Source organism: Mauremys reevesii, unplaced genomic scaffold (genome assembly GCF_016161935.1).
Source record: "Mauremys reevesii isolate NIE-2019 unplaced genomic scaffold, ASM1616193v1 Contig7, whole genome shotgun sequence".
In the NCBI taxonomy this organism is placed as follows: Eukaryota; Metazoa; Chordata; order Testudines; family Geoemydidae; genus Mauremys; species Mauremys reevesii.
Window position 1 is genome coordinate 619,113 of NW_024100884.1, and position 144,179 is coordinate 763,291.

The 144,179-nt window shown below is 48.0% G+C and overlaps 1 protein-coding gene across 1 annotated transcript; it reads left to right on the plus strand.

Annotated features, from left to right (window-relative positions):
* Positions 1 to 14,962: 14,962 nt before the first annotated feature.
* LOC120394602 (butyrophilin subfamily 2 member A2-like) lies at positions 14,963 to 82,306 on the plus strand. Its single transcript, XM_039518829.1, has 9 exons — positions 14,963 to 15,005; positions 18,883 to 18,999; positions 20,142 to 20,489; positions 28,764 to 29,045; positions 32,879 to 32,995; positions 37,973 to 37,999; positions 45,217 to 45,398; positions 69,286 to 69,322; positions 81,798 to 82,306. The coding sequence occupies exons 1-9, from the start codon at positions 14,963 to 14,965 to the stop codon at positions 82,304 to 82,306; spliced, it is 1,662 nt and encodes a 553-aa protein (XP_039374763.1).
* Positions 82,307 to 144,179: the final 61,873 nt, after the last annotated feature.

Below are 144,179 nucleotides of genomic sequence, written 5' to 3' on the forward strand. Positions count from 1 at the left end.
CAAACAGGGTAGCGTTTATTACATGACAAAAATCTTTGTAAACCCAATGTCAGCTTGTGCCCATCCAGAGCACTGAGTTCTGCAAAAGTCAAACTTTGGACAACCAGGAAATACAGAGTTAAGATACATGCCCATGCAACCTTCACTCTGCCCAATGGAGCTGGCACTAGGTACTGAGGGCCAAATTCACAATGGTACTTATGCATCACTACATATAACTTTTAGGTGCCTAGAAAATATACACATTTGTTCTGAGGTCCAGAAGGAGGAGGGAGGCAGACCAGGTGAGGGTCTCTGGGTAAAGATAAAAGGGGTAGATAATAAGGGTGATGTCATGGTAGGAATCTATTACAGACCACCAAATCAGAAAGAGAGGTGGATCAGGCAGTTCTAGAACAAATAACACAAATATCCAAAACAAAAGATCTGGTATTAATGTGGACTTTAACTACTCAGACACCTGTTAGAAAAGTAATATGGCAAAACACAAAATTTCTAGTAAGTTCTTGGAATGCAATGGGACAACTTTTTGTTTCAGAAGTTGGAGGAAATAAATGGGGAAATATCCACTTGATTCTGACAAAGAGAGAGAAACTGGTAGTAAATCTGAAGGTAGGAGGCAATTTGGTTGAAAGTGAACTTCCAGCAGTGTTTGCTATGATCTGCCTTTGTTCTTCCAGCTCTAATTCTAAGCCACACCTTCACTTCGCTTCTCACTCTGCACTCTTCCCCCATCTCTGAATCCCACCCCCACCCACAACTGCCACTTGGAATAGACTCCTAGCCAATGAAGTGATTTAAATGGTCTCTAGTGTTTTGGGAAAGGCAGAAATATGGATATGTGTCTGTGGGAGGTCTTGAGATCCTTGTTTTTGTTATCTGCCATAGCTTGAATCACTATCTTGAGTTGTTGCCATGCCTGCTGCTGAGACAGATGTACTCAGTTGTCACTGGGAAATGCTCTGGGTCTCCTGGCCTTTTCCTGTGTCCTGTTATTCAGGTGCTAACTGTGATTGGTCAAGACACTTCACGTACAGGCCTTTCCTCCTCAGTGATTTGTTGATATAGGTGACCTTTAGAATATCCTGCCAATGAGGGAACCCTGTTGTGGCACAAGATGGCAATCAGGATACAGGCAGGCCATTCCAACTGTATTTAGCTGATCATTGTTTGTTTGTTTGTTTTTTGCAAGCACTAGATTTACTTTTCAAGTATTATTTACAGTGGAGTTATAGCTGTGTCTATCCCAGGATATTAGGAGGGACAAGGTGGGTTAGGTAATATCTTTTATGGGACCAACATCTGTCAATGAGAGAGAGAGAGAGAGAGAGAGAAGCTTTCCAGCTACACAGAGCTCCTCTTCAGATAATAGAAGGTGGTTCTTCATCCACCTTGTCTCTTTTTCAAATATTAAAAATGAATTCAATGTCCTCTCTCATTTTCTTTACTAGTCACCTGTGAGTGTGTTTGTGTTCCATGATGAATTTATGAAATTTGTCATTGCCTGTGTTTTTTCCAATGTTTGGCTTGCCCAGTGCAGTATTCCAAATGCACTCGTTACTGACATCTGTCAGAGTCTGTGCAAAGGACTGGAATCCACTCTTTCCTTCAGACTTTTGCCTTTGTGTGGCATAGTTACTGGCACAACTCTTTGAATTCAGTTGGCTGCATATCTTCCAGGGCAAGAGAAGAAGATGCCAAACTGATATGCTCAGAATTTCAGATTAAAATAAGGGGCCAGGGGAATGCATGGTGGACATCTCCCTACCTGGAAGACAGAGGGAGAAAGATTAAGTTCAGAGCTGTGTGCTGTGTTTGGCCTATGAAGATAGGTGTGGACTAATGTTGTAGAATGTGGGTAGGGTCAGGTGTATAAATAAATGACCACTTAATCATAACTGAAGTTCCAGAGGGCGACATTTCAAATCATGGACTCAGCACATAGCTTCCACCATGAATGGGCATGGTTTTTCAGTGATGGGTTCTGAGGCACTGCATGTCTGCAAATTTTGATCAAAAAACTAGTCTTGCAGAAATGCTTTATTTAGTTAATTAGTTAATTAAATTTCTGATGATCAAACAATTTGTCCTTGAGAGAGAAAGAGAAGCTAAAGGAACTGGGAGAATCAAAGTTGTCTTTCTAGCAACCATATCTGACTTTTGACCTCTCTGATAGGATCATGAAAGATTTTTGTTATTAATTTCATTTTCATCCCTATTGGGGTAATATGCTAATTACTATTCTCTGAGGTAGTGGGTAGGTGTTTGCAATCCATCTGAAGATCATCTTTGTAGCAGGGCCAGTATCTGCAGTCAATAAAAATAGACTAAGTAATCCTCTCCCATAGCTGAGGTAACATGCCTTAAATACATCATCTGGGCTAAAAATTTCCAAAACAATATAATTTCAGTACATAGTTGTATTAGCAATTTTATTTAGAAGCTTTCTGACAATTTTGGTTAAAATTAGGATGTTTCTTTAAGTTATGGCCGCTTTCTGTGATTTTTTTTTTGATTGGATGGCTGCTAACATTTCAACATTATGTGATATAGAAAAACTGCCCCACTCCTGGCATCTACACTCACCCTAGTGATGACCACCAGATATGTGGTAGCAATGAAATTTTTCTAGCTCATGTGTTACCCTTACTCATTACTAAGATCCCTTTTTAAATCTGTCTGGTGAACTATAGAGGTCCTAGACAGGTCCTTGGTCCTGGGTCATGAGGGCTTGCTGATCTGACTCAGAAAGATTTGTGTGTGGACATTAGTGGAGGGTTGGTCTAAAATCTGAGTCTGAGCAAGTAACCCAAATAAATTGCAATGGAAACATATGAGCAAGTGCTGTGTGCATCTGGGAAATATAGTGGGTGATGTGCATGCTGTGCTTGTTGTGCTGGGTTGTTATGTTGCCTGTGGTGCAGCTGTGCTTGTCCCCATTTCAGGAAGGGTGTGTGGGCTTTGGGGGAAAGCTTATGGTACTGCTATAGTGGGGCATGTACTTGTAGACTCAGAATGTATAATAAGAATAGGTAACATCCACACCTTTGCACTGTGAACCATAAAAAATATGTTGCATTGAATAATCCCTGCCTTCTAAGCCACACTGTGTTCAGGTTCAGAAATGAACCACTCTACTCATGTCACAATGAAATTGTAGCATTTATTGCCAATTAATCTTAGCTATAGTGAGTTGCTAGTTTACAATAGTTCAGAAATAGAGAAATGTAGAATTCCTGAGGAAAATGAAAACCCTAGTTGGAGTTTAAAAACCCTTCCTGGTTGTGAGGGAAAAGAACCCCACCAGGAGAAAATTCCATCCTGACTCCAATGTGGTAATCAGAGGGGCATCACAGAAATGGCTGCCAAGAGTCCTGAAACCTGGTCTCCTTTGTTCCCGCCCATCAGCTGTCTATGCCTAATTGTCCCTATTTACCAAGACACCCTTCTGAATGTTTTGATGCACTCTGATTGTCATTTCCCAAAACGAAATCCCCATTTATCACCCACAAATTGCAGCAGCAAGCTTACGTGTTTTAAGCCACTGTTCATCAAGGGTGGGATTCAAACTTGCAGCAGTTGTATACTGCTGAGGTCATAGGCGCTGACTCCATGAGTGCTCTGGGGCCCACAGAAAAAAATAGTGTGTGCTCAGCACCAGCCAGACACACCTGTTTGGTGGCACCTCGGATCAGCTATTTGGTGGCTGGGGGAGGTGCTTGTGGGAGGGCGAAGAGCAGCAGGCGGGCAGGGTTCTCAGGGGAAAGGTTGAGGGGGGCGGGAACAGGTGGAGTGAGGGTGGGTCCTTGGGTAAGGAGCGGATCAGGGACGGAAAGAGGTGGAATGAGGGTTGGGCCTTGGGGGAAGGGGCAGAGTTGGGAGCCTCGAGGTGGAATGGGGGTGGATCACCCTCAGGAAAAACTATGTCAGTGCCTATGGCTGAGGTATAAGGACCAAAATATTGTACATTGAGACACACAGCTTCTGTTAGTCACAGCTGGGGATCAACCCTCTTGTCCTGTATGTCTGGTGGTCCATAGCATGCCATTCTTGATTTGCTGTAGTTCAGCCTGTCTGTTGTTAGAACAACACAAATGGCACATGAAGTTAGCAGTGATGCTGACACATCAGTGTAGATAAACCATTTTTACAGGGAAAGTAGTAGGACTAGAGTTAAGACAATGGCATATGGTGTATAACTTAAATACTTCAGGTAAAATTTTCAGATACTCCTAAGTGACTGACTAGCCAAAGTCCCATCCAAAGACAATAAGACTTATCCTCCAAAAGCAATTAGGCTTATGAAAACTTCATCAAGGTTTATGTGAAACAATTTTACCCAAGATTCAGCTAAAGATAATTGCATTTTTGTTTTGTTCCTCATTTAAATGTGAGTGTGGCAAACTGAAGGAATTAAAATGTCAAAATCTAATCTGCCCCTGGTCCAGTGCAGTTGTTCTCAGCTTATTTTCCATTGTGGGCTGCATATGCAGCTCTCTCTCTGTTAAGTGGGATACATCCACACTATATACTACCTGTATGGCCCTGAGGTTGTCACATGGGCCGCAACTGTGTGCTGATTGGCCCGTAAGTGGCCCGAGGCCCATGGGTTGAGAGCCACTGGTCCAGTGGTTAGATTGCTTACCTGGGATGCTGGAGACATGTGGCTAATTCATTGCTATGCCCCACACATCCTATGTGACCTTAGGCAAATTACATAGTCTCTCTGTGCCTCAGTTCCCCATCTATAAAATGGGGATAATAACACTGTCCTACCTGATGGGTGTTGCAAGCATAAGTACATGAAAGACTGTGAAGTGCTCAGACACTATGTAATGGGGGCCATACAAGGACCTTTGGTTAAATTTTCCAAAAATATGGGAAGTATTTGACTCTGAACAAGACAATGATATAATTTACTTGTTTATGTCCCTCTATTTAATTATTTGCACAATTTTGTTTTCCCTTAAGAATACAAAAAATTCAGACTTAACATTAGCAATGTGTTTGTATGTAACCATCAGTTGGCTTTTCCTTTTCTGATACCTTTGAATATCTGGCCCAAAGAATGGAGGCTATGCCTAACAGAATGGGGGTACTCTATCTTGGAAAGCAGTGACTTGGAAAAGGATTTAGACACCATATTGGTCAAACAACTCAGCATAACTTATCATTTTGATGCTGTGACAAAATGGGCTAATGCAATACTTGGACATATAAACAGGAGAGTAGTGAGAAAGATTAGAAAGAGAAGATTTTACCTCTGTATACCACATCAGAATAGCCAGTATGAGAATACTGAGTTTGGTTCTGGTGTCTATATTTTAAAAAGTGTGATGAAAGATTGGAGATGGTGCAGAAAACAGCCACAAAAATTATTCGAGGACTGGATAAAATGACTTACAGTAGGAGACGTTAGGAGTTCCATCTGTTCACTTAATCAAAAAGCAAAGTAGAAGATGACTTGATTGTGGTGTATAGGTAAGTATCTACTAGCACAGATTCAGAGAGAGTTGTTTATGCCCCGGCCATCAACCACTCTCCTGGGAGTGACTTCTTGAGTGGGCTGGACCCCAAAGACCCACACAGTTCCACAGGGGCAGGCCTGTGGCCTTCATGACTCCTGAACAGGGCCTTCTTACACCAGGCATCCCATCTCTCTCTCCCTATTGCTCCCGGAAGAGAGTCCAGTTGAGCCAGACTCCTGCAGAAGACTTGTTCTACTGTGTCAGGACACAATGTTCTCAGTCAGTATCTGCAGTGCCACCACACAGCCATTTCCTAACAATGTGTAACCCTTCTGCCACCTGGAGTCAGCAGCAACAATGCCCGGGTTTAATATCTGGTGGGGGGGGGGCTGTCTTAACAATACAACACAGAACTAGCTCAAGCCCCAACCCAGTAATTGAGGGAAATTAAACACCACCCTGGACACATCTCAGAGGCAATACATCCCCTCTTGAAAGCACTAAGCTGGTGTATAGCAAAGAAAACCTTTAATACAAAAAGGAAAGGAACATGGCATTAATTTGGGAAAATGCCACAAGCATGATTTGCAAGCATATGTCCAAGACCAAAACACTTAGCCCAGAGGAAATTGTGTGGTGTCCTTTCCCTCAGGTTCTCATTTTGTGATGTAAAAGGCAGACAAATAAATGCTCCTTTAACTCCCCTTTCCCCCTACCAAACACCATTCATAGTTGTTGCCGTTGGTCAGTGAACACCCAGAGTTCAGAAGTGCATTTGCATGAGTTCATCTCTGACTCCACTGGGGAGGGGAGAAGGTGTCAAGCAGGGCAGATTTGATTTAAATCAAATTGATTTAAATCACTAATCAGGAAGACTCAATTTAATCATGGATTTCTACATAAAAGTTCATTCTTGTTGGTTGTTATAACCTTAGTACGTATTCTTCACAACTCAGACATAGATGTAGGTTTCATTTTTAGAAGGTACACACTATACATTTTTAAAGTGATTTATTTTGAAAACTTCAGATTCATTTTACAGCTTTATCAAAAAATGAATGATTGTTTGGTTACTTCATTTACCAAAGGTAATTGAAGCAGATATTTTGAAGTCATTGGGAGGTGAACTATCTCCAATTCAACAGGTTAAACATTAATATTTGGAGGATTTTCTTGCCATGTTGTATTAGGAGGAGAACATCACCAGACAGACATTTAAATTGTCTTATTTAACTAAAACCACGTTATGTATGCTGGATTTTTTTCTTCAACGGCAAACATATAATATTTTAACAAAACAAGCATATGAATATTTGAATTTAAACATTCAAGTTTTTTTAAAAATAAGGTTTGTTTTTGTTAAAATTGTTTTTAACTAAAATAGTTAATTAAATATTTAAAAAACAAAAATTAAATCGACTGTGTCAGCCAGGTGAACACGAGAAATTTAAAATATTGGCTTCTGCAGCTAACTCAGTCATCATCACCTTAATTTTCCTGCTTGTTCACAATCTGGAAAAAAAAAACAAGCTTTCCTGCTTTTTCAGGTTCCAAGCGATTTCTCAATTTGGAATGAATTAGTCCAAAAGAAGAAAATCTTTCTACACTGGCAGAAGAAGCTACTGCTGTTAAAAGTGGAGATAGTACTTGTCCCATTCATTTTTAATGCTTGTAATTTAACTCCCTCATTGCATATTTCTCTTTTTAAGATCTCACTCAGTTCCTTCCAAATTTCAACAGCGTCAGCAATAAAACAGCTATTTCCCTGGATTTTGTTCAAGGCTACAGATATAGGCTTCAGGATACTCAGCATGTGTTCAACATTTCTTTTAAACTCAATATTGAGAGCTTTGGCTGTGACAGTGCCATCTATTTTTTCGTGATTTTGTTCACAAACTGTCATCAGATTAGGCCAGTTCTAGATATAGTGCTCAAAACAGCCCACTACTGAGTTCCATTGCATGTCTTGTGGGAGAATTAGCTTGATTCCTCCCACTTTTTTCAGAGCAGCTGCTGTAAAGTGATTGTTATGGAAGTCTTTTGCAATTTCAACTACATTAGCCTTTATTTCTGGAACACTGAAGTCTTTGGCTAGGAGATGCATCAAATGAGCACTGCAACCGTAATTAGCTTGGGACTCTTCTAAATAATTTCTTTTAATCTTGGATACATTTGCAGCATTGTCTGTGACTAAGCAGTGTACTAGACATTTGATTTTTTTTTCACAGTTTGTTAAGCTTTTACTGCTACTTCTTGCAAGTATTTTGCTGTGTGTGCATTTCCTGATGTGTTAATTGTTTCTGTAAGGAAGACATTCCCTTTTTCTGTTGTCACACAAGCACATACAACAGGATCATTGTGGACATTGCTCCACCCATCAAGACTCAGGTTAACAATTTTACCCCCTAGACCTTTTGCAAACTGCTCAATTTCTCATTCATACACCTTATCCAGCAATTTGCCTGCGATATCTGCTCTGTTGGGTGGACTGTATCCTGGTCTGAATAACTGAACCATGCTAATGAAGTGTGGGTTCTCAATCATACGTAAAGGAGAAATTGTTGCATAAACAAACCAGGCAATTTTTTCATCAATTACTTTTTTTTTTTTTTTGTTCTCTGGTGGTTCTTCTCACAAACTTATCTGTCGTTGTTTCTGGATGATGGAGTTTTTTTTTTCTTTTCGCTACAGGTGATATTCTGTGACTTTTGTGACATACATGATGTGACTGAAACACTATCATTGTTAACTCTGTAACTATAGAAAATGATGGTGATCTTGAAGATGGATAGTCTTCAGAATCCTGTATGTTGAGGATGGATTTTCCTAAACAAAATAAGTCAATGCAGTTATTTAATTATTATTACCATACTGCTTATTTAGTATTACTCATTGCATTCACTGACACTCAGTACTACTTTAAAAGGTGACATTGTAAAAGGAAGATCTGCCTATTTCAGCTATTTATTTTTTTATCACAACTGCATCTAAAATGATAGTACCATAGAGTAACAACTATATATTTTGCTCAAACATGAGAATTCAAGAATAGTCCAGAAGGAAGACTGGCAGTCCTTAAGAAAGATGTATGAAATAAAAAAGTTTACCAACCTGAAGATCCTGCATGTTCAGACATGTTGCTTTCATCATCTTCAACAGATCTTCCACCTGAGAAGGAACACTTTTCATGATGTTGTTTCATTCAGACAACCAGGCTTTGCATTTCTTTGTTGCACTGTTTGCATTTTGCACAAATGCCTGTCTTACCCACAGGTAGAGGAACTTCATTAAAATATTCTCAAACTGGGTCTCTTTTATGGCCTGCTGCCATTACAGGTTTTCCCTTCTAATGAGAGAATGGTATGGTAGATCTCAAATCAATGAAGGCTATGCTCACTCAGAAAGACCCAAGACTTCTGGAATATGCAGCTCAAACAGTTTCACTTTTGTTTCTACTGCCTATCCCTCCCTTCTCAAATTTATCTCCAGACTTCTTCTCCTTGTCCAGATCTGTTCTGCTCCCAACAATCTTCTATTCATTGAACTTTTTGAAACTTTGCACTTTTAGAGAAAGAGAGAGAGGTAAGGGATTGACTCTGTACATAAATTTGCAGAGGGACAATAGGGTTGAGGTGTGTTATTTCTCACCTCTATATATTAATTATTTATTTAAAAACATTTTGCTGTTAACAAGCATGCTATCTCTGGAGATACAAATCCACAGTTTGAGAACTGCAAATCTAAGGATCTCTGATGGTATCTTTTAGACTGAGCACTGAGTCCCATTGGGTAGATAGAAAGATTAACCTAAATAATCTATACAGAAGCCCCTCGAGCCCCATAAGATTGGGTCCCTAATTCATGAACTATTGGAACTCATTTACAAAACTTTTCTTAACATTACATGAATATATTGTCTCATATTATAGAATTAGAATTTATAATCCCTATTCCATGATGAGATATCTTTGAGCTATAATGTATCTTTATCTTTAGATAGTTTTTTTCCTCAAAAAGCATTTTATTAAAAAAAACCTGATAAACAAATCCATTTATTAATTTTTTTAAATCATTGATTTTTATCCACTCTGGTGTTGAGCAATGCCTCAGAGGCTGCTGCTGCACCATTCACTATGTTGTTGCCTGCTGCCACCACCACACCATCATCCACTCTGGTGCTGGCTGCTACGCTGTTGATCACTTGGCTACTGTGCCATTGCCCACTATATTATTGTTCACTCTGAAGCTGCAGTTGTCTACTCTGCAGCTGGCTGCCAAGTCATCAGTCACTCTTCCACTCCTCCGCTGCACCATCATCCATTGTGTCATCATTCTCTCTGCTACTGGCTGCCACACCATTGATCACACCACCACTGGCCTTCACCCTGTGTTTTATTCGATTGCAACCTCTGAGATGTAAGGCTCCTCCATTTAACAAAGCTCTCAGCCATTTCAGAAGTTACTGGGTGGAGCCTCACTACTAAGGCAGGCTAGTCAGTCTCTTTCGCTGAAGACAATATTCCACAGGAGATCTAATATTTGGAACTTAAACCTGGGTATCTTGTGATCCATAACAAAACAAAATACCCCCAGTGGGTCTGAACAGCTCTGTCATTAAACAGTAGAGAAGGGAAAGGTCAAATGGCATCTAAGACTCTTTCAGCAGAACACACCCAGCACAGCCCACTCCATCCTCTCTTCCTAGTAGACTTTGGCACCCCTACTCCTTGCTTAGGCCTGGTCCACACTACGATTTTAGGTCGAATTTAGCAGCGTTAACTCGATTTAACCCTGCACCCATCCACACGACTAAGCCCTTTTTTTCGACTTAAAGGGCTCTTAAAATTGATTACTTTAATCCACCCCAACGAGGGATTAGTGCTGAAATTGGCCTTGCTGGGTCGAATTTGGGGTAGTGTGGATGCAATTCGATGGTATTGGCCTCCGGGAGCTAGCCTAGAGTGCTCCATTGTGACTGCTCTGGACAGCGCTCTCAACTCAGATGCACTGGCCAGGTAGACAGGAAAAGGCCCATGAAATTTTGAATCTCATTTCCTGTTTGGCCAGCGTGGCAAGGTGCACGGGAGTGCAGATCTTATCAGCAGAGGTGACATGATGGAGTCCCAGAATTGCAAAAGAGCTCCAGCATGGACCGAACGGGAGGTATGGGATCTGATCGCTGTATGGGGAGACGAATCCGTGCTATCAGAACTCCATTCCAGTAAATGAAATGCCAAAATATTAGAAAAAATCTCCAAGGGCATAAAGGACAGAGGCCATAACAGGGGCTTGCAGCATTGCTGTATGAAACTTAAGGATCTCAGGGAAGCCTACTAAAAAAACAGAGAGGCAAATGGCCACACCAGGTCACAGCCCCAAACATGCTGCTTCTATGATGAGCTGCATGCCATTCTAGGGGGTGCAGCCACCAGTTCCCCAACTCTGTGCTTTGAGTCTGTCAATGGAGTAGGATGCAACAGGGAAGTGGGTTTTGGGGACGAGGAAGATAATAATGAGGAGGTTGAAGATAGCTCACAGCAAGGAAGTGGAGAAATCAGTTTCCCCAACATTCAGGATCTGTTTTCAGTAACCCCCAAACCCACCCAAGGCGGGCTCCCAGACCCTGAAGGTGGAGAAGGGACGTCTGGTGACTGTACCTTTGTAAATATTAGACATGCCTTAAAAGCAAGCATGTTTAATGATTAATTTGCCCTGTCATTTGCGACCAGTACAGCTACTGGAAAAGTCTGTTAACATGTTTGGGGATGGAGCAGAAATCCTCCAGGGACATCTCCATAAAGCTCTCCCAGATGTACTCCCAAAGCCTTTGCAAAAGGTTTCTGGGGAGGGCAGCCTTATTCAGTCCTCCATAGTAGGGTTAGTTGGGTTTGTGCTGCATGTTAACCCAAAAACCGCAGCCCCTCCTTTTAAATTGCCATCCCATTTTAAATGGCCAACCCAACAGCTGCTTGGTATGGGAAATGAGGGTGCTGCTGTCTGAAACCATTCCCACATGTTATGAAGGTTAAAGAAGCCAAAAGACTGTGGCTTATCATGGCTGCCTGCAAGCCGAATTCTGTTGCCCGGCCCTGCGTGAGTGATCACACCAAACCGGCAGGCACTCAATAAGAGGCAAAATGCGATCTTGTAACAAAAGCACATGTGCTATGTAATGTTAACAGCAAGGTTTACCGTGAAAGAGTCTACCCATTGTTCTATAAAACGTGTCTTTTGTGACAGACCCAAACCAGTGGGGTACAGCAGTCTGGTAGAGGGCAAATATACTGGTCACTGGATGAGTAGTTTTCTGTTCCCTGAGTGACCAGAGCAGGGGCTGCACTAGAGTAATCAGGAACCTGCTGGAACCAATTAAGGCAGACAGGCTGATTAGAACACCTGCAGCCAATCAAGGCAGGCTAATCAGGGCACCTGGGTTTAAAAAGGAGCTCACTCCAGTCAGGTGGTGGGGAATCAGAGGAGATGAAGTGCATGTGAGGAGCTGGGAGCAAGAGGCGCAAGGAGCTGAGAGTGAGAGGATGTGCTGCTGAAGGACTAAAGAATACAAGCATTATCAGACACCAGGAGGAAGGTCCTGTGGTGAGGTTAAGAAGGTGTTTGGAGGAGGCCATGGGGAAGTAGCCCAGGGAGGTGTAGCTGTCATGCAGCTGTTGCAGGAGGCACTATAGACAGCTGCAATCCACAGGGCCCTGGGCTGGAACCCGGAGTAGAGGGTGGGCCCGGGTTCCTCCCAAATCTCCCAACTCCTGATCAGACACAGGAGAAGCTGACCCAGACTGTGGGGAAGATCACTGAGGTGAGCAAACTCTGCCAATAAGCGCAGAACCCACCAAGGTAGAGGAGGAACTTTGTCACACTTTTTAACTACCACTCTCCCTTTTTTTTCCTCCACCAGCTGCATATGTTTCTCCTTCCCAGAGGCTAGCGAAGATTAGAAGGTGAAAAAAATGCACTCAGGATGAAATGTTCTCTGAGCTTATGCTGTCCTCCCACACTGACAGAGCACAGCAGAATGCATGGAGGCAAACAATGTCAGAGTGCAGGAAAGCACAATATGAATGTGAGGAGAGGTGGCAGGCTGAAGAGAGTAAGCGGCGGGCTGAAGATGATAGGTGGCGTCAGCTTGCTGACAGAAGGTAGGAGTCAATGCTCAGGCTGCTGGAAGATCAAACTCATATGCTCCAGCATATGGTTGAGCTGCAGGAAAGGCAGCAGGAGCACAGACCGCCGCTACAGCCCCTGTGGCGCCAACTACTCTCCTCCCCAAGTCCATAGCCTCCTCACCGAGACAGCCAAGAATGCAGTGGGGGGGCCTCCAGCCACTCCACCCCAGAGGATTGCCCAAACAACAGAAGGCTGGCATTCAATAAGTTTTAAAGTTTTTAAGTTTTAAACTGAAGTGTGGCATTGTCCTTCCCTCATCCGCCACCCCACCCAGTGCTTCCCTCCTCCCCCACCCTTCCTGGGCTACCTTGGCAGTTATCCCCCTATTTGTGTGATGAATTAATAAAGAATGCATGACTGTGAAGCAACAATGACTTCATTGCCTCTGCAAGCAGTGATTGAAGAGGGGAGGGGAGGGTGTTTAGCTTACAGGGAAGTAGAGTGAACCAAGGAGGGAGGGGTTTCATCAAGGAGAAACAAACAGAACTTTTACACCGTAGCCTGGCCAGTCATGAAACTGGTTTTCAAAGCTTCTCTGATGCGCACTGTGCCCTTCTATACTTTTCTAACCCCACTGGTGTCTGGCTGTGTGTAATCAGTGGCCAGGCGATTTGCCTCAACCTCCCACCCTGCCATAAATGTCTCCCCCTTACTCTCACAGAGATTGTGGAGTGCACAGCAAGCAGTAATAACAATGGGAATATTGGTTTCGCTGAAGTCTATCCGAGTCAGTAAACTGCGCCAGCGCACTTTTTAATGTCCAAATGCACATTCCACCACCATTCTGCACTTGCTCAGCCTATAGTTGAACAGCTCCTGACTACTGTCCAGGCTGCTTGTGTATGGCTTCATGATCCAGGGCATTAGGGGTAGGCTGGGTCCCCAAGGATAACTATAGGCATGTCAATATCCCCAACAGTTATTTTCTGGTCTGGGAAGAAAGTCCCTTCCTGCAGCTTTTGAAACAGACCAGAGTTTCTGAAGACACAAGCATCATGTACCTTTTCTGGCCATCCCACGTTGATGTTGATGAAAGGTCCCTTGTGATCTGCTGGTGCTTGCAGCATCACTGAAAAGTACCCCTTTTGGTTTATGTATGCACTGGCTTGGTGCTCCGGTCCCAAGATAGGAATATGGGTTTCGACTATCACCCCACCACAGTTAGGGAATCCCATTTCAGGAAAACTATCCACTATGACCTGCACATTTCCCAGAGTCACTACCCTTGATATCAGCAGCTGTTTGATTGTGTTGGCTACTTGGATTACAGCAGCCCCTACAGTAGATTTGCCCACTCCAAATTGATGCCCGACTGATCGGTAGCTGTATGGCATTGTAAGCTTCCACAGGGCTGTCGCCACTCACTTTTCAACTGTGAAGGCAGCTCTCATCTTGGTATTCCGGTGCTTCAGGGCAGGGGAAAGCAAGTCACAAAGTTCCGTGAAAGTACCCTCACGCATACGAAAGTTTCACAGCCACTGGGAATCGTCCCAGACCTGCAACACTACTATGCAGACCCACCAGTCTGTGCTTGTTTCCCAGGCCCAGAATCAGCGTTCCACTGCATGAACCTGCCCCATTAACACCATGATGTGCACATTGCTGGGGCCCATACTTTGTGAGAAGTCTATGTCCCAATCACTCTTGTCACCGCGCTGCCATTGCCTCCTCACTTGGTTTCACTTCTGCAGGTTCTGGTTCTGCATATACTGCAGGATAATGCACGTGGTGTTTATAGTGCTCATAATTGCCATGGTGATCTGAGCGGGCTCCATGTTCCCAGTGCTATGGTGTCTGTGTTGAAAAAAAGGCACTAAACGATTGTCTGCCATTGCTCTGACGGATGGGGGGCGACTGATGACATGGCTTGTAGGCATCAAGGAGAAACACAAACAACTGTCATACAGAATGGCCCCCTCAAAGATTGAACTCAAAACCCTGGGTTTAACAGGCCATTGATTTCACACAGAGAGGGAGGGAAGGGGGAGCAAATGAACACAAAACAAATCAGGTCTATTTCTTGTTTTGGTCCACTCCATCTATCTTATACATCTTAGGCTGGCAGCAGACGGTGCAGTACAACTACTAGCCATCATCATCTCCTGGCTGCTCACCAGAAGACAGTGCAGTACAACTGCGGGCAGGACTGAGTGTCCAGGAGACAAAACTTAAAAAGGGAATGACCTGGCTGAGTCACTCCCATGTCTGCCCAGGCGTCCCTGACTGACCTCACCAAGGTCGGTAAAAAGAGCACCCAGGAGTACAATGACAATGGCTACCAGTTGTAATGCACCATCTGCTGCCAAAAGGCAATGAGTCCCATCTCTGCCAGCAACCAGGAGACGTACTGTGACGGTGAGCTGAGCAGGCTCCATGCTTGCCGTGGTATGGTGTCTGCTCAGGTAACCCAGGAAAAAAGGCGTGAAACGATTGTCTGCCATTTCTTTCATGGAGGGAGAGAGAGGGGGGCCTGACGACATGTACCCAGAACCACCCACGACACTGTTTTTGCCCCATCAGGCATTGGTATCTCAACCCAGAATTCCAATGGGCGGCAAAGACTGTGGGAACTGTGGAATAGCACCCACAGTGCAACACTCCAGAAGTCGATGCTAGCCTCGGTATTGTAGATGCAGTCTGCCAACTTAGTACACTCAGAGCATTTTGTGTAGGGACACACACAACTGACTGTATAAAAACGCTTTCTAAAAAACCGACTTCTATAAATTTGACCTAAATACCCTTAGTGACTGCAATTCAGCTGAGGCAACTGCCCTCAATAACAGCATGCCAAGAACAGTTCTGCTGCCCTTTACTCACACAACAAGGGTAACAACACTTTATTACTCCTGCACCCAATAACAAAGTGACTTGCGATCCAACAGCAGCCAAAAATGATCATTTGGGCAAAGCAGCCTCATCATGCTGTGCACCTAGGGAGATTGGGTGTGTCTGTGCAAACAAGGTCAGTTCCTGAAGTCTTCTCCCCCAGCTCATCATAAGATGTCAAGAGAGTGCTTATTCCAACCTGCTTACATATGTGTTAGTCACCTGGCTACAGAATCCAAAAGACCTTAGGTGAGCACAGAGAAGCAAAGATAAGGAAAGGGTTCAGCCTAGCCAGAGCTGTATCTCCACCAAGCCATGCTGCTGGAGGTCTAGCTTTGCTTGCTCTCTCTCTGTCTTTTTTTTGTCTCTCAGTCCCAAGTGAATTCCTCTGTCCCTGTGAGTCCTGTTCTGTAACACAGACACCTGACACCTTCTTTCTTTTATCTCCAGGTCCAGGCTTTTGCTCCATTGGCCTGCATAAAAGTGGTGAGAATTAACTTATTCTATAAGATGATGCTCAGTTATGGGTTGATTCCAGTCCAGACAGTCCTAATGTTTCTATGTCTCAAATATCTAGCCTGATCTTTCATGTCCCAGGGGAAAGAAATAAATTCTTTCCCTCCAAGGGGTAGCAATACCAAACAGATCAGTACAGAGTTCAACAGATAGTTTATAAAAGAAATTACAGAAAATGCCTACATTTGTCACACCTTCTTGGGGAGAGAATACTGGGTACTAACAGGCTCTTTAATGTATTGGAGAAAGGCAGAACAAGAACCAATGGCTGGAAGTTCAAACCAGACAAATTCAGATTAGAAATAAGACAAAGAATTTTAACAGGCAGGGTGCTTAAACATTGGCACAAACTACCAAGATAACTGGTGAATTGTCCATCTCTTCTTGTTTTCAGATCGAGGGTTGGTGCCTTTCTAGAAGATGCTTTAGTCAAACACAAGTGTTTGGGCTCAATACAGGTAAATGAATTAGAATCTTTGGTGTGTCATTCATAGATCAGACTAGAATCTAGATGATCTAATGATCCCTTCTGACCCTAAAGTCTAAGTGTGTTAAAGTCACTGTGACTGATCAATTGGCCAGGGCTATGAAAGTAAGGCATCCAATGAGAAATTTATACAAATCATTAATAAAATGAATGTCAGTGAGATTCATGAAGGAAATGAAGAGCAGCGTGTGGTGGAAGGCTGGTTGGGAGACTGGGGAGAGAGCTGCTGGTCCCAGTTAACAGTGTTCTCTGCGGGCTGCAATGCATGAGTAGGATGTTATACTGCTTGAGGCTGAAGCACTGTTTGATACACTGAAGCAGCAGCCTCTATAGGGAAGCATTCTATCTCTGCATTGCCTGCAAGAGCTGCTTCTCCATGTCCCTGTTCTTTTCAACTGTGTCACGAGTCAGGCCAATGCTCTCCTGGATCATGGCAAGGCTGGGTTGGGTCATGTCTCTGGTCAGCTGTTTGTCTTTCTTCTTCTCCACAAACAGGACCCTCCTCTAGTCCTCAGAGGTATTGGATCTCTTTCAAGAGGCTATCAGGAGGTCTCAAACATTTCCTCCTTTGTCCTGCCTTCCTTCTCTGTAAGATTAGTGAAGTGATCACACACTGATAATGGTGCTGTCCATGAGCACTTGGCACTTCAGGTTCAGGAACTGTGGGAGCTGAGAAAATTAACAAGTATTTGCTGTTCTTAATTAATCTCCATGGCAGCATCAGTGATCAAATACTCCTCCCCACTATTTTGAAAAGCCATTCTCTGAGTTCCTTCCCAATCTTGGGTGCATGTAGTGATAGTAGGTCATTTTCCACGTTACTTCTCCTCTGCCTATGAAACCTGTTGCAATGAATGCTGTTTTAATCCTATGATGCTCTGATAGATGGGTGGCTGTTGTGGTTAGGTCAGGGTGGCCAACCTGAGCCTGAGAAGGAGCCAGAATTTACCAGTGTACATTGCCAAAGAGCCACAGAGTCACATCTGCTCCCCCACCACCCCGCTCTCAGCGCCTCCCGCCCACCAGCAGCCCCTCCGATCAGCGCCTCCCGCTTCCTCCCTGAACCTCCAGATCAGCTGTTTTGTGGCATGCAGGAGGCTCAGAGGGGGAAGAATGAGGGCATGGCAGGCTCAGGGGAGGGGGTGGGAAGGGGTGGAGTGGGGGCAGGGCCTGTGGCAGAGCCAGGGGTTGAGCCGTGATCACCCCCGGCACACTGGAAAGTTGGCGCCTATAGCTCCAGCCCTGGAGTCAATGCCTATATATGGAGCCATGTATTAACTTCTGAAGAGCCGTATGTGGCTCTGGAGCCACACGTTGGCCACCCCTGGGTTAGGTGGACAGTAGGGCCCTCAGGTTCTTTGAGAGATGGGTGGCAGTTGTGGCTAGGTGGGCAGCAGGTTCAGGTAGTGTGTTTTCTTGTTTTACATGCTGCAGTGGATATTTACTGAGCAATTGGTGGGCAGTGGAATGTGAATGTGAGGGTGAGGGTGAGGCTTCGGCAGTTTGCAGGGAGCAGGTTAGAAATTGAATCTGCACCTCATTGAGTGGCCCTTACCCTGGATAATGTTGTGTTGATGCGTGTGACCAGGAAACAGAGAAGGGACTTGTTCAGAAAGGCAAAGGGCAGCCCAGCAATGCTGTGATGTTATTCACTGGAATGGCCTTCTCAGAGGTGTTGCAGGACTGGAAGGACTCCGCGATCTATACCAGCATGAATGGCCTGTGTAGATAAAGTCTAAAGTTCTTTGACTCTAAGAGTGTTGTATTAGATTTCAAGGGGCACAGAGCCGTGGTAAGACCAATCAGAATTCATCCCTGACATTGCACCAGTGTTGGAGACTATGAAGGTGGGTCACTGACACATTAAATCTCAGGGGCCAGGGACTGATCTGCTTGTCAGGAGATCTCCAGAGAGCCCTCACCTGGGGCAGGTGTAGTTTCGAGTTGGAGCCACTTTCCCCACAGCAATCAGTGGTCATTCATACCACACTCAAAAGCCGTGCCTGCCCTGGCTTGTTTTCCTTAATATGTCCCATTCTATGGTAGCATCTAAATGCCACAACCGAGATGGGGTCCCCATTGTGCTGGGCCTTAGACACTCCAATATGAGAGACTATTCCTGTCTTGGAGAGTTTATTATAATCTAAACATAGCCAATAGATCCACAGGTGCAGCCAGCTTGTGAGCATCGTATGGAGCTGCTGCTAGCAGCTCTGGGATTTTAACCACAGCAACATCAAACCCTGATCCAAGCCAGGGCAGACAAGGACTCAGGCTCCCTTCCCCTCTGGTGTATGTTAGGCAGCAGTGAGGCTTGTTACCTCCTCTCCACTGCCCCGTGGCACTATCACTGCATCCCACTCACTCACCGTCTGGTTTGTTATTTCTCCTGTTCCCCAGAACAAGCTACGATGAAGGGGAAGGTTCCCTTGTTCTCCCCCGGCTCCACGGTGAGCTCTGCTCTTTCCGGCTACGTCACTCTCTGCCTCACTCTACAGGTTCACAGGCTGGCATCAGGTAGGAGCTCCAGTCTCTTTGCTGGGTAGGCTGTTTTTGCTGTCCATTACCGTCCATCTCGCATCACTGCCTTGTCTTATAAACCACATCTGCTCAACCAGCCTGGTGTGTCTGCTCTTTACACAACAACCAACATGGAGAAACCAAAGGGCACATTGGGGTCCCAATAAGATTATGTATAGGTAGTAGACATGGTTGTCAGGCCTAACTACATACACAATGTGGAGGGCAAAGGACATGGGTCCCTGCCCAGAGATAGGTGATGTCTGGAGGACTGAGACTAAGGGGACATTTCTTGAGCAGACCATGGAAGAGTCAGAAGTGCAATTACCCCAAGCCTGTGTCTCTCTGCACTTGTAGACATGTCTAGGGCTCTTCTTGGGTATGTGGTGTTCACTTCTAACACAGAGCACTCTCTTACTTTGTGTCTTACTGCTGAATTAAGGTTTCAGAGGGGTAGCCGTGTTAGTCTGTATCAGCAAAAACAATGAGGAGTCCTTGTGGCACCTTAGAGACTAACAAATTTATTTGGGCATAAGTTTTTGTGGGCTAAAACCCACTTGATCAGATGCATGGAGTGAAAAATACAGTAAGCAGTATATATATTACAGCACATGAAAAGATGGGAGTTGCTTTATTAAGTGTGTGAGGGGGGATCAGTGCTAACGAAGCCATTTCAATTAAAGTGGAAGTGGCCTATTCTCAACAGTTGACAAGAAAGGGTGAATATCAACATAGGGAAAATTACTTTTGTAGTGCTCACGAGGCCAATGCAATCAAGGTAGACATCACCCATTCCCAACAGTTGACAAGAAGGTGTGAGTATCAACAGAGGGAAAATTACTTCTTGTAGTGACCCGTCCAGTTTTTATTCAGGCCTAATTTGATGGTGTCCAGTTTGCAAATTAATTCTAGTTCTGCAGTCTCTCGCTGAAGTCTGTTTTGAAGTTTTTTTGTTGAAGAATTGCCGCTTTTAAGTCTGTTATTGAGTGTCCAGGGAAACTGAAGTGCTCTCCTCCTGGACATCATCAAATTTGTTAGTCTCTAAGGTGCCACAAAGACTCCTCGTTGTTTTTGCTGAATTAATGCCACCCCCAACCCCTCACTGATTTAATTTCCATTTTTCATTGTACATTTCACAGCACAGTTCACAGTAATTGGTCCTGACCATCCAATCACTGCCTCCCTAGGTGGGGAGGCCGTCCTACCCTGCCACCTCTCCCCCAGGATAAATGCTCAGAACATGGAGGTGAGATGGCTTCGATCTCAGTACTCTCCATTTGTGCACCTGTACCATGATGGGCAGGATAGGTATGAACAGCAGATGCCAGAATATCAAAAAAGAACTCAGCTTTTGAAAGACAACATTACCAATGGGAGTGTTTCCCTGAGAATACGCGATATCCAACCCTCAGACAATGGGCGGTACAAGTGTTTTTTTCAGTCCGATGTCTCCTATGAAGAAGCTTTATTGGAACTGCAGGTTGCAGGTTGGTAACTTGTTTTGATGTCTTAAACAGGGTAATAATTGGAGTCATAGAGTTCATTGTGAGATGACACCGGATTTTTTTTTTCATTGGGAGAGGTACCTCTCCACTAGCTAAAGAATGTTTACTGTTTAACAGTCAGTTTTTCTAAGTGCTCAGATTGTACTGAAAATTGCTGTGCTTCATTGGAGTCTGGGGTCGGATTAGTGGTCCAAATTTGAGGTTGTTTGAGCAAGAGGCTGAGATATGCAAACACCCCTAAAAAGTCAGGTGATATTAACATGCTGTGATTATTACAACTATTTTGTCCACATCTAGGGCCAAACAATGGCTGATCCTCCCTACACTGATGTCACCAGTTGGGATTGATCTTGGTTCATACCTGGCACCCACAGGGTAACAGTGGTTGATACCCAGGACTGTGTGCACGGAGCCTGTCTAAGAGTGGGAGAGTTGAAGACTTCCCCTCCCAGGACATGTAAAGGCAGCAGGCCTGACACCAGAAGGTGCTGTCAGAGAGACCAGAAAAGGGACAGCAGTGCAGTTAGTTCTGTAACTGAGACACTCAAACACTGAGCCTGCTCCACACAATCCTCCCCGACTTGCAAAATGTTACCACCCCTTCAGCCTGGCCCTGAGGAGTCCTTCTGAGATGCTTCCTTCACTTACCCCTCACCAAGCCCTGGAGACCATTGTCATGTCAGACACCAGACTGCTGACAATCCCCATGGCAGGAAGTCTGTGCCCTGCCACTGACACAGCTCAGCACTGAAAAGAGGCATAATAGATCCCTGAAGGTACACCGGCACCTCTCCGCATATCCAGCGACAACTCGGCCACCCTGTTCCCACTAATCTCTCCACCAGTCAGAACAGCTACACTGAACACAGTAAATGAAGCTACAGGGTATGCAGACAATTCCTGGTTATCAGCCCCAAGGAGCAGGGGTAGCATGTTTGTAGAAATTGTGGTGGTGCCCAAAAGCCACCCCTGCCCAAACTCCACCCCCGCACCTGCCCAAGGCTCTGGGGGGGAGTTTGGGTGAGAGAGGAGGTCTGGAGTGCTAGGCTGGGGTAGGGGATTGGGGTGCAGGGTGCAGGCTCTGAGAGGGAGTTTGGGGATGGGACGGGTGCAGAGGGATCGGGTGCAGGGGTGAGGGCTGTGGCTGCAAATGAGGGGTTTGGATTGTGGGAGGGGATCAGGGTGAGAGTAGGGGTGTAGGCGGTGAGGGCTCTGGCTGGGATTGGGGATAAGGTGTTTGGGATGCTGGAGGGGCTCAGGGCTAGGGTAGAGAGTTGAGGGTGTGGTGGGTAAAAGCTCTGACTGGGGCTGTGGGCTCCGGGGTGAGGCAGGGCTGGGGATGAGTTTGGGGTGCAGGCAGGCTGCTCTGGGACAGGGGCCAGAGAGGAGGACTCCCCCAGCCCTTTCCCTGTTGGCAGCAATGAGCTCTGGGGGAGGAGCCCCCCTTTCCCGCCCCCCTAGCAGCACACTCATCCCCACCACTGTCACTGCATGTGCTCCTAGGGTCTCTCTCAGGTCCAGGAATCTCCCTCGCCTCCCTTGTAGTGGGTGCCGTGGGGTGCTATGTGCACCTGCTCCCCTGCTGTTGCCCCTGACTGTAGTCTCACTGGGGGTGAGGGATGGGGCTGCCTCCTTGCCCAGCATGGGGCAGGAGCAGTTACGGGGGGCGGGGGGCTGTGCTGATGGAGGGTCCTGCCAGAAAAGGGAAGGGTTTGAGGGGGAAGAGCAGGCTCAGAGTCAGTCCACCCTGGTAGTGGAGAGAGGGGAACTAGGACCCTGTGGCAGCAGTTGCTGCAGGGAAGCAGCCTGGAGGAGACAGGGATACTCTGCTCCAGGGCCCAGGAAAGGCGAGCGGGGGCAGCAAGTCAGGGCCACAGGACACTCGGGAGGGACCAGGTGGGGCCGGGGGGGGGGACTGGCCCCAAATTTTGGTGGAGCTGGGCCCCTGGCTCTGAATATTGCTGGTGCCCAAGCACCACATGGGTATGGAACTCACCGCCTATGAAAAGAGCAGAGTTAAGGTTGTTTGAACATGTACCTTCACTCCATTTCCTGAGTTTGGATTTTGCTGAACTCAGCATTCTGAAAGGGAACGAGATACCACCAGGCAACCTTAACTCTGTGCTAATGAAGGTTTTCATCAATGAATTTTAAAAACAAAGACAAAAACCAAAAAAAAAAAACAACAAAGGGAAATGTTTGTTGCAGGAGTTAACGGTCAGTCAGGGAGCTGTAGTTCTCATTTAGGTTTGCAGTTGATACATGACTGTGGCTAGGTAATAACAAAAAGCCCTAGCTTTGATACTGTTCTTTTCATCGGTAGATCGCAAAGAACTTTACCTCATGTCTCCATTTTACTGATAGGAAACTGAGGCACAGAGAAGTAAAGTGACTTGCCCAAGGTCACCCAGCAGGCCATGGCAGAACCAAGAATAGCCCAAATCTAGTGGTATCTAAGTTGCCATTTGATTCCTCAGTGCTTTTCCCCCACCTACATTCTGTTACAGTGCAGTGGGGATAATGGTTGTGCTATGAAGTGTTTGCATGTAGTTGCTAACAGGGACAGTGAGAGAAATCTGAGACATCGTCTGTGTCCTAAAACCTTGACTGTTTCACAATATGTTGGTGTAGCAAAGCGACGACTCACTAGCGCAGCAACTGCTGCTGGTCATCTTGGGAATTAGCTCTTCCAGCCCAGAACGCCCTCTGCAGGCTGGCGTCTCACCTGCCTTAGAGGCCCCCCCCATGTCCCTCCCAGACCCCCATGCCTCTTTACCTCAGGGTTCTGCCCCAGCAGTACCCCCCCACTCTGGTTCTCACCTCCCAGGGGAACCCCCAACCCTCTATCCCCATCCAGCCCCCTCTCACTGAGGCAGACTGCAGTCTGTAATAGCCACTCATCACTGGCAAGGGGTTAGGACCTGCTGCCTTTGCCTAGTCACAGGCTGTATCTCTGCAGCCCCAGTACCGCTGTAGGCCTTCAACAAGGCCTGCAGCCTGGGGTTTTACCAGGCTAGAGCTCCCCAGCTCCCTTGCCCTATTCCCCAGCACTGCTCCAGTTCATGTACCTTTCTCTCATAGAGCTAGCCCTTCTCCCTCCAGGGCTAGAGAGACCCTTTCTCAACTCCTGGCTCATGGCCCTTTTATAGGGCCAGCTGTGGCCTGACTGGAGCGTGGCCCCAGCTGTGGCTGCTTCCCCAATCAGCCTAGCCTTTCACAGGAGCAGGGTAACTGCCTCACTACAGTTGGGTACAAGTATCAGAGGGGTAGCCGTGTTAGTCTGGTTCTGTAGAAGCAGCAAAGAATCCTGTGGCACCTTATAGACTAACAGACGTTTTGCAGCATGAGCTTTCGTGGGTGAATGCCCACTTCTTCAGATGCAAGCAGTGGAAATTTCCAGGGACAGGTGTGTATATATAAGCAAGCAAGAAGCAAGCTAGAGATAACGAGGTTAGATCAATCAGGGAGGATGAGGCCCTGTTCCAGCAGCTGAGGTGTGAAAACCAAGGGAGTGACTGATTTACTGATGCTCTGTGTCTTGGATCAGAGATGTCTTAATTGTCTCTTTTCCAAGCTGGAAAGTCCCAGTCTTATTAATCTCTCCTCTTATGGAAGCTGTTCCATACCCCTAATCATTTTTGTTGCCTTTCTTTCTATCTTTCTTTTTTGAGATGGGAGAACCAGAACTGCACGCAATATTGAACATGTGGGTTTACCGTGTATTTCTATAATGGTATTATGATATTTATTGTCTTATTATCCATCCCTTTCCTAATGCTTCCCAGGGCTGCCCAGAGGATTCCGGGGGCCCGGGGTCTTATTACACACTATTTATTAAGTATCCCTGGCCTCTGTTTGCCAGAAGCTGGGAATGAGCAACATGGGATTGATCACTTGATGATTACCTGTTCTGTTCATCCCCTCTGGGGCACCTGGCACTGGCCACCGTCCGAAGACAGGATACTGGCTCCTTGGTCTGACCCAGTAGGGCCATTCTTATGTTCTTTCTTATCATTACAATATTCTTATTACATTATGAAAATGGCAATACTCTTCCAAGATTTCACTTTCGTAGCTTGTATCACTTTGAATAAGTCGGTTATAAGACAAGGCTCCTGTGTTTCATCAAGGAGCATCAGATGTGAAACAGCAGGAAGGTATTTAAGAAGCCAACTCAAAGAGTTCCTCCTATACAAGCTTTCAGGTCTTGAGCAGTCCAGGCAAACAATACATGTTACAACAAAGCTTGAACTTGTTCTTCATAATAATTTTAAAAATAACACTAGCTGCCTATTTAATTTTAAAAACAGAAAAAAATATCCACCTCCCTTTCCATTTCTTATAAAGAGTCTTGAAGTTTAAATCTCCTCAATGTGATAGAGATGCTTGCTTTGATCTGCTTAGCTCTTGAAAGTCCAGGGGCTCCAGGCTGCTGGCCCTGTGCTACCCAGGGTCCCTAGGGACAGCTCTGTCCAACATTAGGGATTTTTCCCCCCGAGAACCCCCTGTAACATTTTGTGAACCCCCAGGGGTTCTCAGACCCCAGTTTGGGAACCACTGCCCTAAATACATAACTTTTACTGCCACCCATCCACTTGTCAAATCCCTCCCATCCCATTCCCCCAGCCCCACCCCTCCTCCTTTGAGCCCCCAACCCTTCTTCCCTTCCCACCAGCCATTCCCATAATACCTAGACTTCTTGCTGCAGACTCAAACCTCTTTATCTCCCATTCCCATCCACTCTTCCAGTCTGATCACCCCTCCCAGTAAGTGTTTTCACGTATAATTTATTTTCTTTTCAAATATAGTTTCAGCACCTTCTGAATTATCTGCTGTATGGAGATTATGCCTAAAAAAGGAAAAGAAGGAAGAAAAAAAACACCCACCTTGACAAAGGTTGATCTTTTCCCAAATGTTCCCAGATGTTTACAGTTCATTCTCAGATTTGTGCCCAGGGATTGTTTCAAACTTCAAAGTTGCTGTGAACTATATGAAATGCTATTTTTTCAGGGTCTGTATTTTGGGAATGCCCTTGCACAAACAACTCCAAATTTGGATCAGTAGCCCAACCCTACTCTCCTTCAAGACACAGTAAATGCTAACACTTTCTGGGTATGCCTGCAAATTTTAGGGTACTTAGAAATGGAAAAGTCTTCTCAGTCTTAACTGAAGCAGAGCTGACGCTTGCTATAGCACTGTATGAAATTAACCATGAGAAATGGCTTTGCTGTATCCTGATTCTCAGTGTGGGGTAATGTTAAAAGGGGACTATATAGCAGGGATTGGCAACCTTTGGCATGTGGCCCATCAGGGTAATCTGCTGGCGGGCTGCAAGACATTTTGTTTATGTTGACTATCTGCAGGCATGGCCCCCTGCAGCTCCCAGTAGCTGTGGTTTGCTATTCCCAGCCAATGGGAGCTGCAGGAAGTGGTGCGGGCCACAGGGACATGCTGGCCGCCACTTCCCACAGCTCCCATTGGCCAGGAACAGTGAACTGCAGCCACTGGGAGCTGCAGGGGCCAGTGCCTGCGCAGACCCTGCTGTATGGAAAGGACAGAGGGAGGACTGAGAGGGAGAGGTTCTTCATATCCATCTCCAGTAGAGGATGTTCAGAGAGGTATAAAGTGGGATATTCATCTCACTGTGATGTTCTCTAGTAGAGATAAATACAGCATGAAACTGTAGCTCTGAGTTGTGTGAATTGCTCCATTCCTGGCAGAGGGTGTTCCCATCCCTCCTCCCAAGTGCTGAAGACCCTGTGATAAGCATCAAGCCAGGGGTTTCAGAACAAGGGGAGCCAGGGGCCATGATGGCCCTCCCCTCTCTCCACACATCAAGCGCCGTGTCTCCGGCCGAGCCCCTGAGCCCTGCCCCGATCCGAGCCGCGTGGTGAGGGGGCGGGGCTGGGAGCTCCAACGGGGCCTGAGCCCCGCCCGCTCAGTGCGGCGTGGGGAGGGGCGGGGCTGCGAGCTCCGAGCTGAGCTCAGCTGCCTCCGCTCGGCGTGGAGCTCCCAGCCCCGCCCCCTCACCACGCGGCTCTGAGCGGGACGGAGCTCAGGCCCCGCCGGAGACGTGCTGCGGCTGTTCCGGCGAGGCGCTGAGGCTCCGGGTGAGGAGGGAGCCGGGGGTAAGAGGCTGAGGCTGAGGCTGAGGCTGGGTAGTAGCGAGTCTCACGCTCCGGTCTTCAGACAGGGATGAGCAAACCGTTAAACAATAAGTCCAGATCCTAGGTCAGGGTGGGGCAGTACAAAGTCCATGGCTCAGGCCCTCCTACAGGGGCTGAGCAAACAGCAGGGGCGGCTCTAGACATTTTGCCGCCCCAAGCACGGCAGGCAGGCTGCGTTTGGCGGCGTGCCTGCAGGAGGTCCGCCTAAGCTGCGGGACCAGTGGACCCTCTGCAGGCAAGCCACCGAAGGCAGCCTGCCTGCCACCCTCGCAGCAACCGGCAGAGCGCCCCCAGTGGCTTGCTGCCCCAGGCACATGCTTGGAGAGCTGGTGCCTGGAGCTGCCCTTGGCAAACAGTTAAGCAACAAGCTCAAGCCCTGGATCAGGGCAGGGCAATACAGAATCAGTGGCTCAGACCCTCAGGCAGGGGCTGAGCAAACAAATAAGTTTAGGAGGCTCAGGCCCTGGCTCTGAAGGCCCTCGCAGAGGGAGAGATGGCCACCCACAAGTTGCTGGCAGGGGGGATGCAGGCCCACCCATACCACTGCATTCCAGCCTGAGGGCCTAGCAGCAGCAGACGGCCTGCTGCTGTGCCAGTGGGGATCCTGGCCACAACACACTGACATCAGCTCTGGGTGTGCTGCAGCCAGACTAGGGTTGACTGCCCCTGGGCTACTTCCTACCTCCCCCTCCAGAGGTACCTGTGTCTGCACGGTGTCTTCCAAGGAATCAAGCAGCATGGGCTTCTCAGGGTAACTGGTGAGCTCCCCTGGGTAACTTGCCACAGGCAGGCTTAACAGCTTCTCCATGGCCTGACATCAAGCCTCAACTGGTCTGGCCAGTCCTTGGGTCGGCCACCAATTGCTGAACTTTCCCAACCGGGAGCTGGGCCACAGACATCTGACGTCTCCAGGAACTGGGTCTCTAGTGAACTCTGGGGCTGGACTTTTGTACTTCCTGTCCTGCGCCATGACCTCTGGAGGGTGGGCACAGGCTTCACTGGCTTTGCCCACTTTGGTAGTCAGAGGGGCTCATCCCTCCCCAGGGCAGCAGGGAACCACACTGCTTTGCTACAAGGGTACACATTTAATTTGAGCCTCTATTATAGTGTTTTTAAAAAGTTCCCATGCAACTTGCAGGCATTTCACTTTTGTGACTGTTCCTTTTAATTTCTGTGTAACTAGCTTCCTCATTTTTGTGTAATTCCCCTTTCTGAAGTCAAATGCTAATGTAGTGGGGACCTGTGGTATTCACCCCCCAGCCCAACCCCACACAAGGATGTTTAATTTAATTACATAGTGGTTGCTATTACCAAGTGGTTCAGCTACATTCATCTCTTGGATCAGATCCTGTGCTTCACTTAAGGCTAAATCAGGAATTGCCTTTTCCCCTGTGGTTTCTAGGATTATCTCCTCCAAGAAGCAGTCAGTAATGGTGTCTAGAAACTATCTCTGCATCCCATCCTGAGGTGACATGTACCCAGTCAATATGGGGATACTTGAAATCTCTCATTATTATTGAATTTTTTTCTGTTTTGATAGCTTCTCTAATCTCCTGGAGCATTTCATAATCACCATCACAGTCCATAGCATATTCCTACTGCTATACTTTTATTATTTAATCATGGCATTTCTATCCATAGAGATTCTATGGTACAGTTTGATTCATTTAAGATTACTATCATAGAATCTCAGGGTTGGAAGGGACCTCAGGAGGTCATCTAGTCCAACCCCCTGCTCAAAGCAGGACCAATCCCCAGACAGTTTTTTACCCCAGTTCCTTAAATGGCCCTCCTCAAGGATTGAGCTCACAACCCTGGATTTAGCAAGCCAATACTCAAACGATTAAGCTATCCACCCCCCACTATATTTGACTCTATGCTTTTTTTCACATATAGTGCCACTCCTCCACCAGCACAACCAACTTTGTTATTCCTATATAGTTTGTATTCCGGTATTACTGTGTAACATTGATTATCCTCATTCCACCAAGTTTCTGGGATGCCTTTTATATCAATATCCTCATCTAGTTCTTTTGTCTTATTACAGGGCACTGTAGAATTATCAGAATTTAATTTATTTCTTTCATAGGTTTGGGCTCTGCTCCTGACATCTCTGTGGAGGGACATCAGGGCAGAGGGATCTGGGTTGTGTGTCGATCATCTGGATGGTACCCACAGCCCGAGGTGCTGTGGAGAGATCTCCATGGGAAGCTGTTACCATCAGTCTCTGAAAACATATCCCAAGAAGCCAATGGCCTGTTTCAAACAGAGATTGCTATTGTTATAACAAAAGAGTCCAACCAGAAAGTGTACTGCTGTGTCAGGAACCCCCGAATCAACCAGGAGAGAGTCTCAACAATTTATATAGCAGGTAAGTGCCGGTCCACATGGCACATAGATAGACTGAAATGCTGCAGATGTGGGCAGAGAGTATTTATCATTGTGTCCCCTGTTTATTAGCCTGAACCTTCAAGGTGCTGAGTATGTCTTGTAAAGTCCTGAGCAAACTCAATTCTCTTTGACTCCAGTAGGGACTTAGGATGTTTAGGATCTTGCAGGTGGGATACCTTTAGCCAGATTCTTATGAGAGCTCCGTACCCAGAAATCATCATTCTTCTTAGTGCAGGTAGATTGAGAGGACTGTGTTGGAACTGCAAGTTATCACTGTAAGAATGGGGGGTTTCCAGGTTCTGTTTGCAGGATAGAGGGCTCTGCAGCAAAGCATGTGAGCAGAATCAGGGCTTGTCTACAGGAACAGTTAGTTCACAGCAATCTGGGGTGTAAATCTGCCTCTCACTAGCATGCCATATACTAACTGTCTGTGTGAACTCTGCTACATGCACTAACAATTCCTAAGTGTGCTTTCATCTACCTGCTTTGAAATGGGAACAGATCAAAGTGCACCAGGGAACTTTCAGATCATGGCAGCAGGGTGCACACAGCCAGTTAGTGCTCAGCAATTTAGTGCAAAGTGGATTTACACCCCAGCCTGCTGCACACTAATGTTTCCTATAGACGAGACAACATAAAGCAAGGTGGGGTGAGTTGTGTCTGCTGCTTTAGTGAGCAGCCCCTCTCCATTGTGGGGTTCTTCTGTGTTAAGATTCTGGATTCTAAGACAAAGTCATGTTATGCTGCAACCTTCCTGCAAGAGTATTTATGTTTGTGTCTCACTTCTCTGTGTGCTTTGACCATCGCAGTTCTCAGTGGAGGTGGGAATTCTCCTCTGTTCTCAGGAAGAGCTGCTGGATGCTGAGTATTCATGAAAATATGCCTAAGAAAGTCATTTTTCCTGACTAGCACAAGAGAGCTTAGGTTATGATCTGAGCATTGCTACTTAGATCACATCTAAAAATACCACATCAGAGTGAAAGCTGCACTGTGGGCACCATCCTGCAGTTCAGACTCTGGCAAAACTCCCATTGCCTGACATGACAGTTTTGCCTAAGACAGAGCAGAGGCTCAGGCTGTAATTTGCATTTAATTGCACAGAAGGCAGCAAAGGCAGAGCTCCACAGCCAAAGTAACTCTACATGCCCCTGTGAATGTACCTTGTGGTTTTCCATTTTACAGTCACTCGGTGGGCGTGATCCTGCTTTCCCTGCATAACCAAGTCAATGTGAGCTTTGGGAGTCCTAGTCATAAAAGACCAGGCCCAAAATATGCAGAAAAAATCTCACCTAAAAGCATCTTAACACACAAATTCTATAATAATAAGAACGTTGCTTTGTATTGTATGGTTCATCTGAGATCTCAAATTGTTGCTAGCAGAGGGATAGCTCAGTGGTTTGAGCACTGGCCTGCTAAACCCAGGGTTGTGAACGCAATTCCTGAGGGGGCCATTTAAGGAACTGGGGTAAAAATCTGTCTGGGGATTGGTCCTGCTTTGAGCAGGGGGTTGGATACTAGATAACCTCCTGAGGTTCCTTCCCACCCTAACATTCTGTTGTGACAGACCCAGACCAGTGGGGTACAGGAGTGTGGTAGAGGGCAAATATACTGGTCACTAGATGAGTAGTTTTCTGTTCCCTGAGTGACCAGATGTGACAATGCTGTTCTGGCAGGACCCAACTGAGATGCCAATTCAGGACCCATTGCTTAATCAGGAAAGTTACAGCCCAAAGCTGAGATTTCTCCACCTCTAAGGCAAACCAAACCAGCCAGCTAAAGAGGACTTTGGTTTCACCCCACTGGCTAACCACAAGTCACAAGCAATTCCCTTAGACACTCCAGTTTCCCAGTATCACCACCAGAACCACTCGTCCTGGGGGGATGAATGGTTATGAAAACCAACACCCCAATAAAAGAAAACGGTTCTCTTGATTCCCCCCCCCCCAAAAATCAAGCCCCAGACCCAGGTCAATATACAAATTGTATCTTACCCACAAATCATGCTGTTGCCACTCCTTTAGAATCTAAAATCTAAAGGTTTATTCATAAAAGAAAAAATATATAGATGAGAGCTAGAATTGGTTAAATGGAATCAATTACATAAAATAATGGCAAAGTTCTTAGTTCAGGCTTGTAGCAGTGATGGAGTAAACTGCAGGTTCAAATCAAGTCTCTGGAGTACATCCCCCGCTGGGATGGGTCATCAGTCCTTTGTTCAGAGCTTCAGTTTGTAGCAAAGTTCCTCCAGAGGTAAAAAGCAGGATTGAAGACCAGATAGAGATGAGGCATCAGCCTTTTATAGGCTTTTCCAGGTGTAAGAACACCTCTTTGTTCTTACTGTGGAAAATTACAGCAAAATGGAGTCTGCAGTCACATGGGCAAGTTCCTGCATACTTTGCTGAGTCACAAGGCGTATCTGCCTTCTCTCAATGGGTCAATTGTGTAGCTGATGGTCCTTAATGGGCCATCAAGCAGGCTAGGCAGAGCTAACACCAACTTGTCTGGGGTGTCATCCAGAAGCAGAGCACAAATTTGAAATACAGACAGTATAGAGCCAATACTCATAACTTTAACTACAAAATGATACATATAAACAGCATAATCATAACCAGCAACCTATAACCTGGTCTTAGACACCTTATATGACCTCTTTATATAACATTTGGTGCCACTACAAGACCTTGGTTGCAACCATGTTCTATATGGCCCCAGATTATATCAATAACATCACACTAGAGCAGGGGCTGCACTAGAGTAATCAGGAACCTGCTAGAACCAATTAAGGCAGACAGGCTGATTAGAACACCTGCAGCCAATCAAGGCATGCTAATAAGTGCACCTGAGTTTAAAAAGGAGCTCACTTCAATTTGTGGTGTGCCCATGAGGAGTTGAGAGTGTGTGCTGCTGGAGGACTAAAAGTGTTATCAGATACCAGGAGGGAGTTCCTGTGGTGAGGCTAAAGAAGGTGTTTGGAGGAGGCCACGGGGAAGTAGCCCAGGGAGTTGTAGCTGTTGTGCAGCTGTTACAGAAGGCTCTCTAGACAGCTGCAATCCACAGGGCCCTGGGCTGGAACCTTGAGTAGAGGACAGGCCCAGGTTCCGCCCCTAAACCTCTGAACTCCTGATCAGACACAGGAGGAGTTGACCCAGACTGTCGGTTGCACCAGAAGGGAAGATCACTGAGGTGAGAAAATCTGCCAATAAGCTCAGGACCCATCAAGGTAGAGGAGGAACTTTGTCACATTCTGTATGCTCCCTACAGAGCATCCTAATCTTCAAGCAGCATTAGGAAACCCCTCAAGATATAAAGTGACAGCTTGTAATATTTACACAGCCATAATATATCACACTGATCACATAGCAAAGACCTCTAGTCAGCCATTGCTACAGGAATCTGGAGGAATTTTTACCTGGAATTTCCAGGCTTAAGTTTTGTTTTTATTAAAATCCTGTATTAATATCTTTTGGGATGGACTCTCTTGTGGGGTTGAGCCACATTGAGCACAGGAGAGTCAGGGGTGTTAGGAAGCTCCTCACAACTCTTTGATTCTGAGGGCCAGTTTGCACCAGCTGCAGCCTTGGGATCAGTTAGAGCAGCCTAGCCCCAGGGAATGTTTGAACTTATACTGAATATCTGTAGCATAATGGAACTCCACCTTGTCCCTTCCATTAATGTTCAGTGACCAGACTAAATAAAAGCACAAAGGAACCACATTTCACTGTGTTTCCCTGTGAGATTCTTTTAACTAGTCACAGTATCCTTCCTTCATTCTGCAGGTATTTGCTCTCAAGTAAATAATAGTTTCCTTTGCAGAGCTGTTTTTCCTGAGGGTCAGTCTGTGGATTGTGGCTCTGGGAGTGACTGTCGCTGTCCTGGTTGTTCTCATTGCCCTTGCCAGTTACTGTATCTGGCAGCAGCACAGAGTGAAAGGTAAAGTGAAAAGAAAGAAGAAAATAAATAATATGCATATAATAAAATAGTACCCCCAGAAGTTAAAGGTAGTTTTAGGGACTTTGCTTGTGGAAAACTATTGGGAGTCACAGTATGGAAATGAGAATAGGGTGCTTGCAGGTCACCCCATGGTATAAGAGGATGCTGTGGAGATGGCCATCCCTGCAATTCCCATGTACAGAAGCCCTGAGTTACACCAGGGTTTGCTTTGGCATCTAGAGAGGCCCAAAACTAGAAGGATACCAGGATGACATAAAGCTACCTCAGTCCTCTCCTGTTCCTGGGCTGCAGGCTCTGAGCACAGAATCTTACCTGAAGAATTTAGATCATGGAGCACAAATACATGGCAATTTTTAAAATTTGAGTGTCTCACATTTCTTTGCTTATATAGGCTGGGCCTCAGCTGCTCACTCTGGTCACTATGTTGTTGATTTTGCTGAAAATCAGAAAGCAGGAAAAAATTGACTTCCAGTAAAATTTGGATTTTTCAGTTTTCTGGTTTTCACCAGAACAGCTACGGGTTCTGTTCATTGATGCCTAGAGCACTCCTGGAAATTTTGGAATTGATCAGATGTGGTTTTCAAAATCTGTTGCATTAAAGACAGAGAAACAGAAATGATGTTGAGTTGAGTGTAGGGCAGGGGTCTCAAACTCAAATGACCAAAAAGGGCCACATGAGGACTAGTACATTGGCCTGAGGGCTGCATTACTGACACCTCCCCCCACTGCCCTTGGCCCTGCCCCCATTCCACCCCTTCCATAGAGCCCTGCCCCTGCCCTGCCTCTTCCCTGCCCCCATTCCAAACCCTTCCCCGAATTCCCCACTCTAACTCCATCCTCTCCCTGCCCCCAGGGGGTGAAGGAGGGGTGTGGGGTGTGTCAGGGGCTCAGGGCAGGGAGTTGGGGTGTGTAGTGCAGGAGGGATGAGTGGGGGTCAGGGTATGGGGTTGGGGTTCAGGAGGGGTTCAGCAGAGGGTCAGGGAGGGGATTGGGGTGCAGGAGGGGTGTGATGGGGGCTCAGGGCAGTGGATTTGGGTGTGGGGTACAAGAGGGATGCGGTGGGGGTCAGGGCAGGGGATCGGGGTGCAGGAGGGGTGTGGAGTGCAGCAGGGTGCTCAGGGCAGGGGGTCAGGGTGCAGGGTATGGCAGTGGGTTGGGGTGCAGCAGGGGGCTCAGGGCAGTGGGTTGGGGTGCAGGAGGAGTGTGGCAGGGGGTTCAACTGCAGGAGCGGTTTGGGGGGCAGGCTCTGGCCTGGGGCGCACTGGGGGCAGGGCAGACAGACAGGCAGGGAACCTGCCCTGCCCCCGCGCTGCTCCAGGAAGTGGCTGGAATGTGGGGGAGCAGGGTCACGGGGTGCATGTGTTGCTGTTCCTTCAGGCACCTCCCCCAGCATCTCCCATTGGCTGGGAACAGGGAACTGTGGCCAGTGGGAGCTGCTGGAGGTGGTGCCTGAAGCAACATCAACACACATCCTGCGTCTCTCTTCCCCCACGTTCTTTCCGCTTCCCAGAGCAGTGTGGGGGCAGGGCAGGTAGGCAGAGAGGGAGCCTACCCTGCCCCTGGTGCATGTCGGGCTGGAGCTGCTCTAGGTAAACACTGGAGGAGAGCGGAGGGGCTTTAAGGACTTCGCAGGCCTCAGAAAATAACTGCGGGCCGTGTGTTTGAGACCCCTGATGTAGGGCCTTGCTTCACTCAGCCAATCATAATAGTGGATTTTCTTAAGAGCCTTAAGTTCAAGGGAGCCATTTTTATTTGGGAATCATTATCTAGATATCTAGGCATTTATGTGTGTGTTCACTAGGGCCCCAATTCAGCAGTGTAGGTAAGAACATGCCTGAACTATAAGCCCATGAGTCAATCCAGCCCTGTTCAGCATGTGGTAAGTATTTTGCTGAATCAGGCTCTAAAACAGAAGCCTTTAAGAACACAATAGACTACAGAGCAAATCAGACTCAGGCCCATCTAGTCTGGCACGCTGTCACTGATAGTGGCCAGTTTCTCATCCATGACAATCTCACCTCTTATACTATCATGGCTGAGTTTCCTTATAACCTTTTGTGAAGAACTTTGCCAAAGAGTATTTGAAAGTCTATAGCACAAGTGCCAACTTTTCAAAGTGCCAGGGGGTGCTCGACCCCCCAGCTCTGCCCCAGGCCCTGGCCCCACCCCAACCCTTTCCCCAAGGCCCCACCCCACCCTGCCTCTTCCTGCCCCTGCTCCACCCCCTTCCAATCCAGTTCCTCCCCCTTTCCCAAGTGTGTTGCATCCTTGCCCAATCATCAACTGAGGCTGCGGTCCCTGAGCTAGAGACTGCCCAACAAACCTGACATATTAGCCATTATACAAACATTAATTTCCTCAAAATATAAACACAATTGTTTCCCAATGTAATGGAATAGTCAACAGGTGCTTGCGAGGGGTACTGACCTATGGATCCCAGACAAGCCCCCCCAAAATGTAACCCTTCTGCCTATTTGAGTTGGCAGCAACAAGGGCCGGGTTCAGTATCCAGGTTCTGTTTCAATAACACAATGCAAAACCGGCTTGAGCCCCCACCCAGTGACCTGGGACAATTACATACCACCCCCCCCCCGGGCGCCTCTAGGAGGCAATACTTCCCCACTCGCAAACACAGAGTCTGAGTGTAGCAAAGTCCTTTTACTAAAGGAGGGAAACAATGGGGCTTTATATTGGGGAAACACCACAAACAGGATTCATAACACAAACCATGAGCAAAAGACCCACCCCCAAGTAAGTTTGGCAGTATCCTTTTCCCCTCAGGGTCTTAAGTCCAGCAACCCCAGAATCACCCAAAAGTTTAACAACTCAAAAGTCTCTGTCCCTGGTCACTGCAGCCCCAGAGTTCAAAAGTTTAACTGCAGAGTTTTACCTCCCAGCCTGAGTGGGAATGGGGAGGGCATGGGAGCGTTGAGGGGCACCTTACATGGGTCCAAGGCCAACTACCCTGCCTCTCCATGGGGTTCTGATGCAGCCTTCACCGCAAGCCACTCTGCCAGCCATTCCAGCAGCTGTCCCACAAACTACTCCCCTCCACCAGCCATTCCCACAAACTGCTCTGCCACCTGCTCCACCAGCATACCTTCAAGCTCCCCAACTACTTAACTCAGCACTTAGTGATTTCACCTTGTGGTAGGGGAGCCTCAGTGCTAGTGCACCATTGACCCAAAGTGAATTCAGCTCAGCAGTCTGTAACTAGACTTCTAATGGAATCAAAATTAGCTCTGATATTCCATAGCAGAACAAGAAGACACAATTAGCATTTCAGGCTCTCAAGAAGATCCAGGGTCTCTAGTACAAATGCATGTCTCCAGCCTTTCTCACGTCACTAGGATTTGGAACCCATGTCCTTTATCTAGCGAGTGCTACTCTGGCAAGTCCCTCTGTCATAAAATAGTTCCACTGTCCTTGATTCACATAATCAGGGTAACAACACTTCATTCTTCCTGCCCCAATAACAGAAAACTGGGGGTCCTACAGCAGCCAAAATGACCATTTGGGCTGCTGTAGGCTCATGCTAGGCTGGGTGGGTGTGCCTATGCAAACAAGATCAACCCCTGAAGTTCTTTTCCCAAACTCACCATAATTCACCACCAGATGTCAGGGTAGAGCTCATCCTGACTCTACTTACATCCGCAATGTGATTCCCAAACATTGGAGAGGTGATAGATGGCACACATATCCCAATTTTGGCACTGGACCATGTTGCAACAGAATATGTCAACAGAAAGGGGTACTTCTCTATGGTATTGCAGGCATGTGTGGATCACTGCGGGTGTTCCATTGACATCAGTACCGGGTGGTCCGGGAAGGTGCATAACACATGCATCTTCAAGAATACTGACCTGTACAGAAAGCTCCAAGAAGGGACTTTCTTTCCAGACCAGAAGATTCCAATTGAAATACCCATAGTGATTCTGGGAAACCCTGCCTTCCTCTTACTACCATGGCTCATGAAACCTTACACAGGAAACCTGGACAGCCGCAAGGAGCACTTCAACAATAGGCTGAGCAGGTGCAGAATGACCGTAGAATATGCCTTTGGCAGATTAAAAGCATGCTCATGCTATCTTTATGGTAGGTTAGACATAAATGAGGAAAATATTCCTATGGTCATAGCAGTCTACTGTGAGCTCCATAATATTTATGAGACTAAGGGTGAAAAATTTCCCCAGAGGTAGAGTGCTGAGGCAAACCACCTGGCTCTAAAACCAGGGCTATTAGAGGTGCGCAACAGGTCTATTTGAATCAGGGAGGCTTTGAGGCAACATTTTGACAATGAGCACCAATAATGTGTCTTTGTATACAGCACTCCACACCCCAGAATGTGTAGACATACCCTTAGTCTCTCAGCATTGTCCTGGCCCTCCTCAATAGCTCCCTATACCTCATGCTGATCCAGGGGACCCATCAATTCTCTCACTGGATTCCAATAGACTGAAATAATTCCCTGGTATTTTTTTAATACCTCTGGCCATTCACTCTGCTAATTAAATTTTAGCCTCCTAATTCCCATCATTCACTTTACCAGATGCACTTAATGCTCCTTTCTCCTGACTTCACAGGCTTCATATTTTCTGTTTCCTAAAGGATCCCTGTTTTGCTCTAATGACCTCTTGCACCTGGCAAGTGGAGTTACTGTATTTTTCCCCTTGCTAATTCCATTGTTGCCCAGGAGGTACCAGCGTCTGGCTGCTGATGTAGTCTCCAGTCTTAATCTAAGGATTATAACTTCCCTGCTTTAAGATGTTTTTTGCTCTCTTCTCCTCTGGACAATAATGTGATATTGTCTTGTTTCTCTTTGTTTTATTTTTAGACAAACTCCAGGCTGAGCTCAGTAAGTTCCATTCCCCAGTATCACCCTGTGTAACATTGTCTCCTGCTCAGCGTGTCTGTGTTCAGGGGCATTCTCACCCCTCTGTCTGTGTTTGGTTGCAGGGTGGAGAATTGCCCAGCTCTATGCAGGTACTGTACATACTACTGATGTTTTACCCATGACGAGGCCCCACCTCCCCCGAGAGCTCTCTGCTCCTTTCCTCACACAAAGAATTTTCATATGAAATTCAAAAGACTGAAAATAGCAATATCACTGAGGGCAGATGGAAAGGAGCAGATAATACCCCAGGTTTATTGCAGAGCAAGGATGTTTCCTTTGAGAAAATGCTGATTCGTAAGAAAATAGTGGCCCCTGGTGTCACCTTTCCAGAGCAGGATGGACATTCTTATCTATCCACAATTTGCACTGAACTTCACAACAGCAATATTTCCATGGTCAGACAGAGAATTAGCCCACAATCTCCTTCTAGCGTAAGCATAGCATGACCAGCTAAGATCTAGTCAGTTTCCCCATGTATTTTGGGTGAGGAAGGCCCTGTCCCCATTGAAAGGGCAGATATGTTTTTATAATAAGTTTGTGATACTTCCCTGACCCACTTGCAACAAATTGTGCCCACATGGAAGCTTTTCTGCCTCACAGCTGTGGCTGAATGGTGTTTGTGTGTTTACACCTAATGTGCAGCCTGTGTGTGTGTGTGTGTGTGTGTGTGTGTGTGTGTGTGTGCACCCGTGCTGGTGCATTCTGGTAGCATCTGGGCAGTTCCATCAGGAATTCAGTGAGCTCAGGGGATGTACACACACATTGCAACTGGCCCAGAGGTTCATGCACTCCGGTATCCTATCACATAGAGCTGAGAGGGAGGAGGACATCCAGGACAGTTACACAAACATTGTTAGGGTTGCCACCTCAGAGGTGTAAAAAATTGGGACATCTGCCTGCTTCATGTACACCATCTACCCTCGGCCAAGGGCACTGTGTCCCCCTCCCACCCCTGGGAGAAGGCACCAGCCCCTGCAAGATGCTGCTCCTGGTGCTGCCACAGGCACCAACCTCACCAAGGAGGACATGGTGCCCGATCTACCCTGCTCCCACCTGCTGGTGACCCCATGGCTGGTACTTGCATGGTAGTAATTTGGCCCTGCCAGCCCTGAGCTCCCTGTCTCCACTAGGTGCCCCTGAGCTGCTTCATCCTCATGGCTCCTAGACACTCAGGACTCAGAGCTCCCTATACACAGGCACAGGCATCCTGAAGCTCCTCTGCTACAGCCACTGACAAAACCCAACATCTGTAATGTCATGAGAAGACTTACAGATTTCCCAGGACAGCAACCTGGAAAAAATGGACAACCCTGGGAAAACCTGGACAGGTGGCAAACCTAGGTCCTGGCTGCACAGCACAGTAACATCCAGGGCTTAATTTGTAATGGAAGAGGTGCCAGGGCTCAACTGATACAGCAAGCCTAGAGGTGCCAGGGCCCAGTACTGGAAAGCCCTGGCACAAATTAAGCACTGGTAACACCCAGCTGATCTGGTTAAAGTCAGCCAGCCACATGCCAGTCCAGACTCCAGGCAGGGACACTGAGCTGCCACTTGCCATGGTCACAAACAGTATTAAATCCACTAGGTACCATTCATCATGCTTAGAGACACCAGGGCCCTCAGCCCAGCCCCAGGGATAGCTGTAACATTGAATCATAGAAATGTGGGGTGGGAAGGGGCCTCGAGGAGCCATCTAGTCCAACCCCCTGCATTGGAACAGGGCCTAGCCCTGACATGGATTTGTCCAACCTGCTCTTACAAACCCCCAGTGATAGTGATTCCACAACCTCCCTTGGAGCTTGATCCAGAGCTTCACTGCCCTGAGAATGAGAAAGTGTTTCCTATTCTCCAACCTCAATGTTCCTTGCTGCAGATTGCAGCCATCATGCCTTGGACAGGCCTTTGCCTTGCCAGCTGGGAGCACTGGAGAGTGTCACCAAGTGTGAAAATTGCTGTTAGCACCACTGACTGGCTGTGGGGGAAGGGGGACCATCTGGCTCGGGGGGAAGTGAGGGGAGCTGGGGACTTTCACTCTCCAGTCACTGATCTCAGCCCAGGCTCAGGGCTTGGCTACACTTGCAAATTTGCAGCGCTGCAGCAGGGTGTGAAAAAACACCCTCTCCAGCACTGCAAATTGCGGCGCTGCAAAGCGCCAGTGTGGTCAAAGCCCCAGCGCTGGGAGCGCGGCTCCCAGCGCTGTACGTTATTCCCCACAAGGAGGTGGAGTACGGACAGCGCTGGGAGAACTCTCTCCCAGCACTGGCGCTTTGACTACACTTAGCGCTTCAAAACGCTGCCGCGGCAGCGCTTTGAAGTGCAAGTGTAGCCACAGCCTCAGAGTCCGATTCCCAGCAGACAGGAGCTCACATCATAACACATTAATGGCAGGCTCACCAGCCATCTCCACAGAGAGACCAAGGCCTGAATGGGCCACAGGGATGGCTCCTCCCAAGGAAGAGACTCCAGTTGGGGTCAGGGCTGAGCCACATCAGCAGGACAGTGGGGGGCTCCCGGCTGCTGTGACGTCCTCGTACACTTGATACACAGAGCTCTAGCAGCTGGGGTTGAAACCCCACTCATCCCTCAAGCAGTGAACTCACTGACACTGCCCCAAGGCCCCTTCTCCTCCTGGTCTTTGGAGGTGGGGGGTGAGTACCAACCCCAGCTCCTGATCCCAGCTCTCTGGCTGGAGACACTTTCACGCTCACACAGGAATCTGTGTGGGGAGGCCCAGGAGGCCAAGGGCTTTTGCTCCCCTTCCCAGGGGGGTGAAGGGTGGGGCCCTGGGACTGCTGTTCCCTGTCCCAGGAATGGGGTGAAGAGGATGTGGACACAGACGATGGCCCCTTGTGAACTGTGTGGGGAATACCTGGCTCTCCCAGCGAGTGCAGCCTGTTAGCACTGCAACGGCAGGGAGACCTGGGCTAGGAGCAGAAACATTGTCAGAGCGCAGGGTTCAAGGTTTAATCCCCCTGTGTGGTGTGGGGCAGGAATTGGAACATGGGTCTCCCCCCTCAGATGAGGGCTGGAACTGCTGGGCCGTGGGTGTCTGATGTGGGGCTCCCTCGGTATCTCCTGCTGAAGATGTCCCCCTGTGTCTAAACACTGCCATGGGCACTGGGCCAGAACATGGGAGTGAGAATGACTCCCCATCTGGGAGCCCAGATTCCAGTTCTACTGCTCCAATGACCCTGTAATTATCTATAACCCCAGTGAGGGGTTATGGCCCCTGGTACAGCAGTGTCTCAAGCATGTTGGTGTCCTAATGCAAACATCTAGTGCAGACTTGCTGTGCAGGTGTGAACTAAGACTGGCCCCCAGTGCAGCTTATCCCAGATGGAGGGGGCAGGAAATGAGGAAATATCCCCTCCCCTCTCCACTACCCTGGACTCATTAACAACAGCTCCTGTTCGCCCGAGTACTCAGTTACACTCTCCAGCATCCCTTACTTCCCATCACCTGCCCACTGAGCCCAGACCGGACACACTGCCTGGGTTCTGGGGAGGGACTAGGTCAGGCAAGAGGAGGGGCTGGCTGCAGGGTTTGCCTGGAAGAAAGGGGATGCCCGTGGTGCTGTCCAGCATAGAGAATCCCAGCTGTGTCCCCTAGGGTAGTTAGGGTAACCAGATAGCAAGTGACAAAAATTGGGACTGCGGGTGGGGGTTTATAAGAAAAACCTCAAATATCGGGACTGTCCTTATAAAATCAGGACATCTGGTCACCCTAATGTGTCAGGGTAGGACTGACCTGCTCTTTGCAACAAACCAACAATGCAGATTCCCACCATCCTCGACTCCTGGCACCCATCCCTCCCCTCATAACCTTTGTCCCCTGCCTCTGTCATCCCACTCATTCTCCTGGCTCCTGCATCTCCTCTCACTGCCCCACTGGTGCCTGCCCCTCTGCTCACCCCCCATTGTCCACCCTCTGCCACCCACCCATCCCCTCACCTCCCATCTGTCCTGTCCCTGACACAGCTCCCCTGATAATCTGCCCAGTCCCAGCTGTCCCCTCTGAATAATGAGCAGCCAATAGGCATAGGCATAGGCATAGTTTGACTTCTATATTTGGGGAGGAAGGGCCTGGCAAGGCTCAGGTCAGCTCTGTATTGCGGGGCCCAGGGAGGGAGCACCAACTCTGCCCCCACCCCTTGACTTGCCTCAGCAGGCCACATCTGCTGGCGCCTGCTCCTTCCTTTCACCCCATCAGTCCCCTGAACCACACCCCTTCCTTGATCCCTTTCTGCCATCTGTCACATGCTCATCCCCTAACCACCCACATCTCCCAAGGTATGGCACCCCTTTTCTCACAAGTCTACCCCACTGGCTCCCACCCCTTGCTTGTCCCACTCTGCCCCCACTACTGAACACTCTCTCCTCACCCCCTTGGCTTTGCCAACACCTGACCCTCATCTACTAGTCACTCACTCATGCCCATCACCCCAATCGGGGTATGGGCCGCCAACCACAGATCTCCAGAGTCCTCTATCCTGGGCCATTCGCTCTAGCTGGTTCCAGGTATAGCCCATTTTATTGCTATCAGCCTGAAGGTCGCGTTGCCAGGTGTTTCTTGGACAGCCTCTTTTCCGCTTGCCTTGGGGGTTCCACTGCAGTGCCTGTCTGGTGATATTAGTTGGCTGCTTGCATAGTGTATGTCCTATCCAGCCCCACCTTCTCCTTCTGATTTCTTGCTCTGTTGGGAGTTGACGGGTCGTGTCCAAGAGGTGGATGTTACTGATGGTGTCTGGCCAGCGGATCTGGAGAATCCTTCTGAGGCAGCTATTAATGAAGGTCTGGATCTTCCTGATGGTTGTTTTGGTTGTCCTCCAGGTTTCAGCTCCATACAGTAGGACTGATTTCACATTGGAGTTGAACAGTTGAATCTTTATTACCAAAGACAGCTCTCTGGAGCTCCAGATGTTCTTGAGCTGTAAGAAGGCTGCTCTTGCCTTACCAATCCTTACTTTGATGTCTGCGTGTGTGCCACCCTGCTGGTCGATGATGCTACCTAGGTAGGTGAAGGACTGAACTTCTTCCAGGGGGCTTCCATTCAGTGTGACTGGGTTGTTGCTGATGGAGTTAATCCTAAGGATCTTGGTCTTGTCCTTGTGGATGTTGAGGCCAACCTGTGATGGCGTGACTGCCACTACGTTGGTCTTCTCTTGCATCTGCTGTTTACTGTGCAAAAGGAGTGCAAGGTCGTCGGCAAAGCCCAGGTCATCAAGCTGGGTCCACAACGTCCACTGGATTCCGTTCCTACGCTCGTAGGTGGATGTCTTCATAATCCAATTGATAATGAGGAGAAAGAGAAGTGGTGACAACAAGCATCCTTGTCTGACTCCAATTCGCACCTGGAAGCTGTTTGTGAGCTGCCCTCCATGGATCACTCTACAGTGTATACCGTCGTATGAGTTCTTGATTAGGTTGACCACCTTTGCTGGGATGCCATAGTGCCGAAGGAGCTTCCAGAGGGTCTCTCGATCCACGCTATGAAACGCTTTCTCATAGTCAACAAAGTTGATGTACAACGAGGAGTTCCATAGACTGCTCAACTATGATGCGGAGTGTTGCTATCTGGTCTATGCATGATCTGTTCTGCTGGAAACCTGCCTGTTCATCTCGTAGCTGTGGATCGATGGCATCCTTCATTCTCTCTAAGAGGACTCGGTTGAAGACCTTCCCTGGCAACGACAGGAGTGTGATTCCTCTATAGTTGGCACAGTTGCTGAGGTCTCCTTTCTTGGGGATTTTGATGAGGTATCCCTCTTTCCAGTCTGCCGGAATCACTTCTTCTTCCCATGTCTTCTCAAAGAGGGGGTACAGCATTTCCACTGAAGCATCCAGGTCTGCTTTCAGGGGCTCTGCTGGGATGTCGTCAGGTCCAGCCGGCTTCCTGTTCTTCATGGTGATGGCTTTTCTGATCTCGTCTCTGGTTGGTTTATCACAATTGATTGGGAGGTCCTTGTTGGCTGGGTGGATGTCTGGTGGATTTGGTGGTGCTGGTCTGTTCAGGAATTCCTCAAAGTGCTCCACCCATCTGTTCATTTGTTGTTCTATTCCTGTTATAGACTTTCCCTGCTTGTCTTTAACGGGACATTCTGGCTTGCTGAACTTTCCAGACAGTCACTTGGTAGTATCGTACAGCTGTTTCATGTTGCCGCTGTATGCTTCCTGCTCCGCTTCTGCTGCCAGTCCATCCACATAATCTCTCTTATTCTTCCTAATATTCTTCTTCACTGCCCTGTGGGCTTCAGCATTCTCTTTTTGCTCTTTGGCCTTTGCTGCTCTAGTCCTGCTGTTGTTGATTGCTGCCTTCTTCTTCTTTCTGTCTTCTATCTTAGTCAAGGTCTCTGCTGTGATCCACTCTTTCTGCTGGTGTTTCTTAATTCCAAGCACTTCCTGGCATACTGACCTAAGTGTCTCTCTCACTGTCTGCCATCTGTTGAGTACACTGTCTTCCTCTTCCTCAAACCGATCCTGTAGTACTGAAAACTTATTCTTCAGCGTCAGTCCAAAATCTTCCTTGGTCTTGTGGTCCTTAAGAAGGCTGACGTTGTACTTCGTTCTTCTGTCTGACACGTCTATCCAGTTCTTCTTCAGCTTCAGCTTCAGTCTGGCCACCACTAAGTGATGGTCAGACGCCGCGTCTGCTCCTCTTCTAACTCTAACGTCCTGCAAGGATCTTCTGAACTTCTTGCTAATGCAGACATGGTCAATCTGGTTTTCTGTCGTGCCTGCTGGCGATACCCGGGTACTCTTGTGGATCCGCTTGTGAGGAAAGATGCTACCTCCTATGACCAGGTTGTTAAGTGTACACAGATCCACAAATCTCTCTCCATTCTCACTCATCTCTTCCAGAGTGTGGGTCCCCATGACTTGTTCGTATCCTGTGTTGTCAGGTCCAATTTTGGCATTAAAGTCTCCCATAAGGATGGTGATGTCTTTGTCTGGGAGAATCTCTAATATTTTCTGGAGTCTGTTGTAAAAGTGTAAGGAGGGGCACTCCCTGCCCCTCCTTACACATTCCCCTCCCATCCCCTTTGCTCTCCTAGCATCAGCCTGTCATCTCACCCCTTACTCTGCCCTCCTGCCCTCTCTGGGGCCTACTTTCCCTTGCTCCTCCACTAACACCTACCCACCCCCACCATCTCCTGCCCCCCCGCCCCTTCTCTCTTCACAGTTACATAGATCCTTGACTCCCCTTACAACAGCCTCACAACACAACAATTAGCAGTATGCAGGTTAATTTCCCTTTGATCCTAGTGACAAGCCCCTGTCCCTGGCAATGACTGTGACTCTATCCCCAGTGGACGTGACTCTGGATCCAGACACGGCTCATCCCAAACTCATCCTGTCGGAGGATCGGAAACGTGTGAGACATGGAGACACACGCCAGGATCTGCCCGACAACCCTGAGAGATTTGATGCTTATCCCATTGTCTTGAGCGTTGAGGGATTCATGGGTGGAAGGTGTTACTGGGAGGTGGAGGTGAGAGACAAAATAAAATGGATTCTGGGGGTTTGTAGTGAATCTGTGAGTAGGAAAAGGCCAAATTACCTATCCACTAAAAATGGATACTGGACAGTGTGGCTGTGGGATAGGGAATATGAAGCTAGCACCTCCCCTCCAACCCTCATCCCAATGAGTGTCAGGCCCATGCGGGTGGGGATTTTCCTGGACTATGAGGCAGGCAAGGTCTCATTTTACAATGTAACTGACAGGTCCCATTTCTTCACTTTCACTGACACCTTCTCCGGGATGCTCCGCCCTTATTTTTGTACTGGTGCGATAGATGATGTTGAAGACACAGCTCCCCTGATAATCTGCCCAGTCCCAGATGTCCCCTCTGAATAATAAGCAGCCACTAGGCATAGGCATAGGCATAGTTTGACTTCTATATTTTGGGAGGCAGGGCCTGGCAAGGCTCAGGCCAGCTTTGTATTGCGGGGCCCATGGAGGGAGCGCCAACTCCATCCCCACCCCTTGACTTGCCTCAGCAGGCCACCCAGCCTGTCTGGTTTTTTTTTTTTTTGTTTTTTTTTGGTGGGGGAAGGTGCAATAAAAAATTATAGCTCTAAGTGGGGGCTCAGCTTAAAATGTTTGAAAATTGCTCAGGGTGTGGCTAGGGGCTATGTGCAGAGATGGGTGCATTCAGGGTGGGTTTGTGTCCAAGGGTTTCCTGCTGTGGGGTGGCTTCTGCAGGGCCCTTTCATGCACTCAGTCCCTAGGTGGCACAGTGGGAGCAGCGTCTCTCCCTCTGGCTGTGTGTGTACTGGGCTAGGCTGGGCAATTTCATCCTGCATGGCCACCTTGGCCACCAGCACCCAGTAGTTCCAGGGTATCAAGGACTACACCTACCTGAGCCTGGAGGATGCAGTAACCATTACTCAACCCACATGGGGAAACTGATCAGGATGCACAGAGCTCCAGACATCCCCGCTCATCCCCCCCAAAATATATTCCTCCAAGCCCGATAAGGGCTGGCCCCAGGTCATGGGGCTCAGGGTGGGAGCAGGGCCCAATGGAAGGCAGAAATCTGGGTGCCCCCCTACAAGTCACTTCTCTGACATATGCATACTGGTATCCCTTCTTCATTATGGGATATGGCCTCATGAATCCACTCCCAGCAGTTACCAGGATTTAATAACCTGTGTACAGGGATTTCGGCTAAAGTTATAATTTGGATATTTCCTATGACATTTTTATAGTAATCCCTTATGAAGTAAGCTAAATAAGCATTATAGTATGTTTTGTTTTGTTTTCAAATAGTTAATACCTCCACAATGTTAGAATCTTAAGTTTTGGTCTTTTTCTAAAAGTAAATAAATATCAGCAGAGAGGTGAGCCAAGATTCTACAATTGAAAACTTGCATAAATTTGCTGTGCCAGGATAACAAGGAATACAGATCCCTGTTGCACTACACCTTTGTGACCCAGGGAGTCCCTCAATGCCAGCTGTCAAAGGGCATGCCAGCCCATTACTCTCATCAGGCCTGAAACACTCATTTCCCCAACTCATTGTTGTCATAATCTGTATCTAAAATGTGTCATATAAGATATATTAATGATCAGTGTGTTACCAATTTGCATATGATAATTGTGTGATGTATGTACAGGTGATGTATAAAGAATTATAAATGTATGCTGAAAATATGATCTTAAAATATGTTTGGCAGGCAGTGCCTAAGCCTCACCCGACCTAGACAAAGGAATGACTTTCTGCCTGCATGAATGTGTCTCTAATGGAAATTGAGCAATGAGGCCAGAGACAATGAAATTCCATTTACATGTAAGGCAGACAAAGCTACCAGGAAAATGAGTGTGAGAGTTGACCACTTAACACTCAAAACAGAGGATGGAGGCTGCAGCCCCAGGGAATCATTCTGATGCTTGGGGCATGTCTGAATGTACAGCGCTGCAGCAGCACAACTGTACTGATGCAGCTGCGCCACTGCTGTGCATCTGGTGAAGATGCTCCATGCCAATGGGAGAGAGCTCTCACATCGGCACAATAAAACCATCTCTGCTAATGGCCAAAATTATGTCCATGGGAGAATCTCTCCTGCCGACAAAGCACTGTGCATACTAGCACTTATGTCAGTGAAAACTTATGTCACTCGGAGGGGTGGGTTATTCATACCTCCTGCTACCCAGGGTCATTTCAACCCAAAGCTTTTGGTATCTTTACTCTGTGCAAGGTGGTGTCAGGAAAAATATCAAGGGAGACACAGCCATCTGACCAATAGATGGTTGGCATAAACTGGACAACACGAGTGCTTTCACTTTAAGCTATACTTTACTTAGTCTCAAGTACTTACACATGTCCACAACTGGTTAGTAAAACACCCCCAACCCTCAATAATTTCCGAAATTGGGTGTGTGTCTCAAGTGTCACAGCGGCAAACTTCTGATAGCCAATCTTCTGTCTGCCAGTGGGGACTGCAAGATGTGTCCAGACTGGAGGGTCCCTGAAGAGTCCAACTACCCCAAACTTTCTTCCCTTATTTATACATTAGTATTACATGTCACTCAAAGAAAACTTGTTCAGCAAGCAATTTCAGAGGTTAGGCAAGAGATTTCCTTCTGATCATCAGTTAGCTAGATGTGTTTTTTCAGAGTTTGCATGCATTCAAGCCCTGACAGATACATTCCTGAGGGCACATATAGACAAACTTCCTGTTTTGCTAAAGTGCATATCTCAGCAATTTCAACAGAGATCTCATCAGGAAGGATGCGGGGTCAAGCTGCCCTTTCTGTGGCACCCAAACCCCTCCTTCCTGACTTGGTCATGCTAAGGCTGCTGCATAGGCCCAATTACGGCCTGCTAGATTGGCTACTTTTAGCAATAAGCAGTAGTGGTTCAGGCACTTGACTGGTTTGCCAAGATCGCCCCATATACCCTGAGGAACATAAGTTATGCTGTAGTGCAGACAAAGCCTTGAAGTAAGGTCAATGAACTTTGAAAGATATGAGCAGGGACAGAAAGCCATTTTGGCATCCATTACTGGATGGATACAAGGCCTCATCTACATTACAAGGATAGGTTAGTGCAAGACAGCTTATGTCAACTTAGTTGTGCATGTGTCTACACTAAAATTTGGCTCCCACCCATGTAAGTACCCTGTTATGCTGACTTAATAACACTACCACCCTGAGCAGCATAGCTCCATAGTCGATATACTTAGGTCAGTGCAGTGCGAGTATAGATGCTGTGTTACTTATTGCTATGTCAGTTACATTTTGTTCATGTTTCTGAGCTTTTCTTCCCAAGCACAGGGGCTTGAAACTAACTTTGTCTAAAAAAATGGAAGTTGAGATTCTGATCTGATCACTGGACTCTAGGAGCCTGTGCCTTTGCCTTAATCTTGCACTGCCATAAAGGTGACAGATGTACCTTCACATATACTAGGGAATAAACACTCGGTCAAAGCCTACCTTCATTTACATCCATCCAAACCTATTTATTTCAACAGGGCTGCTCAGGCAGCACTTGTGCTAGCTCTTTGGTACCATATTTTGCCATTAGGATTCAGGTCGACCTCTTTACTGTTTTAATTGTGATGGGATCCCCGGTGTGCAGCCTGGGACTGTGAGACTGCTGTGCCCCCTGAACTCTCTCCAGCCTGGGCTGTCTCTTACAGTGCCTTGCTAGTGACCAGCAGCAACCCCTTCAGGCACTGTTATCATCAGCACAACCACATGTGGAGCCCCCACACCCAACTAGATTGCATGAGTGCTCCCAGAGCCACTCATGAATCACACACAGAAAGGCACCAGAGCCAGATCCCCCCAAATCCCAGCACTCTACCTCAGGAATATTCCATCTAATTCATTAATTGGTTCACCACTTCACCAATGGAAAGTGGACATACACCAGCCTTCGATATCTGAGCAATGTACCATTCACTTCAGGCAAACTCACTGGTAAAGTTAAACAGTTAAACAAGTTTATTGACTATAAAAGATAGATTTTATGTGGTATGAAGTGATAGTCAAAAAGTCAGAATTAGTTACCAAAAGAAATAAAATATAAACATGCAGTCTAAACTCTCAACCCTATTACACTGGGCAACATCTACATAAAGCAATTTTTCTTACCCCACTGGATATTGCAGTCCACAGTATACAGATTTCACCTTTGAAATCTGGGCCAATCCCCTCACTTGGAGTCCCAAGTCTTCAGCATCCTTAGAACCATAGAATATAGAATCATAGAATATCAGGGTTAGAAGGGACCTCAGGAGTTTATCTAGTCCAACCCCCTGTGCAAAGAAGGACCAATCCCCAAGTAAATCATCCCAGCCAGGGCTTTGTCAAGCCTGACCCTAAAAACCTCTAAGGAAGGAGATTCCATCATCTCCCTAGGTAACCCATTCCAGTGCTTCACCACTCTCTTACTGAAAAAGTTTTTCCTAATATCCAACCTAAACCTCCCCCACTGCAACTTGAGACCATTACTCCTTGTTCTGTCATCTGCTACCACTGAGAACAGTCTAGATCCATCCTCTTTGGATCTCCCTTTCAGGCAGTTCAAAGCAGCTATAAAATCCCCCCTCATTCTTCTCTTCTGCAGACTAAACTATCCCAGTTCCCTCAGCCTCTCCTCATAAGTCATGTGCTCCAGCCCCCTAATCATTTTTGTTGCCCTCCGCTGGACTCTTTCCAATTTTTCCACATCCTTCTTGTAGTGTGGGGCCCAAAACTGGACACAGTACTCCAGATGAGGCCTCACCAGTGCTGAATAGAGGGGAATGATCACATCCCTCGATCTGCTGGAAATGCCCCTACTTATACAACCCAAAATGCCATTAGCCTTCTTGGCAAGAAGGGTGCTCTGTCGACTAACATCCAGCTTCTTGTCCACTGTAACCCCTAGGTCCTTTTCCGCGGAACTGCTGCCCAGCCATTTGGTCCCTAGTCCTTGTTGCTTGCAGAGTAGGAGGATGTAGTAGAAAGGCCCAGCATGTGGCCACTCGGTCTGTTTTATATCCTCAGACCCATGTGCTTGGGGAACACAAGTCCAGGCATGTCTGGGGGCCTTGCTGAGTCTCTCAGGCAAAGTTGAGCAATTCCCCTGGTGTGGCCTCATGCAGGTGAGTCATTGAATTGTAACTCTCTTGCTGGACAATGGCTGGTGATTTCTGTTCAATAGCTCCCACCTGGTGTTGGTTACCTCCCTTGTCATTGTCTTTGTAGAGCCAGTATCTGGGCACATCCGAAACCCACAGCATATTTTAGTGACAACCAGAGGCGTAGCTAGGTTCTAAGAGCAGGGGGAGCAAACATAAAAAAGGCTCCCCCCCCCTTGGCTCCTCCTCTGGCCATGCCCCCTGGCACCTCCAGCCACGCCCCCGGCTCCTCTGGCCATGCTGTGCCCCCTCCCACTCTTGGCTGGCTCCTCCAGCCACACTGCAGCCATGCTGTGCCCCCCCCCCGCTCCTCCGGTTGTGCTGCCCTCCCACCATGGCTGTACAGGGAGGCTGGCATTATGTTCTTATGTTCTTATGTTATGTAGATATAAAAACTGCTTTCTTGGTCTGCAACGAAAGGGCTGTTTTGGTACCTGTGCGGGAGATTTATCTGTTCAGGCCACACAATCTGCTTCTGGGTTTTTATACTTAAGCCTCTATTTTCACATCTTGCAAAAATCCTTTCACTTGGAGGGAGATGTTCCTCGGTACTGGAAGGATTAGGGAATGCTAGGGAAAAGGGAGTCGGGGATGGTCCCAGATGCCTTTTTTGCTTCATTCTTTACTAAAAAGTTAATTGTGACCAGATACTTAATTCAATTTATATTAAGAAGGTGGAAGGATCTCAATCCAAAACAGGGAAAGAACAGTGTGACAGGGTTTCCCTCTTTCCAGGGTTCCACCTGATGTACTGGGGCCCCATTGAGTAAACCTGTTCCACAAGCCTGGACTCCCTCACCCTGTCCTGCTGTGCCTGGCCCTCAAGCCTTCTCTAGTACACACACAGGTAGGGACACACCCAGCTGTAGAATCTCAAAGTCTGCAATCAGCTCTGGGTGGGAAGGCTCAGCTAAGGGATTGCCCAGCACACAGGTGCTCACACCCTCTAGAGAGTAAACCAGAAATTATATTGCCTTGCACTGTACAGAGATCTACATAATGTAAGCTTATGAAATTTGCCCCCTCCCTCAATCTGGAGGAAGAGATGCACAGCTTTTTGCCCCCTCCCCTCCCGCCCCAGTTATGAATTGTACAAACTGGATTTTAGAATAAACAAAACACAGGTTTATTAACTACAAGAGCTAGATTTTAAGTGATTTTAATGGGTAGCAAACAGAACAAAGCAGATTATTGAGCAAATAAAACAGTATGTGCAAACTAAGCTTATTACACTAAATTAACTGGTTAATAGTAGCAAGTTCTCACTGTAAATGTTTTATGCACTCCTGTCAGTTAAACATCATGAAATAGACCCAAAAATAAATCATGAAACAGGCTTAAAAATCATAAGACTTTTTAAAAGGTTAAGATTTTTGTTTTCTGTTCCTGATTTTTTTTAAACGTCCCCCGCATCTGTGCAAAAATGTTACTTGAAACATAAACAAATTGCACCCAAAGGAGTAGACTGGATAGGAGGCTCCTATCTCTTCCTCTTGACAGATTAAATGGATGCTCTTCCTAATACCTTACCATGCCCTCTCTGGACCTCTGGGCATTATGGGTCTCATTCACTGCTGCCCTCACTCACTCACATCAATGCAAAGTGGATGTCAAACCACTCTGACGTTGTGGTGTTTTGCAAGTGGGGCCGGGATTTAAAGGGCTCGGAGCTCCCCGTGGCAGCCGGAGCCCCGGGCCCTTTAATTTGCCCCTGAGGGCTCCCAGCCACCTCTTCAGCTGGGAGCCCCTGGTTGATTTAAAGGCCCTGGGGCTCCCAGACACAGCCGGTGCCCCAGGGCTATTTCAATTTTGAGAGGCCCAGCCTCTTCCGCTTGAGGCCATGCCTCATCTGGATGAGGCAACGCCCCCTTTGGACTCCGGAAGTACAGGTAAATCCTATAAATTACTTTCACCCATGCATTACACAGCACATGTGCTTTTGTTACAAGGTCGCATTTTGCCTCTTGTATTGAGGGCCTGCCAGTTTGGTGTGAGAGATCACTCACTCTTCACCCATCCCCCCCACTGCGTAGCTAACAGCGGGGAACATTTCTGTTCAGCCACAGCCAGACAACCGAGCAGGAACAGGCACCTCTGAATATCCTCTTAATAAAAGCATCCCATTTCAACCAGGTAACCATGAATGATATCACTCTCCTGAGGAAAACACAGTGAGATAAAGAAGAGATGTTGTTTGAATGCCAGCAAATACCGGGACCATACGCTGCCATGCTTTGTTATGCAATGATTCCTGACTATGTGCTACTGGCCTGTATAATACTTATGGAGCTGTCCCTGGAGGATTTCCGATCCATCCCCAGCCATGTTAACAGACTTTTCCAGTAGGTCTTCACGGCTGAGGATGTTAGGGAGATTCCCAAACCTGAGCCGGCTTTTGTAGGTGACAGATCTGAGGAACTGTCACAGATTGAAGTGTCACTAGAGGAGGTTTTGGAATTAATTGATAAACTCAACATTAACAAGTCACCGGGACCAGATGGCATTCATAAGAACATAAGAACATAAGAAAGGCCGTACCGGGTCAGACCAAAGGTCCATCTAGCCCAGTATCTGTCTACCGACAGTGGCCAATGCCAGGTGCCCCTGAGGGAGTGAACCTAACAGGCAATGATCAAGTGATCTCTCTCCTGCCATCCATCTCCATCCATCTCCATCCTCTGACGAACAGAGGCTAGGGACACCATTCTTACCCATCCTGGCTAATAGCCATTTATGGACTTAGCCACCATGAATTTATCCAGTCCCCTTTTAAACATTGTTATAGTCCTAGCCTTCACAACCTCCTCAGGTAAGGAGTTCCACAAGTTGACTGTGCGCTGAAAGAACTGAGTTCTGAAAGAACTCAAATGTGAAGTTGCGGAACTATTAACTAAGGTTTGTAACCTGTCCTTTAAATCGGCTTCGGTACCCAATGATTGGAAGTTAGCTAATGTAACGCCAATATTTAAAAAGGGCTCTAGAGGTGATCCCGGCAATTACAGACCGGTAAGTCTAACGTCGGTACCGGGCAAATTAGTTGAAACAATAGTTAAGAATAAAATTGTCAGACACATAGAAAAACAAATTATTGAGCAGTAGTCAACATGGTTTCTGTAAAGGGAAATCGTGTCTTACTAATCTATTAGAGTTCTTTGAAGGGGTCAACAAACATGTGGACAAGGGGGATCCAGTGGACATAGTGTACTTGGATTTCCAGAAAGCCTTTGACAAGGTCCCTCACCAAAGGCTCTTACGTAAATTAAGTATCAGAGGGGTAGCCGTGTTAGTCTGGTTCTGTAGAAGCAGCAAAGAATCCTGTGGCACCTGTGGCATCTGTTAGTCTATAAGGTGCCACAGGATTCTTTGCTGCTTCTACGTAAATTAAGTTGTCATGGGATAAAGGGGAAGGTCCTTTCATGGATTGAGAACTGCTTAAAAGACAGGGAACAAAGGGTAGGAATTAATGTTAAATTCTCAGAATGGAGAGGGGTAACTAGTGGTGTTCCCCAAGGGTCAGTCCTAGGACCAATCCTATTCAATTTATTCAGAAATGATCTGGAGAAAGGGGTAAACAGTGAGGTGGCAAAGTTTGCAGATGATACTAAACTGCTCAAGATAGTTAAGACCAAAGCAGACTGTGAAGAACTTCAAAAAGATCTCACAAAACTAAGTGATTGGGCAACAAAATGGCAAATGAAATTTAATGTGGATAAATGTAAAGTAATGCACATTGGAAAAAATAACCCCAACTATACATACAATATGATGGGGGCTAATTTAGCTACAACGAATCAGGAAAAAGATCTTGGAGTCATTGTGGATAGTTCTCTGAAGATGTCCACGCAGTGTGCAGAGGCGATCAAAAAAGCAAACAGGATGTTAGGAATCATTAAAAAGGGGATAGAGAACAAGACGAAGAATATAGTATTGCCCTTATATAAATCCATGCTACGCCCACATCTCGAATACTGTGTACAGATGTGGTCTCCTCACCTCAAAAAAGATATTCTAGCACTAGAAAAGGTTCAGAAAAGGGCAACTAAAATTATTAGGGGTTTGGAGAGGGTCCCATATGAGGAAAGATTAAAGAGGCTAGGACTCTTCAGCTTGGAAAAGAGGAGACTAAGGGGGGATATGATAGAAGTATATAAAATCATGAGTGATGTTGAGAAAGTGGATAAGGAGAAGTTATTTACTTATTCCCATAATACGAGAACTAGGGGTCACCAAATGAAATTAATAGGCAGCAGGTTTAAAACAAATAAAAGGAAGTTCTTCTTCATGCAGCGCACAGTCAACTTGTGGAACTCCTTACCTGAGGAGGTTGTGAAGGCTAGGACTATAACAGGGTTTAAAAGGGGACTGGATAAATTCATGGTGGCTAAGTCCATAAAATGGCTATTAGCCAGGATGGGTAAGAATGGTGTCCCTAGCCTCTGTTCGTCAGAGGATGGAGATAGATGGCAGGAGAGAGATCACTTGATCATTGCCTGTTAGGTTCACTCCCTCTGGGGCACCTGGCATTGGCCACTGTCGGTAGACAGGTACTGGGCTAGATGGACCTTTGGTCTGACCCGGTACGGCCGTTCTTATGTTCTTTTGTTAGCTGTACTGGCTGCGAACACAAGGGCAAATTGATCATTAAACACGCTTGCTTTTAAACCATGTGTAATATTTACAAAGGTACACTCACCAGAGGTCCCTTCTCGACCTTCAGGGTCTAGGAGCCCGCCTTGGGTGGGTTCAGGGGTTACTGGCTCCAGGTCCAGGGTGAAAAACATATCTTGGCTGTTGGGGAAACCAGTTTCTCCACTTCCTTGCTGTGAGCTATCTTCAATCTCTTCATCATCATCTTCCTCGTCCCCAAAACCCGCTTCCCTGTTGCGTGATTCTCCATTGATGGAGTCAAAGCACAGGTTTGGGGTAGTGGTGGCTGCACCCCCTAGCATGGCATGCAGCTCAGCGTAGAAGTGGCATGTTCGGGGCTCTGATCCGGAGTGGCTGTTTGCCTCTCTGATTTTTACGTTGGCTTCCCTTAGAACCTTAATTTTCATGCTGCACTGCTGAGCATCCCTGTTATGGCCTCTGTCCTTCATGCCCCATGAGACTTTTTCTAATGTTTTGGCATTTTGTTTACTGGAACGGAGTTCAGCTAGCATGGATTCATCTCCCCATATGGCGATCAGATCCCATACCTCCCATTCAGTCCATGCTGGAGCTATTTTGCGATCCTGGGACTCCATCATGGTCACCTCTGCTGATGAGATCTGATGAGATCTGCCTCACCTGCACCTTGTCACGCTGGCCAAACAGGAAATGAGATTCAAAAGTTTGTGGGTCTTTTCCTGTCTACCTGGCCAGTGCATCTGAGTTGAGAGCGCTGCCCAGAGCGGACACAATGGAGCACTCTGGGATAGCTCCCAGAGGCCAATACCATCAAATTGCATCCAAACGACCTCAAATTCGACCCAGCAAGGCTGATCTTAGCGCTAATCTCCTCGCGGGAGGTGGAGTAAAGAAATCAATTTAAAGAGCCCTTTAAGTAAAAAAAAAGGGCTTTGTCATGTGGACAGGTCTAGGCTTAAATTGAGGTAACGCTGCTAAATTCGACCTAAAATCTTAGTGTAGACCAGGCCTGAGTGTCCTCTGTCCTTCAAAAACCACTCTCCTGGATCTCCTTGTTCTTCCCCCTCAGATGGAATATATTCCCCTCCTCCTCCACCCCAGCCTTGATTCTTTTCCAGAGTATTTCTTCCTGAAAAGTTGTCCCTTTCTTTCAAGCTGGTTTCCCTTCCCCATCTAAATCACTTAATCAATCTCCCTTCCCAGCTCAGCTCCTTTTTCCCATCCCCAGATCTTCCTCTTACCTTCCAACCTAAGTGTTTCTCCATAATCCCCCTGCACCATTTGTCTGCCCCCACCCGAATAAATCTTCCATTGCTCCTCTTTCCCCCATTCCCTCTGCAAACCCATCTCCCTTACTGTACCAGGGGCATCTGAGGGCAGGAGAGCCACCTAGAAAATCTCTGAGTTCATAGATATGAGTATGTGACCTTACTCCTGGGAGAGCTCCAGGGCCCTGGGCCTGAGCAAGCTACAGTGATGAATCCCAAAACAGTTTCATGCCTGTCCAGCAGGCGCACAGACTTGTGGCCCCTAGCAGCAATAGGTGGTCGTAACAAACTGCCTCTTCCCTGTCCAGCCCATCCGTCAGCTAGCGGAGGCAGGGGGGAGCTGGTAGTGGGGCAAGTGCACAACAACCAGCTCACACTCCCTCTCTTACAGCTGAGGCATGGGACACAGCATTGTCCCTCCCAGGCTGTAAACTGATGGTGAGAGATTCCTTCCCACACCTCCCTGAAACCAATTGTCTGGCTGAGGCAGCTTCTCACTCAGAGCACTGGCTTTTGTGGATCCCATTCTTAGGCCCCTAACTCTCTCAGTTCATTGTACAGAGAACCTGAGTGCCTAACTCAAGGCTGTGGGTTCCACTGGGTGGAAGGGCACCTAAACGTAGGTATTGCAATGCTGGGTCTGGATCCCCTTTGTGAATCTGGCCCTTTCTACCTCCCTCACACAGAAATCCCCAAATGTTGCTGAGCAAGGTTCAGGGGCAGCCCATTTGTGGAAAGAGGAAAATGAAACTCAGCTCCTCTCTTCCCTGCCCTGGTGCTGCTGAGAATCCAGCAAAAACTCTCTAAACACAACTAACCTGCTCCGTCTGCCTGGAGCTTGCCAATGACCCAGCAAGTACAGCCTGTGGGCACAGTTCCTGCTGAGTGTGTGACAGAGCAACTAGATGCTAATGCTGAATGTTTTCTGTCAGGGTTCTCTCCCCACTCTAAACTATAGGGTACAGATGTGGGGACCTGCATGAAAGATCCCCTAAGCTTATTTTTACCAGCTTAGGTTAAAATTTTTCCCAAGGCACAAATTCCTTCCTTGCCCTTAGTATCACTGCCACCACCAAGAGATTTAAACAAACATTCAGGGAGGGCCACGTGGAGCCCTATCTCCCCTAAAATATCTCCCCACGTCCCTACACCCCCTTTCCTGGGGAGGCTTGAGAATATCCTAACCAATTGGTTACAAAGTGAGCACAGATCAACCCCCCTGGGTCTTTAGGACACTGAAAAACAATCAGGTTCTTAAAAGAAGTTTATTTTAAAAAAGATAAAATAATCACCTCTGTAAAATCAGGATGGAAGATAACTTTACAAGGTAACAAAAAGATTCCAAACACAGAGGATTTCCCCTCTAGGCAAACTTTAAAGTTACAAAAACAGGGATAAATCTCCCTCTTTTAACACAGGGAAAATTCACAAGCTAAAACATAAGATAATCTAAAGCATTTCTTTGCTAATACTTACTATTTCTGCAATACTAGATGCTTAGTCCAGATATGCTTAAGGAAATGTATTTTTCCTGCCCTGGTTCCTTGCTGACTCAAAGAGAACAATGGAACACAAAAATAAAAACCTTTCCCCACAGATTTGAAAGTATCTTCTCCCCTTATTGGTCCTATTGGTCAGGTGCCAATCAGGTTATTTGAGCTTCTTAACCCTTTACAGGGTAAGGAGGGATTTTATGCTACCCTTAGCTGTATGTTTATGATAGTCTCACTCTCTGTGGTCATGGTGTTACACTGGATTTGAGGTGTGTATGTACCCCAGTATGTGATCAAGATAATTGCAATCATATTATTTGCATTCAGCCACCATGAAATAATGAAATAAAACACCACATATCTAAGGGTTAATTTGAAAGCGTGCTTTTAGAGGCAAGGTCAAACAGAGCTGCAGTTTCTTCAAATCAGAATGGGAGGAGGGGAAAGACAAGTCAATATTTGAGACTAAAAATAAACAAGCGGACAGAAACTTTTCCCAAGGCACAAATTCCTTCCTTGCCCTTAGTATCACTGCCACCACCAAGTGATTTAAACAAACATTCAGGGAGGGCCACGTGGAGCCCTATCTCCCCTAAAATATCCCCCCATGTCCCTACACCCCCTTTCCTGGGGAGTGTGGCACTTTTGATATAGAAGTTTATTACGACTAAAATTGTTAGGAAAAGTGATGATGTAGTAGGGGTCACTATGACCTATGTGTTTTGTAGAAGTTCATTATAAAAAGAATTAGATATAGAATGTACTTTGGAGCAGTCCTCTGCAGCCATCCTAAGAGAGATTTTTTTTGACACTTTTTTCCCCTAGGAGGGAAGTGTTTGGCCAGCACTGACCTACCATTAATTACTCAACACTATCTCACATTTTAGGAAAATATCTGGGATGTTCTAAACCTATTATGTCTGTGTGTGCTTAAATGTAATAAACTGCCCTTTTAGACAAAGCATACATACTTGTATTAATCATTTATCAGACGGAATCACTGTGTTCCCACTGATTTATTCTTGACACTGCCTGGAGTGAAACAGTTAGGTTCTGAAAACCCCAGGCAACAATGCTGTTGAGAGGAACAGTTGAGTCATAGCCACTAACATTCACACAAATATGCTAGACTCATTGTTCACTTGGATTAGGCCGTAGTTTCTCAGCTCATAAATAAATCAGTTTTTAAAACTTCCCTTTCTACGTGGAGGGTATTTTCTGACATTTTTGTCCCTTGATTTATTCTAGGGACCAGATTCTCTTTTCACTGAGAGGGAAACATGGACTTGGCCATTCCCAGGCTGCTCTGGGGCACTCTACATTCCCAGAGGGAAAGGCGAGGGATGGGGGACGGGGAAGAGCAGTCATGAATAGCCTAGAACCCAGTCTTTAGGGGGTGAAAAGACAGAACCAGTGTTGGGGAAGCTGTGGGCTGAGAAGACTGCTAAATTCAGGGACTACATCTCCCACTGAGAGAATGGAGCGCAGATGGTGGCTGAATTGCAGAGCCTGTGCAATGAGACTTCATCCAAGGAGAGTGAGGATGAGGGAGGTGAATGTCTGAGAACCAGCTCCGCCTCCTCGCAGCACCACAACTCATACCCACCTTCATTGAGATGGGACCTGATCTGCATGCTGTCAACCTCACCTCTTCCCTCATCCAACAGGACAAGGAGCTTGTCATCCTCTCAGATCCCACAACCAGAAGTTGATGTCCTGACTTGCTGCTGGTGTTGAGAGGCTGTCTGAAGGCTCCTCTCTGTGGATCAGAGCAGACATGAATCTCTTTTCTGTAGCTCCTTCTGGTCTGTCCAGGATCCAATGACTCAAATCCAGGAACAGAACTCGGAAAAGACCAAGGAAGGGGTCATCATGGGTAAAGCTGAGCAAGAATTTTTTTGATTAAACTTGGTTTAGTTGTTGAAAAATGCAGAGAAGTCAAATACGATGAAGATTATTGAAAATCTCGTTCATTATATAAACAGCTCTACCAGTCCCAAAGGACTGGACACATTACCCACCAGGTCAATGAATACTTCAGATCATACCCAAATACACACTTACAGCCAATTCTTATTCATAAACTAAGATTTATTTTAAAAGAAAAGAGAGAGAGAAGAATTGGTTAAAATATCATTATACATACAGACATGAGTACAGTTCTTAGGTCAGTTTCATAGTAGAGATGGTGAGCTTTAGAGTTGCACAGAGTTCTTTCAGAATTAGTCCATGGGTTGCAGTCCAATGTCTAATACCAGGACGATACAAAGCGAAGTTGGAGACCTTAATCTTGTGGCTCAAGCTTCTCTGATGAAGCATAAGCACATTTGAAATGACAGGATCAAGTCACAAGAGTTATTACAGGGATTTTTTGCAGCCTCTTGACAGGCCTTGGGTGAACAATAGACTTTTGAAGTAACCATCTATTTCCAAAATATCACCTGTAATTAACTATGGTTATTAGAATAAGGTAACTATCCATTAAGAAGTTCACAGACAGTTTACTTTGAACTTCAAGGTGAAATATAGACAATGACATTATCACACCCAAGTTTCTTCTAAATGTTAATATTCCCTTTTGATCTCTAAATCAATAGCTATATAATAGCCAGGAAACGTCTGTTTACATGGTTAACATTTAACAAGATATAAGTAAACACATACAATTAGTATTACCTCGAATTCTTTAACAATACCCGTTTACATTTCAAAGCTCTAGTCCAGTGGTTCTCAAACTTTTGTACTGGTGACCCCTTTCACATAACAAGCCACTGAGTGCAACCACCTCATATAAATTAAAACAATTTTTTATATATTTGACATTATTATAAATGCTGGAGGTTAGTGGGGTTTGGGGTGGAGCTGACAGCTTGCGACCCCTCGTGTAATAACCTCAGGACCTCCTCAGGGGTTCTGACTCCCAGTTTGAGAACCCCTGCTCTAGTCTATGTAACATGGCTATGTTTGCTATTTCTAAGGTATAACCTTAATTACCATTTATAGACTTCTCTAATATGTCCTTAAAGGTTGAATTTGGGTCATTTAGCCTGCAAGTTGCTTAACCCTTTCTGGCCCCTTTTCCCAAGCTTCTCTATTTACTCTTGTTTTTCTTCATTTTTGCCTGTTTTTTTTATTTCCTTTAATTTCTTCTCTCCTTTCTCTCTCTTAAACCTGACCTATACCTGCCATTTTAGATTTAGTTTTGGTGAGTAGTGAGGACCTCATAGAAGAAATGATTGTAGGGAACAACCTTGGTTCAGGTGATCATGAGCTAATTCAGTTCAAACTAGATGGAAGGATAAACAAAAATAGATCTGGGACTAGGGTTTTTTATTTCAAAAGGGCTAACTTTAAAGAATTAAGGAAATTAGTTAGGGAAGTGGATTGGACTGAAGAACTTGGGGATCTAAAGGCGGAGGAGGCGTGGAATTACTTCAAGTCAAAGTTGCAGAAACTATCAGAAGCCTGCAACCCAAGAAAGGGGGGAAAAATCATAGGCAGGAGTTGTAGACCAAGCTGGATGAACAAGCATCTCAGAGAGGTGATTAAGGAAAAGCAGAAAGCCTACAAGGAGTAGAAGATGGGCAGGATTAGCAAGGAAAGCTACCTTACTGAAGTCAGAACATGTAGAGATGAAGTGAGAAAGGCTAAAAGCCATGTAGAGTTGGACCTTGCAAAGGGAATTCAAACCAATAGTAAAAGGTTCTATAGCCATATAAATAAGAAGAAAACAAAGAAAGAAGAAGTGGGACCTCTAAACACTGAGGATGGAATGGAGGTTAAAGATAATCTAGGTATGGCCCAATATCTAAATAAATACTTTGCCTCAGTCTTTAATAAGGTTAATGAGGATCTTAGGGATAATTGAAGGATGACAAATGGGAATGAGGATATGGAGGTAGATATTACCACATCCGAGGTAGAAGCCAAACTCAAACAGCTTAATGGGATAAAATTGGAGGGCCCAGATAATCTTCATCCAAGAATATTAAAGGAACTGGCACATGAAATTGAAAGCCCATTAGGAAGAAGTTTTAATGAATCTGTAAACTCAAGGGTTGTACCGTATGACTGGAGAATTGCTAACATAGTTCCTATTTTTAAGAAAGGGAAAAAAAGTGATCCGAGTAATAATAGGCCTGTTAGTTTGACATCTGTAGTATGTAAGGTTTTGGAAAATTTTTTGAAAGAGAAAGTAGTTAAGGACATTGAGGCCAATGGTAATTGGGACAAAATACAATATGGTTTTACAAAAGGTAGATCATGCCAAACCAACCTGATCTCCTTTTTTGAGAAGGTAACAGATTTTTTAGACAAAGGAAATGCAGTGGATCTAATTTACCTCGATTTCAGTAAGGCATTTGACACAGTTCCACATGGGGAATTATTAGTTAAATTGGAAAAGTTGGGGATCAATCTGAAAATTGAAAGGTGGATAAGGAACTGGTTAAAGGGGAGACTACAATGGGTCGTACTGAAAGGTGAACTGTCAGGCTGGAAGCGGGTTACTAGTGGAGTTCCTCAGGAATCGGTTTTGGGACCAATCTTATTTAATCTTTTTATTACTGACCTTGGCACAAAAAGTGGGAATGTGCTAATAAAGTTTGCGGATGACACAAAGATGGGAGGTATTGCTAACACAGAGAAGGACCGGGATATCATACAGGAAGATCTGGATGACCTTGTAAACTGGTGTAAAAGTAATAGGATGAAAATTAATAGTGAAAAGAGCAAGGTCACGCATTTAGGGAGTAATAATAAGAATTTTAGTTATAAATTGGAGACACATCAGTTGGAAGTAATAGAGGAGGAGAAGGACCTCGGAGTATTGGTTGATCACAGGATGACTATGAGCCGCCAATGTGATATGGCCATTAAAAAAGCTAATGCTGTTTTAGGATGCATCAGGCGAGGTATTTCCAGCAAAGATAAGGACCCATTATACAAGGGTCTGGTGAGACCTCATCTGGAATACTGTGTGCAGTTCTGGTCTCCCACGTTTAAGAAGGATGAATTCAAACTGAAACAGGTTCAGAGATGGGCTACTAGGATGATCCGAGGAATGGAAAACCTGTCTTATGAAAGGACACTCAAAGAGCTTGGCTTGTTTAGCCTAACTAAAAGAAGGTTGAGTGGGGGATGTGATTGCTCTTAATAAATATATCAGAGGTATTAATATTAGGGAGGGAGAGGAATTATTTAAGCTTAGTACCAATGTGAACACAAGAACAAATGGATATAAACTGAACACTAGGAAGTTTAGACTTGAAATTAGATGAAGGTTTCTAACCATCTGAGGAGTGAAGTTCTGGAATAGCCTTCCAAGGGGAGTGGTTGGGGCAAAAGACATATCTGGCTTTAAGACTAAGCTTGATAAGTTTATGGAGGGGATGGTATGATGGGATAGCCTAATTTTGGCAATTAATTTGGCAATTGATCTTTGATTTTCAGCAAGTAAGTAAGCCCAGTGGTCTGTGATGGGATGTCAGATGGGGTGGGATCTGAGTTACTACAGAGAATTCTTTCCTGGGTGCTGGCAGGTGAGTCTTGCCTACATGCTCAGGGTTTAACTGATCGCCATATTTGGGGTTGGGAAGGAATTTTCCTCCAGGGCAGATTGGCAGAGGCCCTAGAGGTTTTTCGCCTTCCTCTGCAGCATGGGGCACGGGTCACTTGCTGGAGGATTCTCTGCAGCTTGAGGTCTTCAAACCACAATTTGAGGACTTCAATAACTCAGACATAGGTTAGGAGTTTGTAATAGAAGTGGATGGATGAGATTCTGTGGCCTGCATTGTGCAGGAGGTCAGACTAGATGATCATAATGGTCCTTTCTGACCTTAAAGTCTATGCGTCTATCTAAATGAAATCCCCACCTCCCCAAACTTCCCAGCAACTCCTCCCCACCATAACATCCCTTCCCTGGTGGCCTGGAGGTCACACTCACCAGTCCCTCTGTCTCTCTCTGCCAGCTGCCTTGCTGGTTCAAAGCCTCCTGCTTCTCCCCACACCACCCAAATCCCAATTAATTAAAGCAGTGTCACTGCCACCCCCACATATGCCTGTCCCCCAGCCCAGTTAGTAATTAGGGCCTGTGATAGACCCAGGCCAGTTGGGTATAGCAGAAGGCAGATGTACTGTCCACTGGATTAACAGTTTTCTGTTCCCTGACTGACCAGAGCAGGGGCTGCTCCAGGTTAATGAGAACACCTGACTCTAATTAATCTGCAAAGAGTCAGGTGAGACCATTAAGCTAATGTGACCACCTGACTCTAATTAAGGCCCCACTGATACTATAAAAAGGGCTCACTCCAGTCAGGCAGGGGAGAGTCACGGAGCCAAAGAAGAAGAAGTGCGGCTGAAGGGCTGGTTACTGAAGACACCCTCAAACCATCGTTAAGGGAGCCCTAAGGTAAGGGTGAATAAGGGAGAAGCAGGAGAGCTGTGGGGAAGTGGCCCAGGGAAATGGGCAGTGAAAGGTTGGCTGCCAACATCTGCTACCATTAGGGTCCCTGGGCTGGAACCCAGAGTAGAGGGCGGGCCCGGGTTCTCCCCAACCCACCACTAGAGAAACAACTCCTGGGAGAGGAAGTCAGGCCCCTGTCAGGACAGGAGGCTAAACTGTTCTGAAATAAGCCCCCAGGGACAACAGAGACTGTGGGAGTTCTCTCACCAACCTCCTTGCAGACCTATGATGGAAAGGGCTCAGTAGACTGTAACCCTGGCCCAAGAGAGAGAAGGGCTACATGGAGGGTCACAGTGAGCCACTGAGGCTAGCAAAAACCGCTTGGAAGCGCAGGACCCACGGGAGCAAGGTCAGAGCTCTGCCACAGGCACCAGCCACCATATCATTTCTGCACCTGGCTCTCCATCAGTTCTGACCCTGCAGCCCCCACGTCTGCCCCTCAAGGCCTCTCTGCTCCTCCTGCAGCTTCAGGGGTTCTTCACCTCCTCCCCCTCCCTGGGACTGCAGGAAGGGAGGGAGGGGGCAGGAGCATCAAAGAGATGAGGTATTGGTGGTTGGGCAGAGAGATGTTCTCCAGGGTCACAGAGATGAACCAGGAAGTTAGGTAGATGGGATTCCTCCAGGGTCACATATAGTAGGATGACTGGTGCTAGAGAAGTCCATTTTTTTCATTCTCAGTTGATTATTCACCCCATGTCTCTGTGACAGTGTCTGAGCCAGGATCCCCTGAGTCCTCCTGCGCCATACAAAACAAACAGTGACAAACAGGCTGAAAATTCATTGGGTCAATAAGATTGTGTCCTCTACCTCAACCACCCCCTGCTTCCTATAGTCTGAGAGGTCAGACATCCCAGAGTCTCCAGAGTCATGGAGACTGAATTGCAGAAAGTCTTCAGGAAGAGAGAAGTCTTCCAGGGTCATAGAGAAAAGGTTGTGTGAGGCTAGAGAGGCTGATTTCATGGTCACAAGGGGATATCTCCTTCTGCCACCCCTCTCAGGGATACAGGCTGAGCTGGGATCCCAGCCACCCCACCCAGAGCCAGGGGCAGATTCTCTGTCCAGGGCCAGAGGCCGGCGGAAAAGTGAAGATCGAGGTCTTGTTACCAGCATCAAAAAATGTCATCTGCCCCTCGTCACAGTCCAGACAAATCTGGATCCTGCTGGGGACCTGGCTTAGGGGTAGGGGGTTCATATGGGAGGTGAGAGCCCAGAACTGACCCCACCAGATGCGCTCCACAGCCCAGATCCCCCCCACCAGGGCTAATCCCTAAGGGTGTGTCTATACAGTACACATCCAGGGCATATGGAAGGATTGTACTTGGCTGGCTAGTCCAAGCCTCTACCCTTGCTGCCACGGGTGCATTGCTGTTAGTGTGCTAGCTCAAGAGGAATGAGTACACGTATGTCTACCTGAGCTGGGAATCACACCTCCCAGGTACTGTATAGACGTACCCTCAATTGAACTAGGACATTCTTTATTCACAATGAGGACGCTCACAGCCACACACACACTTGAACTGAAATAACAGTAGGTGGGAACTAAACCTCACTGAATTATTTTAGTGAAAGTTTTTGTCTTGCTGAACATCTAGCCACCTGCCTGCGACCAGCCGGGCTACAAGGGCTCCCTGGGTTAAGGTCAGTGGCAGCTGGTTTGTGCTAGTGATAAGGCAAGGAAATTTCAGCAACTCATTAATCAGGAGCAACCCTTGAACTGAAGGGTGATTTTATGGTGACTTGTCTAATCTTTACTACTTTACAATCTAAAGGTTACAGCCCAGCCCATTCAAAACTCCAGATAAGATCTAGAAAGAAGATTTTAGTTTAAAACTTTGTAAAACTCCATATACAGAAGGGAAAGTAATAATCTTAACCACCCTCACTCCATGCCCCAAGCTGCCCCAGTCTCTTCCAGCCATTTTTTCTCCTTGGTCTAATACTGAGCTCATGATTACTGTATGGGCTGGTTTTGCTGGAGGAAAATATGACTTGTGGATCCTAGGTTTGGATTTGTCTGACTCTAGGGCCTGGTCTACTCTACGCATTTATACTGAATTTAGCAGTGTTAAACCGATTTTACGCTGCACCCATCCACACAATGAAGCCCTTTATATCAATATAAAGGGCTCTTAAAACCGATATCTGTACTCCTGCCCGACGAGGGGAGTAGCGCTAAAATTGGTATTGCCATGTCAGATTAGGGTTAGTGTGGCCGCAAATCGATGGTATTGGCCTCCGGGAGCTATCCCACAGTGCACCATTGTGACCGCTCTGGAAAGCCATCTGAACTCGGATGCACTGGCCAGATAGACAGGAAAAGCCCTGCGAACTTTTGAATTTCATTTCCTGTTTGGCCAGCGTGGAGAGCTCATCACAGGTGACCACGCAAAGCTCATCAGCACAGGTAACAATGCAGTCTCCTGAGAATCGAAAAAGAGCTCCAGCATGGACTGCACAGGAGGTACAGGATCTGATCGCTGTATGGGGAGAGGATTCTGTGCTAACAGAACTCCGTTCCAAAAGATGAAATGAAAAAACATTTGAAAAAATTTCCAAGGCCATGATGCATAGAGGCCACAGCAGGGACTCAGTACAGTGCCGTGTGAAAGTTAAGGAGCTCAGACAAGCCTACCAGAAAACCAAAGAAGCAAACGGAAAGTCAGGGGCAGGGCCAAAAACATGCCGCTTCTATGCTGAGCTGCATACAATTCTAGTGGGGTCCGCCACCACTACCCTACCCCTGTCTGTGGATTCCGAAGTGGGGGTGGTAATCGCAGCCATGGCTGAGGATTCTGCGGACGGGGAAGATGAGGAGGAAGAGGAGGACGAGCTTGTAGAGAGCACACAGCACTCCGTTCTCCCCAACAGCCAGGAGCTTTTTCTCACCCTGATGGAATTACCCTCCCAGCCCTCCCAAGCCACTATCCCAGACAATGAAGCTTGCAATTTGGGAAAGGAGGGCGCTGGATAGATGAAGGCTGCAGAAGACGAAAGACAATGGCTTACCATGGCCGCATGCAAGCCGAATTCTGCTGCCCGGACCTGCATCTGTGATCTGTAACACCAAAGCCGCAGGCACTCAATATTAAGATGCAAAATGCGACCTTGTAGTGAAAACACATGTGCTATGTAAGGTGACCAGTGTTGTTCACCGTGAAAGAGTATAATCATTGTTCTCTAAAATGTATCTTTTTAAACACTTCTTTCCCTTTTTTCCCTCCCTCATGCCGCTGCAAATTTTTCAAGCCTCCCTACTCCGTCTCGAAGGCTATCTCAGATAAGGCGGCAGAAAAAAAAGACGCGAGAAGAAATGTTTTCGGAAATCATGGAAGTGACCCCCAATGAAAGAGCTAATCTGAATGAGTGGAAGGACGTGGTAGCAAAATACAGGAAAGATGCCAGTGACTGTGAGGACAGGAGGGACCAACGTGAGGACAGGAGGGAAGTTCGAGATGAAAGGAGAGATGCTTGAGATGAGAGGTGGCGGCAGGAATATCAGCGGTGGCCGGATGCAACTCTGGGGCTGCTGCGTGATCAAACTGACATGCTCCGGCGTATGGTGGAGCTTCAGGAACGGCAACAGGATCACAGAGTGCCACTGCAGCCCCTGTATAACTCCTCTCACCATGTTCCTTAGCCTCCTCATCCGCCAGACGAGTAAGAACTCGTGGGGGTAGGCTCCGTGCACCCGTCCACTCCACCCCAGTGGACAGCCCAACCAAAAGGCTCTCATTATGAAATTATGAATTTTTTTAGTGGCCTTTTCCTTCCCTACTATTCTCCTTCCAAACCCCACCTGGGCTACCTTGTCAGTTCTCTCCCTCTTTTTATAATTAAGTAATAAAGAATACATGATTTTTAAATGAGAGTGACTTTATTTCCTTAGAAAGCAAGCTGTGATCAAAGGGGTGGTGGTGGCTTACAGGGAATGAGTTAATCAAGGGGGCGGGTTTTCATCAAGGAGAAAGAAACACAACAGTCAGACTGTACCCTGGTGTGGAAGCCAGTAAATAATTAACAAGGTTTTGAAGAGATCTTAATGAATGTTAGTTAGCATGAGTTAGGTTAACTGTGACCCTGGTGACGTGAGGAAGCAAGATAATGTAAGACAGAGTGAATTGTGTGAAAGTTATTACGACCTTGCAATGTGCAGTCTTGCAGTCTTGTTTTTCTAGTGAGATAGCAGAACAGCTTATGTATAAACAAAATGTATTTGTTGCTTTTTACTGTCTGTATTATTGCTAGAAATTGTCTGTAAAAGGTATAAAGGCTTGCTGCAATTGTTTACCAGTGGAGAGACCTGTCCAGGACCCTGTGTCCTATGGCACTTTCTCCCTCCATGGTAATTACTGGAGAAATAATAAAGTATTTAATTTTGCTGCAACCAAACAAAAAGCGAGAACTGAGTTTTTCTTCGACAATTTGGGGGCTCGTCCGGGATGGCAACGCCCACGGACCCACAGACAACTACTACGGATCATTCCCCTTCGAACCCCATGGCGCCACATGAGAGGTATGAGACCTTTTGAAATCTCTATTGGGGTATCGGAGGAGGACTGTCCCTGAGGACGTCTGTCTCTCTGTTGGGCTCACGCCATCTGAACTTATTGACTGTGCAGCAGGATCAGATGCAAAGTGGTATTGGGGAGAGGCCCCAATAAGGTTAGTTTATAGCAGTACTGGGAACTGCTGAGTTGGCCAAGGTAATGCATAAGGTAATGCATAAGGTAATGCATAGGTAAATGCATTAGAATGCACCGGTGCTGAGGGGTTTTTACCGCCTCAAGAGGGGTTGTCATACCGCCTCATGGTATTGGTCCGGACCAGGTAAAGATGCATCATGGTTTAAAAAAAAAAAAAAAAAAAAAGAGATAAAAAGGTTGAAAAAGGGTTAAAAAGAAAAAGGAAGAAAAAGAGGCCTTGGTGTGTGTGTGTGTACACCAGTGTGAGTGGCTGTTACCGGGCTAGCCCGGTAACTAGTGGATCTTTAGGAGATCCGACCCACGGTGGGCTGACTCAGCCTGGCATAGTCCGGCGAGGAAGCTGCCTGGGTCTAGGAGTGTGTGAACCCATCTTCCCTTCCCTTTCCTTGTGAGTCTCTCCTGTGTGAGTGGAAAATGGGTAAGGGACTGTCTAAATATTCCACCTTACCCCCTAAGGGTACCCCAGCATATTACATGTACGTACATTATGGTCCTAAAACCTGCAGGTATTTAAATGATTGGAATCTGTATACGCGTGAAAATTCATTTAAACAATGCCCATTAGAAGGTACCTTCAATCTAGATAAGATCATATATCTCAGTGGAGCTTTAATCACAAAGAAAAACCTCTGTCACAGTGTGAGCAATTTGTCTAGGAACGGGTTAATTTGAAATTCGGCTTAGCCCTGAGATAAAAGAGAAGTTGTTTTGTCTTCAAGGTCATGAATTAGTGCGGACTATGCTAAGTGCTAAGTAAAACTGCTTCAGCCCCAGCTGGTTGTGGAAAATAAAAAAAGGCAAACCAAAAAGCAGTATAAGTTACAAAACTGAGATTGCATTTGCAAAGCTTAACGGTTCAGTGAGATCCAACAGTTTTTGCAACCCTGAAGCCGGACAGGCAGCTGACCTGAACTGGAATCTCTGAAAGAGACGCCACAGGAGATTCCAGGGTGTAAAAGAACAGCCATCCCAAGAGTGGAAGCATGTTGGAAATGCTGGACAAGCTGTATACAGGATAATCTCCCGTCCACCTATTTCCCTTCTCTGAACATTATACACAGACATGCCAGTCTGGATACATGTAAGTATTAAAGTGGCTTAAGGCTTGGGGCATTCATATTTTTCCCGAGTGATGTGGGAGCATTCCGAACACTCTCCATTGTTGTTTTATTATTTTTAATGAAGCTTTAAAATTTGATTGTATGCTCTGTCGGTCTGATCACCTGACATGAGGGATAAATTAGTAACAGGAATTTGTCACAGTTTGGTGAGCAATTAAGAATGGGGGGCATTGCAGAATTTACACCATCTATCTGTTTTACCCTTGTTAGTTTATGTTTGCTTTGTTTGGTACTGTTGGTGTTTTGTGTTAAGAATAGCATGATTATAGGTGAGCTCTAATAGAATAAGGAAACACTATTTGGTTTTGGTGCACTATTTAGCTTTGGCTCTGTTTTGTTTAACCGGTTACTGATGTTTTTCTGCTCTGTTCATTTGGGCGATGGGTGTGTGAGCGGAACTGAACTTCTCGTTCGTAATTCCTCAGGGTGGAAGCCATGTGTGCGATGAAGCTCTGAGGTTGTCCTGAAATTTTACAGTCCCGCCCCCCCCCCTGTAGCGGACAATGTAATAGAAGTAGAAAAATTTGGCTTAGACTGTAATTTTCTTTGCTCTCTGTGTAATTTTCTTTTCTGTTTAAGTGTCAGCAGACAAATGGGTGGGTCTCTGGGTAGACCCCCAAAGGGGTTTGGATTATGTGTTAAGTGAATGGCCATGTATTTTTGCCCAGGTGGCAAGCCTTACTAGGAAGGACTCAGGTAGTCTTGTGAGTAGAAATGTTTTGGGGACAAGACAGAAGGGTGGGGGCTAGTTGAGTAGCCCACCCTCCTAGCTAAGAACTGGTTGTGGAACAAGCTAGTGTCCATGGACGGGACAATTCAGTGAGGAAAAAAGGATCGGGCCCAAGCGGGAGGGCAACAGACAGCGTGATTGGAAAACAGGTTGGAAACTTTTGAGGGTGTAGTGGAAAGAAGGAGTAAGTGAATATAAGCATGAGCATTTCAAATACTCAAGAGGATATTTGGAATGGTGATTTAAGTTGATAAAAGTGGCTGTTGGAAGGGAAAAGCAAGTGATTTTTAAGAGAACAGTTTTTGGTGTCTATGAAATGTTTGTGAATGAATTCAGGCAAAGAACTTATTAGATTGCAATCATTTGGCTATGAACAATTTTGTTAAATCAGTTGAAGAATGTATACAGTGCTATGTAATGACATTTTATTAGGCCCTACAGGCACTATAAGTGGTGATGTTTTCTTTCAGTGTTTAAAAGCAGGAGTTAAAAGAAAAAAAAAACAAGCCAGAGAGCATCTGTGTTAATGCAAATTAACTAACTGATAAGGTAGAGGCCGCTGAACCAGAGCTGTCTAAGAAGCACATACGAGAAAATATGGGGTAATTCCTCTGTTTTGCCTAGAATCAACAAGAGTATTTGTATACGGTATTTTAAGTACTGATTGACTGCCCAGAAGGGGCAGACCTCCGTTTTGCCTTTCAGATAATTAGAGAAGACTGATGCCAGCTGAACAGCATTCAACTTACCATGATTTATTGGCACAGTACAATTTATGTTTTGTGTTCTATGTTCTGTTTTGTGGTGTTTTGTCTTGTGGCCAAAAAAATTGTTGTGTTTAATATTTTCATGAGATGGTCTGATTTGATATCAAGCGGAAATCATAGAATCATAGAATCATAGAATTCAAGATCAGAAGGGACCATTATGATCATCTAGTCTGACCTCCTGCAAGATGCAGGCCACATAAGCCGATCCACCCACTCCTTAGCAAGCGACCCCTGCCCCATGCTTCGGAGGAAGGCGAAAAACCTCCAGGGCCATTGCCAATCTTCCCTGGAGGAAAATTCCTTCCCGACCCCAAATATGGCGGTCAGCTGAACCCCGAGCATGCGGGCAAGACTCTCCAGCCAAACCCTCTGGAAAAGGTTATATCATACCATTGACCCATTGTACTATTTACCAGTGTGGCACTTAATTGACCTATTGACTAAGCCCGTTATCCTATCATACCATCCCCTCCATAAACTTATCTAGCTTAATCTTAAAGTCATGGAGGTCCTTCGCCCCCACTGTTTCCCTCGGTAGGCTGTTCCAGTATTGCACTCCCCTGATGGTTAGAAACCTTCGTCTAATTTCAAGCCTGAATTTCCTGACTGACAGTTTATATCCGTTTGTCCTCGTGTCCACATTAGCACTGAGCTGAAATAATTCTTCTCCTTCCCTGGTATTTATCCCTCTGATATATTTAAAGAGTGTAATCATATCTCCTCTTATCCTTCTTTTGGTTAAGGAAAACAAACCGAGCTCCTCAAGTCTCCTTTCATACGAAAGGCCTTCCATTCCTCGGATCATTCTAGTGGCCCTTCTTTGTACCCGTTCTAGTTTGAATTCATCCTTCTTAAACATGGGAGACCAAAACTGCACACAATACTCCAAATGAGGTCTCACCAACGCCTTATATAACGGGACTAGCACCTCCTTATCCCTACTAGAAATACCTCGCCTAATGCAACCCAAGACCGCATTAGCTTTTTTAACGGCCACATCACATTGCCTACTCATAGTCATCCTGCGATCAACCAGGACTCCTAGGTCCTTCTCCTCCTCCGTTACTTCCAACTGGTGCGTCCCCAGCTTATAACTAAAGTTCTTGTTAGACATCCCTAAATGTTGGATTGAGATGCAGATACTTGTTTTGTTCAACTTAGAATACAAAGTGTTTGGTTACATCAGAAAAATGTGATATACTGAAGTCTAATACATTTTCTTAAGTAAGGGAAAGAAACTACATTGGCCAAATCTTTTAATTGAGAATTGTTGTTAAAATCATACTGACAGTCTTTGGAAGCAAGGACATGAAAAGTTAACCCACTCCCCATATTGTACGAGGGATCCTTCTGGCTACCTCAGACTTTTAGCCAGAGGGCTGGGGATGGTGGATAGCTATTGGACTAGAAGTTATATTAAGTGAACTTCTCAAAGTGGGTGTGCTTGTCCTGGCTTGTTCTTCCAAAGTTCTGTAATAAGGTTATTTTAGTGAAAGGGTATATGTGGCATACTTGATTAATAAGACTAATGTACTGTATAACAGTAATGTTTATGTGTTCATGGTATAAAAGAAGGTGTATGAGTAAAGGGTAACAGTTTTCTTTGTATGTTAACGAAAAAAAAAAGAAAAGAAAAAAAACGCAAAGAAGGGAGAAAAAAGAGAATGGCTAACATGCGCTGGCCCCAGTCAAGGACACCACTTGGCTGCCTACCAAGGGAAGGGCGGGGGGGGAATGGTTGCTACAGTTACACGAGATTGGTGTGCAGCGGCCAGCCCACTCTCCTCCTTGGGGAACTTTTGTGAATATTCAGATTGATTTTATTTCGATGTCTACATGTTGTGGTTATGGATATGTATTTGTTTTAGTTGATGTATTTACCAATTGGGTTAAAGCTTTTCCCTGCAGGAAAGCAGGTGTCAGGACTGTTGTGACATTTTGCTTAAAGATTTTGTGCCACGTTTTGCCATCCCTGTGGGTATCAACAGTGATCGTGGAATTCATTTTTACTGGACAGATTGTAAAGGAGTTATGTGCAACTCACTGCCCTCACCACCCACAGTTGGGACAGTGGAACGCCAGAACGGGATTTTAAAGAATAAACTGGCCCAGATTTGTGCTGAAACGAACTTAAGGTGGCCGGATGCCCTTCTTTTGGCACTGAGGTGTATGAGAGCCATTCCCAATCGAACGACTGGACTCAGCCCTCATGAAATTTTGACAGGACGCCCGATGTGACTACCAACTGCATCCCCACTAACCCCAGCTCAGATGGACATTCATTTGCTGGATAACATAATGCTTAAATATTGTCAGGCACTAATGAAATGTGTTAAGTCTTTTTATGCACAGGTGATGGACGCACTACCAAAGGATCCTGTGCAACCTTGCCTCTCGTTGGAACCAGGAGCCTGGGTCTACATAAAGATCCATCAGCGAAAGACTGCCTTGGCTCCATGCTGGAAAGGCCCTTTCCAAGTCCTGCTGACTACCGACACCGCTGTGAAGTGCCACAGACTGACTACTTGGACCCAGGATTCTCACTGCAAAAAGACCCCTCCACATCAGAAGAATTTTCCTATTGATGATTAGCCTATTCTTTCTTCTAGTTCTACTGTGCTTCTGGACAGCAGGGAAAAAGCTCCCTTGTCCCCTGACAGACCAACTGTGCCTTTAGACTTTTCTAGAAAAAAGCACAGCTATTACAGGGTGATATGTGCTGGAAACCTCTCCCCTGTAGGATGCTAAACCTCGATTGTTTTGGGAAAGAAGGAGACACACTCACTCCACTGACATTGCCAAAGTCCAGGAATTCCTGACTGAAAAGGACATTGAGAACTGACCCTGGTGAAGAAACAAAGAATTGTACACTGGCAGGAGGAAATTTGTGGGACCCATGCTTGGGACTGTGGTATTAATTGGATTTTGGGGTTTATTCTACAGGCTGCACCCTGTGTTCTGGATAAATCCTTCAGTATGTATTGCCCTCCCTAATTGGATTTTACCTGACATTGCCCTTATCCAGTTTTCTACATACCCAGATTGCTCACAAGGGGCTACCATTAGATTAGCACAACAAAAAGGGAATTGACCAGATCCCTGTGGGCTGGGTTATTTCATCTGGCCAATAGTGTAGTAGCCATTTGGACTATTCTTCCAGGCCAAGAACATGATAAGAAATTGGGGCAACTAGAAAAGGCCACTAGTCTTATTTTTGCAGCTCAGCTATCTTCAGTACAGGCTGGAGTTGGTGAGTTACATGTCATTTCCACCCTTAGTTCTATGACCCAGAAGTTACTGACAGAGATGGTATTGTATATCACTGAGGCTGGGAAGGCATTGCAGTGGGATCTAGACTAGACTTGGCCCACTGCCCTTACAGACGTCAGGAGTACCATCTGATCTGTGGTCATGAAGACATACTTGGACACTTTCTGGATGGAAGTGTGGACATTCACAGTGCTCCTTCCAAGCATATGGACCGGTTAGGGTGGGTGTGGGCTCCCACATACCGAATCCTGCTGGGTCCATGGGGAGGATGCCTGTGGGACTGTAATTGTTTACCGAGACATCTGGGGAAATTAGACCACCTGGTATCTCCAACTGATTTCTAGACAGTACCCCTGGAATGACACCTGACATTTTGGATAAGAATAGAGAGTCAATGGACATTTTGGCCGTTAGAACCACCACAGCTCAGTGTATCTATAAACTGAAGCTAGGGGAAGTTGTCACTGTTTATGACAATATTTGTTGAGAGCGTGGAGGTCAAGGAACTGCCCTGACGGGACACCCATTTTTTTCAAGCTAATGATAGCTGTGTGTGCGTTAATGCCACCACTTTACAAGATATACATATTGATCTTACCACTGCTGCAGGCAATTATATCATTTACTGGCCTGCAGATAGAATGCAGATAGAATATTGCAAGTAGCTCTTAGATTTTAGGTATATTTTGATTGGACTAGAATAATGCCTGATCGGTTTCAAAATTTGCTTTCATTGTTACCAAAGGTTCAAAGAATCTCTGAATTGCAAGGGCAAATTCCCATGCTTTAGAATATATATCAAGCTGGAAGGAATGCCTTTCATACAGCTTATAGAGTGTTTACTTTATGTACTAGGTATGATGTTTTGTGCTTTGTGTTCGCAATTGTACAACAGCCCCATTATATTATATTATTCCTATGGGATTGTTATTGTTTGTAGTGTTGTTAGTTAATTTAGGATTATATTATTGTTGTTGTTGTTGTAAATAACGTAAGAATAGCAATACCTTTCATGTTCATGCTAATTATGCATTGTCATGAAAACCCTAAGATTGACATATTTGCTGTAGAATCTGACATCCATGGTTTGATGCAAATTGGGATTTGAAATGTTTGTTGTACTAGAAGTACAAAAGGGGGGAGTGTGGAAGCCAGTAAATAATTAACAAGGTTTTGAAGAGATCTTAATGAATGTTAGTTAGCATGAGTTAGGTTAACTGTGACCCTGGTGACGTGAGGAAGCAAGATAATGTAAGACAGAGTGAATTGTGTGAAAGTTATTACGACCTTGCAATGTGCAGTCTTGCAGTCTTGTTTTTCTAGTGAGATAACAGAACAGCTTATGTATAAACAAAATGTATTTGTTGCTTTTTACTGTCTGTATTATTGCTAGAAATTGTCTGTAAAAGGTATAAAGGCTTGCTGTAATTGTTTACCAGTGGAGAGACCTGTCCAGGACCCTGTGTCCTATGGCACTCTCTCCCTCCATGGTAATTACTGGAGAAATAATAAAGTATTTAATTTTGCTGCAACCAAACAAAAAGCGAGAACTGAGTTTTTCTTCGACACTGGCCACTGATGAAACTGGTTTTCAAAGCTTCTCTGATGTGCACCGCTTCCTGGTGTGGTCTTCTAATCGCCCTGGTGTCTGGCTGTGTGTAATCAGCAGCCAGGTGATTTGCCTCAGTCTCCCACCCCGCCATAAAGCTCTCCCCCTTACTCTCACAGAGATTGTGGAGCACACAGCAAGCAGCAATAACAATGGGGACATTGGTTTGGCTGAGGTCTGAGCGAGTCAGTAATGTGAGCCAGCGTGCCTTTAAATGTCCAAATGCACATTCTACCACCATTCTGCACTTGTTCAGCCTGTAGTTGAACAGCTCCTGACTACTGTCCAGGCTGCCTGTGTATGGCTTCATGAGCCATGGCATCAAGGGGTAGGCTGGGTCCCCTAGAATAACAACAGGCATTTCAACATCCCCAACTGTTATTTTCTGGTCTGGGAAGTAAGTCCCTTGCTGCAGCCGTTTAAACAGAGTAGTGTTCCTGAAGACACGAGTGTCATGAACCCTTCCCAGCCATCCCACGTGGATGTTGGTGAAACATCCCTTGTGATCCACCAGTGCTTGCAGCACCATGGAAAAGTACCCCTTGCAGTTTACGTACTGGGTGCCCTGGTACTCCAGTGCCAAGATAGGGATATGGGTTCCATCTATCGCCCCACCACAGTTAGGGAATCCCATTGCAGCAAAGCCATCCACTATGACCTGCACATTTCCCAGAGTCACAACCTTTCGTAGCAGCAGCTTAATGATTGCTTTGGCTACTTGCATCACAGCAGCCCCCACAGTAGATTTGCCCACTCCAAATTGATTCCCAACTGACCTGTAGCTGTCTGGCATTGCAAGCTTCCAGAGGGCTATTGCCACTCGCTTCTCAACTGTGAGGGTTGCTCTCATCTTTGTATTCTGGTGCTTCAGGGCAAGGGAAAGCAAGTCACAAAGTTCCATGAAAGTGCCCTTCCACATGCAAAAGTTTCACAGCCACTGGGAATCATCCCACTCCTGCAAAACTATGCAGTCCCACCAGTCTGTGCTTGTTTCCCAGGCCCAAAATCGGCGTTTAATGGCTAGAACCTGCCCCATTACCATCAGGATCTCCAAAGCGCATGGGCCCGCGATTTGAGAGAATTCTGTGTCCATGTCCTCATCAGTCTCGTCGCCGCGCTGCCGTAGCCGCCTCCTCCTCGCCTGGCGTTGCAGGTCCCGGTTCAGCATTGAGTGCACGAGAATGTGCAAGGTGTTTACAACGTCCATGATTGCTGTCTTGAGCTGAGCAGGGTCCATGCTTGGTGTGCTATGGCATCTGCACAGTTCACCCCGGAAAAAAGGCGTGAAACGGTTGTCTGCTACTTTCACGGGAGGGGTGAGGCTGTACCCAGAACCACCCGCGACAATGTTTTTTGCCCCATCAGGCACTGGGATCTCAACCCAGAATTCCAATGGGCGGGGGAGACTGCTGGAACTATGGGATAGCTATGGGATACCTACCCACAGTGCAATGCTCCAGAAATCGACACTAGCCTCAGTACATGGACGCACAGCACCGAATTAATGTGCTTAGTGTCGCCGCGTACACTCGCCTTTATACAATCTGTTTTACAAAACCGGTTTATGTAAAATTGGAATAATCCTGTAGTGTAGACATACCCCAAGTGTCTTTCCCACCTGAGGACTGTTTGGAGACCTGTGTTGAATAAGCTGGTTTGCAGGAAGCTGAAGTCTCAGTCTAGTTCCTGAAAGAAAGATCCCATAACACTTTGCACACAAGAAATATGGGAACATACCAGTACTATTGCATGGAGTCAAAGGAGTAAATTGGCCATGGAGACTCAATTCCCCTTTGGTGCTCAGATCTGCTCTGTCCAGGCCAGAGTGAAGAATATGAAGAACCTTTGGGGAAGGTTGCACTGCCATAACCTGTGTTGCACCTGCTCTGAGCCTGGGAGAAGTGGAGGAATTCTAAGTCCAGGCCCTGTAGAGCATTAGCTTCAACTAGCCAGGAATTGCAATGAGTTAGTAAATGAAATGTAATAATGTGAAATTCTCTCTCTCCAGGTGTGAGACAGCAGCCAGTAGAAATTTCTCCTGAACTGAAAAAAAGACTCAATGATTTCTCCCAGAAAAATACTGCTATACTGGAGACTCTGGGGAAGTTCAAAGGTACTGAGAAGGGATCTAAGAGGGGAAAGTGGGATAAGTGTCTGAGACTATGGAAGGAGATGGTCTCTGGCTAATTGGTTCACAATTAGGTTATGTATCTATTTAATAAAAAATAGAAAGTAGATAAACTGAGCAGATGTAGCAGGAGCCCAGGCACCAGGATGTCTCGCACTGATTCACTCTGTGAACTTTGGTAAAATCATTAAAGAAAAAAACATAACAAAATTTGGGGTAACTCAGTTTCTATCAGGCATGTTCTCCAGAGCTGTTTAGAATCCACAGCTGCAGCTGGGTCTATGGGAACAGCAAGTGCCCAACTCCACAGAGAACTGGAACTCTAAAGTTTAAACTCTTTTGAAATTTGGAGGATGAGGAAACAGAAAATCTATCTTCCACATAGTATCTCCTCAGGTGGTTTTGAGACTTAAAGGGTTTTGGGTTCTGTTAATTTGAGATGCATGAATGAAAGAGAAAATAGAAAGTTTCCAGTTAGCTTGTACTAAAGATTTGGGTTTGTCTCTGTCTCTCTCCACCTGTTTCTCTCCCATAATTCAAGCAGAGTTATGTCAGTTAAGAGTCAGGATCTCATAAATACAGCAGCCTGAAATCTCTTCTTTTATCCTTTCTTCCTCCAGAGAGTCTGGGCTCAGAACTGGAGACAAAAAGAGGGAAATCCCTAGAGTCATACAGATCAGGTAAGATTTCAGGTGGAGATTAACTTTCAATTAAGGGGAAAAGCCCATGAAAACATTTTCATGAACATGTAGCTAAAGGTACAAACCAAACCAATACCAGCAGTGACACAGACCCTTCACAAATAAAACACAAACATGAAATATGAAGGAGCTCTGAAGCTGAAGTCACACAAACAAAGCTGCCACTGAACTTCGTGCTGAGTTCATGCACCCACCATTGAACAGAGACAGTCTCACTAACCAACACACAAACATCCTTAATTCTGACCCTGGCATTTCCATGCATATCCATATGGCTTTGAAATATTAAAGTCAGAGGGTTGTAACATTCCTCTCTCTCCCCTTGCTCTTCACCAGCATCCTTCCTTTCTGTTCAGCTGGGCTGGGCTGAGCTCTCCCATTTGAGCTGTTCACTTCTTCCTCTCTTAGAGATATGGTCTCCCTCTGATGCTGCCACCAGCTCCCTTCTCTCTGGGCTGGGGAAGGGGCTACTCCTCCCAATGCCACCTCCTGGTTACCACTCTCTGGTCTTCAGGGGTTCTTCCCCAATGCCCCACTCCCTTCTCTTCTCCCAGGCCAGGGAGAATGGGCTCCGTGTACAGCTAGCCCTGGGTTTATCTCTGTTGCCTCCCTCCTCTCACTCCCCTCCCTGCAACCTCAGGTTCAGACCTTCCTCTCTAACCCTCAGGGAAGCAGCTCCAGCAGGGAGATGCAGTTGGAAAAGGGGGAGAGAGGAAGTTTCTGCAGCCCCACAGCAGCTCCCAGCAGCCAGGGGGAGGAAATGCCAGGACATCTCTGCTTGGGCTCAGGCACTCAGGGCAGAGAAGCAGCTACCTGGGCTGGTGTTGTAAATCAGAGACCATGTGATCTAATCTCTGTGATTCTTTTCCCCTCTGTGAACTCATTGTCATCTGAGCTAGAGCAGGCAAAGGGGGAATCTCTGGGATCACACACCAAGGGGGAGCTCTGGGGAAGATTTTCCTTCAATTAACAGAAAATTCCCCTGAAAACAACTCTCCCCCACACCAGTAACCAGACACACTCTCACTGACCAGCCCCCAGAACACCTTCATTCTGACCTGGTCATTTGTACTGACATTGACAGGCCTTTCTAATATTACGTTCAGGGCAGTCAGTGGAGAGATCTCTCTCCTCACGGCTGTCACATCCTTCCCTTTTCCCCTGGGAGGGAGACTCTCCCCCCCAGCTCTTTTCCAACATCTCACCTTTCCTTTGGACAGGGCTGGGCTCTGCCATTGCAGCTGCTTTGTGGGTTGGGGACATGGTGGCTCTCTAGTGCTGCCACCTCCAGCTACCCCAACCAATGTCACCTCCTACTTCCGGCTCACTGGCCTAGAATCATTGGCTCTTCCCCATTTCTGCATCTTCATCTCTGCTTCCTAGCCTGGCAGATGCCCTTAGGGAAGGAAGCTTCCCTTTGGGTTCAAATCTGGTACCTGCCTTCTCTGGACCATCCTAATTAAAAGTTTTTGGTGCCTTCCTTGTTGAATCTCTCCTGCTGAGAATGAAGCAGCCCCAGCTAGGGAACAGGGAGCTGCAGCCTCTGTGACAAAGTCAGACTGGACAGCTACCAGAGGGTGGTCCTGTTGGGTTCTAGGAAGTGGGTGGGCACAAGCCTGCCCACAGCTAAAGACTCCTTCCCCAGTGGAAGGCAGGTATATCAGCCCTAGAATGGCTCTTTTACCCATGAGCTGAAAAGAGGTTATCTCAGGTCAACTAGGGACACCAATACGGGCTGCCTGTGATCTTTAGAAATCCCTCGTCCGTCCGGTGAGAGGGAGGGAGGAGAGATGAGAGACAAGCTGCAGCAGGGCAGGGGCAGCAGGGACAAAAAAGGCTGCTCCTGGGGGGGAGGCTGGTCTCCTCCCTATAGAGGAAGCAACAAAGCTAATAGACTGTCTGGGGAAGGTCTGGCAACCCACGGCCAGACCCAGCAAAAGAACACCCCAGTGAGGGGGCAGGGCCAGCTATCCCCTTTTTGTGTTAGGAACGTGTTTATTTTTGTTGTTTGGCTGGAGAGTGCTGCTTGGACCTACCCTGAGGCCACCTTGTAACTATTCCAAAATGAAACCCAACGAATGCAAAATCTCTGGAGTGGGACTGATTTACTCTAGGCTGTCCACTGCCAGAGGGGGAAATGCTCAGCCCAGTGAGGCGAAGCAGGCTGCCTTTGCATACTACAGAACTAGCACTCATTACCCAGGCTGAGGAACTGCAGTAACATCTCTGCTCAGTCTCAGGTGCCCAGGACAGAGGCAGCTTCCTGGGATCCAGGACTGTCCCAGTCAGAACAGGGCTGCTGGGGAAGGTGAGAAATGGTCCCAGCCTCCCCCAGTCTAAGATCTGCTTCTAATGCTCGGATTCTCTCTCTCCTAGTGAATGTGACTCTGGATCCAGACACAGCTCATCCGGTCCTAGTCCTGTCTGAGGATCAGAAGAGTGTGAGATATGGTTACACACAGCAGGATGTGCCTGACAATCCTGAGAGATTTGACACTGAGCTCTGTGTGCTGGGCTGTGAGGGGTTCACCTCGGGGAGACATTGCTGGGAGGGGGAGGTGGGGGGTGGGGGTTACTGGGCTGTAGGGCTGGCCAGAGAGTCTGTGAGGAGAAAGGGACGGATCAGCTTTGACCCTAAGGAGGGGATCTGGGCTGTCCAGTGGATGAGTCAGTTCCAGGCTCTCACCTCCCCTGTGACCCCTCTGCCCCTGAGCCAGGTCCCCAGGAGGATCCGAGTTTCTGTGGACTATGAACGGGGGCAAGTGACATTTTTCAATGCTGGTGAAAAGGCCCCAATCTTCACTTTCCCATTGGCATCTTTTGCTGGGGATAGAATCTGCCCCTGGCTCTGGGTGGGGGGATCACGGCTCAGAATGTGTCCCTGAAACACAGGGTGAAACCTCCACTAAGGACCATGAAAGGAGCATCTCTACTTCACATATCCCAGTTTCTATGACCCTGGAGGACTCCCTAGAATGCTGCTGACATTCTACCATACAGTCTGTATGTCTCTAGTGGCTCCGTGGAGTCTCTGGACTCTCAAACCATAGAGAGCAGGGAGTGATGAAGATGGAGAAGACAATCTCTTTCTCCCATGGACTGTACTGCCTGTTTATCACTGTCCTGTATTATCTGTGAGGACTCGGGGACTCCCAGCTCAGAGCATGTAACTGGGACCATGAGTCCATTGGAAATGAGAAAAGTAAAAAAAGTGAGCTTCTAGCCTCAGTCATCCCAGTCTGTATGACCCTGGAGGACTCGCATCCACACATTCTCTGGCTTCATCTCTGACCTATCAGGAATCTCATTTATCCAGCCCTCCCTCCCTCCCTCCCCCACCCCCGGCTTCTCTCCTATGAGTCATGAGCCCTGGAATCTCCTTCCTCCCTGCAGCCCCAGGCATGGGAAGGGATGGTAGTTAAGAATGCCTGGTACTTCAGGATGAGCAGAGAGGGCTCTGAGGGCCAGGAGCTGATGTGGGGTGGCAGTTTCAGAACAGACACAGGATCTGTGGGCAGAATTGATATAAGAGCTGTTCAGATGTTGGGGCTGGAGCTGGCATAATTAAGAGTCAGGCTGAGGGGGCCATGCAGAAGTGAGCGTGGCAGAGATACAAAATTAGTTAATTAATTAGGATTTGAGGATTGGGGAGAAGCTGGAAGCTCCACACCTCTAGAGAGTATTTTGCATAAATCTGTGTTACTGTTCTCTATAGATATAGGTGAGTTGGCTCTGATGCCATCAGACCATATGCCAGCTCATGCCAAGGCCCAGGGTCTCACTGAACACTAACAAATGCATGGCTGGAATCTAGTCTGGCTCACCTGTGAGTATAGTTAAAATAGACATCAGTGTTATAAGAACATGTTTAGTGTTTAAACTTCATAGAATGCTTGTAGGATGCTATATGTATTAACCCTGCTTGTAATATCTGTATCCTATGGTATAATGTTATATTGAGCATTTGCATTGTAAACCTCTGCAACTGTAACTCACCAAACAGGAAAGACACATTAATTAAGGTAAATTGCTTGTCCTGAACATAGTATGGTCCATTGAAGGCAAATGAGGAATTGTGTATCATCAACGGACAGAGACCTTAGAATCATAGACTATCAGGGTTGGAAGAGACCTCAGGAGGTCATCTAGTCCAATCCCCTGCTCAAAGCAGGACTGTAGAGGGATGATCAACCCGCTCCAGCCCTGGAGGTGTTAAAGCAGCCCTGGAGAAGGTTGTGGCTGGTAAAGCTGTGCTGATTGGGAAAGCAGCCACAGCTGCAGCCAGTGCAATCAGGGCCCAGCAGGCCCTTCTAAGAGGGTGGTGGGCCAGAAGGACAAAAAGACTTTCTAGCTTCAAGAGAGAGAAGGACCTAACTGCCGGGGAACTGAGCAAGGTTCCTGAGTGGAGCAGCACTAGGGAATAGGGCTGGGGAGTTCCTGCCTGGGAAATCCCCAGGCTATGACCTTGCTAAAGGCTAAAAAAGGTACTGGGGCTGCAGAGGTGCAGCCCAGAGATAGGCAAAGGCAACTGGTCCAACCTCCCTTGCAATGATGAGTGGTTTACAGACTGCAGTCTGCCCCAGGGAGCGGGGGCTAAACAGTGACTGGCAGTAACCATTGAGGCAAGGGAGGGATAGGGGGTTGTGGGTTCCCCTGGGAGAGGAGACCCAAACTGAGGGGGTAATACCAGGAGGCAGAACCTTAATCTAGGAGGGCACCAGGTCTGGGAGGGATATGGGGGCCAGCGACAGGTGGGATACTGGCCTGAAGAGGGTGCTCTGGAGGCTGGAAAGTGCATTCCCTGGACAACCAGCAGGAGGCGCCGTGCCAGTGAGCAGTTGCCCTGCCACAAGGATCAACACCAACTAAATCATCACAGCCTGGGCTTTGTCAAGCCGGGCCTTAAAAACCTCTAAGGATTGAGATTCCACCACCTCCCTAGGTAACCCATTCCAGAGCTTCACCACCTTCCTAGTAAAAAAGTTTTTCCTAATATACAACCTAGACCTCCCCCTCTGCAACTTGAGACCATTGCTTCTTGTTCTGTCATCTGCCACCACCGAGAACAGCTGAGTTCCATCCTCTTTAGAACCCTCTTTAGGTAGTTGAAAGCAACTACCACATTCTCCCCCTCACTCTTCTCTTCTGCAAACTAAACAATCCCAGTTCCCTCAGCCTCTCCTCGTAAGTCATGTGCCCCAGTTCCCTGATCATCTTCTTTTCCCTCTGCTGGACTCCTTCCAATTTGTCCACATCCTTTATGTAGTAGGGGGACCCAAAACTGAATGCAATACTCCAGGTGTGGCCTCACCGGTGCCGAATAGAGGGCAATAATCACTTCTCTCAATCTGCTGGCAATGCTCCTACTAATTCAGCCCAATATGCCATTGGTCTTCTTGGCAACAGGGGCACACTGCTGACTCACATCCAGCTTCTCATCCACTGTAATTCCCAGGTCCTTGTCTGCAGAACTGCCGCTTAGCCAGTCGGTCCCCAGCCTGTAGCGGTGCATGGGATTCTTCCTTCCTAAGTACAGGACTCTGCACTTGTCCTTGTTGAACCTCATCAGATTTCTTTTAGCCCAATCCTCCAATTTGTTTAGGTCACTCTGGACCCTATCCCTACCCTCCATCATATCTACCTCTCCCCTCAGCTTAGTGTTATCTGCAAACAGGTTGAAGGTGCAATCCATCCCATTGTCCAGATCATTAATAAAGATGTTGAACAAAACCAGCCCCAGGTTCGACCCCTTGGGCACTCCGCTTGATACCACAGAAATTTGGATTCTGGGGTGAGGAGCAATAAAAATCCCTGACAAGGAAAAACAGGGTCTCTTTATGCTGTTTGGACTCTAAGGGGCAAAGATTCCTAACCATAAGCAACAGCCCTGAAGGAAGTGTGGAGCCGCTTATCACAGAACCGTATATTACCTTTGTAACTCTAACGGCTAGTCTACACCGGCAATGCTAAAGCACTGCTGCAGCAGTGCTTTAACGTGGCTTGTGTGGTCATGGCAGAGTGCTGGGAGAGAGCTCTCGCAGTGCTCTAAGAAACTACCTCCATGAGGGACGTAGCTACCAGCACTGGGAGTGTGGCTGCCAGTGCTGGTGCACTGTCTACACTGGCTCTTTACAGCACTGAAACTTGCTGCGCTCAGGGTTTTTTTTTCACATCCCTGAGTGAGAAAGTTGCAGCGCTGTAAATTGCCAATGGAAACAAGCCTAAGACTGTAAATCATGTGTGTGTGTATGTTTCCTGATTTAACCTTGTAAATTACTCATTTATTTTCTTAGTTAATAAAACTTCAGTTAGTTTATTACAGGATTGACTGATGTGTTGTCTTTGGTTTGAGATCTGAGCACAATTCACACTGGGTAAGTGACTGATCATTTGGGACTAGGAGTAACCTGAATATTGTTATAATTTTTTTGGTGTAAAGTAACCACCTATAACAATCCTACTTGCTGGGGTGGTAAGATAGACTGGGATGCTCAAGGGGACTTTCTGTGACTCCATGGTAAGACAGTTATAATGATCTAGTTCATACTTGTCACTGGGTTGATGAAATCTAAGTATAGAACATACAGCCAGTTTGGGGTTTGTGCCCTGCTTTTTGACAGTCTGCCCGGAGGATGGCACTCATGGTCATGAGCTACTCCAGACAGCATGACATTGGCAACACTGTTTCACACACACAGGGGGATGGGCAGGGGGAATTCAAAAATCTAAAATTGACCAAAAATCATGAGATATTTTTAAGATTTATGTAGTGGATTTTGGTCTATCATGAGATTTTGGGTCTGACTCATGATTTTTTACCTTTTTTAACTTTTGGGATTGGCAATACTGGGAGAGGCATGGATAGGGTGGGTTTAACCAGGGGGAAAACAAAAATCAAGAAGAAAAGTTGAATCAAAGTAAAACAAGAATAAATAGAGAGTCCTGGGAAAAGGGTGTAAAATAAAAAGAGTGAAAGGAAAACAATCCTGAGAGAGGAAACAGCCAGGGGGCACCAAGAGAGGAAGGGATAAAGTCAGAGGAATAAAACAAAACATTTGAGGGGGAATTATCTGTAGTAAATGATTACGGGCGAATGGGAGAGACAAAAAAATTAACCAGGATGGCAAATACATAAATAAAATAAAAAACTGGATAGCATGAGAAAAGGAAGAAGAAAAGGGAAAGCAAGAGCTACAGAGAGATTTATAAAATGCTACTGAACGTGAGACTAACTCATTAATTCTGTATGTTAGTTCTTGGTTATTGATTGTATTTTAGTGTCATTAAAAACACTGTTCTAAAAATCTGTGGATCTCTTTTCCATATGTTATGGTTACCAAAGTTCCTTTTCAGCTCCTATTCATTCTGCCAGGTACTTGAAATAAAGCATTAGTTAATATATATTCGTATGTTCTGCTTTAATTTTCCAGCTGCAATTGTTGAGGGCCCAGAGCTGGAAGCTCCCTAGAACTGGGGATGGGGGGAGGGCATCAGTGCCCAAACTGTGGCCCTGCACTGTCCTGCTCTGCCTCTAGGCCCCAGCTTTCCTCTTCTCTCAAGATCCCTCCCTGCCTCTTCCCATCGAGGGCCTGTTCCCCTCTTGCTTCTCTCCACCCCATCCTCCCATCGCTTGCCCTTAAGGCAGATAAAAAGTGGGAGAGCATAGCCCTTCTACTTTAAAAGTGATGGGGTCATGGTCCCCTCACCAATCCTGTTCTGGTGTTCCTGCTAAGTGCAGAATCATGAGATCTGCTTCCTCGCTGGGTTGTGTCCCCCCAGCACCAATGGGGAATCTGGTGTAAAAGAGCCCAAACCTTCTACTGGCTGAGTAGCAGAATCCAGAAATCTGTGACGTCATGGGAGATGGAAAGATTGTCTTGTTTCTGTATAGTTCCATGCAGAGTTGGGACAGGGGCAGCATCTTATATGGGCTCGAGGTGCTTAAGCACCAGGAATATTCAAGGCTGAGGGCTCTGCTCCACCAACATTTGGAGCTGGGTTTCTCCCCTGCCCCGCCTCGGAGCTTCCCTACCTGAAAGAAAACAGCCAGTGCCTCTCTCCTTTGTTTGTGCGGCTTCTGCCTAAGGCTATAGAGATCAGGAGACGGCAGTCTCTTGGAGCACCGTGGGAGGGGAAGAGGGAGAGAGGAGGAAGAAGGAGGCACACAGGTACTTGGGAGCTCTCTCCCCCGCACCCTTCCAGCACCCAGGGGCAGCAGCAGGGGTGGGGAGGCCACACATGATGACAACCCCCACCCCCCCGGTGTGATGAACTGGGAATGTTCTTAATGTTTTCCCTGAATACTGTGTTGGTGCCTCAGTGTCCCCTATGCAGTTCTTAAGTATCTAGGTGGTGGATCAGGGTGTGTGATTGCTACAGAGCAAAGGGCCAGTGCACCTAAATGCCTGACACTGTCTCCTAGCAACTGATGGCCTGGGCCCCTCCTCTGCAAAGGTGCCAGCTGAAGGTGTTGGAGACAAAGAGATCAGGTGACCTCCTGGCCCGGGAAAGGAACTGAGCAGAGAGGAGTGGGGGCTGGAGAGGGTTTGGGAGTCTGGAGATGGCTGGGGATGAGGAGTGAAGTGCAGACAGGGTGGGTCTGGCTCACTGCCCCCAGAATGGACCCGGCCAAGGGGTCCAGTTCACTGTACCTACAAGCTCTGTTTTAGACCATGTTCCTGTCATCGAATAAACCTCTGTTTTACTGGCTGGCTGAGAGTCACATCTGACTGCGAAGTGAGGGTGCAGGACCCTGTGGCTTCTCCAGGACCCCGCCGGGGCGGGCTTGCTGTGGGAAGGTCACGGAGGGGCAGAGGATGCTGAATGCTCCAAGGAGAGACCCAGGAGGTGAAGCCGTGTGAGCTTCTTGCCCTGAAAAAGTCTGCTCCAAGGGAGAGGAGGTGCCCCAAAGTCCTGACTGGCTTGGTGGGGAGCAGTTCCAGAGCAGCGCCCAGGGACTCCGTGACACCCGGTACCCACTATAGGGGAGGCGAGTGGGCTTTCTGGACCTGAGAGAGTCCCTAGGAGCATGTGCAGTGACTGTGGTGCAGAGTGAGTGTGCTGCGGGGGCGGGGGGAGGAGGGATCCCTCCCCTGGAGCTTGCTGCTGCCAGTAACGGGGCGGGGGGGAGTCCTCTCTGGCCATAGCCCTGGGGCAGCCTGTCTGCATCCCAAGTTCCTTATCCCCAGTCCTGCCCCACCCCAGAGCCTGCGCCCCCAGCACCCCAACCCTGAGCACCATCCTGCACTGTGAACCCCTCATCCCCAGCCCAACCCCAGAGCCGTCACCTGAGGGGGAAAACATGCAACTTAAATTTGGTGGTCAGTTTGGAGTATCATTGTGTTTAGCACAATACTTGATTATTTTACACCCCTTTAAAGTATATAACTAGCCTTATACAGGTGTTACAAAGTGGGAATGTTCTTAATGTTTTCTCTGAATACTGTGTGGGTGCCTCAGTTTCCTCTATGCATTTCTCAAGGATCTAGATGGTGGGATAAGGGGGCGTGATTGTTGTAGAGCCCTAGAGTGCCAGTGTGATGCCATCTGCACAGAGAATGGCCAAAACACTGTCTCCAGGCAACTGATGGCCTGGGCCGCTCTCCTGCAAGCTGCCAACTGAAGGTGTTGGAGAACAAAAAGATCAGGTGGCCTCCTAATTCCTGGAAAAGAGACAAAGGCCAGAGGAGGGAGTGTCAGTGCCTGTGCGGACTTCCGGGAAGTGCATGGTGTGGAAGGGGATGCTGGGATGCTTTGGAACTACTCCATACAAAGCCAGTCAGGACTCTGGGGGAGCTTCCTCTCTCTGAGCATACTGTCTCCAGGGCAAGAAGTTTACACCTTCCTGGGTCTGACCTTGGAGCATTCAGCATGCCCTTCCACACCATGTGCTTTCCGCAGCGAGTCTGGCCAGGCAGGTCCTGGAGCAACCTGAGGTCCCTGCACCCCAACTCTGCAGTCAGACGTGACTCTCAGCCAGCCAGTAAAAACAGAAGGTTTATTAGACGACAGGATCATAGTCTAAAACAGAGCTTGTAGGTACAGAAAACAGGACCCCTCAGTCAGGTCCATCTTGGAGGGTGGGGAGCCTAGACCCAAGTTCTGGGCCTCTCCCCATTTCCCCAGCCAGCTCCAAACTGACACTCCCTTCTCTAGCCTTTGTGTCTCTTCCGGACAAGGAGGCCACCTAACCTCTTTGTCCCCAACACCTTCAGTTGGCACCTTGCAGGGGAAACTGAGGAACCCACACAGTATTCAGAGAAAACATTAAGAACATTCCCACTTTTTCACAACAGATGCAACAAAATTTAATACCGTATATTGAAGCAAGCAGGTGCTGCTTCTGACTTTCCACTTTTAATTGACCCTCGTAATCTTGTGGTGCCGACGCATTGTAGCTTCATTTTATATCGGCTTACAGGGCGAGAGTGGGGGGGGGGGGGTACGACCACCATTTTGGGCACCACCAAAAATTATACAAACCTGCCACCTATGGGTGCCAGGTCATAGCAAGGTCCCCATGTCAAAATTGAACACTGACAAACATTGGAACCAGTCTGTCTCACCTGTGTGCTAGTATTGCTAAATTAGGTATTAGAATGATAAGAATGTGTTTAGTGTTTAGGCTTTATTGAATGCTGTGAGTTGCTGCATGCATTAATGTCACTTATAACATATATCCCATAGAGTAAAGTAATGTTTGAGTGATTGTATTGTGAGCCTCTGTGACTATGTGAATCACCAGACTGGAGAGATACGTTAATTAGAGTGATAAGCTGAAGATCAAGAGAAAGTGTTACCTCCTTCCCAATAGGAAGTGTCCATCACTACCAGATGGTCTATTGTGGAACATTAAAGAGAACAAAATACTTGTTTTTTCTGCTCCGTCCCCCATTAAGATAAGTCATGCAAGTTCCTTTCCTCCCTTGAGTTTGCAGTTCAGAGCATATGGTGGGGGTGGGGAGGGAATAGAAACACCCAGCAAGAAGGAACTGGTTATCTCTATACTGCTTGGACTGGGGGGGAGGGGGAGTTTTCTAGGCATAAGCAAGAGATCCCCAGCTGCTTAGTCTGGGTTAGCCCTATAGGATGTATAGAGGTTCCTTATTATAAATACTTCTATTACTTTGAGAAACGTAAGAATGTAACTAAGGGCTGGTTTATACTAAGAGGGGGGATCGATCTAAGATACGCAACTTCAGTACGTGAATAGCGTAAATGAAGTCGAAGTATCTTAGATCGAATCACTTACCGTCCTCACAGCGCGGGATCGACGTCTGCGGCTCCCCCTGTCGACTCCGCTACCGCCGTTCATGTTGGTGGAGTTCTGGAGCAGGAGCGCTTTCGGGGATCGATATATCGCGTCTAGATGAGACACGATATATTGATCCCCGAGAAATTGATTGCTACCCGCCAATACGGCCGGTATTGAAGACGTACCCTCAAGTATGTATATGTTTACCTGCATTAACCTTGTAAAGAACTCTCTTGTTTCCTATTCCTATTTAATAAATCTTCATGTAGTATAAGATTGGCAAAAGGGGTACACATCCATAGATAGGGTGCTCTCGAACAGATCTGGAACAGTCACTGGGAGGACCCCTTCAGTGTGTCAGCCCCCATAGGGTCACACTCTCACTAGGGTAAGCCACTTGGCTTCACAACCTCTTGGGAACAAAACTTAGACTGTTAAGCCCCCCTGCTTCATGCCATGGGCTCCCTTCAGGTCTCTTCTGTTGGTTGATTTGTTTTTTTCCAGATTTCCGTTTGTTTGTTTGTTTGTAGTGGGTGTTTAAGTAGAAGAGCTCCTGTAGTGAGAGTCCTTCTTGGTATGGTGGAAAGGAGCTACAAAGTAGCTCTTAACTCCCTTAAGCATCTTTGACATTTCAGGCCTAATTAATTCATTTCTCTGTAGACAGACATAACCAGACAGGTCGCTATATGAAGCAGTAGGAGACTCTGTAAGATATTTAGGACATCAGTCTTTTAACATGAAATCCAACATCTTCTTCTCCTCCCTAAGCCCCCTAAATACCAAGGGATAGATTCACCAACAGATTTAGTAGCCTAATGACCACATTAGAAACCTCAATCCCACAATCAGGCCTAAAATGGGATTGAAACCCCACCCCAGCTGTCCCTGAATTCTATCGACATCTGAGCTCACTTTGCACCTCAGTTTTTGCAGTAAAAGTTCCCTGGGCACCTATAGTTCTGCCTATGAGTATGCACTTTGTAGCCCTAGGTCTTGTCTTCATGGCGTGGCAGTGTGAACCACAGGACTGTAACCTGTAGACCGCAGCAGCCCATTGTGGTTTAAATGCCCCACGTAGACACTGGTAGTGTACAAAGATATTGTTCTGGTGAAAACAGGGAGGAGTTAGAACTTCAAGCTGGTGTGCTGAGCAATGTTGGGAAGGAGATAAACTCTCCTCCTTTCCGAGTGAGATGACTGTTGGAAGGAGGGCAGATTATGAGAAATCTTCCCCTTTTGAGCGGGTGAGTTACTAATTTCCAAATATTGGGCTTTTTCCTGTAAAATAGCGAGTGCTGGCCCCTCTGGGAGAAAGAAGGTTGAGCTAGGTGGGCCCTTGGCAGAGTGTTGGGGCTGGCAATTCTTAGGGTCCCAGGTTTCTGATGGCTGCTCAAAGATAACAGTGATTATCGCAGGCTAACTGAGAGTAAAGATTCCTGGTTTATCTTCTTAGCTATGGAAGGGAAGACGTCTGTAGTGGCAACAACAGGAGTCTAGGCAGAAATATTCGACCTTTCCCAGAAGATGTTGTGAAGGCCAAGAATATAACAGGGTACAAAACCCCTAGATAAATTAATGGAGGATAGGTCCATCAATGGCTATTACCCACCAAGCACGTAAAGTTGACTGACAAACACCCCTGAGGAATGTTATTATTGTTGAAGACATCATCTAATCTATCTATCTATCTATCTATCTATCTATCTATCTATCTATCTATCTATCCCCCACGGCCCCCCCCCCCACCCTCCTATTTCTTTCAGTCGTTATTTCTCTAACAACGGGTCTTCCTCCTTTGTTCTGGATCCCCAGATGCAGAAAGTGTGACCGCTCGGGGACGAAGTTGCTGTTACTTTTAAAGGGGGGGGGGTATGCAAATAGGGGTGACCATTTCCTGTTTAAATCAGCCTTTCTCTTTGCCCAGGCTGCAACCAGATTCACAGTCAGCAGCTCCCTGGGTCTGTGCAGTTACCAGCCATTCCCGTGAGAACTTTCCCCTTAGCACCAGGGAAAATGAGACTTTGCCTCCATTTCCTTTTTACTTTGTAGTGGTTTTGAAGGTATTTGCTCGTACTTTATAGATATAGGGGAATATTGTGTTCTTCGCGAACAATATTGATATGACTCTCAATGTGATTTTATTCCCAGGTGCCCGGTCCCAAGTCCAGCTGGTGGAGTCCGGAGGGGATGTGAAAAAGCCCAAAGACTCTCTCCGTCTCGCCTGCAAAGCCTCCGGGTTCACCTTCAGCAGCCACTGGATGAGCTGGGTCCGACAGGCTCCCTGGAAGGGGCTGGGTGGCTGAGATTAGACCGGATGCATCCAGCCAATGGTATTCCCCAGCTGTTTAAGAGCGATTCACCATGTCCAGGGACAATTCCAACAATCTGCTGTATCTGCAAATCAGGGTCGGCTCTACAGTTTTCGCCACCCCAAGCAGCGCACTGAATTGCCGCCGCAGATGGCGGGGGCAGTCCATGTGCCCTTAGGGCGGCAGGCATGTTTCCGCAGCGGCAGCAATTCGGCGGCAGCTTCTATGTTTAGCTGTCCGCGACAGCTTCAGCTAAACATAGAAGCTGCCGCTGAATTGCCGCCACCGCGGAAACACGCCTGCTGCCCTAAGGGCACATGGACTGCCCCCGCTGCATGAGGTGGCAATTTGGCGTGCTGCTTGGGGGCAAAACAACAGGGACAGCCACCCCTTGCAGATTGCTGCCCCAAGCACCAGCTTGGAATGCTGGTGCCTGGAGCTGGCCCTGGCAGGGAAGGGAGTTACGCGTTTCCAGCCTTTCACACAATGAGGCTGAGGTTTTTGAAGTTGCCTCAGAGATCTGGATGCCCGTCCAAATTCCTGTTTGAAACCTTGTTAAAACTTTCTTTTCATGTTTTTGTAACAATCAGACATGAACAAGGCCCTTATCCCTGACCTAGGGTGTCCTGCAGGTGTCTTCCTGCTCCCTGAAGCTCTCCTTAGCTGAGGGACTTGCTAGCCAGGCTTTTATGAGGACAAGGAGATTTTTAAGCCATCACCTGATTCCTGGCCTCAACATCAGCTGATTAGTCACAGGGTGGGGGCTGGGCCCAACTCCCCTTAAAAGACCAGACACCCTGTGACACTTAGTCTCGCCCATCTTAACACTTTCACTCCCCGACCACTGTTCCCTGTCTACCTATTGCCCCTTCTGCCTTCTATGTCTGAGCTCAGTGATTGCTCTTTCTACAATCGCTGTTCCTCTCATCCAGTTCCATCCTATACCCTCTCCAATCCGGCTTCTGTCCCCTGCACTCCCCTGAAACCACTCTTGCCAAAGTCTCTAATGACCTTCCTGGACAGATCCTATGGCTTCTATGTGATCCTCACCCTCCTTGCTCTAGCTTCATGCTCCTCCTCCTGACACCATTGACCACTCCTGTCACCATTAAATCCTTGGCTTTCACAGCTCCCTCCTCTCCCACTTCTCTTCCTGCCTTTCTAATTGCTTCTTCTGTGTTTTTTTTGGGTCAGTTTCTTCCTGTCTTCCTCTTTCAGAGAACAACCCCTGAGCCCAGTGCTTGGCCCCCTGCTCTCCTCTCTCCACACCCTGCCTCCAGTAGCTCATACCTACATGCATAGCTTCAGATACCACCTCTATGCTAATGTTTCTCAAACTCTTTCTCCGCTAAAGACTCTTCCCACATCTCAGCCTGTCTGACATCTCCTCATTAATGTCCAGAGGGCAACTTAAGTTCAACAGCTGAGTGTTTAATCTCTTCTGCACCCCTCAGAGCCCTCCTCACTTCCTAGTTTTTTCATCTCTTTGGATAACACCATGAGCCCTCCCAGAGGCAGGGGTCTGTGGCTGCTCCCCCTCCCTCCCTGCCTCCCATCCACATTGGGCTGCCCTGAGCTAGGTACCAGGATCTCTGTCTTTCCTGTGGTCCAGAGACTGTAGACCTGAGGCAGGATGTGAAGCTTGAGCTGATTGGAAGGAGTCCAGAGTGGAATGGGAGGCCTGGGGTCTGAGCCCTGCTTGAGGTGGCTCCTTATGGGAGGGGATTGGGGCCATTTCCCCTGCCCCGGCAGGGAGAACCAGTCCATGATGTTGGCCTAGGTTGGGAGAAAAAACTGTCCTGTATTTTTGAAATACAGTGTTGGCCACCTTAACAACACCCCCATCCTTCCAGTCACTCAGGCAAGAAATCTGGGCATCATCTCTGACTCGCCCTCTCACTGGGCTGCACATCCTGACCTCACCCCAGTCTCCCTGCTCCTGTGCATATAACACATCACAGATTCAGCCTCTTGTGTTTGTCCTGACAGCCCAGGTTCTTGTTCACCCCATCATCTCATCATCTCGTTCACCCCATCATCTCACACCTCCACTGCTGTGATCTCCTCCTGCCTGGCCTAGATGTCAGGGGCTTTGTTCCCTCAGCTGCACCCAAAGCACATCTGCTAGGCTCAGCCCTCAGGCTTGTCTCTCCTGCCACATCCACTACTTAGTTCCACTGAGGCCACCTCCAGCACCACTCCAGAGCAAGCTCCTTGTCTTTGCCTTTAGGCCGCTCAACACAACATTGAGTCTCACCCTGTCTGAGCGATTGGTGCCACCTTCCCCCTGCCAGCAATGGCAGCCTGCAGGGCCGGTTTTAGGGGTGGGTGTGCAGGAGGCAGCTGCTGGGCTTTTTTTTTTTCTTTTCTCCTGGCAGCCTAGGTAGGGTGACCAGGTAGAAAGTGCAAAAAATCTAGACTTTTTTTTTTTTTGTGGTAGGGTGTATAGTTGCATATATAAGACAAAGCCCCTAATATTGGGGTGTCTGGTCACCCTCAGCTTGGGTCACCCACCTGTCTGCTTCTCCCTTAAACACTTCAGTGTTTTCTCCCTCTCCCTCTCCACGTACAGAAAAACACCCCCTTGGTGTTAGTAAAGCTGCCCCCTTCTCTCTTCAATCCCTCCTCCAAACCCAGCTGTGCTGCGGCCCCTGGAATCTCTCCCGTCTGGCATTTGGGCACCTGCTGAGCTGGGATTTTATTTATTTTTATTGTTACCTCCCCCTTCCATCTCCTTCTCCCCACTTGTCCATTTCATCCCCCATTGTACCTTGTCTGCCATGCAGAGGGTGAGCTCCCTGTGCCAGGGACTGTCGCTTTCTTAGGCTTTGGCTACACTTGCACTTCAAAGCGCTGCCGCGGCAGTGCTTCTGCGGCAGCGCTTTGAAGCGCTAAGTGTAGTCAAAGCGCCAGCGCTGGGAGAGAGCTCTCCCAGCGCTGTCCGTACTCCACCTCCCTGTGGGGAATTACGTACAGCGCTGGGAGCCGCGCTCCCAGCGCTGGGGCTTTGACCACACTGGCGCTTTGCAGCACCGCAATTTGCAACGCTGGAGAGGGTGTGTTTTCACACCCTGCTGCAGCGCTGCAAATTTGCAAGTGTAGCCAAGGCCTTAGATGCAGTTTGTGTGGACGAAGGGGACAGTGGGTGTGTCTGGGAGCCATAGAAGAGGCTGTTGTTTTAGTTGTGGCAGGATCTAATGAGGGCCTGAGAGAGAGACTGTGCTGCAGGGATGGAGAGAAAAGGGCAGATACTGGAGATAACAATCAAGCGGCAGCAGCAGTGTTTGGAAATGGCCTGGGTGTGCAGAGTGAGAAACCAAAAATAACCACAAGGCTGTGGGCACTGAGATTTGACCAGGGTGATCACTAGGGACCCCAGTGAGAGCGGTTCGAGTGGAGCAGGAAGTCAGACTGGAAGGGATCTAGGACAGCTGGAGACACAAGCATTGTTTGCAGCCTGGGTTCACTGAGTTCAGAGTCAAAAGGGAGGAGGGAGATGGGCAGCAGTTAGAGGGATGTGGGGGAAGAGGATGAGGTTTGTGGATAAAGTTAGACTAGAGCATAAAGGCCCTAAGACTGTAAACTCTTTGGAGTAGGGATTGTGTCTCTTACAGTCTGGAGTGTGTGTGAACAGGTCCTAGTGCTATGGGCAGAGCCAGATTAAGAAAGGGACTTTAGAGGCTATAGTAGCCCAGGGCCCTGTGCTACTACAGCAGTGGGGCCCGGGCTGCAGTCACTACAGCTCCTCTGTGTTGCATTCTTGGCCAGCTCAGCCTGGAGGATGGGGGAGTGGTTCTGTGCACTGCTGACCTGTTTCTCCCACACCCACCCTGGGCTGGAGCTGCGCCACCACTAGTGCAGGGAAGCTCTCTGTCCCAGTGCTTTGCTCGCTCCACCCCCACCGCTCCCATAGGCTGGGAATTGGGGCCAATGGGAGCTGGGGGGGTCGATGCTTGCAGGTGTCCCTCCTCGACACCAAGTGGGAATGCCAGGTAAGTGCCCCACACGCCAGCCCGCTCCTACACCCTCCCATATGCTACATTTCCACCCCCAAGCCTGCTCCTTCCCCCTCCCTCCCTCCCAGACCCCCACCCCCAGCCCGTTCCCCAACAGCCTCCTCTGACACACTGAACACCTCATTTTTGGCCCAACCCCAGAGCAAAGGGGGCCCCACAAAATCAACTAGCCCCAGGCCCCCAGGAGAGTTAATCCAGCCCTGGCTGTGGGGTCCAGCCCTGAGTGTGTGAGTGCAGGACCTAGTGCAGTGAGGCCCAGCGCTGAGTGTAACCTCTAGATGCAACTGGAATGCAAATAACAATGTGGAGTGGGGCAGGAGACTGGCCATAGCATATGCAGGTATGACATCGGGTGGAGCTTAAAGGTATAGTTGCCAACCCTCCAGGATTGTCCTGGAATCTCCAGGCATTAAAGATTAATCCTTAATTAAAGATTATATCATGTGATGACATCTCCAGGAATACATCCAACCAAAACTGGCAACTCTACTTGAAGGTGTGTGTGTCTTTGCAGAGGACAGGAGATGAAGAGGAGCGGGTGGGGAGAGTTTCAGGGATCAATATGGGAGGGACAAGGAGTAGTGATGTGGAGCCAGGAAGCCCTGTTCTCTGGTTCAGGTTTACCTGTGCAGTGTCTGAGGTGTATAACATAGTACATGTAACAGCTGGGGCAGGACAGGTTGGGTCCCTGCCTCCATAAGAAGCCGGCTCCTGTGCTGTTCTCTGCCTAGCGTCTTATGGACACATTTTACAAAGCATTCACATCACTAGTGAGGGAGACATTGCTTTTCGCTCAACTATTTCCCATTAAGTTTTGAGATTCAATGTTAACTCACGTCTTTGACTTTCCAGAGGAATACAAGGCAGTGAAAGGTATGTGTGTTTTTACTAGTGTAAGCAGAGTCAGACCCTGACATCTGGTGGTGAATTATGGTGAATGTGGAAAAGAACTTAGTGGGCCGATCTTGTTTGCATAGGCACACCCGCTCTGCCTAGTATGAGCCCATGGCAGCCCCAAATGGTCACTTTGGCAGCTGTGTGATCCCCAATTTCTCAGGCCTTGTCTACACTACAGGACTATTTCGAATCTACTTAAGTCGAATTTGTGGATTCGACCTTAATAAGTCGAATTTGTGTATCCATACTAAATACACAAATTCGAACTTCTGAGTCCACATTCACGGGGCCAGCTTCGACTTTGGAAGAGGTGCACTGTGGGAAGCTATCCCACAGTTCCCGCACTCCCCGCTGCCCATTGGAATTCTGGGATTTCCCACCAATGCATGCTGGGGGGAAAAATGTGTCGAGGGTGGTTTTGAGTAACTGTCGTCATTGAACCGCCAATCACGCCCTCCCTCTCCTCCTTGAAAGCGCCGGCGGCAAATCTGTTCGCGCCCTTGTCTGGTCGGTTACAGCGCGGACGCCACAGCACTGCGAGCATGGAACCCGCTGCGATCATCGCTGCACTTATGGCCGTTATCAACTCCTTGCACCTTATCGTCCACCTCTTCCACAGTCAGCTGCTCAGAAACTGGGCGAGGAGGCTCCGGCAGCGCGGTGAGGAGAGTGGCACAGACCTCTCAGAAAGCAGGGTACGCCGGGCAGTGGAGATCATGGTGGCAATGGGTCACGTTCATGGTGTGGAACGGCGATTCTGGGCCCGAGAAACAAGCACAGACTGGTGGGACCGCATAGTGCTGCAGGTCTGGGATGACACAGAGTGGCTGCGAAACTTCAGGATGCGTAAGGGCACTTTCCTTGAACTGTGTGACTTGCTGGCCCCTGCCCTGAAGCGCCAGGACACAAGGATGCGAGCAGCCCTGAGTGTGCAGAAGCGAGTGGCCATAGCCCTCTGGAAACTAGCCACGCCAGACAGCTACCGGTCAGTAGCGAACCACTTTGGCGTGGGCAAATCTACCGTGGGGATTGCTGTCATTCAAGTAGCCCACGCAATCGTTGAGCAACTGCTCTCAAAGGTAGTGACTCTCGGAAATGTCCAGGTCATCATAGATGGCTTCGCTGCGATGGGATTCCCAAACTGCGGTGGGGCTAAAGATGGGACTCACATCCCTATCCTGGCACCGGCCCACCAGGCCAGCGAGTACATTAACCGAAAGGGCTACTTTTCAATGGTGCTGCAAGCTGTGGTGGACCATAGGGGACGTTTTACCAACATCAACGTCGGGTGGGCGGGCAAGGTTCATGACGCGCGTGTGTTCAGGAACTCTGGTCTGTTTAGACGCCTCCAGGCAGGTACTTTCTTCCCGGACCACAAAATAACGGTTGGGGATGTGCAGATGCCTACAGTGATCCTCGGGGACCCGGCCTACCCACTAATGCCCTGGCTCATGAAGCCCTATACAGGCGCCTTGGACAGTGAGAAGGAACACTTCAACTACCGGCTGAGCAAGTGCAGAATGGTGGTGGAGTGTGCTTTCGGACGTCTCAAGGGGAGATGGCGGACCTTACTGACTCGCTCGGACATCAGCGAAAAGAATATCCCCGTAGTTATTGCTGCTTGCTGTGTGCTCCACAATCTCTGTGAGAGCAAGGGCAAGACCTTTTTGGCCGCTTGGGAGGTTGAGGCAAATCGCCTGGCTGCTGTTTACGATCAGCCAGACACCCGTGCTGAGAAAATATCCCAGCGGGAAGCGATGTGCATCAGGGAGGCTTTGAAAGCGAGTTTCCTCGCAGAGCAGGGTAACCTGTGACTGTCCACTTGATTTTAAGAGAGCCTGATCACAAACCAAGTTTCCCCCACTTCTAAAGGACATTTTAAAACTAAGGACATGTTTCAGTAATTAATAATAAATCTTTCGTTGACTTTGCATTTCTGTTTCTTGGTTGAAACATGGAGGCATTCTGTGCTGGGTAAGGTGTGCACTGATGTACAGACCGCTTGTCCAAAAGAGGACGGACAGCCTCCTGCTCCTACATAGGTCTGCGGGGTGGGGGATGGTTTACGGTGGTTGTGCATGTAGGGGGAGGGTTGCAGGAATGGGTGGGTTTGCAGGAAGGGGCGAGGGGTGCCGTCCTTGGATAGGGGTTAACATGACGGCTGTGGGTTTGGGCGTTGGAAGGGGTGAGGGGTGTGGGGGAAGGGTGAGTATCTGCCCCTGGATGACGGCTCTTTTTTGGGCTCAGGGCACCGGGGAGGATCGTGGCTACGGTCCAAGTGCATGTGAAGGGAAGCCTGTCTTTACATTCGGGGATGGCAGGCACCAGGACCCTGGACTACCATACACATCAAGGAAAGACCCGGGGCAGCATACACCACACAGACTGTCCCTGGTGCCTAGTGACTGCAGTCTGTGTGTGCCCTGCAGTTGATCCTGCAGCCAAGTGTGTACCATGGCACTGTGGGCTATGCACTGAAATTTCAATTCCCCCCCCCCCACACACAACAACAGAAAGTCTTCTGACACCAGAAACGTGACGGAAACAGTCAGTAACACCAAACCGCTTTTAATAATGTAGTACACAGTGGGGGGTTTGAACTTGGAGTTGGGACTGGTTGACGCTGTAACGAAAGAGCTTGTACAAATTTACAGCGCGAGAGTTGTCTCGAACATTATCGGTGTGCTGCGGTGCAGGGACAGTTCTCACGGCCCCTACCGCCCCTCCTTCTTGTAACTTTGGGTGAGGGGGGGACAGGACTTCTTGGCGTTGGAGGGCGGTTGCAGATGCACTGCAGGGGGGCTCTCTCCTCCTGCCTGCGGTCTTGCAGAACATCTACAAGGCGCCGGAGCGTGTCCGTTTGCTCCCTCATTAGACCAAGCAGTGTTTGAGTCGCCTGCTGGTCTTCCTGCCGCCACCTATCCTCCCGTTCCAGGTGTGTGCGATGCTGCTGACACAGGCTCTCCCTCGACTGTCTCTGCTCTGCCGCCTCCGCTCTGGAGCTGGCCATCAGTTCCTGGAACATGTCGTCCCTAGTCTTTTTCTTTCGGCGTCTAATCTGAGCCAGCCTCTGCGTGGGATGCCGGGCAGTCCGGGAAGGAGCCGAAGCTGTGTGATGCGAAAAAGTAGGTGATTTCCTTGAACAAATACATGTTTGCCAACAGTAAACACAGTCTAGTCAGTTTCAGTTAAGAAGACCAAAGAGGGAACCAAGTCTCAGGAGATCTCAGAACTAGTCCGAGATTTCGGAATACGTTCTCATTGGCGGCGCCATTACACTGGATAGCGCACAAGCGAGGAGAGACAGCTGCATCCCTCTTGCACAAAGTCCTGGTAAGCCTTACAGTACAGAGTGCTTATCAGTTAGTGCTTAGCTGTGCTCTCCTGCTGAAGGCAATGTGCAAAGCAGAAAAGATGACCATTTTGCGGCCCCTCCCGCCAGTGCACGGGAAAGATCACTGTATGCTTTTCCTCTGTGGCCTCCAACACATGGCTGTTAAGCGAGGGTCATTCTTATGCAAAGTAAAAGTCTGTTAAGCGAGGGTCATTCTTATGCAAAGTAAAACTCTGTTAAGCGAGGGTCATTCTTATGCAAAGTAAAAGTCTACCATTCACAATAGTAACAGTACACTAATTCCACTAATTAGATGCAGCATTTCCAGAACGACATCACCCTGAGGCGTGTCAGGCGGACTCAGAGAGAGCGGATGCTAACAGAAGCCCTGCACAGACCAGGACCATATGCTGCCATGCTCGTCGAGGCGATGGTCCCCCTTTACCTTAGGATGGCCTGGCGCGGAAGAGTGTGCTTCAACGGAGCACCCAACCAGGCACCTCTACCAAGGAACCTCCTGCTGAGGCTTTTCCAGCTGCTCTCTGAGAGCTTTTTTGAACTGTCCCCAGAGGACTATTGCTCCATTCCTATATGTGTAGACCTACTTTTTGTATAGTTTGATATTTAAAATTTTTAATATAGTATTTCTATTTTTTATATATATCCCTGTTTCTTAAAAAAATAAATGTTTCCCTGTTTGTAGCACTTACCGCCTGATCCTTCCCCTGATTCCGAGTCCGGGTTAACGGGTGGGGACGGTTGGTAGGGGATCTCTGTGAGGGTGATGAAGAGATCCTGGCTGTCAGGGAAAGCGAGAGTGGGTTCGATGTCGCCTGCGCCGTCCTCAAAAGACCCTTCCTCATCTTCCCCATCGGCGAACATGGAGGAGGAACTGTCCCGGTACACTATTCCGTCCTCGGAGTCCACCGTCACTGGTGGGGCACTTGTGGCAGACCCACCTAGAATGGCATGCAGTGCCTCGTAGAAGCGGCATGTCTGGGGCTGGGCTCCGGAGCGTCCGTTTGCCGCTCTGACTTTTTGATACCCTTGTCTTAGGTCCTTCACTTTCACGCGGCACTGCATCGCATCCCGGCTGTATCCTTTCTCTTTCATGGCTTTAGAGACCTTCTCGAAGGTCTTCGCGTTCCGCTTGTTGGAGCGCAGCTCCGAGAGCACAGACTCCTCGCCCCACACAGCGATCAGATCCTGGACTTCCCGGTCAGTCCATGCTGGGGACCTCTTTCTATTCTGGGATTGCCCGGACTCCTCTGCTGGAGAGCTCTGCATCGTTGCAGGTGCTGCGGAGCTCGCCCCGATGTGCAACCAGAACGTCAGATTCAAACCGCCCAGACAGGAAAATGAATTCAAATTTTCGCGGGTCATTTCCTGTGTGGCTGGCCAGAGAATCCAAGCTCGGACTGCTGTCCAGAGCGTCAACAGAGTGGTGCACTGTGGGATAGCTCCCGGAGCTGCTAAGTTCGATTAGCATCCACACCAAGCCTAATTCGAGCTAGCCATGTCGAATTTAGCGTTACTCCACCTGCCGGGGTGGAGTACCAAATTCGAACTAAAGAGCCCTCTAGTTCGAATTAAATGGCTTCCTGGTGTGGACGGTTGAGCGGTTAGTTCGAATTAACGCTGATAAATTCGAATTAAAGTCCTAGTGTAGACCAGGCCTCAGTTATTGGGATAGGAGGAATAAAGTGTTGTTACCCTGATTATGTGAATGAAGGACTATGAGACTGTTTTATGACAGAGGATCTCACCATCAACTAAGGAGCACTCGCTAGACAAGGGACATGGGTTCCAAAATGCAGTAAATTGAGAAAGGCAGGGGGATAGATATGTGTATTTTATGGTATGGGCCATTTTGAGGGTATAGCACACCAATTCTCTTTTTCTCTGCTTGAATAGTAGAGCTAATTTTGATTCTACTAGGAGTCTAACTAAAGACTGCTTAATTGGATTCACTTTGGACCAATGATGCATTAGCACTGGAGCTCTCCTACTACAAGCTGAAATCACTAAAAGTTTAAACCACTAAAAGAGCTAAAATTACTGAGCTGAGATCACTGACTGCTGTGTTAACTAGTGGGGGAGCCTGAAGATATATCACTAAGTGGCAGGCAGAGTGAAGCAGTTTGCAGGAAGGTTAGCAGCTTGTGGGATGGTTGGAGCAGCCCATAGATCAGCAAGTGGAGCAGAGCAGAGCAGTTTGTGGGGATGGCTCGAGCGGCTCACGGGACGGCTGGAGGAGTGGAGCGGCTGGTGGAGCAGAGCCATTCGTGGTGAAGGCTGCAGCAGAGGCAGGTCAGTTGGCCTCGGCCCATGGAAGGTGCCCCTTAACACCCTGTGTGCACCCCTCAAATTCCACCCAGGCTGGGGGGAGTAAAACTCTGCAGATAAACTTTTGAACTCTGGAGCAGCACTGACCAGGGACAGAGACTTTTGGGTTGTTGGACTTTGGGGTGATTTGGACTTAAGACCCTGAGGGGAAAAGGACATTGCCAAACTTACTTAGAGGTGGGTCTTTTGCTCATGGTTTGTGTTATGAATCCTGTTTGTGGTGTTTGCCCAACGTAATGCCACATTGTTTCCCTCCTTTATTAAAAGGATTTTGCTACACTCAGACTCTATGCTTGTGAGAGGGAAAGTATTACCTCCTAGAGGTGCCTGGGAGTGGTATGTAATTGTCCCAGGTCACTGGGTGGGGGCTCAAGCCAGTTTTGCATTGTGTTATTGAAACAGAACCCCTGGATACTGACCCCGGCCCTTGTTGCTGCCAACTCAGAGGGGCAGAAGGGTTACACTAGTTTTGATTATGCTTTAACTTGGAAAAGGAACACTCAGAGCTGTGTGTGCAAAGAAATGTTAGTGTAAAAAATTAATGTTACTGTTACAGGTAACATACAGGACAAGAGGAAATCCAGATATTACCCAGAAATAATGGATGGAAAATTTGTGGTATTGAAATATGAATATTAACTACAGTTGCCAATGGCACAAAACTATGCATCCTTGCCCCACCCTCTGCCCCGCCTCTTTCCCTAGGCCCTGCACCTTCTCTGAAGTCCACCCCCACTCACTCCATCTCTTCTCCTCCATCGCTCACTCTCCCCCACCCTCACTAATTTTTACTGGGCTGTGGCAGGGGTGCAGGAGGGGGTGAAGGCTTCAGCTGGGGGTGCAGACTCTGGGGTGGGGCCAGGGATTAGGAGTTTGGGGTTCAGGAGGGTGTCTGGGCTGGAGCCAAGGGTTTGAAGTGTGGAAGTGGGCTCAAGGCTGGAGCAGTGGTTTGGGGTGCAGGGAGGGTGTGGGTTCCAGGAGAGAGTTTGGGTGCTGGTGGGAGCTCGGGGCAGGAGTTTGGGGTGTGGGCTCTGGGAGGGAGTTAGGGTGCAGGAGAGGGTTCCGACCTGGGGCTGGAGTGCTGGAGAGGGTTTGGGGTGTGGGCTCCAACCTGGTGGCACTTAACTCTGGTGGCTCCCAGTCAGTGGGGCTCCCTGCCTGCCCTGGCTCTGCATAGCTCCTGGAAGCAGCCAGCATGTCCGGCTCCTAGGCGCAGGGAGAGCCAGGTGCCTCAGTGCCTGCAGGCACTGCCCCCGCAGCTCATATTGACCATGGTTCCTGGCTAATGGGAGCTGTGAAGCCGCCACTCAGGGCAGGGGCAGTGCCCAGAGCTTCCCTGATCCCCACTGCACCTAGGGGCTGCAGGGACATGCTGGCTGCTTCCAGGAGTCACATGGAGCCAGGGCAGGCAGGGAGTCTACCTTAGCCCCGCTGCACTGCCAACTGGACTTTTAAAAGCCCAGTCAGCAGTGCTGACCGGAGCTGCCAGGGTCCCTTTTTAACCAGGTGTTTCAGTCAAAAACCAGACACCTGGCAACCCTAATATTAATAGTTTTATTTTTCACATGAACCCTTGGAAATACAGTTTTAAACACAAATACACTTCACTTACTGACACCAGAGACACCCTGTAATGAGAACAATAATTAGTTTACATGAATAGGGCCCACCCTGAAAACTCTCCATGGATGTTCTCACACACACATAGGTTTCCTTGAAGCAGGATTGGGCCCTCTGAGCCCTATTGGTTCCCACACGCCACACGCAGCAGCTGTAGGATCAGGAACATGGGTGTGATCACACTGAAGCCGGCAGAAGTTGTAGGAGCTCAGCACTCCTTGGGGTCACCAGCATCACCCAGATGATGGAGACACTTATGAAGGAAGAGTTCTCTGAGCTGCAGGCTCAGGTTCTCTGCTGGGCCAGGACTTGAGAGGTGGGAGGCAGAGGCAGGGGCAGGGTGGGAGCTGGTTATGGCTCCCTGGTTCTCAGGCTGCCCCAGGGGCTGTTCTAATTCACTCCAGCTGGCTATGGTCCCTGAGAATTGGTGATGTGCCCTGCCCCAGCACACACACCCCAGCCCCTCCCAGTCCTGACACTCCCCCTACAGCAGGATGAGAGGGGCAATTGGCACAAGAGCCAGTTAAGTTGTTTTACCCCAGCTGGGCTCTCCCTACACCAGGGGAATTCTCTAATGTCCAGGGCCTGCTCCTAGCCAGTCTGCACCATCCCAGCACACAGTGACTAGAGCAGAGAGAGAACTGGGCCCTTTATCTGCCCCCCTGACTCACATGAGTGATCCTCACAGGTGCGGCCCCATTTATTTCTTGGGGGAGGTTTTGTGGGATCAGGTGCGGTAAAGTAGAAGCCCTAACTACTGATTAGGAGCCCAATCCTGCTGTCCTTACTCAGGCAAAATTCCCACTGAGGCCAATTTAATGTGGATTTAGAACCAGGCACTTTTGTTACTGAGAATCTCTCCTATTGATTCATTTATGTTCTTTTTTCCTTTTTCTCCTCTCTCATTCCCATGGACCCTCTGGCAGAACTGGGTAAGTTCGGTGTCATTTGTTTTTCACAGTGTGACTTGTTGAGTCTGAGTCTGCATTTCGTTTGTGTAAATTCTCATGTCTGATTATTTCAGGACTCCCCAGAGCCCGAGGATATGCAAGTAACTAACGCTAATACTGCAGCAGCCCCTCTCAGACCCATTCCCCTGGGATACTCGGTCCCTGCGCATCCTCTTAAGACTCTCACAGTAACTAAGGAGTGGGGCAAAATGTCATTGTCCATGTGAAAGTTAGAGCGAGAGAGAAAATAAAGAACACCCAGGCTCCCCCCTTCCCCCGAATACCTGCTGTGACAGGGAAGCTGGTGCCACAGGCAATTGTTTAACTGCTCTCTGTTGTTATGTTATAGTCTCTAGTCAATTAACTATTTATTTCACTGCTCACCATTGTTTGGCAGAAACATCCAACAGATGATCTTATCCAGCCCTGCTGGATGCAGTGGCAGAGAGTGGGTGGAGGGCAGAGGGGCAGCTGGTGGCTCTAGAAGGGTTGCTGGGGTGAGGAACAAGGCATCCAAACCTCCTCTCCCTGCACTGTGGGCTTGTCGGTGTGGGGAATTCACGGGGAAAAGCCCAGCACGGCTAGTGTGGAATCGCTGTTCTGCACCATAATCGTGAGAGTGTGAATTTAAAGCTATTCCTCACTAACTCCCCGTGTGGACACTATTATTCTGCACTCAGCCTGCAGCAGGGGGTGAGGGCACTCACTTCCAATGTGGACTAACCCAAAGCAGACAAGGGCACTCTTAGCATGGAATCAGAGTGTCTGCACAGGCAGTCAGTGCTGACTAGTTGTTCTACACTAGCCACTCAGGGCTTTTCCCTGTGTAGATAAACCCTTAAAGTTACTTCCAAGGGAAAGAGGAGAAGCATCCCCTCCTGTCCTAGGGTCTCACCCCCACTTTGAGCTTGTGAGTTCAAAGATGGGGACCCGCAGGTATTCTCCCTCCTTAGGGTAGGGTTCCTTCTCGCTGCCACCACTCGATTATTCGGTGAATCGAGACACCCCTCTGTTCCCCCCTCCTCCTTCCAGAGACTTTCCTGGGGAAGCACAGATCAAATTACAGAGGGAGAAAGATTCCTTTCACTTCCCTCTCCCTTCCCTGCTTTCTCTGCTTGGAGACAACCCTTGTCTCCACAGAGTGATGCCTAGCTTCCTTCCCCTGAATCCACAGGTAAGGAACTTAACCAAGTCCTGAACTTAAAAGAGTTTATTAAAAGAATAAAAAAAGAAAAAAAAATACACAATCTCTATGAATCCAAGATAGACATTCATAGGGTCTAATCTTATTAATCTCTGGAGAAATTTCTCCCTTTTCCTCAGTACAAACAATACAGGCAAAATTACGAATAATCAATACAAACACACAGAATTGCAGACACAGGATTCTTATATGAAATTACCCCGTACTTCTAATACTCACTAGCTTGAATAGAAGAAATTAGTTCAGAAAGATGAGCAGGCTTGATTAAGCGTCTGGGCTGGTGTAGTTCCAGACAGCTAAGAACACAGAACAAAGAACACAGAGACCCAAGTTCCCGCTCTCTGGGATTTTCAAATTCTCTTCCCTGATTGGTCCTTTGGTCAGGTGTTTCACCAGGTCTGTGTTAACCCTTTACAGGTAGAACTTAACCCTTAACTAACTACTTATGACACCTCCCCTCCACTCCCCTGGACCACATGCCCTGACTGTCCCTTGCTTGGTTGTCCACACTCCAGCTCCCCCATGACAACTCCACAGGTTCAGGCTTCAACAGGAACATCTGCAGAACCTGGGAAATCTGAGAGCAGCATAAAACAAATAGAATTTCTTATTGAGTTAAAGGCCAGATTCTGCCACCGTGGCACAATGGGACTCGAGGGGCTGCCCAGCGTGAGTCAGTGGGGCACAGTCTGACCCTGAACACACTGATATTATTTGCAGTGCAGATTGGCCTGGAGTTTCCAGCCACACTCAGGGCCCTGGTGCTGGGAGCTGTAAAACGCAGAACAGCCCGTCCCTGCCCCAAAGAGCTTCCAGTCTGAATAGACCAGACAGACACAGGGTGAGGGAAGGAAGGACGATTATCATGCATGACACATGAGCCCCCTTCGGGGAAGCTAGCCATGCGGCCCAGCCCCTTCTGCCCAAGGCACCGTCCCCCCCCCCACCAACTCCCATCTGCTGGAGCCCCAAATGTCACCTCCCCTCTGTCAACCAGTGCCCTGAATGTGCCCTCTCCCCTCCATTCCCCCTAGCAGCCAGAGAAGTCCTGATCAAACTGTCCTGAGCCACTGGCTGGCACCAGCACCTACCGCCCCCAGTGCCAGGTTGCCAGCTGGCCTCAGCACCGCCCCCCAGCACCAGGTTGTTAGCCTCTGGCCAGTGGCAAAGCTGAGCTCCTGCCGGCCTGGGCAATGGCTTGAGGGAGAGCGCAGAACATGGGTGGGGTCAGAGCCTGGCCTATTTTACCCACCGCCCATGACGATTATCCCCATGATGATTATCCCCATTTCACAGCCAGGGAACTGAAACACAGAGCGACTCAGTGACTTGTTCATGGTCACATGGGCAGCCTGTGGTGAAGCTGGGCCTAGATCTGCTGGTTCCTAGGACAGCACTTTAACCATGGAGGGAGTTCGTTCTGGGTAGAGGGGGAGCTGGTGGGAGCATGAGGGTGAGTGGGGCTGGTAGTAGGGGAGCTGCAGGGGGTGAGGGGTGGGCAGGGCAGAGCCTGGGAGGGGAGCACAAGGAGTGGAGCCAGTGGAGGGGATGGCAGTGGGTGTGAGGCATCCAGGGTGATGATGAGGAGTTGGGTGGCAATGATCAGAACAGAATTGCAGGGCAAGGCAAGAGTCAGGCAGGCCAGATGCTCTCTCCAGGCACCAACCTAGGCTCTGGTTCATTTCATCCCTGCTCCCCTCCCCACCTCTGCTCCCCTCCCTCTCGCTGCCCCCAGCCCAGTGGAGTCTGTGTCTATTGGGCCTCGTCACAGATGGGTCTGGGCCATTTCATGTCCCTGAGCATGTAGGGATCCTGAGCCTCCCATCATCGTCCTCCTCCCACTCTCCCTCAGCTGGCTCAGGGTGGCCCTGTGTCATAGGTTTATTCCCACTTTGAACTTTAGCGTCCCCAAGATGAGGACCTGCATGGGCTCCTCTAAACTTAAATCCTAGTTTAGATTTGGATATGCTGCCACCAGCTAGAAATTCCAGTTCCCCCAAAACTTTCCCTGGGGAACACCGATCCAAACTCCTTGGATCTTAACACAAAGGGAAATAGCCCATTCCCCCCACCTCCCCCTCCCTTAGCCGTCGGGAGAGATCACCTTGATTCAAACTCCTTGAATCAAAACAGAGAGGGATTCACCTTCCCCCCCCCCTTCCCCTGAGTTTCCCCACAAGAGAAGAAATCAATCAGGTTCCAAAAAGAAAAGATTTTATTAAAAGAAAGAAAGAAAGAAAGTAACACTATCTCTGTAACACCAGGATGAAAATATTACAGGGTCTAACTTATAAACCTAGAGGGACTCTCCCTCCCACCTTCTCAGAATAATCAAAAGTAACAGCAAACAGAAATAAAGATTTGACATACTTCAGAACTTGTACCCCCTGTAAGGGCATCTCTACACTGCAAACTTAAGTCAACCTATGTTAGGTCGCCTTACGGCCATGGCAGTAATTACTGGGGTGGCTATTGTTCACACTGCCAGCTCCCTGCCAGGAGCCCAGCTGCCCCCCAGGGATCTTGGGCAGCCACCCAGGCTTCTCACCTCCCTTAGCAGGGAGCTAGGATGGAGGCAGCCGGGCTTCAGCTGAAGCCCACCATGGGACGAGGCTTTCTTGATAATTTCACAAAGCCATTAAATTAACGACAGCCAACAGCTGACGTAAGTAAGGCAGTGTCTGCACCAACACTGCATCACCCTAACTACACTGACATTAGTCCTAAGCGTCTTGTGCAGGTGGAGTTAATATGTCGTGTAGTGCAGCACTTACATCAGTGGGAGCAAGGCTGTGGTGTGTCACGTGTGCACTGACATAATTAGGTCAGCATAAGCTGCCTTGCGTCAGACTGACTCTGTGGTGTAGACCAACCCTAAGTCAGGTCCTCTGGCCATCGCAGAGGTAGTCAATAGCACTGACCTTTCACCACTGGTGTCATGCTCCTGTGCCAGATATGGATTGGCCACAGCGCTTCCCTCCAAGCCAGATACACACCAGCTGTGTTCAGTGTAAGATCAATTAATGCTCTGCCAGCTCTGACTGAGGAGTGTTTAAAAAGGTATTTAGCACACAGCAGCACCTAGTGGCTGAACAGTATAATACAATTTAGCATTCCACTACATCTCCCCCTTTAAATCCTACATTCCTACCATTTACAGTATTTACACTGTCACACTGTATTTGGGGTGCAGTATGGATCAGTCTGTCAGGTGTCTCTGAATGACACTGGTCTTCTAATTGCATGACCCGAATATGTAACAGATTGGTCATCTGGGTGTTCATTAGTTGCAGTGACCGACTGTGGTCGGTTTGGAATCCTTGAGTCGTCTTCTTGCCCTGCCTCCACCATCTGTAGAGTTTGCTCTGTCGATTGTTCTTTCTGAGGAACAAACTGTAGATATTGACAGTTTCTGCTGAGCTCTCCTCTGTCAGTCTTGACCACATGCAACCTGGACACTGAATTATTTTTTACAGCAGCTGGAGTATTCCATTCTTTTTCTCCATCCAGTTTGACACAACACCGCCACCGGGTTCTAGACCTGGTAGGTCTCTGAATGATGTCTGTTGTAAAAGTGTTCCTAAACTCTTTTTGCCTTTTATCTACTTTGGCGACTCCCTACGTTGGGAGGGCAGTTCTGAGTTGTCTTCCCATCAGGAGTTGTGCGGCACTGTATCCAGGAGCTGCTATTGGTGTTGATCTGTAACTCAGAAGAGCAAAGAATGGATCTTTCTGCAGCAGGATATTCTTGGCTGTCTGTACAGCTCTTTCAGCTTCTCCATTCACTTGTGAATAATATGGGCTGCTAGTAATATGAGGAAGATCATATTTTATTTGGCTAAATTACATTCTGCTGCAGTGAATTGTGGTCCATTGTAAACGGGCTACTCACCGCCGCGGCGCCTCCCGCTGGTTTTTCCGGGGAATTAGCTCTTTTTCAGCCCGGAGCGCCCTCTGCTGGCCGGTGGTCCGCCTGTTTTCCTCTCAGCCCCGTGTCCCTCCCAGGATCCCGGTGCCCCTTTAACTGGGTTTCCCCGTCCCCGGGGAACCCCCACCCTGCTTTCCCCGCTTCGCCTCAGAATGGCTACTGCCCAGTCGTGCTCTAGCCCCAGCTCCTGGGGCAGACTGCAGTATCCGCCTTCTCATCACAAGCAAAGGGGTTTGGACCTGGTGCTCTTCCTACCCCTGGGTCGCCCCTTGCAACCCCCCAGTACCTGTGGCCTACCGCTAGGCTGCAGCCTGGGGTTTTCTAGGCTGGAGCTCCCCAGCTCCCTAGCCTGTTCCCAGCCCTGCTTCACCCAGGTACTTTAGCTCTGCTCATAAGCAGCCAGGCCCATCCCTCTCTGAAGGCAGAGAGAGACTGTCTGGGCTCTGGCTTCCCTGCCTTCTTATAAGCCCCAGGGCTTCAGTTTGGGGCGTGGCCCCAGCTGTGGCCACTTCCTTACTCAGCCCAGCTTCCAGAGCCACCCCTCTCAAGCCCTGGCAGGCAGCTTTTCAAGCCCCTCTGGGCAGGAGCAGGGTCCACCCTGCTACATCCATGCTCTGTGGTCCTGGCAGAAGCCACCAGGGTCGGAGACCTCCTGGACTACGATCGGGGAGACTGGCTGGATCCCCTGACGCTCGCTCGGCGGATGGGGCTCTCCAGACCTTGTACTCCCCGGCGCGTACTACAGGAGGTGAAGGCCGCTTTGCCGCCCGCTGCTCTGGCCTACCTCGACCGGGTCCTGCGTGAGGGCACGCCCCGCCCACCCCCCACCCCGAGCCCTCCGGACCTCTTCATCGGGCCCCTGCCCCGTGGACCCGACCGGCCCCCCCGCCCCTTCTCCGCCAGCCGGCGGCACGAGCTGCAGCCGGTCCGTTTACAAACCGCGCCCAGGAAACAACTCTACGCGCCGCGTGCTCCATACCGTTCACTTCCTCACCTCGTGTCCCGCCCCGACACCAAGTGGCGGGACCTCTTGCCACCTGTGGAGGGTGAGGAGCCCCGGTGGGCCAGCCTGTACTCCACCCTGGTCCCGAGGCCCGCCGGGGATATCAGCTGGCGGCTCCTTCACGGGGCCGTGAGCACGGGTGTGTACTTGGCGCGGTTCACCCCTGTCCCGGACACCTGCCCCTTCTGCGGCGTGAGGGAGACCCTGGCGCATGTTTACCTAGGGTGCGCCAGGTTGCAGCCCCTATACCGGCTCCTCACCGACATTCTGTTACGTTTCTGGCTGCAGTTTTCCCCTCACCTCCTTATCCATGCACTCCCTATCCGTGGCCCCACAAAGTCGCGGGACCTCCTGGTCAACCTCCTCCTCGCCCTGGCTAAAAAGGCCATCCATGCGACCAGGGAGAGGAGGTTGGCCGACGGAGACTCCTGCGACTGTGGGGCTTGTTTCTGGTCCCTCGTCCGCTCACGTCTCCGGGCGGAGTTCCTCTGGGCGGCGTCCGCTGGCTCCCTTGACGCCTTCGAGGAGCAGTGGGCGCTGTCCGGGGTTCTCTGCTCGGTGTCCCCATCAGGCTCCCTCCTTATGACCCTTTGACCTCACTCCTGTCCCTGTTCTTTTATTAGTTGTCCCCCACACTTAGTGGGTTTCCGTGGCCCTGTGGATCCTCCCCTTAGGCTGGGGGGGGATCCGTTAGCATGGGGCGGGCTTCCGCCCGCCCCCTCTCCCGGATAACCCAATAGTACATCCATGCTCTGTCACAAGTTTTTCTGGAACCCTGAAATGAGCAAAATTGCACTTTAGTTGCTCTATAACACTCTGATATGTTACGTCTTTCAAGTACACAATTTCTATATACCCGGAAAAATAATCCACAACAAGCAAGTAATGATGTCCCCTGAATTCACATAAGTCTGCAGTGAGTCTCTTCCAAGATCTCTCTCATTCAGACTAGCTCCTTCTTTGCATCATTAATTACTACTGGCTATATCTTTTTTTTCCTGCAGCCATCAGCAAAGGAGCTCTGGGAACCCATTCTGGATCCTCCTCCGCCCACATGACTGTGTGTCATGTTATCAGCTGGAAAAGCACCTTCCTGCTCCTCCCTTGGGGGATGTCTTTTCCTTTTGGATGGACTTCTTTATAGCCCAGCTCCAGTCCACGCTTTGTGTTGCTCTTCCAGGCCTCTGCGGGGAGAGGTCCCTTGTCTCTTACCTTCTTATTTCAGCTTCATCTTGGATGTAGGGTGACCAGACGTTCCAATTTTCTAGGGACAGTCCCAATATTTGGGACCTTTTCTTATATAGATGCCTATTTCCCCCCACCCTCTGTCCCAATTTTTTACATTTGCTATCTGGTCACCCTACTTGGATGTGTGTTTTTATGTTATTAACATGGTTGATTTTCCCTTTAGCAACCGGAATCCCCACCTCAGACAGCCCATCTTCCGCCCGATGCACCCATCACAGCGCTGACCTTGTCTCCAGCTGGCTGGCATAGCTCACTGCCCAGCTGCTCTGTTTTCTGGAGACGACTTTTCTTCTCTCTCTGGCATAATTTTATCTCTTTCCATAAGGCCTCAGGGCTCTCCTGCTTTGTATGCATCTCAGAACCAGGCTTCATTCCACACTCAACCTTAAGCTGATTCTGTAGCTTCGTCAGCTCCTGCTGCAGCAACAAACACTGCTGTTCCCCAGTCGCCTTCCCATGCTGAGACAGGCCAGCTCCTGCTCCCGTTAGATGGCTTGGGCTGAGATCCAGTCCCTTGGGCAGCACATCTCCTCTAGCTCCTCCTCAGCCTTTTGGCCTAGAGGGTGTTCAGCTGCCCTGCTCCCCTCAGCTGCAGCAACCTTTTTGTCTAGCTCTTCCCAGTCCATTAGTGGGTGGGTTTGCTGGGTCACTGTAGAGGACACGACAACTACTACAGCTTCCCTTTTAGCCAATATCTCCGTATCTGTGCCCGTTAACATCCAGCTCTTCAGTGGGTGATCAACTTCTTCCCCTAAAAACCTCCAAGGACACCCACAGCATCACTGCAATCCCCTGTATAAATGCAGCCTCCTGGTGATTTATTGCTGGGCTCTCTCTTATCGCACACACCAGAGCCCTCAGCCTGCACCTCTGCCCCCTCCTGAGCCATCAGCTTTAGTCTTTCTAGTTCTTTAACTTATTCCAGGAGCTATTCCTTCTCCTATATTAGGAAACGTCTACATTGGAGCTAAAAGGTGTGGTTCCCAGCTCATGTAGACGTAGCTGAGCTAGCACCTAAAAATAGCCACGTGGCCAGGATGGCACAGGTGCCAGCTTCAGCTACTGCCTGAGTAGAAACCCGCCCAGCCCCCTTAGTACGTGCTCAGGCAGCTGGCCCAAGCTGCCCACAGTACTCTGGCTACACTGCTACCTTCAGCGTGCTAACTTGAGCAGAGTTAGTGCAGGTATGTTTACATGAGCTGACACCCTCAGTTTCACCTTCTCCAACTTTCTTCCTTCTAACCGGTGTGGCAGGCTCATGTGTCCCAGCAAACCCTGCTCTAGTTTCCCAGCCACACCACTCACGTCCTGCAGCCCTTTCTGGGCCCCTCCTTCGCAAGGCCTAGGGCTTGTTCAAGCCCTTATGGTTTTGGCTCCTGGGTAACTTTCCTCTGCATGGCTCATTTCCTACCTTGGCTGCCTTGAGACTGTTGTTCCCCAGCTCCCTGTTGCTTTGCTCCTCCAATGGCTGAACTATTCTGGTCTCCAGGTGCTGCTTCTCCTCTAGGGCCAGGTCTCCTTGACTAGGGTATTGGCAATTCCAACTGCCACTTCCTCCCTGTGGGGTGGTGCCTGGTGCTTGATACATTCAGCAGCTGTGAGTTTCTCCTGAATATCAATAATCACACCAGTCCTTGGCTCACATGGGTGCTGGAGCTTTATCTTCAATGGCTGCGCTTCTTGGGAGCTAGAGCAGAATTTTTTCTGCCGAAAGCCCTGTTTCTGTTTCGGTGCCTTGACCCATTTGCTCTCCGTAGCCTCAACCTGGTGGCTTCTCTCCTGCTCTGCGAGTAGCTCCTTCTCCCTGGCCTCTGGTCACTGGGTTCGCTCCTGTTGCTTGGCCAGTTTCAGTAAGAAAACCTGCACCGGGGCCTGCAAGTTACAGAGCTGTTCAATAGCCCTGTCAGAGCTCTTGTCACACCCTTCTCTTGGGACCACCAGAAATGCTGAATCACATTTAGCTTCTGCCTCAGCTCCCCTGGCCCAGAGAGCCGGCTGTCCCCTAGAGCTGCTGGTTGGATCATTTTCCAAGGGAGTCAGTTCAGGTTCCTGGGGGAAGCTACTCAAATGCCCCCGATTCCCAAACTTTGAATCTGGGAGGGAGGCTAAGGTATCCCTGGTAAGCGGAGGGACATCTGATACCCCAAGGCCTGCTTTCTTAGCAACCCATTTTACCCAATACTAGAAACTCTCCCTGCCCCATAGCAACAGCCTCTCTGCCCCAAATCCAAGGTTCTTGTAGAGCAGCATCTTTTTATGTGTCCCTTTTCCCTGCAGTCAGAAAAATTAACCCTGCGGGGGGGGGGTCACTTTTCCCAGCCCAAAATGGGGTTCCCACAGTCCTGGGCCTGACCTCCCCATGGCAGGGGGTCTTTAATAACCTGGGACTCCCCTGTTCCCCGAGTGTTCTGGGAAACTAGACCAATCTCCCCGTCCTTGCTCCTGGAGGCAGCCCCATCTCTTGTGTTCATCCTGCTCACCAGCCCTGTCTGCAGTGGGTCAGGGTGACGCTTTCCAGTCACTGGCCCTCCTCAGTGCGTCGCTGTGGGTGCCTGGGCACTTCCAGCAATGGGAGCTGGAACCCCCTTGGCTGTTGCTGGCCCTCCAGATACCAGCTTGGGAGAGTGAATGTCCCTCCGGCGTGGAAGGTGTCTGTGCCGTGCTGCTCTGTCAGCCCTCCTGGGTGAGTCTCAGAGCCGGGGTGACAGACATCGGCTTGTGGGGTTTGTGCTACAGCATTAAACACAGCTGTGTAGATGTTGTGTCTGGAGCTGGAGCCTGGGTCTGAAGCACCCACTTACTCCCTGGGCTTCAGAGCCGCAGCTCCAACCTGAGCCAGAATGTCTGTACAGCTCTTTTTAGCACCATAGCAGGAGCCCCACAAACCTCAGTCTGTTCTCCCGGCTCTGAGACTCGCTGCCACGGGCTGTGTAGACGAACCCAAAGTGTCTCCAGAGTCTGGGTGTGAAAGGTCCCAGCGTGTCTGACCCAAAGCCAGTTAATGAGAGTGAGGGAGGTGGCTGGTGAAGTCATTAGATGGAGACACCTGAGCCCTGGGGCTCTGAGATGGTCTCTGTGACCATTATCTGCTCTGGTAGATGCCCAGGGACAGCTGCAGAGGGTCTGTGCCACTCACAGAGTCCAGGGGACAAATCGCTCTGGGCAGAGTTCAGGCTGGAGCCAAGTCTCCATTTTCAGCCTGATGTGGGGGTGAGATCAGGGTCTGGAGGGGGGAATTTTTCTAGCAAGGACAAATTTAACAGCAGCTCTGGAGTGTTTCATAGCTGATGCCCTGAGCCTGGCCTGCCCGTAACTGTGTGTTTCTGGGGATGTTGACAGTCACTCACTGCAAGTCACTGGGGTTTGGGCTCCTAAGTTACTCAGACAGGTTTGAAATGGGCCTGGGAGAAATGTTTTGGACAAATAGTTTATATTTTTGGTTCGATTGTAACTATTCCCAAATCCATGTTGAGTTTGCTGACTAGTTTCAATGAACAATAAAAGGTGCCCCCTGTGTGATGTGAGGCGGGAATTAGAATGTGGGTCTTCCCTCTCAGGTGAGGGCTGGAACCACTGGACTCCATCTGATGTGGGGCTCCCTCAATCTCTCCTGCTGAAGATGCCCCCTTGTCTAAACACTGCCATGGGCCTGGGCCAGAGCATGGGAGTGAGAATGACTCTGCATCCCAGTGGGTCAGGCCCTACCTGGGAGCCCAGAGTCCAGATCCCCTGCTCCAGTGACCCTGTAATTACTGACCCATAACCCCAGTGAGGTGTCTCACGCCGTGTCTGCCGGGGTTTTCTTGCACCGATGTAGCTTCCCTGGTGCAAAACCCCAGTGCAGATGCACTGTGCAGCTATGGGCTGGGACTGGCACCCGATGCACCTTCTCCCAGATGGAGGAGGCAGGAAGTGAGGAAATCCCCCCTCCAAAGCAACAGAGATTCCCTGGGGTCTGCTCCCTTCCCTCATATGCCTCTGCCTCTCAGGTGCCTGTGACTCCACAGTACCACTTGGCCCTTGCCTCTATTCATCCATAACCCCAGTGAGGGGAGGGGTTACGGCAGGGGATGGCCACCAACATAACCCAGCCAGTCTCCTCTGACTTTAGCACAGGTAGGAGGGGGTTAAGCCCTAAGGATGCATTGTGCACCAGGGCCCAGGGAACCTGACTGCAGGGGCTTCAGCAAACTGGGCCTGAGAGGTGACTCAGCAGGGGAGGGTGCCCAGGGGATGGAGTAACTTTGCACTCCCTGGGGACAGGACCCTACCCTGGGGCTGCTGTGCAGCTGGCAGGTTTGGGGCGTGAACAGGATGGAAATCACTCCCCCGCCCCACTCCAGAGCTTACTGAGGAGAGGAGAGACTTCCTTCTGCCAGCTCTGGGGGGCGAAGAGGGGGAGGTTGGCACATGCAGGGCTCAGCTTCACTTGGCCAGTGCCCTGGGACGGAGGGTCTTGGGCTTTCCCAGAGTGTTGGCCCAGCCAGAGGCAGTGGGGCAAGGAAACAGCCTGCTGGCAAGGCTGCTGGGGAGCTGCTGAGCACTCGGGTCAGGGGCTGGTTCTTCACACAGTGCTGGGAGGAGGATATGCCCTGCAGTGGGGCAGCAGATATGGAGGAGCAGTGGGGCTGGGGGGCGGAAAGGGGCAAAGCAGGGAGAGGACAGCGAGAGGGGGAGCAGGTAAAGGGCCGAGGGGCCGGGGAAAGCAGGGGCAACATGTAACCAGCTGCCACTTGGTGCCTGCCTGCACTCACCAGCTACTGCAGCTCGCAGAACACTGAGGATGGAATGGAGGTTAAGGATAATTTAGGCATGGCTCAATATCTAAATAAATTCTTTGCCTCAGTCTTTAATGAGGCTAATGAAGAGCTTAGGGATAATGGTAGGATGACAAATGGGAATGAGGATATGAAGGTAGTTATTACCATATCTGAGGTAGAAGCCAAACTCGAACAGCTTAATAGGACAAAATCGGAGGGCCCAGATAATCTTCATCCAAGAATATTAAAGGAACTGGCACATGAAATTGCAAGCCCATTAGCAAGAAGTTTTAATGAATCTGTAAACTCAAGGATTGTACCATATGACTGGAGAATTGCTAACATAGTTCCTATTTTTAAGAAAGGGAAAAAAAGTGATCCGAGTAACTATAGGCCTGTTAGTTTGACGTCTATAGTATGTAAGGTCTTGGAAAAAAATTTGAAGGAGAAAGTAGTTAAGGACATTGAGGTCAATGGTAATTGGGGCAAAATTCAACATGGTTTTACAAAAGGTAGATTGTGCCAAACCAACCTGATCTCCTTTTTTGAAAAGGTAACAGATTTTTTAGACAAAGGAAACACAGTGGATCTAATTTACCTCGATTTCAGTAAGGCATTTGATACGGTTCCACATGGGGAATTATTAGTTAAATTGGAAAAGATGGCGATCAATATGAAAATTGAAAGGTGGATAAGGAACTGGTTAAAGGGGAGACTACAACAGGTCATACTGAAGGGTGAACTGTCAGGCTGGAAGGAAGTTACTAGCAGAGTTCCTCAGGGATCGGTTTTGGGACCAATCTTATTTAATCTTTTTATTACTGATCTTGGTACAAAAAGTGGGAATGTGCTAATAAAGTTTGTGGATGACACAAAGCTGGGAGGTATTGCTAACACAGAGAAGGACCGGGATATCCTACAGGAAGATCTGGATGGCCTTGTAAACTGGAGTAATAGTAATAGGATGAAATTTAATAGTGAAAAGTGCAAGGTCATGCATTTAGGGATTAATAACAAAAATTTTAGTTATAAATTGGGGACACATCAGTTGCAAGTAACAGAGGAGGAGAAGGACCTCGGAGTATTGGCTGATCATAGGATGACTATGAGCCGCCAATGTGATATGACTGTTAAAAAAGCTAATGCTGTTTTAGGATGCATCAGGCGAGGTATTTCCAGCAAAGATAAGAAGGTGTTAGTACCGTTATACAAGGCACTGGTGAGACCTCATCTGGAATACTGTGTGCAGTTCTGGTCTCCCACGTTTAAGAAGGATGAATTCAAACTGGAACAGGTACAGAGAAGGGCTACTAGGATGATCTGAGGAATGGAAAACCTGTCTTATGAAAGGAGACTCAAAGAGCTTGGCTTGCTTAGCCTAACCAAAAGAAGTTTGAGTGGGGATATGATTGCTCTTTATAAATATATCAGAGGGATTAATATTAGGGAGGAAGAGGAATTATTTAAGCTTAGTACCAATGTGGACACAAGAACAAATGGGTATAAACTGGACACTAGGAAGTTTAGACTTGAAATTAGATGAAGGTTTCTAACCATCTGAGGAGTGAAGTTCTGGAACAGCCTTCCAAGGGGAGTAGTGGGGGCAAAAGACATATCTGGCTTCAAGACTAAGCTTGATAAGTTTATGGAAGGGATGGTATGATGGAATAGCCTAATTTTGGCAATTAATTTGGCAATTGATCTTTGATTATCAGCAGGTAAGTATGCCCAGTGGTCTGTGATGGGATGTTAGATGGGTGGGATCTGAGTTACAACAGAGAATTCTTTCCTGGGTGTCTGGCTGGTGAGTCTTGCCCACATGCTCAAGGTTTAGCTGATCGCCATATTTCGGGTCGGGAAGGAATTTTCCTCCAGGGCAGATTGGCAGAGGCCCTGGAGGTTTTTCGCCTTCCTCTGCAGCATGGGGCATGGCTCACTTGCTGGAGGATTATCTGGAGCTTGAGGTCTTTAAACCACAACTTGAGGACTTCAATAACTCAGACATAGGTTAGGGGTTTGTTCCAGGAGTGGGTGGGTTAGATTCTGTGGCCTGCATTGTGCAGGAGGTCAGACTAGATGATCATAATGGTCCCTTCTGACCTTAAAGTCTATGAGTCTATGAATCTATGAGTGTGCAGCCAGTGCTGGCCAGAAACTGGATAAGGGACAGGGCCCTGCTGGCTGAGAGCTGGCACACAGTGTGGGCTGCACTGACAGACCAGCAGGGGGAGAGTCCGGCCCTGCATTCTGCATCTTCGCCCCACCACCAGCCTTGCAAACCCACCCCCATCATCAGCCATTGGCCACCTCCTCCTCACCACTGGTGGGTGGGCGTCTGGTGAGCAGGGATCCAGCCAGTAGCAGGACCCATCAGTACTGATGGGTCAGAGACAATTTGTCCATTTTTAAGAAAAATTTGTGACACCAGCAGGAAGGCTTAAATACAGGACTGTCCCTTTCAAAAAGGGACATCTGCTCCCCCTTCCCCTGAGGGGTGTCAGGGTCCGTCTGCCTGTGAGGAGACAATGAGCCGGGAAAGGGCAGGGGGTGCAGGGGTCAGGGTAAGGGTGGGAATGTGTCAGTGGGGGATGGAGGAAGAGGGGCAATGGGGAGGCAAGAGGAGCAGAGACCATGAGGTGGAAAGGATGAAGGGTGGGGCAGGTGCTAGGACCATGGGGTGGGAGGTGGGGGAGAGCGAATAGGCAGGCACCAGAGACAAGGACCTCGGGATTACAGTGGACAAGAAGCTGAATATGAGTCAGCAGTGTGCCCTCATTGCCAAGAAGGCCAACTGCATATTGGGCTGTATCAGTAGGAGCATTGCCAGCAGATCGAGGAAAGTGATTATTCCCCTCTATTCGGCACTGGTGAGGCCAGTTTTGGTCCCCCCACTACAGAAAGGATGTGGACAAATTGGAGAGAGTCCAGCGGAGGGTGACAAAAATGATTAGAGGGCTGGAGCACATGACTTACGAGAAGAAGCCGAGGGAACTGGGATTATTTAGTCTGCAGAAGAGAAGAATGAGTGGGGATTTGATAGCAGCCTTCAACTACCTGAAGGGGGGTTCCAAAGAGGATGGAGCTCGGCTGTTCTCAGTGGTGGCAGATAACAGAGCAAGGAGTAATGGTCTCAAGTTTCAGCGGGGAAGGTCTAGTTTGGATATTAGGAAACACTATTTCACTCGGAGGGTAGTGAAGCACTCGGATGGGTTACCTAGGGAGGTGGTGGAATCTCCTTCCTTAGAGGTTTTTAAGGCCCAGCTTGACAAATAGCTGGCTGGGATGATTTAGTTGGGGATTGGTCCTGCTTTGAGCAGGGGGTTGGACTAGATGACCCCCTGAGGTCTCTTCCAACCCTAATTTTCTATGATTCTATGGCACAGAGTGAGGCAGGAGCCTGGGGGCAGAGGGGCTGACTGGGGCAGGGGCAGTCACCAATGAGTGGAGGAAGGTGAGAAGATGGGTAGGTCCCAGGGGGAAGAATGGGGTGATGGGAGGGGTGGGCACTGGGGTGGAGCATTAAAGGGGAAAAGGAGGGGCAGACTTCAGGGCCATAGAGTATGCATGGGGGCAGGACTAGAGATGGGGGTGTGGGCACAAGGGGCCAAAGGGGACAGAAGAAGGGGCAGGCACTGGGACTCGGGGGAGGGGGAGAGGGACAGGGCTTGCCCCTGGGGACACAAGGGGTCAACAGAGGGGCAGGCACTGGGAAGGCAGAGGGTGGGTAGAAGGAGGGGCTGGCACCCGGGGAAAGGAGGGGGTGGGGAAGACACAGGTGACAAGGGGACAAAGAGGGGTGAGGGGTAGTGCAGGTGCCAGAGGGCCATGGGGGGTGAGGGGTGGGGCAGACCCCAAGGGGCAACAGGGGAGCAAAGGAAAGGGGCAGTCATAAAAGTGGCGAAGGGCATGAGGGGTGGGTGCCAGGAAGACAGAGGTGGGCAAGGGAAGGGGCAGTCACCAGGAGGGATGTGGGACTGAGCAGATGGGCAGACGCAAGGAGAGGAGAGCACATGGGCATCACGGGACAGATTGGGGGCAAGAGAACAGGTAAGCACAGGGGGGCAGAGAGAGGGGTGTGGGGATGTGGGCACCAGGGGGGCAGACGGAGGATGAGGGGAGGGGTGAGCACCAGTGGGGCAGAGATGGAATGAGGGAAAGGGCTTACACCAGGGGTCCAAAGAGGGGAAGGGAAGGGCAGGCACCATAGAGGCAGATGGGGGCAAAGTTAGAGATGCGACACAGGAGGGCAGAGGAAGAGTGAAGGGAGGGGCTGGCAACAGGGCACTAGAAGGGGGGGTAAGAGGTGCTGGTGTCAGGGGGGCAGAGGGTGAGGGGAGGGGAAGGGTGGAGAACTAAGAGGAAGGTGCCGGGTGTGTGTGCGAAAAAAGGGGACAGGCACCATGGAGAGTGACAGGGACCCAGTTTAATCTCCCTTTGATCCCAGTGACCAGCTCCTGCCCCCGTCTCTGAGGGTATGTCTTCACTACCCACCATATCGGCGGGTAGCAATCGATTTCTCGGAGTTCGATATCGAACTCCGAACGCACTCCCGTCGACTCCGGAACTCCACTGCGGAGTCGACAGGGGAGCTGCGGACGTCGATCCCGCGCCGTCAGGACAGGTAAGTAATTCGAACTAAGGTATTCGACTTCAGCTACGCTATTCGCGTAGCTGAAGTTGTGTACCTTAGTTCGAACCACACCCCCTAGTGTAGACCAGGCCTGACTCTGTGACTTTATCCCCAGTGGACGTGACTCTGGATCCAGACACGGCAAATCCCTGGCTCATCCTGTCTGAGGATCGGAAACGTGTGAGACATGGGGGGAGGGATAACTCAGTTGTTTGCGCATTGGCCTGCTAAACCCAGGGTTGTGTGTTCAATCCTTGCGTGGGGCATTTAGGGATCTGGGGCAAAAATCTGTCTGGGGGTTGGACTAGATCACCTAGTGAGGTCCCTTCCAATCCTGATATTCTATAGTTCTTTGGAAACTGGGATCTATCCAACAAGTCTGAGGGATTTGAGCATGATATCTGGGTCCTGGGCGCTGAGGGGTTTGCAGGAGGGAGGTGTGAAAGTAGAATGAATTATATTACAAAAATAGATAGGATTAAAGAAATGCTGTCTGTACCTTTAAGGAAAATCGCTGGAATGCTGAAGTCCAGGTGTCAGGAAAACAGACATTAACATAAAACATTTGCACCGTTTAAGGGCAATTGTTGAAGCATTAGCCTTAGATCGATAGGAGTTAGTAAGGAAGTAGGATATGCATGCTATGCCCCAGGTGAATTTTGCTGTTTTACTCTTTTGTCCCTTTGTTTGATTTCCGCTCTTTTATCTGTATAAATAAGACTGTGTGGGCCTTGCATGGCCACTCACATTATCTGAGTGTTATTGGCGGAGCGCTTTGCTAATAAAAACAGAGTGGTCTGACAAATTGTGAGTCTTGATTCTAACTTTGACAATTTGGAGGTTCCACCGAGATGGCAACCGTCTTCACTGGGGCTGTGTGATCCCTGTCCGTTTTGTGGGACGACCGTGGCAGCCGGCACCTGGGCATTTGGCCCAAGCGGTCCTCCTTCTGAACGGAAGGGTGCACAACCACAGTGAAGTCTACGCCATCGAACCTGTTGGTTCCCACTCTGTTCTGGTAGGGATCCCAGGATCTGGCATCAGGAATCTGTGTTTTGTCCGGACTGAGGACTGTCCTGTCTCTGTGTCTATCCGTCCTCTCTGTGGAGTGTTTGAGTCTGGGTGCCGTCTCCGTCCGAAAATTGGACGACCAAGGGATTCCTGTCACCGCGGTCTGAGTGAGTGAAATCTGCACAATCGCAGCCGCACCGCACCTTGGGTAAAGCCCCTGGTGTGAAAGCAAGGGCGATTGAGGCAGTAGCCCGTGGGCTCCTTTTGTGTGTGGCACTGGGCATCGCTCTGCCGAACCCAAATTTCCTTCTTGTGTGATTGGTGTGTAAAGTCCTCCTGTATGGGTAACCAGACGTCTAAGTCGGGGCAGTTCCCTAAAGGAACCCCGGCTCATTTTATGCATTTTAGGAAGGGTCCGGACTCCTGTAAATTTCTGGAAAAATGGTCTAGGCTAACTCAGGGAGATCCCAAAACTCAGTGGCCACTGTTAGGATCTTGGGACAAGGACCGAGTAGACGTCTTAAAAGACAAACTCGGCCAATCTAAAACTAAATTGGCAAAAGGAGAGGTTGACTGTTTCATGGAATGGTGGGAAGAGGCAAATCGTAGATGGACAGAATCGAAACTCGCCTCTCTCAAAGATTCAAATGATAAGTTAAAAGCTTTATTGGAAACCTCCTCTCCCACCACTAGACCGAGCGCTCCCCTTTATCCTGTTCTCCGAGCAGACCCCCCTTCATACTCCTGTCTCCGGGTGGGAAAAGACGAAGAAAACCCCTTGCTAGATTCCGGGGACGATGATGAGGAAGACGCACTAATTGGCCTGGCAGCCTTGCGTCGGATCAATAGACAGCCACCCACGGCCCCAGCTCAGGAACAACCGTCACCAGATTTCTCAGCTCCTGAACAATTCCCAGAAATCTCCAGTTCAGACCTGTCTGGATCATCCAGTACGGCTGAGGCCCATTCCTCTGAACCCACTCTGCCCCGTAAAAGCTCGCGCTTGGGCCTTAAAAATGTCCAGGCTCCCCTCCGAATCCTGCATACTGGGGGCCGAGAAGGGGGTCCCACTTGGAGCTATAAACCCTGGACTCGCACAGAGCTCCTTTCAATTGTAAAAGGCTTTCCAAAGCCCCGGGAAAATCCTACCAAATTTGCAGAGGAATTTTTGTTAGTATGTGACACCTATGAACCCTCTGAGGCAGACCTCCTGCAGCTGTGCAAGCTACTTGTAGCAGCCCCAAGTGAGCATGAAAAATGGCTCACAGCAGCAAATTGGCTCACTGCTGACCGCCACTCTACTTTACCAGACACTGGTCCTGATACTGATTACTGGAAAAAGTGTAAAGAGCGAGCTAAAAATCTATTTGAAGCCATCCCTCAGGTATGGACTCCTAAAACCGACTGGATGGTCATAAATGGCTGTAAGCAACGACAGGGAGAAAACCCGGGCGACTATCGCACTCGGCTAACTGACATTTTTCTGCAACATTCTGGTATACAACAGCCAGACAGAAATGGACAGGGCGCCCTGGCTAGTGCGTTTGTTAATGGCCTCCTACCTGCTATTGGCAATATGCTAAAACGAATAAGTGTTGGGTGGGAGACTGAAACCATGGACAAATTGCAAACAGTGGCAGAGCATTGCCAACGTACTTTAAAGGGAAAGGAGGAACAATCAGCTCAACAGTTAATGGCCCTGCAAATACAGCATTATTCAGGGCAGGGCAAACAGTTCCGGGGAAGGGGAAAATACCAGGGACGGGGACGTGGTCGAGGGAGGGGCAAAGGAACTGGTTTTTCGGGTTATGGGGATGTTTGTAATTACTGTAAACAGCCCGGACATTGGAAGAACGAATGTCCCAGCCGGCCTGGTAATTCTGTAAATAACCAGCTAGACCCCCTGCCAGCACAGCCAGTCAGTCCCCAGCCTTACTTTGTCTCACAGCAATGATGGGATGCCGGGGAACCTCAGGAAATTTTAACTCCTTTACTACCACTCACTCCTACGGGTGAGTGTGTGTTAACTATCAATGATCTTTCTCTCCCTTTCCTTGTTGATACGGGAGCTTCACTCTCTGCAGTTCGTACTACTGATCTGCCTGCGGTTCCCCGCTCCGGAAAAACTGTGTCCGCTGTGGGCATTACGGGAGTCCCAACCTCTTATCCCCTTTCAAAACCTCTACCAGTCCAGGTTGGTCCCCTTTCTGCGGATCATGCCTTCCTTCTCTCTGATTCCACTCCGGTAAACCTTTTGGGTCGGGATCTCTTATGTAAGCTTGGCTGCACCATATACTGTTCCTCGGATGGGGTCTATTTACAAATTCCCCAGTCCTCTCTGAGTGATTCTGTAGCCTCCCTGCTGTCTGAAACTTCCCTTTCCACTCCAGTCCCTTGTTGCCCACTGGTCCCATCCCTTGAACACCTAATTTCGCAGGTCCCATCCTCTCTGTGGCCAACCCATCCCTCTGAGGTGGGCCGCTTAAACACTGACCCTGTCTGCATTACTGTGGACTCCTCCAAACCCCTGCCTCGCCTTTCTCAATACCCTTTAAACCCTGAGGCAGAGGCTGGCATTGCTCCAGTCATAGCTGCCCTGCGGGAGCAAGGCATTATTGTTCCCTGCTCCAGTCCCTGTAACACCCCTATCCTCCCAGTTCGAAAAGCTGATGGCAAATCATGGCGATTTGTTCAGGACCTCCGAGCCATTAATCGTATTGTCATACCCGCCTTTCCTGTTGTCCCAAACCCAGCAACAATTCTGGCTTCTATCCCACCAGCTGCAACTCATTTTACTGTCGTTGATTTGTGCTCTGCTTTCTTTTCTGTTCCGGTTCACCCTGACTCCCAGTACCTCTTTGCCTTTTCTTACAAGGGACAGCAATATACATGGACCACGCTTCCCCAGGGGTATACGGAAAGCCCATCTTACTTTTCCCAGGCATTAGCCCGAGACCTAGCTGACCTTGTTTTCCCATCCGGGTCCACTCTAGTCCAATATGTGGATGATCTACTCCTCTGTTCCCCCTCGTTATCTGCCTCAAAAACTGATTCTTTAGTGCTCCTTACTGCCTTAGCAAACAAAGGTCACAAGGCTTCTCGCTCTAAACTACAGCTCTGTCAAGCCTCTGTCACATACCTTGGTTTTCTCCTCTCCCAGGGTTCCCGTATGCTCTCTCCCACCCGTGTCCAGGCTATCCTTAGCTTTCCCGACCCTGCTCCCACGCCAGGTCCGAAAATTTTTGGGTATGGCTGGATTTTGCAGGCAATGGATTCCCCAATATGCCTCCCTTGCAAAACCTCTCCAGGAACTCACTCGACTCTCTGTGCCTAATCCCATGCCATGGCCCCCTGAAGCAGACTCTGCCTTTGTTTCCCTCAAACAAGGTTTAGCTTCTGCCCCCGCTTTAGGGCTGCCAGACTATTCTAAGCCTTTTACCCTTTTCTGCCATGAACAATCTGGATGTGCACTTGGAGTTCTTACTCAGGTGCACGGAGAAAAGAACCGCCCAGTAGCTTATTTCTCTGCCACTTTGGACCCTGTGGCCCAAGGCCTACCCCCCTGCCTGCGTGCTGTGGCTGCAGCGCGCCTAGTCGAAATGTCTGAATCCCTTGTCCTTCGCTCTCCCTAACTCTCATGGTCCCTCACTCTGTGGAAACTCTGCTGTTACAGCGTAACCCCAGCCACCTCTCCTCCGCTCGCCTTACCAGGTACGAACTTCTACTGCTGTCGGCTTCGTATATCACCATAAAGCGTTGTTCTCAGTTAAATCCTGCCACTCTCCTTCCCTTGTCTAATGATGGTGATCCCCATGACTGTCTTGCAACTGTGTCTGCTGTCACTGTCCCGCGCCCTGACCTTTCCGATGTCCCTCTCCCTAACTCTGACCTTGTTTTGTTTACTGATGGTTCCTGTTTTCGAGACAGCCAAGGTCGTCTCCTTGCAGGATACGCTGTTGTGTCACTCTCTGAAACCCTTGAAGCTGCACCTTTACCTTCTGTGACCTCAGCACAAGTTGCTGAATTAGTCGCCCTCACCCGTGCCTGCTTTTGGCGGAGGGACGCTCTGCCACCATTTACACTGACTCCCGCTATGCTTTTGTGGTTGTACATGAATTTGGCTCCCTTTGGAAATCTCGGGGTTTACTCACCTACGCTGGTAACCCATTTAAAAAAGTCCCCTACATTTCTGCTCTCCTGTATGCAGTTTTACTTCCCTCTGCCCTAGCTATTGTTAAGTGCCCTGGCCACTCGACGGCAGATACTGATGTTGCTAAGGGTAACGCATTTGCTGATGCCTCTGCTAAACATGCTGCTGCCATAGAACCTTCCCCAGATGCATTTCTAGGTTCCCTTTCTGTTTCTATAGCACCGCCGTCCCTCACTGACCTCACCCTACTCCAGGATTTTGCCCCAGAAGCCGAAAAAGACTCCTGGGTTGCCCAGGGTTGCTCTTTGCATCCTGATTCCCTTTGGCGTTCGCCTACTGGTGCCTTTGTGGCTCCCTTTTCACTCTACCCGTCTCTGGCCGCCCTGCTTCACGGTGTTTCGCATGTCGGAAAGGAGGATGGTCTCTGCTGTAACTAAGGTGGGATGGTGGGCCCCCATTTCAGCTCTTTGCAGCCCGCCACTGTGCCGCCTGTACCACTTGTCAAAGCCACAATATTGGTAAACCTGTAAAAGTGGCTCAGGGATTCCGGGCCTGCCCTGCACCCTTCTTGCATTGGCAACTTGATTTTGTACAAATGCCCAAGTGCCAACGATATGAATTCATTTTGGTTATGGTATGTTTATTTTCTGGTTGGATTGAAGCCTTTCCTTGTCGCAAGGCTGATTCACTGTCTGTTGCTAAATGTTTGTTAAATCATATTATGCCTGCCAAGGGAATTCCTGCCACTCTGTCCAGTGATCGGGGTACACATTTTACTGGACAAATTGTTCAACACTTGGATCGTATATTACATATCACACATCTGCTGCACTGTCCCTACCACCCACAAAGTGCAGGTGCTGTGGAAAGGCGAAATGGTGTACTTAAGAATAAGCTTGCTAAGATTTGTGCCTCCACAGGGTTAAGCTGGCCAGCAGCTTTACCACTAGCCCTTATGGAAATGCGATCCACTCCATCCCAAAGACATAAACTGAGTCCCTTTGAAATTGTTATGGGACGCCCTATGCGAGCTGTGGCTACCATTACTCCAGTCCCAGACTTGAACTTGACTCACAGTACGCTCCTTCAATACTGCAAGGGATTAATGCAAGCTGTAAGTCACTTCCATTCACAGGTTCGAGCCGCCTGGCCGACGGAACCCACCTCCGACGCTTGCCACAACCTCGAGCCAGGTGACTGGGTCTACGTACGGCACCATCATCGAAAACACGCCTTGGAACCCCGGTGGAAGGGTCCTCATCAGGTACTGCTTACTACCCAGACGGCTGTTAAACTATCTGGCATCGCAGCGTGGATACATGCTTCGCAGTGTAAGAAGACACCCTCCCCGGTGAACCAATCATCACCTCAGGACTGCGCAGAGTCAATTTTGACTCCAGAAGAAGACGCAGAGGAACAGCCTGCAATACCTTACAATCTACGCTCTCGTAAGGGTTGCCAGAAGCAGACGACAACCTAAAGCAAGGCCCACCAAAAGAAGCAGTAGTGAGCCTAGCGCCTGCTGCCTGGTGGATGTAAAACCATGACTGCGGTTCCCTCAGTTGAGGTTGTCAGAACCAGAAGGGCCTTGTCTCCAACATGCACCTCTGGTGGCGCCTGTTCCTCGGCTGCTGGTGTCTTAAGGTCTGGGGAGCCCACAATGACAATTCTTTTATCCAGCAGCAAGTGTGGATAGCTCAGACCCTTAATATTTCTAAATGCTGGGTCTGCAGCCACATCCCAGCCCATTCTCAAGCTGGTATTCCTGTCCTGGCTATCCCACTCAATTCCCCAGATCTCACTGGAGGACCTCGTCCGTTTAACAAAACATGGAACAGCAATGACACTTGGGAAGCAGTGGGAATAAATGTAACTAACTGGATAAGTGTGGTGGAGGGAAAGGGTCACTGGTGTTGGGTGTGTAATGGGACAGGGCTGGATCTGGGAAAAAGCCGTTGCCTTCAGCATATCGTGGCCAATGGTGTATGGGATTATTCAAACAAAACTAAAGAGTGGCGGGTTGGGTATGGAGATATGAATTTTTTCTCAACCTGGGATCAAACAGAAAAATCAATCTCATGTTCCCCTTACAGTAATCTTAGTAAAAATAATACAATCTTTCAATGCCATACAAACACTACCACTCGTAAGGAGAATTACCCTGTCCCTTTGGAGGATATTACTCCTCATTTGTAGACACCTATGTAATAAATGGATGCAATCGACCCTTCCCGGCCTTAATAGGCCATCATTGGGTTTGTGGAACCAAAGCTTATACTGCATTACCAGCTAACTGGTCAGGTATCTGTTATCCCGCCCAACTCTTCCCACAATTCCGAGTGCTAGGTTCCTTCCCACGAGAACGCCTCCGTAATTTCAGGCGAAAAAGAAGGGACTTACCAGATGCCCAATGGTATATAAATAACATAAGCCCCTTAACCTGGGAAGATGCCATTGGCGGTTCCCTTATCCCACTTGGGGGAGTAATACACCATGCAAAAAGGCTCCTGAGGTTACAAGCAGTAGTTGAAATAATGGCAAATGAAACCGGAGAGAGTTTAAAAACTCTGGCCAAAGAAACAGAGGCGATCCGACAGGTGGCCCTTCAAAACCGTCAGGCATTGGACATAGTGCTGGCGGCCAAAGGAGGGACCTGTGCACTCATTGGAAAAGAATGTTGTGTGTATATACCTGACAATACCAATGAGGTAATAGATCGTGCTAGCCACTTAGAACAAATCGCATATCTTCCCCATGAAGAGCTGAGTTCTTTATGGAAGTGGCTAAGCAACCTGTTCAATTTCTCTGGCCTAGGAAACTGGTTGTTTCAGGGAGCCCTAACTATCCTGTTTGGAATCCTAGTGATTTTTGTATGTTTTCAGTTAATCTCCTGTTGTATCCAAAATTGTATAAAATATGCCACCCAGGTGACTGCCCCAAAACAGAGTACTAATATGATGATTTTAAATATTGCTGATGAACAAAAAGATAAAGAACGGTTAATATGTGGAACCCAGTCCATCGTTGGTCATGGCGAAGCATGACCAAAAGGAGGGATTGTGAAAGTAGAATGAATTATATTACAAAAATAGATAGGATTAAAGAAATGCTGTCTGTACCTTTAAGGAAAATCGCTGGAATGCTGAAGTCCAGGTGTCAGGAAAACAGACATTAACATAAAACATTTGCACCGTTTAAGGGCAATTGTTGAAGCATTAGCCTTAGATCGATAGGAGTTAGTAAGGAAGTAGGATATGCATGCTATGCCCCAGGTGAATTTTGCTGTTTTACTCTTTTGTCCCTTTGTTTGATTTCCGCTCTTTTATCTGTATAAATAAGACTGTGTGGGCCTTGCATGGCCACTCACATTATCTGAGTGTTATTGGCGGAGCGCTTTGCTAATAAAAACAGAGTGGTCTGACAAATTGTGAGTCTTGATTCTAACTTTGACAGAGGTGTTACGTGGAGGTGGGAGGCAAGACGGGCTGGTACCTGGGGGTTTGTAGGGAATCTGTGAGCAGGAAGGGGAAGGTCACACTCACACCTGAGGATGGTTACTGGGTTGTGTGTGTAGTAAGAGGAGGCCCTGAGCTATAAACCTTGGTGTATGAGGCCTAAGGCCTGAACTAAAGTAATGGTCAAGACTTTGCTAACATAAAGCAAAGTTAAGCTGTGAGCAGAGGCAGGTCCTGCTCACAGAAGCTGGCAAGGAAAGGGCTGACGCTTTGCAAAGAGACATACTTAAAAGGTACTGGATATCAGAACATTTGCATACTTGTACACTCCACACAGATAACAAGGAACAGGCTGACCCATCCCAATGACAGGGCCAAAAGGGTAAGATGATGGATACAGTTGTTTTGTTCGAGCCAACATGTACAAGGTGAGAGGCGGCACCTTACTGCGTAGAGGGGTTGTACCTTGCTATGTAGAAGGGTTGCACCTCAATACATCAGAAGTGATGTGTAACTTGTTTGTACCTCTGTATAAGACTGCATCCCTGGGACAGAGTCTTTGCCCAGCCTAGGGGGCAGTAGAAAGTCCCGCCACTGACTGAGCTGAGTCCATTGCCAGGGAGCACATATGTACTGGCTAGCAGCACCTTAGCAGCACCTTGGACTTCATTTGCCCAGGAGCTGGAGACTGGGTTTCTCTTTGACAATAAACCTGGCCGACGTGCCTTCATACCTTATTAGAGTCTGTGGTCATTGTGGGTTCTCTCGGGATCTGCTGTGTCAGCGATCTGCACAGAGCTGGGGCAGCACACAGAGGGAACACATGCACACAGCCGATTAATATCAACACTGAACAGAGCAGAGCACCACACCAGTAGCATCTGACAACAGTGTGGCTGAGGGCCAGGGTATACCAGGCCCTCACTTCCCCCACAACCCCGCTCCCCGTGAACATCTAGGCCCAGCTGGGTGGGGATTTTTCTGGACTATGAGGAGGGCGAGGTCTCGTTTTACAATGTGACTGACAGGTCCCATCTCTTCACATTCACTGACAGCATCACCTTCTCTGGGATGCTCCGCCCTTATTTCTGTCCTGGTTACTATGTTTGGGGTACAAACACGGCTCCCCTGAAAATCTGCCCAGTCCCAGTTCAGGCCGGAGGGAATCTCTGTCCCTGACAGTGACCCCGCGGCACAGACTAGCCCCTCCCAGCCCTGCTGCTCTTCCTGCCCCCAATGGTGGGGGCCAGTTTCTGCAGGTAACTGGAAGTTTTGTGCTGACCGGACTCTGCCAGGTTCCCTTTTCAACTGGAGGTTCCAATCGAGAGCGGGACACCTGGCAACCCCAGCCCAGGCTGGGTGAATGGTCCCACTTGCTGGAAGGAGCCAAACAAAATTTCCCCCCTCCCTTGTGTTTGCTCTACCCCTGGCCTAGGGTGATGCTGGTGAGAAATCCTGCCAGACAGCTAGTGGTTTTTGCTGCCCTCACCTTTCCCCATCCTCTGTCCCAGGGATTGCAGATGGACAAAGACAGGGATCATTCACTCCTGTCAGAATATTCTACTCCTGTGAAATCTCAATGTAAAATATGAAAGAAAAAAGATTATTCTAATTTAGAAACTATTATTGTCACAAGGTGTAAATGCAAGAACATTTTCATTTACATTTCAACAGCATTTCAAAAAAAGCATCTAGACATATTTTTAGAAGTGGAATTATTTACATATTTTTTTAATTCTTCCCTCAAATCTATATTGAAGTTTAACGTCTCTAAATAGTATAATTTGTATTTCACTTTGGAATTTCAAGAAATCCAAAATATTTATCTTAACAAAAACAATTATTAAACTGTCAGACTGGGTTGCTCAGTTACAATGTACATGTGTCATAAACATCACAACTACACACATGTGCAGCTGCTCTCGCTCTCTTTGACTCTATTTATTGTCTTGACTGGTTCTCTCTGGAAGGCAGAGCACATATACCCGCCCCTTCACTACACCTTTGACAATTAATTGGTGGGAAAAAATGATATAATTAATTAAGCAATATATTTACGTTAACTCACACAAGATTATAAAATAGTCTTTGAACTGCTGTTAGTATTAATTCACGTGATTTTTAACTTTCTAGCTTCATATAATCATTAATCAAGATATGATCCTTCCTTTCTTGTTCTCACATCAATTAAGAAAACATGGTCCCGAACCTCAAATGCTCTCTTCCTATATACAGAAATCTCTTCTACAATATCCTTTTCTTAGTTTATTTCTCTTTAGAAATATTATTTGCAGGCAGTGTACTGTCAGGGTCCATTGTTGATTTCTATGTACTGCTGGGCTCTTTATGTTCTTGGTTCTAAGGATTAAACAAATGTATTTTAGTAAAGAAACAGAGATGGGGTATATTCCTTTACTGAATCATCATAAATAGTTAATTGTATTAAAGACACGGGCACTTGATGACACATAATGGAATTTGATGATGCTTTATTAGGAAACCTTTATTCTCAGCCATAAATCAATCGAAAGGGTGATATTTTGTTGTCATATGAGGTTTAGAGTACAAAGAAAATAAAGTTGTTCCAGGAAATTCATCTCAATTCCTCACGGTTCTGTCCATCATCTTCAGGAATGCTCTGTAAAAATAGCGATATTGATCGAATTCCTTCAAATTAGCCATTGAACTAATTTCTTCAGGAGCTAGCTGAGCAGAGTATGAGGGGAGGCATATCACGTGGCATTGCTAGGACTACTTTCTGTTTTAAACGTGATGTGTTATGAACATTTTCAATGTAATAATTCAGTTTTGAAAATGTATTCACAATATGCCATTCATGTCAGAGTGCCCTAAACTTACTTTGATTATTTTAAAATAAATTTATCTGTTGATGGATTCATTTGTGTTTTTACCCAGTCTGCTGGTGTGTAGGTGGCACGGGCTGCTGAAGCTATGTGTTTTTTCCTAGTTTTTAACACAGGGAAATGTTAATCTAAAAATAGATAATTTTTCCCTAAAATTTCCTTCAGAAATATCTGTGATCCTTTTCCTATTTTTCACTGAATTATGTGTAATTACTGTGGCTTCTTATCCAATCTCATTGTGTTATTACGTGGGACAATATGTAGGCAAATAGGTTAATATACAACATGGTTTTTACTATCTGACAAGACATAAAAATGTGTTGTCACTCACAATTTACATACAGCATGAAGTGTCATGAAGAGATTGCAGGCAATGTTCATTTTTAAATGTCTAACTATGAATGGGCTCCCCTGTCAGTTCCAGCAACCCTGGGCTGGCAGACCTGTGTGAATTAAGCAGCCTCCAGTCTGTCAGAGAATCTCCACCAAGTGTCTTTATTACCTTTTATGACCAGAAGTCATACAAGCAATTCCCTCAGATACCTCAGTTCCCTTGTACCACCAGCAGCCCTCCTTATAGGGATGGCTGATTATGAAAACCAGTGTCCCCAATTAAAGGTTCTCCTCATCCCAAAGGACCAGCCACAAAACCCAGGTCAATATAAAAATCAGATCTTACCCAAAAAATCACGCTTTTGCCAATCATTTAGGATCTAAAATTTAATGGCTTATTCATAAAAAGAAAGAAATATAGACGAGAGTTAAAATCCATTAAAGGACTCAAATACATACAACAATTGAAAAGTTCTTGGTTCAGGCTTATAGCAGTGATGAAATAAACTGCTAGCTCAGATCAAGTCTCTGGAGTACACCCACAGGAGAAGATGGAGTTTGGAGTCACATGGGCAAGTCACATGTCCATGCATGATTCAGTTCTTTGCAGGTGGCAGCCATTGCTCACATGCTACTTTGAACATTCCCAGGACGTGGAATGGAGTCTCACAGGGGCCATTGTCAGTTAGGTGTTTCTTGATGGGGCACTTATTCTGAATAGTCCTTTCTCAATGAGCTGGCCAAATGCTTCACTGGTGCTACAAATACAAATACATAGCCAATACTCATAACTTCAAATACATAAATGCTACACACATACGAGTAGTTTAATCACAATCAGCAAACTACAACCTTTTCATAGATATCTTACTTGACCATCTTTGTACAAGATTTGTTGCAACTATATGACAGTGGTTGCAATAATGATGTATATGGTCATAGTTCATTTAGATAACGTCACTCCTTCCAAACCCAAACTACTCACTGCCTTCTCCTCTAACTGCACCCGGTATCCTGGGTGTGGTCAGTGACCAGGGTGCTCGCTTCCAAAGTGCTCTGTTTGTAGCTGCTAATAGCACCTTGTCACATGGCCATGATTGTATAATTGACCATCTGGAGAAAATAACACCAAATGTAAACTGTTACCACATTATTCAATTCAGAACCCTTTCCATACCACTATCTCCTGTCTTCATGTCTCTGCATACTTATCATATCTGATTGTGTTCTTGGCCAAAGAGGCCATCACTGCCATTGCTACATTCCTAGGTAGACAGGTGCCTGACTCCTGGGATGCCCTGTATTCATAGCTGCAGGATCATTGCATGGGAAGTGGAGAGGACCTGGGCAGACAAATAACTGCTCTGAAGCTGCCTGGCGGCTGTCTCCCCGCTCCCCAGCAGCAATGGGGGCTTCCTGCAGTCAGGGAAGGTATTTGAGGTTCCCCAGCCCCTGCTACTCCTCTGCTCTGCCATCCAGGACAGACCAGGTCTCGCTGCAGCTGAAGTTCCCACCCCCCACATTTCACATCACCATTTCATACATGTCCTGGATCCCTAGGGCTTGAGCCCTCTTTGCCAACCCATCACATGGCTCCCAGTCCTCTACATGTAGTCTTCACAAACCCAGTAGTTGTTTCCCCTTTGTGACAGCCTGTCAGTGGGGCAGAGTCTGCACTTGGAGTCCCTGGATGGTGAGACAGGAATGGATTTGCCATTTGGTTTGTCCAGAAGAGTTTTGGGGCCTGTTTTAACTCAAGTTCAGTAACTGTGAATTAATACATTAATCACCACAACTATAAATGCTGGGGCTTGGCCACATAGTGTTTGCACCTGTTTAACTAAAGGTGTCTTTTTAAACCAATTTGATTAACCACCCACTAGCACCAAGGCAGTTTTACCTGTACAGAGGTGTTTATATCAGTACAGCTGTTCCCTTATGTGGAGATAAATAAACTCTACCAGGAGGAGTGGCTTTTATACTGGTATTGATGCAGATGCACTACGGGCTGTGGGCCTAGAACTGTTTAGGTAGAAAGTCACACCTTTGACCAAAAAAATGGTTACACTGGGACAAACAGTGCGTGCAGCCCAGGCCTAAGAGGGGCTTCTATAGATTTATCTTAAGTAGATTTCTCACTGGCTTAAGCTAAACCAAAATAAGCCACTATGGATCAACATAAGTGTGTCCTCATTGGGGTTTACACTGGTTTAATTAAACTGATGCAAGACAGAATCTAGGCAAGGCCTCAGGTCTTGTCCACATCAGAATGTTGCACCAGTTTCTATGAAATTATTTTTAAACTAATTTAGTTAAACCAAAGCAAACCCGTTGTGACGGGTTTGGTCAAAGAGACCCCCCTTGAGATTGTCACTCAATGTGCTGGGATACCACTGAGAACAACCCTCCTGCCAGAACAGGCACCTCTCCACTCCTGTCTTGCTGAGCCAGACACTCCAGTTCAGCTCCAGCACAGACCCAGAGGTTGGGCCATGCTTTTCTGCAGTTCACTGAAACTGAGGTTCACTCAGCCCAGGGGCTTCTCAATTAATGGGGACTTTCCCACACCCAGTGTTCAGCCTTTCTGGGAGCCTGGACCCCAAATAAATCCATTTTACTCTGTATAAAGCTTATACAGGGTAAATTCATAAATTGTCCGCCCTCTATGACACTGATAGAGAGAGATGCACAGCTGTTAGCGCCCCAGGTACCAATTACTTACTCTGGATTTATTAATAAATAAAAGTTTTTTATTAAGTATAAAAAGTAGGATTTAAGTGGTTTCAAGTAGTAACAGACAAAACAAAGTAAGTCACAGAGCGAAATGAAACAAAACACACAAGTCTATGCCTAATACATTAAGAAACTGATCACAAGAAATATCTCACCCTCAAATATGTTCCAATAAGTTTCTATCACAGACCAAACTCCTTCCTAGTCTGGGTCCAATCCTTTCCTCTCGTACAGTCTTTGTTAGATCCAGCAGACATCTCAGGTGATAAGCAGGTTTTTTTTTTCATGACTGGCAGCCCTCTTTTTTCTGCTCCACCCCCTTTAATATCTTTGGCACATGGTGGGAATCTTTTGTCTGTGTTGTCCCCACCCCTAGAATCATAGAGTATTATAGTTGGAAGAGACCTCAGGAGATCATATAGTCCAATCCCCTGTTCAAAGCAGGACCAACACCAACTAAATCATCCCAGCCAAGGCTTTGTCAAGCTGGGCCTTAAAAACCTCTAAGGATTGAGATTCCACCACCTCCCTAGGTAACCCATTCCAGTGCTTCACCACCCTCCTAGGGAAAAAGTTTTTCCTAATATCCAACCTAGACCTCCTCCACTGCAACTTGAGACCATTACTCCTTGTTCTGTCATCTGCCACCACTGAGAACAGTCTAGCTCAGGGGTTGGCAACCTTTTAGAAGTGGTGTGCCGAGTCTTCATTTATTCACTCTAATTTAAGGTTTCGCATGCCAGTAATACATTTTAACATTTTTAAAAGGCCTCTTCCTATAAGTCTATAATATATAATTAAACTATTGTTGTATGTAAGTAAATAAGGTTTTTTAAATGTTTTAGAAGCTTCATTTAAAATTAAATTAAAATGCAGAGCCTCACGGACTGATGGCTAGTACCCGGGCAGTGTGAGTGCCACTGAAAAGCAGCTTGCGTGCCGCCTTCAGCACGTGCCATAGGTTGCCTACCTCTGGTCTAGCTCCATCTTCTTTGGAATCCCCCTTCAGGTAGTTGAAGGCTGCTATCAGATCTCCCCCTCACTCTTCTCTTCTGCAAACTAAATAACCCCAGTTCCCTCAGCATCTCCTTGTAAGTCATGTGCCCCAGCCCCCTAATCATTCTCTCATCCTGGGAAAAGTACAAGGATTAAGATGAATTCCAGTATCATGTGACATGGTCACATGTCACTGTACAACCCCTAGTCTCCATTATTCCTGGATTGGCCCACATGTACACAGGAAGGCTTGCAGGTAAATAAAACCATTTACAACCAATTGTCCTAGTCAATGGGAGCCATCAAGTTCCTAATGCCCCATTGACAGCCCTCACCTGGTGTGACTACAACAGTGATACAAGTTTATATCTTGTTTCCCTAACTCCAGACATAGAAATAATACATGCAAACAAATAGGATGAACACTCTCAGTAGATTACAAGCTTTCTAATGACATCATACAAGAGACCTTTTGCATAAAGCATATTCCAGTTACATCATATTCACATTCAGAAGCATATTTCCATAAAGCATATGGAGTGCAACATCACATCCGTGTGGATGCTCCTCTTTTTCAGGCTATGGCTACACTGAATGTCAAAGCACTGTCATGGCACTGCTTTGATATGACTGTGTGGTTGCTCATGAGTGCTTTGGAGAGAGCTCTCTCAGTGCTCTATGTCATCCACCTCCACGAGGGGAATAGCTCAGACTGCTGGGAGCACTCGGAGCCTGTCTTCACTGGCACATTACAACACTCAAACTTGCTGCACTCGGGATGGTGTTTTTTTCACATCCCTGAGCGAGTAAATTACTGCACTGTAACTTGCCAGTGTAGACGGCCTCACTTTAAAAGAAGTTTACTGCGGTTTCGTTTAACTTGATTCCTAACTGACTTTGGAAATAAGCCTGGTTCAAACTGAAATAAGTGTTCACACAGCATTTTACACAGGTTTAACTAAATTGGTTTAGAAACCAATTTAAGGCTATGTCTACACTTGCAGATGTAAAGCACCGGGAGTTACAGCGCACCCCAGAGAGCACCGCAGGGAAATGCTGCTGTGTGTTCACATTATTAGCTTCCAGAGCAATGGTGTGAACACACTTGCAGCACTTGCAGTGGCATTTGGAGCAGTGCACTGTGGGCAGCTTTCCCACAGAGTACCTCTTCCTCTTCTGCTGCTGAGGCTTGTGGGAAGGTGGAGGAGGGTCACGGGGCATTCTGGGTCCTGGCCCATTGCTCCTCATGCATCACTTCGCATGCCGGCAGCCCCTGTGCTTCCGCCCGCATTTGGCACCATCTTTCAACAGCTTTTGTTTTGCGTGCTCTGCCTCTCCAGTTTGCAGAAACGGATCTTGAACTGTTGAAGAATATGATGATGGGTCTCACTAACACATCATGAATGGCAGTCCAGTTACTCCTTAAACTACAAAGTGAAGAGAGTGAGGATGAGGAGTCTGACAATGATGTTGACACAAGTAGTAGATATGATACAAGATTATTTGCGGCATTCACGGATATGCTGACCACAGTGGAACACCGCTTTTGGGGTCAGGAAACAAGCACTGAGTGGTGGGGTCACATCATCATGAAAGTCTGGGATGACGAGCCGTGGCTGCAGAACTTTTGGATGAGAAAAGCCACTTTCATGGGACTATGTGCTGAGCTCTCCGTCCCCCTGTGGCACAGGGATGCGAGACTGAAAGCTGCCCTGCTGATGGAGAAGCATGTGGTGATCGCACTCTGGAAGCAGGCTACTCCAAACAGCTATCAATCTATCGCTAACCAGTTTGGAGTGGGCAAGTTGACCATTGGACTCGTATTGATGGAATTGTGCAAGGCTGTTAATTGCATCCTGCTCAGAAAAACTGTGGCTCTGGGCAATGTGCGTGACATTGTGGATGGCTTTGCACAAATGGGCTTCCCTAACTGTGATGTGGTGCTAGATGGCATGCACATTCCAATTCTGGCACGAGACCACCTAGCCACCGAGTACATTAATCGCAAGGGGTATTTCTCAGTGGTTCTCCAAGTGCTTGTGGATCACCGTGAGCGTTTCACAGACATGAACACAGGCTGGTCTGGAAAGGTGCGTGACGCATGCATCTTTCAGAACACAGGCCTGTTCAGGAAGCTTCAAGCCAGGACTTTCTTCCCAGTCCAAAAGATCTCTGTAGGAGAAGTGGAAATGCCCATAATGATCCTGGGAGACCCCGCCTACCCCTTGATGCCATGGCTTATGAAGCCATACAAGGGGAGCCTTGATAGCAGCAAGGAGCAGTTCAACTACAGGTTGAATAGGTGCAGAATGACTGTTGAGTGTGCATTTGGCCATTTAAAGGCCTGCTGGTGATGTCTGTATGGGAAGCTGGACCTGGGTGATGACAACATCCCTATGCTTATAGCCGCATGCTGTGCCCTCCATAATATTCGTGAAGAGAAGGGTGAACGCTTCACTCAGGGCTGAGCTGCAGAGGCTCAGTGCCTGGAGGCTGAATTTGAACAGCCAGAGATCAGGGCTATTAGATGGGCACAGCGGGGGGCCATGAGGATCAAGGATGCCTTGTGGCAGAAATTCAATGCTGAGAACCAGTAATGTGTGGTGCCATGCATGGTAGAGTGCATTGGCTGTAATGCTATTAGGAGACCTGACATTGCTCCGTATGGTGTACTGACTAGCAGTACATGTAGCTTTCCTGTGCTATGCCTGCTTACATGTTATACAATAACGATTTCTTCCAAACAAAAAAAAAATATATTAGAAAAATACAACAGCTGGAGAGACACACAGGACAATGGGGGGAAAGGAGGAGGGGGAGGAATGGTAAGTACCCTGGACATTCACAGATTGGCTTATGTCTAGGTATCATATGCAGACTTGCTGTTTGTAGTGATGTGCAAAGGGTGCTGCACTTTATCAAGGGTGAACTGCAGTGGAATGGGGGTTGAGTGCAGTGGGTACTGCTGGGAGTGGGCTGGGCTAGACAGGGGCAGCTATGGGAGGCAGTGGGTGGTGACAAGGGACTGTATGGTGGCCACATTGTGTTGTCAGTGATATGGGGGTGCAAGGGCAAAAGTTATGGGACACTGGCTGCAGGGGAGGGTGAGTGTTGAGTTGCTCCATCTGAAGTGCTAGGAGCTCCTGGAACGAGTCCACTTGGTGCTCCATAATGTTTAGGAGCCGCTCCGTGGTTGCTTTGTGGTGCTCCAAGTTCTCCTTCTTTTACCGCCTCTCCAAGTCCCGGCACTCCCACATTTTTTTTATTTTCATCAGAGGCCTGATGCTTAACTTCATGCAAAAGATCCTCCTTTGTTTTTTGAGGTCACTTCCTCAGTCTGCACAGCTGTTCAGCTGGTGATAACAAGGGTATTTGCATTCCCAAGATTGCATCTGTGAAGCCAAAATTCAACATTTTACAGAGGGACCATTGTTTGCACTAGACAGAGCAATGATACGGCCAATCTTAAACACAAGCACAACTACTCACACACCTATTAGAACACAAGTGCACATAAGCCACAAGACTCTTGACATAGTGAATAGCCACGGGGTCAGGGTGACTCATTGTTCCAGGGCCTTAATGTACTCTGACCTAGTGTGTCTTATGGAGAAGCAACACTGTGAGGGGGACCCTTCACTCAGCACTGTTCCCACACTTTCCACAGGCTGTTTTTATCCTAGAAGATATCTTGCTGCTAAGAGTGAGCAGGGAATCAAGGAAGGGTCTTCTTTAAGACTGTGGCTTCTGCCCTGACCCTTATGCGGCTTGCCTGTGTGAAGCAATGGTCTGTCTCCCCGACAGCACGGTGGCGTGGGAATGTTACCCTTAATGGCACAATGGAAACAGCATCTCTGCCAAAGAACCTGCGGAGTCAGATTGCCCAGTATCTTCATGAGACTTTTGGTGATATCTGTGAGGCTGATTAGCATGAAGTGAGAGATTCCATCAGCTCCCTCTACTGCCTCTAGGCATGTGTCAGTATGAGCACCACACAAAGCCAACTCTGTTTTCGGGAAACCAGCTGTCCCAGACCACTTGCCCACAACAACTCTGCCCCCAACAACTTGCTTTCCAACACAAGATCTGCTTACCAACTGGGTGCCTCGTCTGCTGTTTGCACTTCCACAACCACTGATTGCTGAGACTGGCTAGCCTCTTCTGGGGTACTAAAGAGCTCCTGACTGCAAGCACCTATGGACACCGAGTTGTCTTCTGTCTCTTGGTTGCCCTCTTCCTCAGCATCCTCGCCCTTGATTTGCTCCTGCTGGCTTGGTGCACTCTCGGCTGGAACAGCCCCCAAAGTGTCCATGAGAATCTTTGGATTGGAGATGGAGTCGCCCCCAAGTATCTCATCCAGCTCTTTGTAAAACCAGCAGGTCATGGGGGCAGCACCGGAACAGCAGTTTGCCTCCAGCACCTTGTAGTACGTGTTCCACAGCTCCTTTACTTTAACCCTGCACTGCAGGGCATCACGGTCATGGCCCCTTTCAGTCATGGCCCTTGATATCTGCCCACAGGTATCAAAATTCTTCTGGCTGGAGCACAGCTGGGACTGGACAGCCTCCTCTCCCCAAATGCTGTTGAGGTCCAGCACCTTGTCATTGCTCCAAGCAGGGGATCACCTGGCATTCGGAGCAGGCATGGTCACCTGGAAAGATGCGCTCAGAGCACTGCATGCATGGCCAAGCAAACAGGAAGGGGACTTTGAAATTTCCCAGAGAATTTAAAGGGTGGGTCTAACAGTTGGTCACCTGGGGGCAGGGCAGTGACCTGGATGCAGGTTGGCTTTGCAGTGTTAAAAGGGTTTCATTGTACATGCCTAGTGATGCAGCTGATTCAGCAGAGAGTGCAAATGATTTACCAGCCACACACACACTGTGGGAGTATCAGATCCTCAAACATGGGATGGGTGGTGCCGGAGGGTATTGTAGGCATAGGAAGGCTGAGGTGCCCTGCCCTTGCTCCACCTCCAGACCCACTCCTGCCTGCTAGGGCTGCGGTGCACACAAGACACTCCGGGCCACACCATCCATCCTCCCCATGCTGGGACTATGCTGCCTGCATGCACGCCCTGCGCTGGGGCTAGGGGTGCTCTGGCTGTGCCATCTGCCCAACCAGCCAGCGTTGGAGTCTGGGGTCAATCCTACTGCACTGCCTACCTGCCTGCCCAATGCTGGGGGCATTCCAGCCATATCACTTGCCCCCTGCTGAGCATTGGGGGTGGGGGCATGGTGGGAGCATGGCCAGTGGCCACAGATATGTGCTGGTGGGGGAGGGAGGTAGAAGGGTGGGGTCAGGCAGAGGAGGAGGGGCTGGGGGCTAGTATCCCCTAAGGGCATGTTCACTTGCTGCCCATGTCCTCAAAGATATTCACTTTTCCTTTGTGTTTCTCTCTCTGTATCTCTCCTGCTGTAACACAGTCAGGGTGTCAGCACGGCTCCCTTTTGTGCTGAGATGCTGGTGGGGAGCATGGTGTCATTTCACAGACCCGGTAAAAATGTCATTGAAATTCACATTATTTTGTTCTTGTGTAAACAAAGTCAGGATGAGCTCTACCCTGACATGTGGTGGTGAATTGTGGTGAGTGTGGAAAAGAACTTCAGAGGCTGATCTTGTTTGCATAGGCACACCTACCCCGCCTAGCATGAGCCCAAATGGTCACTTTGGCTGCTGTGGGATCCCCAGTTTCTCTGTTATTGGGCCAGGAGGAATAA

Excerpts from the sequence above, each read along its gene's own strand:
- LOC120394602 (XM_039518829.1), top strand. The coding sequence starts at position 14,963 with ATGAGTCCCATCTCTGCCAGCAACCAGGAGACGTACTGTGACG. Across the intron at positions 20,490-28,763 it reads ATTGGAACTGCAGGTTGCAG|GTTTGGGCTCTGCTCCTGAC; the intron begins GTTGGTAACTTG and ends TTTCTTTCATAG. Across the intron at positions 45,399-69,285 it reads GGTGTTACTGGGAGGTGGAG|AAGAAAAAGGAAGAAAAAGA; the intron begins GTGAGAGACAAA and ends AAAAGGGTTAAA.